Genomic DNA, 118,811 nt, shown 5'->3' with positions numbered 1-118,811 from the left:
ATAGAGAGACATTACCGATAGAGAGACATTGACAATTGACAATTTACTGTACATATACATTATCTCACACACACGCACACACACACACGAAATCACACACACACACACACACCAACACACACATCCGCAAGCAGAGAGAGAGAGCGAGAATGCGAGAAAGTGTGATAGAGAGCCATTACCGATAGAGAGACATTGACAATTGACAATTTACTGTACATATACATTATCACACACACGCACACACTCACACACACACACACACATCCGCAAGCAGAGAGAGAGTGAGAGAATGCGAGATAGTGTGATAGAGTGACATTACCGATAGAGAGACATTGACAGTTGACAATTTACTGTACATATACATTATCTCACACACACGCACGCACACACACACACACACACACACACATCCGCAAGCTGCGTGGGAGAGAGAGAATGCGAGAAAGTGTGATAGAGAGCTATTACCGATAGAGAGACATTGACAATTGACAATTTACTGTACATATACATTATCACACACACGCACACACTCACACACACACACACACACACAACCGCAAGCAGAGAGAGAGTGAGAGAATGCGAGATAGTGTGATAGAGTGACATTACCGATAGAGAGACATTGACAGTTGACAATTTACTGTACATATACATTATCTCACACACACGCACACACAAACACACACACACACACACACACACATCCGCAAGCTGCGTGGGAGAGAGAGAATGCGAGAAAGTGTGATAGAGAGCCATTACCGATAGAGAGACATTGACAATTGACAATTTACTGTACATATACATTATCACACACACGCACACACTCACACACACACACACACACATCCGCAAGCAGAGAGAGAGAGAGAGAGAATGCGAGAAAGTGTGATAGAGAAACATTACCGATAGAGAGACAGTGACAATTTACTGTACATATACATTATCACACACACACGCACACACCCACACACACACACACACACATCCTCAAGCAGAGAGAGAGAGAGTGAATGCGAGAAAGTGTGATAGAGCGACATTACCGTTAGAGAGACATTGAGAATTGATAATTTTCTGTACATATACATTATCACATACACACGCACACACACACACACACACACACACACATCCGAAAGCAGGGAGAGAGAGAGTGAATGCGAGAAAGTGTGATAGAGGGACATTACCGATAGAGAGACATTGACAATTGACAATTTACTGTACATATACATTATCTCACACACATGCACACACACACACACACACACACACACACACACACACATCCGCAAGCAGAGAGAGTGTGAGAGAATGCGAGAAAGTGTGATAGAGAGACATTACCGATAGAGAGACGTTGACAATTGACAATTTACGGTACATATACATTATCACACACACACGTACGCACACACACACACACACACACACAGACACATCCGCAAGCAGTGAGAGAGAGAGAGAATGCGAGATAGTCTGATAGAGTGACATTACCGATAGAGAGACATTGACAGTTGACAATTTACTGTACATATACATTATCTCACACACACGCACACACACACACACACACACACACACACATCCGCAAGCTGCGTGGGAGAGAGAGAATGCGAGAAAGTGTGATAGAGAGACATTACTGATAGAGAGACATTGACAATTGACAATTTACTGTACATATACATTATCTCATACACACACACACACACACACACACACACACACATCCGCAAGCAGAGAGAGAGAGAGTGAATGCGAGAAAGTGTGATAGGGTGACATTACCGATAGAGAGACATTGACAATTGACAATTTACTGTACATATACATTATCTCACACACATGCACACACACACACACACACACACACACATCCGCAAGCAGAGAGAGAGAGAGCGAGAATGCGAGAAAGTGTTACTTTTTTACCAGATCCGAATTTTCGGAAGAAAATTGCAAATATCTCGAAAACGTTCGGTCCTAGCGCTCTGAAAAATTTCCTCAACCCCATTCGCTCCCGGTAGTTCCTGTCAGATGATATTTTCAAGAGCCCCCGGGACGCCGTTCGGAATTTGGTGGGGGGGTGCAACGGGGTGCCTCCGTAATATCTTGGCAACCGCTGGTCCGATTTTTACGATTTAAAAGACTTAAGTATCAGCAGGTCGAGCGCTAATCGTTTAACTCATCGGGTACTCTTGATCGACCGGATCTTGGTTATCCGGAAATTAATTCGTTTATAGGCTTGTGTTTTGATCCCACTCACCCGACGTAAAACGTACTGATCCGATATTTCGCTAAATACGCTCAAATCTGAGCGCTAGCGATTACCGCGTCAAGGTGCATCAGAAATGTACAACGAGGCCTCGAGTCATTGTCTGTAATTAGGCATCGACCTCACTCCCAAACACTGATCAGAGCAAAGAGAGAAGGGTATGTTTTTATGAGAGGCTTACTGACTTTGTAAATCTGTTTCGAGGACTTTGAGTAAATTAAATCGTAGGACAAAACTGAGGTTGTTGCAGTCAGCACTTGTTTTGTTAGCACGAGGATAGTATTTTTAACGTTTAAAGACACAAACAAAAATGATTTGAGTGCATCGTCTAATTGAAGTTAGATATAGGGAGAATTTTCGTGGAAACCTTCGGTGTTAACAAAGGCCGGACCTAATATATCCCATTTAATAAAAAATATTACGTCTGGAAATTAATTTATAACAAAATTCATTTTATATTTAGGTATTTTCACCTATATTAATTAACAAATTAATACCTTATTCTGTGTTAAAGAACTTAATTTTACCAAATTTTTTTCTTAACTGAAAAAAAATAAATAACGGTGCAAAAAACGAAAGAAGTCTGTTAATTTTCGACTACACCGGCAATTTTGATGACGTAATTTGTTTTTATTAAATAGTATTTTAATACATGTAAAAGTAAAAAAATCGTTTTGAAATTGGTTCCTTCTTTTATTTTAAATTCAAATATATATTTTAAAGCGATTATATATTAAAGATTACTAAGTTACGTCAGGAGGGATTCATTAGAACAATTAAACAACTGTAATACAATTGACCAATCAGAGACACAGAAAAGTAATTAACTTGTTTTCAATTCTTATAACAAAGTTGTTTATCCTTTTAACGACGGATTAAGAGATGTCACGAGGTAGTCGCTCGAGTCTGTAACGAAACTCTCCGATATGATTGACCAATCAGAAACGCAGAACTGTAATTAACTTGTTTTGAATCTATCTTGTGACGTCGTACGAAGTAAGACATCTCTCAGTTCGTCGTCGACCGTTGCTGTGTGCATGTCTTTATGTGGTAACTATGAACAATCTTCTAGAAAGGTAAACCACATAATTTAGGACGTTATTTTAAAGTGAGGGACATTTATTTTATTGCATACAACATAGTTTTATTTTTTTTAATGTATCGGTTTTAAATTAAACATTTTTTTTCTTTATTACAGTTTAATGAAAATTAACATTTAACGTAGATTTTTTAAAGCACGTTGCCACAGTTTATATCTACTTTGCATGAAATTTTGTTTTTTAATGATTTTTTTTTTAGTTTAAAATCTATTCTAGATAAATAATAATCTTCCATTTTACAAAATTTGGTTTATTCAAAAAAAAAAGGGGGTGATGTAATCTTTTTTGAAATGGATACATCAACGTTGCAAAATTTTTATAAAATTAATTACCGATGAATTTTATGTAGGAACTAAAATGAATTTTATTCAAGAAAATGCTATAAAATGTATTAATATTTTCAATAATTTTATAGGAATTGCCTAATTTTTATATTACATCTGGATAGATTACTTGTATAAATAGTTAAGTGTAATCTATATGTACTGAATAGACAAGTTTTTTCTTGCGCTTGGCTACCTTTAATGTCTACTGAAAATAAGTACAAATACCTTAGTACAATGAATATCTTGTAGGAACTATAAAATTTTATAGTTTCATGTATCAAATACTTTAATTATTATTGCTGAAACAGGAAATATTTTTTAGAAACTGTATTAAAAGAACAGTTTGTATTTTGAATTAGGAAAATAACAATGTGCAGTTTTATATCATATTTAAAATACACTTATTCCTTTTTAGTTTTTCAGATCATAATAATTGTGTTGTCTCCCCGCTAGAACAATCAGAATCTTCTTTCATACAAAATCATTGAACTAAATCTTTTTGGAGATCCACACATTTTCACATCTACGATGTTCAATTTCTTTTTTCTGTAATTCTCTAGAAAATTCTAGAAATAAAAGCCCCAATTATCACTTGTACAAATATTTTCCATTATTACATAGGTATTCTTCATTTATTTCTCAAGAGTTTATAATAATAAGAAATTATCTTTTATCTTAATTAAAGATAATTTAAAATTTATTTTTGTTTCCCATATTTCTAAATTTTTCCTGGACGTCAGTTGTAGTTAACTGCATTCATTTCTGGGTCTCTCGATTGTAACCTGAAAAAGAAATCTTTTGTAAAGCTGTTTTATTGTGTAATCAACCAAACCTGTTTTAGCTAAATTTATTTTAATTTTTTTCAGCTCACTAATAAATAAAAACAGAATATTCAAATCCAAATAATACTTGTTCTAATCCATTTTCATTTGATCCATTACCATTTGTAGTGAATTGCCAACCGGCACTCAAATTTCTGAATACTGTAATACAATCAAAAAAGTTTAATCTTATTTTTTAATTATTTTCAAGCAGGTGCAAATTTTTTATTTATTCTGATTATACAGATGACTAGGTAGAAAGAAAAAATAAGGGCATAATTTTTTAATTACTCATTTTTCTTCTAAGTGAATTTTATTCTACGCTTTAATATATTTTTTATGTAATTCTTAACTTTGTTAGGTTAGATACTTTAGCGGTTAAGGTACTGATGTCATATATCTCTTTTGTCACCACATTCATATAAAAAAGTTAGCGAATTATTCAAAATAATTTCTTCATTGAAATCATTTACAATTTTTTACTCTGCTTTTTCTTTCAGTTACAATTATTTTACTGAATTTATGTATAGCCATTTGTAAAACTTCATACAGGAAGAAAAATATAATCCCAGTTTATATTCATACTTTTAAGAAAATAGTCAAATGATCATATACTGTAAAGGTTCCATTTATTTTCATAATAACAAGTAGTACACTGTAATTTTGTTCTTTATGTGAATTCTCTATTTTGTAATGTAATGCAAATAATACAATTTTTCAAATAAAAATAATAGTTTCCTAACCTTTTAATTAAATATTTAAATTTAACCTCTTTGGAGAGAGATAAATGTTTTTACTATGTATATTTCGTATACAAATTATGTTTACACGGTTTTGTTGGCTCAAACAGTAATTTTAATAATATACATAAAATAATTAGGTAGCTTGTAATTGCATGTACTTGTTGTGTAGCTAGTAATTTCATGTAGCTTGTAATTGCACGTTCTTTTTATGTAGCTTAGAAATATAACTGTTTTATCATAAAAAATAGTTTTACTAACATTGACTAACATTAATTACACTAATTAATTTAAGTTTAGTTGATGGGTATTTTATGTATATCATTCATTCTGCTGTATTTGAGTTGAATATCTAAATTTAAATGTAATATAAATCGATTATCAATTATTAAATTATAACTGGGTCTTCAAAGAGGTTAAATTATAATTGATTTTAATGAAGAAGGTATATATAAACCACTTAACAGGCTTTTTATACAATTTTTCCAGTATTCTTTAAATTAATTATTTTTACAGCAATTTTTTTTTAAATAAGGAGAAATTTGTGATTTGCTAATTCATAGTATTGGCTTTGTTCAATCGTATTTGATCTGTTTATGTAAAACATCCTTGCATCTTATTTTCTTTGTGGATTCACTTTTATTTTGTAATTATCCTAAGTAATTTCTTAAATAAATAACCATATTTAACAAAAAAATTAATTCTAAAATCACCCTTTGATTATCTACATATAAACAAATTTAAGAATACAAATCAGATTTTTTGGCATTCGTTTAAAAAAAACTTTTCACCCTAACCATCTAATGTTAAATAAAACTATTTTTGACACCATCAAACAGTATTTGAAAGTATACTGGACTTCTACAGAGAACCATCAAGGAACTATTACAGTATATCCATCAGGAATCATTTTAGTTCTATTTAAAAGGCCTATCACTATTACCGTTGACATTTTTACAACCTAAAAATACACTATATTAAACCTTTTATATGAGCAAATTATATATATAAACCCCCTGGTTTTAGTCTTCTAGAATATATGCCATATCTTGCCTGGTGGTTATCCACTGAAATTATTAGTTTATTTCTATAAATGTATATTTTTTATAAACAATTTTCCAAAACCATGTAAAACTGAAATCGAGCACATTCTCTATCTTATACGGGATTAGAATTTGTAATTTAATTGGCACCTGTCACCTTCTATTAATCATTCTGCACCTCCCACTATTCACATATAGAATTTCTTTGTAATTATATTTCATATTGTTGATGAAAAAAGACCTCCTTATTGATTACTGAATAATAAAATTTAATTTTTTTCTATAATCCTACAGATACAGGTAACTTCAATATTACATTTAGTATTTGCATTATTACCCCCTTTTCACTTGCATTGTCATTAATCGTAACTTGATCCATTTGCTATTCATTAGCAACTTTACCTTTTTTTCAATAATATAAATTATAGACTTTTAATTCCAACCAGGATTGGCAATATTATGCTGTGAAAATGCATTCTTAGAGAATCTTAAATGGGATAATCAAGAGGTCTGGATAGTAATGCATACACCTGCACAGGTACAAAAGGGAAAAAAAGAAATATGAAAAATACAAGTAAATTCATTATGATTAAAGACTCTCTGAGTAATTGATTTCTTCGAAAAATCTTCTATTTTTAATATTGAAAATAATAGAAAAATCCCTTAAGTTATATTTCTTCAAATCGATAACATTTTTCTGTTGAAATTATGAAACAAAAATCTTCTGGTTAATATTTCCCTAGTTCAGTCTTCTAATTCGGTTTCATTTTTAGAAATACAGTTTCAAATTATTTAACTGTAACAACACACAGATTAGATTGTATATACAGACAGATAATTTGATGTCATATAGTTAAGGGTGTATTGTTTTAAATTTTTTATCAACTTAGCAAGTCTGATATGCTCTGAAACACTTCAGGGTGTATTGTTATAATTTTTTTATCAACTTAGCAAGTCTAATATGCTCTGAAACAGTTCAGGGTGTATTGTTTTAAATTTTTGATCAACTTAGCAAGTCTGATATGCTCTGAAACATTTCAGGGTGTATTGTTATAAATTTTTGATCAACTTAGCAAGTCTGATATGCACTGAAATACTTCAGGGTGTATTGTTATAAATTTTTGATCAACTTAGCAAGTCTAATATGCTCTGAAACAGTTCAGGGTGTATTGTTTTAAATTTTTGATCAACTTAGCAAGTCTGATATGCTCTCAAACATTTCAGGGTGTATTGTTATAAATTTTTGATCAACTTAGCAGTCTGATATGCTCTGAAACACTTCAGGGTGTATTGTTATAAATTGTTTATCAACTTAGCAAGTCTGATATGCTCTGAAACACTTCAGGGTGTATTGTTATAAATTTTTGATCAACTTAGCAAGTCTGATATGCTCTGAAACCGTTCAGGGTGTATTGTTATAAATTTTTGATCAACTTAGCAAGTCTGATATGCACTGAAATACTTCAGGGAGTATTGTTATAAATTTTTGATCAACTTAGCAAGTCTGATATGCTCTGAAACAGTTCAGGGTGTATTGTTATAAATTTTTGATCAACTTAGCAAGTCTGATATGCTCTGAAACACTTCAGGGTGTATTGTTATAAATTTTTGATCAACTTAGCAAGTCTGATATGCTCTGAAACACTTCAGGGTGTATTGTTATAAATTTTTTATCAACTTAGCAAGTCTGATATGCTCTGAAACAGTTCAGGGTGTATTATTTTAGATTGTTGCTTCACACGAAGCAAATCTTATATGCTGTGACAGTTCAGGGTATATTATTTCAACGTTTTCCTTAACGGGTAGGAGATTCAATGTGCTCTTGCACAGTTTCGGGTGTATTATTCTCATCTTAGCTTATCAGTTACCTAATATGATACACAATTATTTTTAATTATAATTCTTGATTACATATTGGCATTGTAAATATCTATGTTGTATGCAATGAATAGTTTTCGCAAGTGCCGGGTACATAAAGCATTCGTGCCGCGTCAACCGCGTCGCGACCGTACTTCATCATCCCGATATCGTTCATCGGGTTCGGTTGGGGGGTGCTGTGTATATAAATGTGTTATATATTGGGGGGTGATATATAAATATGTTAATGTTAGAAATAGTTATTCATATAATTCATAATATTTAGTTATTCTATGTTTATTATGTTTCTTTGTGTTTTCAGCTCAGCACTTCACTACCAGTGGCTGAAGCCCTCCTTAACTCAATTTAAATTCATAAAAAATTCAGTTTAATAATTTAAATTTTTATTTTAATTTTAAATTTAATCGCATAAAAATTCCTTTTTTTAGTTTAAATTGCTTTATAAAATTTTATTTGAAATATTAATGAGTGGGTTTTTAAAATTACCTTTTTTGTAAATTATTTAATTTTTGTTCATTTCATTGACAAAATTAATCATTTGAATAAGTTCAAGAAATTAAAAAAATAAGTAAATATATATAGAGGCAATTTCTTAATTAAATGCAGCTTTTAAATCTGGTTCATGTAGGATATAATGTTTATTTTTAATTTTTTTTTTATTTGATATATATTATATTACATAAGCTTTTTCTTAAATTTTTTTGGTAGGTGTTAATCAAATTGAAGGTTAGAGCATATTTATATCTAATTACAGTTTTAAGAATTTTTTATTTTTTATTTTATTTGAAATATTTTAAATTTTGAATACCCTTTGCATTCCCCAATCTGCATTCAGCCAACCAGCTTCAGAGAAGATGCATGCTTGCATGTTAGTTTAATTTTTTCAAACCAGAGTCAGCTGATTTTAGAGGTGCCATAATAAATTATTTCACTTTATTTGCTTTTTTTTTATTAAAACAATTAACTTAGTTGCAAAATTTACCAATTTTTTGTGGTAAAAACCTAAGTAGAATGATTATTTGAAAAAAATCCATCTACCATAACAGTAATCCAAATTACTTCAAAATTTAATAATTTTTTTATGTAATATATTTGCCTTGCATATTAAAAAGGCGTGTACTGATTCTGGTTTTTAGTGTGTAATTATTTTATTTTCACATATTTTGAAATTGTGGGGTAAATAAAGTGATTGGTGAAAATAAAGTGTGAAATTAAAGTGCGATCAATATCAAAGTGAGAAATTAACGTTATCTTCCTCACTACAAAAATTTACAAACTATAAATAAAAATGAGACTAGAAATAATACAGATTACATTCCACATCTCATCAACTCTTCACTTTATGCTGCATCCTATTTCTTCAGACTACCAGATCGACCGATTCTTTCAGCTGCTCGATGGATTTGATCTTTGGATTAGCCTTGGCGATAAATGTATAGCTGTGTTGCCAAATGGTAAAATATTAAGGTACTACTAATTCTTTACTACACCATATAATTTCATGATAATACTAGTATTTATTAAGACTCCATCCGTTTATGTAATGTTTAGCTTCAGTTAGAGCAACCAACTATTGGAGATACTCACTCTGTGAATTCAACCGGCCATTATCACTTGCCTTGTACCAGGGGCCAAGGTCAGGGCATTAGCCCACTGTGGCTAGTCTAGTGGTAACTCGTCATTGCAAGTCAAATGATTTCAAAGTCGAGAGTTCTAAGGTTCAAATCCTAGTAAAGACTTTTAAATGGATTTGAATATTAGATTGTGGATATTAGTGTTCTTTCACGGTAGGGTTTCAATTAACCACACATTTCAGGAATAGTCGATGTGAGACTGAACAAAACTACACTTAATTTGCATTCATACATATCATCTTCTTAAGTAATACCTTATGGTGGTTCCCGAGGCTAAACAGAAAAAGAGCGGGTCAGGCCATTAGTTTAGACTCCAGTTTATATCACTGATAGGTAACTTTCTCTTTTGATACTGCAGGTACTTTTATTTCTAAATTTTAAAAAAAATTTATGTAGATCTGTCATTAAATGTCATGCGAAACACAGAAATTTTGTGTGGCAAATTACAACATAATGCAATAAAGGAAAAAACAGTATAATAAAGAAAAGAAACTTAATAGTGTTACATATCAAGAAATGCCAGTATCTGGTCAATGCCTAATTTGTCTCTGATAAATATTTTATTTGAAATATAAACCACCAAAACACAGTAATTAGATAAGTTACACTTGCCATATTAATTTCCACCGACTGTTTTTTTGCAGTACCCTGCATCTCCAGTATGTATTAAATTCTATTTTTATTACATTAAAACTTATTTGTTTTAATGATATCTATTTTTTATGATAAATTATAATGTTATCTTTTGTGAAATTTTAAATGATATTATGAACATAATTAGGGTATACAACATACCCTATTGTACAGGTACAACGTATACCAAAATGAAACGACTAGTGCTAAATAGGGAATCTTAAAGAGCTGCATCAAAAACCAGTCAAATGACCTAAGACAAAAAAATGAACATAAATGTACTGTGAAAATTTATAATTTATAATTATTTAATTAAATAAAATATTTATAATTTACACAAAAATAATACAAATAAATTAAAAAGAATAAGATAGAATATAATAGCAAGTGAAGGTGTAAGATACTGCACAAACCGGTTATTGGAACATAAGTATAAATAATCTAATTACTGTGTTTAGGTGATTTAAATTTCATATAATGTTAAATTTTATATATATATATGTATATACAAATTTTTATGAATTTTGTTACAGCAATTAAACTTAATAACTTATTATGTACATTTCTTGGCTTACAATATTTCAAGAATATTTTGAGTATTTATCAGTTAACAACTGTACATCATTTGATTTTTTTTCATCGTTGTTAATAAAATTGAAATGCAACATGTACTTATAATTTAACTCAATTATTCTTTTTGTAGAAGACAATTATTCTTTTATAATGTAAAGAATAGCCATGAAAAGCAACTGATTTTGTTTGATTTCATGTGTAAAATAAATGAAATAAGAATCAAATTATTGTCGTGACAGTCATCTTTTCACTTAGATACCTCCTTAATTATAATAAAAATGAATTTTATATATGTTTACAGATAGAGAATGGGTTTTGATAGATGAAACAAAGCAATATCTTCATTTGACGTATTATTTTAATAGAAAATATACTGTGTAAAAATTTAGAAGTGATTTCACAAGTTTTTTTGTTTTTGATAATGGAAATTCTGTTTAGTCCTTTATTGTTTTAATTGCTTTGACAATGAATCTCTTGCCTGACGGGGGCTTGAAAATTTAATGAAACCATGCTTGCACCTCTTTGTCAAAATTTGTTGAATATACTTATAAAGTAGATGGCACATAAATATTTCATGAATTTTAAATACCAGAGCAATCAAAGCAAGTGGAAACCTATATAAAATTGTAAAAAATAATAAGAAAATAAATGATGCATTTCATTCTATAAAAATATTAAATATGATTTTAAAAAAATAATATAAAAATTAGTAAAAGGATCAGGTGGTATACCGATATCCTGTATCGATTTTTGTTACCATTCAACATTATTCTTAGCTGAAAATTTTAGCTCGGCCAAGTAGGTTCATATAACACACATTCCTGGATGCGATATAGATTTGTTACCATCTACATCAGTGAACCTTAATTCAGAATAATGTTTTTGCATTTATTCTTGGTAAAGCGCTCTGATCTTGTACGAGAGGAATCCTTGCTGCCTTAAAAGGGGCTTAGAATTTTTTTGAGCGAGTTGTCTTGTTTAGCAATCTAACTTTCTCACCTTCTAACTTCAACTTTTTTCCTTTATTTTCTTCTACCTTGATCTATTAAAAGGGTGTTTTTCAATGATTTCTCAATGGATATCTACCCGATGCGGGGTCCGTAAAAAATTCAGTGTTCTTTGTATCTATCTAGTCTGGAAGAAGGTAGCTTTTCTTGTGTACCTACCTAGCTAGTGATTCTATTTCTGTAAAAAATGTCTATATAAATACTTGTACCTCAGGTTAAATATTTAAGAAGTAAAAATGGACCACCTAATCATTCCTAATAAATATTTTTGTTAGAAAAAGTTAAGTGCTATCATACATGAAATGAATTAAATAACTAAAACAAAACTATTTAATTTCACAACCGCTAATTGAATTTGTCTTATTTTCTTTTGTTTCAGGTAACTCAACGGTTCATTTAATATTCTAAGGGAGAGCTGCCATGTAAGTGGCCCTCCTTACATTGTGGTACTCCCTTTTATTGTAGGATAATTTTCTACTAAAGGTACTTACTTTTGTTATTATTGTTTAATATTATAAATTTTCATGTTAAAAATAAGTTGTGTAGTTTTTAAGTTGATAGTATAATATTCTTATAAAATCGCGGTAGGTGCCTAGTCCCAGTAGGGTCCCCTGATAGGAACTTTCCTTTAGGGAATTTTTTATGTCTATTTTTGTGCATGTTTCTATTTCAGGTTCAACATAAAGTTTACATTAAAATTACTTAGATAAGCAGTGTAAATTAAGTTTTATGAAAATAGATATAAATTTTGTATATGCTGTGTATGTTTTTTCAGGTACAATGTAGATATTATTTTATTATTAGTTAAGTCGCGTCCACGATCCCAATGCCTAGTCCCAGTAGGGTCCCCTGATAGGAACTTTCCTGTAGGAAATTTTTATGTCTATTTTTGTGTATGTTTCTGTTTCAGGTTCAACGTAAATTTTACATTAAAATTACTTAGATAAGCAGTGTAAATTAAGTTTTATGAAAATAGATTTAAATTTTGTATATGCTGTGTATTTTTTTTCAGGTACAATGTAGATATTATTTTATTATTAGTTAAGTCGCGTCCGCGATCCCAATGCCTAGTCCCAGTAGGGTCCCCTGATAGGAACTTTCCTGTAGGAAATTTTTATGTCTATTTTTGTGTATGTTTCTGTTTCAGGTTCAACGTAAATTTTACATTAAAATTACTTAGATAAGCAGTGTAAATTAAGTTTTATGAAAATAGATTTAAATTTTGTATATGCTGTGTATTTTTTTTCAGGTACAACGTAGATATTATTTTATTATTAGTTAGTTAAGTCGCGTCCACGATCCCAATCCCTAATAGGGTCCTCCTCCCTAAGGGGGAGGTTTTTAGTCGGTGAGAGCCCGACACTACCGTCTGTTGCGGGCGCAGACGGTGGCTGGTAGAGCTTTTCCTCCTCCTACGCAAAAAAAAAAAAAAAAAAAAAAAAAAAAAATTAACAGTTCATATTAAGTGCATTACTAATCTTTTTGCCAAGTGATTTTGAGTTATAGGTGCTGTACTGGGGGTACTTTTAAATTCATGGAAGCTGTGACAAAAAAAAATGGTTACTGATTCTCAAATATAATATTGAAAGCGGAAAATGGTTATGGAAGATAAAAGAAAATTTTAGTTAAAGTGACTATCAACCGTAGTTTCAAATCTGGATTGAATAAAAAGTAAGTACTGTAAATGTCTAATAGAATTTTTAAAACGCAGCAAAATATAAAAATCACATCTAGAATTGGGCATGGTATTTTAACAAATATTGGGTGCTGAATTCAAAACTTATAAAATTTTGTGTAATACATTGCATTTTTAGATACATACGATTTATTTACCAATAAATGCATAATCAGTGTCATACCAATATTTCAAAAAAGTTATTATTTTTATGTATTCATTTATAATTTGTTCAAATCAGCTAAGTTTTTGTTATTCAAATACAGATGAATTGAAATATATTCAATAGAGTTTTTAAACGATTAAATCATTGGAACTAAGTTTTTAAAATAAGTTTACAAATGTTTTCTCGCTTATACGATGTTTTATCAGTTTCTCTAAATAAAAACCAACAACAGTCATCAATCATTCTAGCGTCCCATCTTCCTTGGTAGTGATGCTGACGGAAACGGTCTCCTTGCTCATCACTGACAGAGCACAAATTTTCAGGAAAAAAGTCTAGGTGAGACTGTAGGAAATGAATTTTTAATGACATCCTACGTACTAAATATTTGTAGTTTTTTAACAGCTTATTAACCATAAACATAGTTTTCATCTTTTCTGTTGCCTAAAAAACACCAACAATGTCTCTGAAGGACTTCCATGCAGCTTAAATAACAGGGCTCGTCGTTTCCTGTTGAACCGTTCAGTTACTGAGCATCATATAAAAATAACACGAGGCACCCAGATTTTATCTTGATCCCTGAGTGCGCAATCCAGAAATAAGTTTTTCTTTGAGATTTATGCGTACATTTACCTCTAATGTAACAATAATTGTCTGGATGATTTGAGCATCCATCAACTTTTTATAGGCCATGTAGCAAATAAAAATGAGAAAAAAATCTCTTCAGTATTATAAAGAATTTATGAAAATATAGCAAAACACTAATAACTGTGTGAACACAACACACAGTATAGACAATTGAAGTTTTGACTGAATATAATTTTAAGCTCTGTAGTAGGCAACAACAGATGTCTGTATGATTTGGCTGTCTCAGCGGACAGCCGAATCATCCAGCTTTTGACCCAGTTCTTAAGAATCCTAATATGAGGGAGTATGAGGATCGTCCACGTTGTACTGCGCCTGTGGGTGTCCGTACACGACGTCTGCTGCAGCATATGAGTGTTAACTCTCCCTCGTTCTTTCCATCATGTCCGTGCTCGAACCCCCCCGTGGAGAATACACTATGTAAATTTTACGTTTGATCTTATAACATAATATAAGCATTCCACGCCACCTATTGTTTTTTGGCAGATGTTTCAGTTTCTCCTCGCCAAGTTGAACCCAGGCGTGGGGATATATACTGATGGGTCGAAGCATGGCGGTAACGTTGGTTGTGCTTTTGTTATCAATGAACAGTCCTATATGTTTGGCCTACCCGGTGTTACGAGTGTGTTCACCGCAGAACTACTCGCTTTGGATAGGGCTCTAAGTATCGTTGGCCCTAAATATAGGAGCATTCTTATTTGCAGTGACTCGTACAGTGCTCTCCAGACATTGGAAAACCTTTATTCCAAACATCCTGTCATTGACATTTATGAGTTAAATAAACGCAACAGGGAGGTAGGTTTTTGCTGGATCCCCAGCCACGTTGGAATTCTAGGTAACGAAAGAACAGATTCTGCTGCCAAGGAAGCATGTATTCAGCCTCCTTTCACCACCCGAGTTAGTACCTTTGATTTTATCAATCATATAAAACAATCACTGCGAGCGAGGTGGCAAAGTGACTGGACGGCTACCGTCGATAATAAACTCCAACGGATTAAGTGTTGCCATGGGGCTCCTCTTGCAGAAACTCTCGTCGTGAGGAAGTTGTCCTCTGCCGGTTACGGTTGTGACATATGAGGATCACACACGAATACCTAATGTCAGGAGAAATGTTTTAATTATTTAAAACAAATAATTTTTATTAACTATTTTACATCTACAATGATATTAGAATACAAGAATTAATTACATTTTTAGTAAGTAGAAGCAAAGTATATAATGTGCTAACACCAATCAGCTATGCTTAATCTAATTACATGTTCATTCATTTAATAGGTAATAGGTAAAAGAATAGTCGATGAAACACATGATGTTACTGTTCCCAACTGTGAGGTACATTTCGTGAATAATTTTCTTTGACCTAGCAGAAGTCTTATCTTCAGTTATTGAATTACATAATCTGTCGCAATCACAATGTACTGATGCATATAAAGCACAAAAGAGGTAAGAGGTACAATTTCTTTCTATTTCATTAAGAATAATGATTTTCATACACGACCAGTCCCAGGGGTGAACGGAGTGAAGGTGTTGCTTGTAGAGCTGAAAGATTTTCTGCGTTTTAGTGGGCTTGGCCTACTCTGTGTAGAAGATGATGGGCAATTGTTTCAGTCCTCACTTTCCTTACTAAGCCCGGCATGAAATGCTTTTTTCTTGAGAATGCCAATGCTATTTTGTGGGACATGCATCTCGTATCTTGTCGCATTCAATCTTTTGTTTACGGCAAATGACATATATATATCTGATTATAATTATTTTATTGATTTATTTTTTCAAAGTACAATTTCTTCCTAAGTAACTAGAAATAAAAAAAAATTATCTTAACAGTTCCGGTTCCTCTATCGTTTTTTAAAATAAATATTTAAATATCAATCAGGTTTAAGGTAATTCTTGATTACAAATCAATATTCAGCTGTTCTTCATGATTTTCTGGCACCATGACTATGTCACTCATAATATTAGTATAATCATTAGATTATAATCTACAGATTTTAGTTTAACTGTAAGTTTGCTCACAAAAAATGAATTACAAAACAAATCTCACAGTTGGAAACAGCAATATCATATCTTTCATCAATTGCTCCTTTACCAGCACTAAATAGATTGAAGGAGTGGTTGAACAAGTCATTACATTGTAAATTCCTGATCTGTGAATTCTGTGCTATACAAGTCATGCGAGATACAAGTGATACCATATAAAGTTGATTTCTTTAAATTTACGATGACACTATACAACCAGTCAATGTGATGAACAGAGTGAAAGGACCAATTTCAGGGCTGAATATCAGCTATAGTTTAGTCAGCTTCATGCTGGTATGCAATAATTTTTGTGGGAAAGCCATCAGGAAAACCATTAAAATATCCATTTTCCTCAGAAAGCCTAACTATTGATGTTCAGTTTTTATTAAGATTGGCTCAGCGTTTTTTTGGAAATAGATATGTGTTCATGTCAGGTTATCTGTTGAGTTATGACTGCTTCAGAGACATAAAAATATTAATTATTGTGAACTAGATTCCTTGAGTCGATTGGAATCCCTTATTCGTCAAATAGATTCCATGAATATCGATTACATCTTTGAGGTTTGTCTTGGATAAAATTCTGGATTTATCTCTTAGGCTGAGGCAATAGCTACTTTCTTAATCGCCCCTTAACAGAGTGATATCTGTCTGCTTATGAGACTTATATCGCAGGCAAATTATTATATTAAAAGCACAACAGACTAAACTTAGATGTCTTTATGAATTAATTTACACTTCTTATAATTTAATTCACCAAATTTCTTCATAACAAAAAGCATAAAGTTAAATTTTATAATTTTAAGGTGAATTGAATTTTGTGTTAACTAAATATCATTAAACAAAAAAATTATACAAATACAACTTATAGACTTTGTTACTTATTTGTAATTTTATAATAACTAAATTGGTAAGTTTTCTTTTTCAGCAATGTCAGATGGAGAACTTTTATCCCAGAATTTAGCATAAAGAGAATTGTCATTTTCATCAAATTAGATTGGAGAGGAAACAGTAATCGATGAGTTTTCAATTTAATTATTACAATATATAAAACGTGCAATGCAATAAGTAAAAACCATTAAAAATTTAGTGTAGAAAAGTGTTAACATCAATGTACATTTAAGAATGTCCAGCAGCTCTTATGGAGGGAAAGACATGTGTAAGAAAACATTAGAAGGGCTCTAGCAAAAAAAAAAAAGAGAAAGTGTCTTAGGGTCTTTAAGTTGGGAGAAAACATTTAAAAGAATTAGGAAAACTTGGGATTAACTCATTGATTCTTGATTCTACTAATCTTTATTTATTTTATTATAATATTTAAAGGCTTATCTCTATGTAGAAGCTTATGAATGTAATTAAATTCCATTGTATGAATAACAATTTGTCTTTAAAATCAATACAATATTAGTAATGAAGCGATTAATTTGGATAACATCTAAAGTTCCAGGTTGTCTTTCAAATTACTTCATATAAGAGGTGAAGCATATTGTGGCAGGTTTTAATGTATCTACCAAAGAGAGAAACAATCTGTTTAATTTTAATGAGAAAGTTTTTTATGTTTTTTGGGGTAAGAGTGACATCTCCACTTTCACTGTTGGGAAATGGTATTTATAACCACCGATATTCTTATGCAGAATTTACAAAATTTGCTAGAGTATTATAATTTTCAAACCATATAAAGATAACATATATATATATTTTTTTTTGAATAAGTGTTAAAGAGAATAAAGCTCAAAGAGACGAAAACCCTTTAAATCATCAATTCACTTTCAGGCGTGTCTTTTAATTGCAACTTACCTGTAAATTATGGTAGTAAATAATTTACTTTGTTATCCACTAAAAATTTGTGTACCTGCACTTACATGTAGTTTCTGCCTTAACTTAAAATTATATTTAATAAATGATGTCATTTTGTGATAATAAAATTCTTAACAGTTAAACCAAAAAATATAATTTTAATAGAACATATTAGATGAAGAGGTAATCATTGAAAATTAACGTAATCATGGCAGTTTATTTATTGACTAGTAAAGAAAAATTGTATTTTAAATCACTTTTGGTATTTTGCAATGTTGTTCAGGGGAGGTACAGTGGTGGGAGAGTTTCTATTATCAAACTATAATTTCTAAAAAAAAATAAACTCGCCTTAACAGCTGCTGTTGATGTAGTCTACTATCGACATAATTTGTCACTTCCAATCTATTCTCAGCAATATCATATAAAATACACTTTTACACCTTCAAATCTAACATTTGTCTCCGAGAGCATTTCAGCATTACTTTGTTCTTAGTACCATATTAAATTCTTAATCTTATTAATGTATTACTTTTCATTTTACCTTCATATCTTTTGTGATCAAAAAGAAAACAAAAACAAAAAAAATATGGGGTTATAGTGGTTGTAACTTTTAAAGTATTGTTGCTATAAATTTATATGTAAATTACAATTCAATACTATTGCAAACAATAATTCCATTTTACTATTTAATTTAATCTTCACTGTAGTTATTCTATCTCTTTTTAGAGCTTAATTTATTGTTAAATTCATTACAAAATGAAGCTGTATTTGTCACATATCTACTAGTTTATCTGAAAATGTAATAACTATATCAAATATTATCAAGACTTACAAATATTACCTCAAAAGTTACTAATGAGAAATAAATTTTTAAAAACCAAAAATGGACTGATAATATAGAGATAGATAGAATGGTTGATAGTAATAAATGGATTTTTATTCTGTTTTTCATATACTGACTCTGTTCTTAAAGTATGTTCTGTATTACCTATCCAAATGCTACTTGAACAGAGTAAGATGTGTATTATAATGTATTTAAAATATCGTACTCAAATGCGTGATAATTAAAAGAAAGTGTATAAGTATATTGCTATGTTTATTCTTTATAAATATTATTGTGCAGTGTACTGACAGGACAGCTTAACAGCAGGTGTACTATTATATTGATAAGATAATTTAATTTTTGTTTCCATTAGCAAACGTCTAACAAGACGTAGCAATTTCCCTGTCTTTGGAAAATATTTTAAATTCTTTAAGATAAAAAAAATTTCATTTTCAATTTTCTGAAATATTTTTAAAACATTATTTCTAAAGATTAAATAAAATTGAAAATTGCGTGATTGCACCTTTAAAAAATTATTCACTACATGGATTGTAACCATCTAAATAATGAAATTCAGAAAGCTGCCCCCTTTCTGTTCTGAGTTGGAAACACCCTGCATAATCCATTACATCATGGTAACAGTATTGGAAAGAATAGTGACATCATATTTAATGAATCACTAGTTATCACATCGTAAAATATCAAACTGAAAACTTAGGAATTTACATAAAAAAAGTTTTAAAGTATACACTATTAATCAAATCATGTGAAATATACATTTAGTTAATATATATATATTTACATACTTAACCCTGCTTTTCCTGTTTAGCCTCCGGGAATTACCATTAGGTATTACTTCAGAGGATGATATGTACGAGTGTAAGTGAAGTGTAGTCTTGTACAGTCCCAGGTCGACTATTAAAGAGATGTGTAGTTAATTAAAACTCAACCACCAAAGAACACCAGTATCCACAATATAGTATTCAAATCCGTAAAAAAGTACAAGCACTTGAATGCTGAAACTCTTGACTTCCAAATCACCCGGTTTGCGAAGATGCATTCAGCACTAGACCAACCCGGTGAGTGTACATACTTAATCCTTATTTCAGAAAACATTACACATATTTAACCTCCTCCCTCTTCATTACAAAATTAAAAAAAAGGAACCTAATTTGATGTATATAACAAATCTACCTATAAGGTTGGAATTCTCTTAAGTAGAAAATAATTATATCAAAACACATTCGAAAATTATGAAATAAAAACACAACTACAAAATGGCCAGAAACTTCAAGACTTTTTGGCTATTACGTAAATATGTTTTCCTCGTTCAAGAAAACCGCCAGTAGTATAATCTGATGTCGAGAAAAAAAAATTGCCACTCTGAAAATGATCGAAAAAGCGACTGAAGCTTGTTTTTAAAATGTTACATTGAATAAATCTAGTTTGGTTTGTCAAAAAATAAAATAATAGTTTCACAGCTGCCGTCAGACAAAAAAAAAACAGTATTTTCTGCTTGAAATTAGTACCGTTACCATTAATCATCTCAAGTATGTATGTATAAACGCACCGGGTTGGTCTAGTGGTGAGCGCGTCTTCCCAAATCAGCTGATTTGGAAGCCGAGAGTTCCAGCGTTTAAGTACTAGTAAAGCCAGTTATTTTTACGCGGACTTGAATACTAGATCGTGGATATCGGTGTTCTTTGGTGGTTTGAATTCAATTAACCACACATCTCAGAAATAGTCGAACTGAGAAATGTAAAAGATTTACACTTCATTTACACTCATACATATCATCCTCTGAAGTATTATCTGAACGGTAGTTACCGGAGGCTAAACAGGAAAAAGAAAAAAGTATATATATATATATATGTATAGCATAGTCATATAAATTACTTAAGTATATGTAAATCATGTTCCATTACGCCTTGGTAACAGAATTAGAAGGAACAGCGACGTGTTCCGAGGAATCACTAGATTATCATATAGTAAATCAAAATAAAAAACTTGCCGGCCTCCGTGGCGCGAGTAGTAGCGTCTCAGCCTTTCATCCGGAGATCCCGGTTAGGCATGGCATTTTCGCACACGCTACAAATCATTCATCTCATCTTCTGAAGCAATACCTAACGGTGGACACCGAGGTTAAAAAAAAGTAGCATTTAACGCACTATTAATCAAATCATTTGATATATACATTTATTCATGAACTAAAATAAACATTCTGTAGATTGCAATAATTAGATAACGCCTCGAAGAACTATCTATAATCATTTATAAAAAATGCATTAGTATTCTAAGCTGGAACGCTAGAATCTAAATATTTTTCAGGATATTTATTAACTAATTCAACAGTAAACATATTTTTAAATCTTCTTATTAAATTACAACATTCAGCTTTGGTCCAAGTTAAAAATGATTTGTTTTGCTTGTTAAGTTGGTGAAGTTGCGATTTTGAGACTGGTGTGGGTAAAGTCATTTGGTAGTATCTTATTTAATGTTGAGGTTATGTGGTATGTTGACATTGTAGTTCTCTAAAATGTCTAAGGTTAAATATATTGGTAGAACGAATGACTTTTCTGGAAAAACTCTCTGGGAGATATTAGGAAATCTAAAGAATTTTGGCGTTGGAAGATTAGTGCAACGTAACATGTTTAACAGATATCCAGAACCAAGTTATTTCAAAATTGTTAAAGTTGAAGCATTACCTGTACCGACCCCGGTCAGTATATTTTTTGCAACTAATAAAGTTTCATTAAAAAAATTCAATTAAGATTTTCTACTCTAATGAAATATAATGGTTATTGCAAAATTCAGATGTAAAATTTAATTCTCTAATTTCCTAAATCTACCTAACTTATGATCGGTAAGGAATGCAATTTCTCAACATGTTAAGATATCTTTCAGTTAAAAACTGGGTATCATTTGGGAAATATTTTTTTATCGTCATTGTTACCAATGTTAATTTCTCTGTGCTGTTTAGATATAAAAAAATCGCTTACATTCAAATAATATTCCGGGGATTCCCACAAATCTACTTGTTACATTTCTTGTATTATAATTATGTGCAAATTTCTTTTTAAGTCTGTCGGCGATTGGTTAATAATTAATAAAGTGTATAAATTTTCAAGATGCTGTCACTAATTTTAGTTGTTTTTGAGTATCTGCACGTTTCATGTTTTCTTAATTTTTTCATATATTGAATGGCCTTCATTTGTAGCCTAAAAACTCTAAAAAAATTTTATTTAGTGTGATTCTCTTATTGAGAATTGTGTGAGAGATATTCTGTTTGTGTTAACTGCTCTCATCAGCTAGCTTCGATATTAAGGTTGGAGCAAATAGTTTTGTGCTTGCTGTTTAACTTTATATTGTAAAGTGTAATTTACATTTGCAAGAGTAAGAGTAATTGCAGTTGTATTTTGTCATTACAGAAGAAGATCAATTATTATTTTATTGACCACCCAATAAAATAATATATTTTATGGTTGTTGAAATATGTGCAGCTTGATTATATTTCTACATTACCATAGCATATATTATTTTAGATGTATATGCAATCCACCTCTTCCTGTTAGTCACATTGAAATAATTTAGGAAACTATTTCTACAAAATTTGAATTTTATTTCTCGTCATTCTTAGTCAGCTTATTTCTTTGTTTCTGATGATTTTAATTGCAAATACACAATTTTGGACAGTTACACATTACTTTTCTCTTTTCAGTAAGTACCACTCAGTAGAGTATGAGTAAGCAAAGTGAACGTTGTGTTTGGATTGTGCTCAGTCAACCTTATCTGATATGATAATGGTGTTAATAGTTAAATCAAGTTATATAAGGGAGCTTACATATATTAAATTTGGGTACTTGTGCATTACCCGGCATGCATGTTATTTTAGGTTATGCTGATATACGTATGATTTGTCAGTACACGGAAACAGTATAATCTATGATGAATCTAATCAAACATAACCTTCACTTGATAACATCGACTAACTGTTGTGATTATTTAAATAATATATGAATTAATATCTTTTCTGGTTCCCACCTGAGTGATACTGTATGAAATGATTATTTTATAATTTTTTTAAAATTACTTTAGACAGGCATTAGATAAATAAAAAGTACGTACTAATAACGGTACTTATGTATTAACGCCACTGCAGCTACAGCTTTATTTAAAAACAAAGTAGTCAATCGGATTTCAGTGGAAAATGGGCCGATATAGAGTTTAACATAGATTCAAAACAGTCTCTTTATTAATTTTAATAAATGGTTATAATTTATTTTATAAATATAATTTAACCAAACTTAACCTACGCTCGCTAACCTTGACTAATTAACAGGAGTGTTTTGATTATTTAAATAATTGTAATAATTACTATTTATTAAATAAATACTCAAAAAATTACGGTGTTAATTAGTCAAGGTTAGAGAGCGTAGGTTAAGTTTGGTTAAATTATATTTATAAAATAAATAAATATAAATAACCATTTATTAAAATTAATAAAGAGACTGTTCATTTTCCACCGAAATGTGATTGACTACTTTGTTTTTAAATAAAGCTGTAGCTGCGGTGGCGTTAATACGTAAGTACCAAGAAAATTATGTAAAGTAATATACATGCCAGTTAATGCACAAGTACCTACATTTTTTTGTTTCAAAAGTAATTTCTAATTATAGTTTGATTTATTTTAAAATGTTGTATAAAATATGTATAAATCTTTAAGAAATGGAAATGGATCAGATATATCATGTATTTGTAACACTAAAAGATGTCAGTTTGCTAAGCGATAATAAAAAATGTAACAACAATTAAGCAGTTAATGAATGTTGTCATACAGATATTGAAGATGCATTAAGGAAAATCAACCAAGAGAAACAATTTAGTATATTGTGTGAAAAACTAGAAGCTCATTCTCTTGAAATATTCACTTTTAAAAACGACAACCGAGTATTGTGGCAGAGTATCTCAGATTTACAAGTTTCTAAGGAAAATTGTATAAAAGTAAATAATTATCCCATGGAACCTAATGAAGACACTGTTGAATGTTATTAAAAATGTAAAAGACTGTGAATCATCTGATTACTGATCAGCAAATTAACTACTGTCATTGAATTCCAGGATGAAGGGAAAATACATCGCCCGTAATATTAGCTAAACTGACAAGACGAGTTGCTCAGAAAGAGGAGAATAAAACAAGATTTCTCAACATGACGTGGGTTTCCCTATGGACATAATCATCCACATCAACAAAAGCCTATTCATGGAAAGATGAAAAATTCTTGCAGTGTGTAAGATGAAAAAGGGTTTAAACCCTTTTTCATTCATATCCATAAGTATTTAAATACTTATGGATAACATAACATCAGCCAATCATTGAACTTAAATATCATTCTGATTTAGATAATTTAGTGTAGTTGGCTTAGTGTTATTTTTATGTTTATGATAGTTTACAATCAGATGAAATTGTAGATTTATTTTAGTTTTACAAAATATTAAAAGAATGCGTAAGAACTTTCCACTCTTTCTACAAGAGTTGTTATTGCTAGGAAAAATCCCTGAAATATGGATTTTTGAAGCAGAGTTATTTAAATAAATATCAAATAGATAAAAACTGTTTCTCTAACTGCAGTTTTAGTTATAAAGCAGGAGGGGTTATAATACCTTACGGTGGTTCCAGATGCTAAACAGAAAAAGAAAGAAAAAAATACTGTTAAGCCAAAAGAAAACTTGTAATGTCTTCAAATCAGATGTGGGTAATGGATTTAACTTATTTTTTAATGTCCTTACTGAGTGTATGAATTCCGCAAAAACCACAAACATGTAAAACTAAATACAATCCCTTAAAATCATGGATAAATGTTAATCTACTACGTAGAATTGAAAAAAGTAATATATAAAAAGACAAACGGCATCCATCCATATCCATATAATATAAACATCAAACAATATTATGTAAACTAGATAGATAAATTGAAAATTGATTTATAAATCCCTAAAGATAAATATTTCAGTGATCTTACTCTGAAAATAATGGAGAACAATGTATGTGCATAAATAATTTATTAGGAATAGCTGGATCTAAAAATATTGAAATAGTATCTTTAAAATGTATTTATGAAGAGAATATAAGAGACAAATGCTTAATTGAGGAAAGATTTAATAATTACTTTTTAACTGTAGCAGAGGAGATTAAGAAATAGAAACAAGTGACATGCGTTTTGATAATAAATTTAAAAACAATTTTTTTTCTGAAGAACCAAACAAATCATTTTATATGAAACTTAATAGTAATGAGTAAATAATTAGTATTATTAAAAGTATGAAAAATATAGTTTGGTTGAATCTTATAATACAATAGAAGGTAAAATACAAAGATCTCAGCAAGTAGCAGGTTTATTCTTGGATTTGAAAAAAGACTTTGATGTTGATCATAGTATTTTGCTTGACAAGACTATGGAAACCTGGATTAAGAGGCAATGCAATAAATGGTTCGAGACGTATTTGAGGGAAAGATCTCAACAGGTCAAATTAGAAGAAAGAGTTCTCAAGTTACTGTTAAAATAGTTCCAAGTACAGAATCCTGTGGGTTACTGTACTTGGAACTATTTTCTTTATTATATACATAAATTATTTATATGGTGGAAAATTTAATGGTATAGTGACAACATTTATAGATGACATAGCATTACATGATGAAGCTGAAAATGTATATGAAATAAGGAAAAATATTGAAGACCTTATGAGAATTAGGAGGTGGTTAAAGAAAAACGGCTTACATTTAAATGTAATGAAGGCAAATCATATAATTTTTCAATTAAAATGTCTGCCAGAAATGTTTTACAGCATAAAATATCACAATTTAAACTGTAATACAAGTATCTGGAAGTAATTTAGGTGTGAGTTGGAAGGAACATATAAATAAGATATAGAAAGAGATAGGATTAAGTACATATATACATTTTATTTATTAAATAATCTTTGTACAAAAAAGTTTCTAAGATGTTGTATCACTCATGATAGAATTGAAATTAATGTATAGTATAACTTGAAGAGGTATGTATTATTCTAATATAAAGCTGTTATTGGTATTACAAATATATGTAATAAGAATGATTTTTCATAAAAATAGATTAAGTGAATTGTTTCCACTTTTTAAAAAGCTTCGCATCTAGCTATTATATATATTTGTGTGTTTTTAAAGTACTAAAATCTTTTTATAAAAGTTGTGATATATGTAGAGTAACACATACATGTCAAAGAGTAATTTATGTAGGAATGATAAATTTGTGCTACCTTTGCCAAAATTGGAACAGTATAGACATTTTTATTCATTTATGGCTCCAAAGTTGTACAATTTATTACCTGATAATATTAAGGTATCAAGAAACTTTAGAGAATACAATGCTGTTATTTGTATGGTTACTGGAAATCGATGAAATTGAAAAGTTATTCTAACTTAATTACTGAAGAAATTACTGTTTTACTTAATAAAATATTATTTTGATTGTCACAGATTTTGTCAACAGAGGATACCTAAATTTTCATTTAAGTTACACAGCAGAAATTATTTTATTGAATTTTCTTTTTATTATTATGAAAAATAAAATATTTGTTTGAAAATAAAAACAAATATAAAATTTATTAAGTTCCAAATTACAGAGTTAAGGCTTGATAAAAGTTTTTAAATTTTTTGCATGTTTATACTTTTAATTGTTTTATTTTTACTTCTTTGTTTATCCAAAGTGGTTGTTATTTCTGTACAATGAATTTTCTCTTTCCTGCTCTCTTAAATTTAATAATAAATCTTTGGATTCCATTCATTTCTTGATCGGTTACTATTTGTAAGCTGCCTTTTTCTAGCAGAACATGTTCCATTAAATTACATGTAAATAAGTTAATAATTTCATTATATTTCAAATTGATCATATTTTCCAGCCTTATTTATAATTCTCTTAGACAGCAGGTCTCAAAAATCTATTATTATATCAATAATCTTCTTTTCACCATTACTTACTGACTTCAAACCTTCAAACCTCTGTTAACTCATTTAATTTTTTTTTATTGTTTAGTCTGATGAAAAAATTATCCATTATTGTAACAGGTATACTTAAGTTTATTATACTCATGAACCGTATTGTGAAGTTTACATTCTTGCACTCTTATGAAAGTTATAGATTCTAGTATTTTTACTATATCGATAATAGTGAAACCTAAAACTGCTACTCCTTTATATTTTACAATAGCCTATCAGTAACTTAACCTTACCAGGTTGTTGTAGTGGTTAACTCATCATCACAGATCAGCTGATTTTAAAGTCGAGAGTTCTAAGGTTCAAATCCTAGTGAAGGCAGTTATTGTTATACAGATTTGAATACTGATCGTGGATTCCAGTGTTCTTTGGTTTAATTAACCACACATCTCAGGAATGGTCGACCTGAGTCTAAGACTACACTTCATTACATTCATACATATCATCCTCTGAAGATTTATCTTACGATGGTTCCAGAGGCTAAACAGAAGAAAAAAAGGGTGGTAGCTATGAGTTTTTTCAAACTTCATTTTCTTTCAATTTAGTGATCATTAAAACTGTCTAATTGGATTGTGTTCAAAAGGTTTCTGGTGAACTTTTTACCAATTACCCTTACCTACTTATCTGCACGGGAACTATTCCCACCCTGCTGTTTAGTTTTAATAAAAATTTAGTAGCATTAATGTTCCACGTACAAGTCACCATACCAAATTTCATCATTATATGCTCACCTGTTCTAGAAATATTAAGCTGAATTAGTGCTAATGTACATAAATCACACTTACAAAATTGAGCCCTAGTTTTTTTTTTTTTGGACTTTAATACATCAAGAAAGGAAAAAGATAGCAGATATCCAAATAGTTTTGATCTGTTAAATAGAACATTATAATTTACATTTTTCTTGTTAATTGTCTTACTTTTATTTTACATTTGAAAAATTAAGAATTATAATAGACCTAATGATTTATAGGAGGACGATCCTGATCTAAAACGAAGAAAATATTTTCACTACGATAAAAGCCAACGTAAAGTACGAACTTGGGTAGAAAAAGTATTTAGAGGGAGAAAATATCCTGAACTTATTGAAATGGAATCTGTAACATACAAACCAGACTTCCGTCTGATACCACGATCAGAAGAGTCAGTCCTTAAAGCTAGAGTTGAAGCCACCCGTCCAAGGGAAAGAATATTACCTGCAACTGCACCATTTCCACCACTGATGAAGGTAGATATTTTTTTTTTTAATTTTAAGTTATTTGATATAAGTTAGTATTTTTTAAAAATTTTTTAGTAACTAGTGACATAACTTGATATGCTCCACCCTATGTAATTAGTTTTATTGACAAAACATGACTGGCACTGTAGCAAATTTCTATTTCTCTAAGTTAAGAAAATTAAATACAAAAAAAAGCTTTTTAGATTTCTATTATTCTCATTTTATTTTTCATTAATTTTTACACTAGCTAGCATCAGTTATTATGGGATAACAGTATTGTGTCTTATAACATATTCATTTATCCTTATCTTTGAACCAGAACAAGAACTGCTAGGCCAGTCAGAATGGTTTTTTTGGATCATTTTTCACATTGTAATATTTTGATTAACTGACTAGATCATCTTCTTCAAGAGAAAATTATTTGGTTTACACGAGTGAAACTTATGAAAGATGATACATTCAATGTGCTAAAATTATATCACTCATCTACCTATATGGTACAATAAAATTTTTAAAATATACTGATTGGATACTGAGAACAATTATTCTAGTTTTGATCAGAAAAAGATTGTTTTTTAAAAAAGACCACTGTGGGAACTAAATTGCTATCTCTTGCAAACATGAATTAGCGACTCAAAAGATTTCAAATAATATATCGTAAATTTACACCATAACTATGCTAAAAGTTAGATGAAAACATTTATAAAAGAATAACTTAGATTAGCCCAGTGATTCTTGACTTCCAAGTGAAGATTGATATGTACATACATTCTGATTTCTTTTGAATTAACATCGTTAAATAATTGCTAAGATGGATTTGATTTTTATGTTGATCATTCTATTTTTTTACAACATAAAAACCACTTTTGTTTCAATGGCAATTTATTTCAAGTTGTCACTGTCTTGGTTTATCTGTTTTACTGGTTTGAACATAAATGATACTTGAAGTACAAACTTGTTTTATTAGGCAACATTTTATGTGGCTGAAATCTAAGCAATGTTTGCTGTTTTTTTTCCACCTGTAGGTCATTCGCACTTTTTTTTTTTTTTTTTTTTGTCTTCAGTCATTTGACTGGTTTGATGCAGTTCTCCAAGATTCCCTATCTAGTGCTAGTCGTTTCATTTCAGTATACCCTCTACATCCTACATCCCCAACAATTTGTTTTACATACTCCAAACGTGGCCTGCCTACACAATTTTTTCCTTCTACCTGTCCTTCCAATATTAAAGCGACTATTCCAGGATGCCTTAGTATGTGGCCTATAAGTCTGTATCTTCTTTTAACTATATTTTTCCAAATGCTTCTTTCTTCATCTATTTGCCGCAATACCTCTTCATTTGTCACTTTATCCACCCATCTGATTTTTAACATTCTCCTATAGCACCACATTTCAAAAGCTTCTAATCTTTTCTTCTCAGATACTCCGATTGTCCAAGTTTCACTTCCATATAAAGCGACACTCCAAACATACACTTTCAAAAATCTTTTCCTGAGATTTAAATTAATTTTTGATGTAAACAAATTATATTTCTTACTGAAGGCTCGTTTAGCTTGTGCTATTCGGCATTTTATATCGCTCCTGCTTCGTCCATCTTTAGTAATTTTACTTCCCAAATAACAAAATTCTTCTACCTCCATAATCTTTTCTCCTCCTATTTTCACATTCAGTGGTCCATCTTTGTTATTTCTACTACATTTCATTACTTTTGTTTTGTTCTTGTTTATTTTCACGCGATAGTTCTTGCGTAGGACTTCATCTATGCCGTTCATTGTTTCTTCTAAATCCTTTTTACTCTCGGCTAGAATTACTATATCATCAGCAAATCGTAGCATCTTTATCTTTTCACCTTGTACTGTTACTCCGAATCTAAATTGTTCTTTAACATCATTAACTGCTAGTTCCATGTAAAGATTAAAAAGTAACGGAGATAGGGAACATCCTTGTCGGACTCCCTTTCTTATTAGGGCTTCTTTCTTATGTTCTTGAATTGTTATTGTTGCTGTTTGGTTCCTGTACATGTTAGCAATTGTTCTTCTATCTCTGTATTTGAACCCTAATTTTTTTAAAATGCTGAACATTTTATTCCAATCTACGTTATCGAAAGCCTTTTCTAGGTCTATAAACGCCAAGTATGTTGGTTTGTTTTTCTTTAATCTTCCTTCTACTATTAATCTGAGGCCTAAAATTGCTTCCCTTGTCCCTATACTTTTCCTGAAACCAAATTGGTCTTCTCCTAACACTTCTTCCACTCTCCTCTCAATTCTTCTGTATAAAATTCTAGTTAAGATTTTTGATGCATGACTAGTTAAACTAATTGTTCTATATTCTTCACATTTATCTGCCCCTGCTTTCTTTGGTATCATAACTATAACACTTTTTTTGAAGTCTGATGGAAATTCCCCTTTTTCATAAATATTACACACCAGTTTGTATAATCTATCAATCGCTTCCTCACCTGCACTGCGCAGTAATTCTACAGGTATTCCGTCTATTCCAGGAGCCTTTCTGCCATTTAAATCTTTTAATGCTCTCTTAAATTCAGATCTCAGTATTGTTTCTCCCATTTCATCCTCCTCAACTTCCTCTATAAAACCATTTTCTAATTCATTTCCTCCGTATAACTCTTCAATATATTCCACCCATCTATCGACTTTACCTTTCGTATTATATATTGGTGTACCCATCTTTGTTTAACACATTATTAGATTTTAATTTATGTACCCCAAAATTTTCCTTAACTTTCCTGTATGCTCCGTCTATTTTACCAATGTTCATTTCTCTTTCCACTTCTGAACACTTTTCTTTAATCCACTCTTCTTTCGCCAGTTTGCACTTCCTATTTATAGCATTTCTTAATTGCCGATAGTTCCTTTTACTTTCTTCATCATTAGCATTCTTATATTTTCTACGTTCATCCATCAGCTGCAATATATCGTCTGAAACCCAAGGTTTTCTACCGGTTCTCTTTATTCCGCCTAAGTTTGCTTCTGCTGATTTAAGAATTTCCTTTTTAACATTCTCCCATTCTTCTTCTACATTTTCTACCTTATCTTTTTTACTCAGACCTCTTGCGATGTCCTCCTCGAAAATCTTCTTTACCTTCTCTTCCTCAAGCTTCTCTAAATTCCACCGATTCATCTGACAACTTTTCTTCAGGTTTTTAAACCCCAATCTACATTTCATTATCACCAAATTATGGTCGCTATCAATGTCTGCTCCAGGGTAAGTTTTGCAGTCAACGAGTTGATTTCTAAATCTTTGCTTAACCATGATATAATCTATCTGATACCTTGCAGTATCGCCTGGCTTTTTCCAAGTGTATATTCTTCTATTATGATTTTTAAATTGGGTGTTGGCAATTACTAAATTATACTTCGTGCAAAACTCTATAAGTCGGTCCCCTCTTTCATTCCTTCTGCCCAGCCCGTATTCACCCACTATATTTCCTTCCTTGCCTTTTCCAATGCTTGCATTCCAATCTCCAACTATTATTAAATTTTCATCTCCTTTTACGTGTTTAATTGCTTCATCAATCTCTTCATATACACACTCTACCTCATCTTCATCATGGGCGCTTGTAGGCATATAAACGTTAACAATCGTTGTCGGTTTAGGTTTTGATTTTATCCTTATTACAATGATTCTATCGCTATGCGTTTTGAAATACTCCACTCTCCTCCCTATCTTCTTGTTCATCACAAAACCTACTCCTGCCTGCCCATTATTTGACGCTGAGTTAATTACTCTAAAATCACCTGACCAAAAGTCGCCTTCCTCTTCCCACCGAACCTCACTAATTCCTACTATATCCACATTCACCCTGTTCATTTCCCTTTTTAAATTTTCTAGCCTACCAACCTTTTTTAAGCTTCTAACATTCCACGCTCCGACTCGTAGAATGTTATTTTTTAATTTTCTGGTGACCCCTTCCTTAGTAGTCCCCACCCGGAGATCCGAACGGGGGACTATTTTACCTCCGGAATATTTTACCAAGGAAGGCGCCTCCATTATTGCTATGTGAAAATGCAGAGAGCCACATTTTCTTGGAAAAAAAGCAGCTGTAGTTTTCCATTGCTTTCAGCTGCGCCGTACTCAGAGGACTGAGTGATGTTGATACGGCCGTTTAAGTCATTGTGACTCCCGCCATTAACAACTACTGAAAGAGCTGCTGCCCTCTTTCAGGAATCATTCCTTAGTCTGGCTCTCAACAGATACCTCTCCGATATGGTTGCACCTTCGGTCCAGCTACTCTGTATCCCTGAGCACTCAAGCCCCCTCACCAACGGCAAGGTCTCATGATTCATAGAGGAGGTCATTCGCACTATAAAAAATGAATTTCTGGTAATCACTAGCTCAGCATGCACTTAAAAATAAGAATTTTGGATAAGGACAAATAATGAAGGATAATACCCCTTTTTTATAATTTTTTTTTTTTAATAATTACATGCCCAGGATGTATTTTAGTAAAAACAATTCAGGTGATAAAAATTTTCATCACATTTTCAAATGGAAGATTCTATTTTCATTTGGAAAGAGTAGAGTTGTCAATTTGCATGCTTTGAATGAATTTTTACATTAACAATTTCAGGGGAGCAAAAATTGAATTTAAATTTTGATTCTGTATTTCCGTCTAAGTAACAAATAACACCTTGCAGTTCAACTTGTCTTATAAGTTTTAATCTTTCATATTTCATCTTGTTGATATCTGTAATTACAATATTTTTTCAGCTGCTTATTATTGAAACCATGAAAGAAAAAGGTATTGAAGTAAAAGAAGAGCCACAGTTACGTTTAGATGTTGTATACAAACAAAAACGAGATAATATCATGAGAGTTGCTAAAGAAGGTGAAAAACCAAATGTTGAACTCGGAGTAAAAGCAAATCCAAAACTATATGAACTCTAGCTATTTTGGTTAAATTTTAGTCAATATTATAATTTTTGTAATGTTTTATAATTTATGAAATAAAGTATTACAATTAAAAATCTGTATTTATTTTGACTTGTTTTATTTAATTTTATAAACATGATTAAAATAGAATAATATATATTTATCAAAAATCAAACTTACCTTTGAATACACCAAAATAAAAGTTAAAAAAACAATATCAGATATTAGCGTTGTCCTGATGTGTAGAAGGAATCTATAATTCTAATAGCGTTTTTTTAATAAATATTGGCTGGGACAAGATGTGGGTGCTATCACAATTAAATATGCTATTTCACTGCTGTTGGGTAATTTTCTAATGACACGGCCAACATTTTCTGATCATTGCCAGTTGGTGCTCTCTCACTGTCGTCACTTCACCACTCAAATTTATACTGCCTATGGCGTCCTCTACCAATATACATCAAGACTAGTAAGATTTTCCTTTTTCCATAACCTTTTTTTTTGTGTATCCTTCCCAGTCACTAGTAGATATAACTTGAATAGTTTCTACTTTAACTGTGTCCCCTTGTGAGCAACATATACTCGATCACATTAAATTATCAGATAAGTGCTTAATTTCTATGCCAGCTTGATTGGATTTAATTCATAAATATATATAGGGGTGCTTTATTACTGTAGGTCCATGGGTCTGTGACAGTGAATTGATCCTTCATTGTTTTAAGACCAGTCTAAAAAAAAATTAGTTTTTTCATGAACTGAATTCAGACTATGGCATTCTTTGATGGAATATTTAGTCTGTAGTTTATCATCTTTCTTATGCTGATTCAGGCATTATTCATTATAGATTATGGGGAAGTTTGATAAAATAGTGTTTTACCAAACTGACCGTTTTTTGAAATTACAAGTGTTCATCTGCTCATGATACTTCTCTGTTGTTCCAACTTTGAAGACCAACAAACATACGTTTTTAACGTCAATCTGGACAATTATTAATTGGTTTGAATAGCTGCTTTAGCTTAAAACTTCTTATAATTTGTTCAGTGTTTCAATCGGAAACATGCTTTTATGCACACACTTTCTAATGAACTACATTATAATTCATATATTATTATTAAATACAATTCATTAACAAACTTTTTGTTCTTATTTATTCTGAAATTAGTAATGGTGCTCAAAAACACTAATAAACAAATTTGTTAAATAATTTATTTTAATAAATGTTTAAATGAACAATAATTGTTCATCTAGAGATGAACAATCATTAAATGGAAACAAAATTGAGATGCCTGTCTTTTTTTTAACAAAATGCTATTTTGGCAAATCAAAATGTGAATTATTTACACTGATGCAGCTGAATAGATTTTTATTAATAATTCTTTAAATATTAATCAACAAAATATAGATAATGTAACTGATGAATAAATATAGTTTACAAAATTAAAATGAAATATTATGCAACATACAGAGAATGTACATTAAAAACCAGCCACAGAAAGTGCTTAGTTGCTGGCTAATTAATTTAATATTTAAACAGTTAAAATAATTTTCTTAATATACAGGCTAATATGGGCAAAATATTCAGGATCGGACTTTTTAACTTTCCTCCAAAATAACAACTTTAACAGACAGCCTCCTAAAAGTGTGCCTGGATATATCTGGGACAAATAGGAGAAATTTGTGAACTGAATCTAAACAAATTTCACAACTTCATTTATCAAGTCATACCCCACTATCATCTCACTAGATCACATCTACAGTTGTTACTCGGGCCCTAGTCCCACCACTGGTAACTCTTGACAGTTAACCGTGAGAGGTCTGTTATGGAATACTTCACTGGCTGAATCAAGCAACACCAGAGTTCAGAGAAGGCAGCTCAGATGCAGTGGGCTGACATTTACAAGCATTGGAATGCCCTAATACCACACACACAAACAAGCACTATACAAAACCCAAAATCAAACTGAAGCAAATCACCTACATTTCCGCACACAATGTAAACTCATTCATGCAGACTGGTAAACTAAAAATAAAAACCAAGACGCAAGATTCTCATGGAACTGCAGGAAATAAGAAATACAGACCAGGATGCCATAGAATCTCAAGGATATAGGTTCTACAAAGGTATAACTGGGAAGAGAGTGATGAAAACTGTCCCACAGTTTGGAACAGGCTTTTTAGCCAGCCCCAAAATAATAAACTGTACAAGAATTCAATTCAAATCCCCAAGAATCTCAGCCCTTGTCCTAAAAGGATCTAATAAAATCTACACCACAATAAACGCCTATGCCCCACAAATAATAAATACAAATCTCCAAAAGACCGTTAAGAAACTGAAACATTATGGAACCTATCTGACCAGACCATAAATAACATCTCCAAAAATCATGTTTAACAACTAACTGGACTTTAGCACTCAACCAGGTAAAGAAGATACTTCATTGGAAAATGGCCCATCCAAAAGAGAACAAATGTAAATGGACAAAGACTCGTAGATCTCTGCAGAAACCACAACCTAGTCTCAAAATCTACACATTTCAAGAGGAAACCTCAAAATCTGTTAACACCCTGACTTCACTGAAGGAGAGAGGCAACTTTCATGTCATTATGGAAAAACACCATAATAAAGAGATCTACAACATAAAGATCCTTTGAGAAGTAGACACAAACTCAATCACCATGTAGTCAAAATAAAAATTAAATTCACTTCTCAAAAGAAGCAACAAAACTTAAACCCCTAAAAAAAGTAACCAAAAAATTAACAAGCACAGATAAACTAGTCAACAACCTCACAGAGTAATTTGCCCCAATAAAACCCTGGTAAAAGCATCAATGAAGGAACAGTGAATGCGATTAAACAGTGGAGAAATCAAGCAAGGCTATTATACCAATCCCAAAAATCAGAAACATCCTTGCAAAATTTTGTGAAACAAAGAAAAGAATGCATCCAAACCCTAAGGAAAATAGGCAACACCACAGACATGGTGAAATCAATAGAAGAATTCAGCAAAACACAGTTGAGAGACTCACAAAGCCTTTAAAAAATACAAAACCCCCAACCCTACTAATCAAGGATGACAACCATAATCTGGCCAATAACAATTAAGACAACACAGAAATCCTAGCTAAATATTTCAACAACTCTTAAGAACTGTCAGAACTAACCAACACCCGCAATAATAACATTGGAAAACATCAACCCTCCAACAATAAAAAAAAGTCTACAAAGCAGTGGGAGAAGATCAGACCTTTGTGGAAATCTGGAAACATGCAGGAAGACCAGCAAAATTGCTCTTCATCAACAGGTTGTCAACATCTGGATCAAAGAACTACCATAACATTGGCCCTAATCCACCCGCTATACAGAAAACCGGAAAAACAGATCCTAACAACTGTAGCGAAATCTCACTTGTAATCACACAAACTACAAAATTCTTTCAAGAATCTTCCTCAACAGGATCAATTTACAATTCGAGAAAAATTTAGGAAAATACCAGAGAGATTTCAGATCCTGGAGGAGATGTCAAGACTATATCAAAAGTCACAAGGTAATAATGGATTACAGAGAAAAAAACACAGACAATCGTGATAATGTTTGTAGACTTAAAGTAACAACCATATGATTACATCCACAAAAAATCCCTACTAAAAATTCTAAGACATCTCGGACTACATCCCAAATTAATAAGCATGATAAAACTACCCTCACAAACAAAATCAAAAGTAAATTCAGAGACTAACTCTTAGAACCATTTGAAATCAAAACAAGACTGTGCTACAGTGATGGATTTTACTGCTACTATTCAACTGAGCTCTGGAAATGGTAATGAGGGAATGACTCAAAAAAGTCAACAAAAATAAAAATAGGTCAAAAAATCAAAACTAACTGCCTTGGTTTCGCAGATGACTTGGCACTGCTGGAACGACATTGATGAAACTAAACACAGATATTATAACTTCATAACATCGCAAATATAATTGGCCTCAAAATATTATTCGAAAAGACAGAAATTATGCCTCAAAAATCAATACAATTAAAAGAAATAAACAGCAATAAAGTGAAAATAGTGACCCTATTTAAATATCTTGGAAAAATAATAACCTAATGAAAAAACTTCCAGAAGAAATAAACTATCTAAAGATCAAAAATTAATCTGGTTCACCTATAGTAAAAAAGTCTATCCATAAATGCAAAAATAAGACACTACAACACAGTTACAAAACCGGAAGCCACATATGCAGGAGAAATACTCTTCCACCTAAACAGACAGATTCCAGAAAATCGAAATAATTGAAAGAACCTACATCAATAAAAAGTACCAGAAAGATGGGCAGTGTTGGATTGTGCCCAACAAAGTCATGTACAAAGAGTTAGAATCCATCACTGATACCATATGTAAGAGGTGACTACAATTCTTTGGACACGTCACGAGGATGCAAGATTAGAGAGTTCTAAAACGGCCAATACAGTACAATCTCAACTCACAAAACATAAAAACAGGATGCAGATGGATCTGAGAACTAAGAAAAGATCCAAAGGAAATTGTCCTTACACCAGAAGACATCACAGAAAAGATAAAATTAAACAGAAAAATCCAGGATAAAAACGCTCTTCAAATTCACAATAAAGAAATTAATAACAAGAACATTTTCAACACCAGAAAGGGCATGGAGATTGAAACTGTTGAAAAAATACTGGGAGGACCTAAGGCCTGAACAGTCCGTTTGAAGAGACTTTGATAGTAGACTGACTATAGTGATCCTATGTAGTCTGTGGTCATAAAATAAAAGTTAACACAGTATGCTTAAAATTTTATTGGCAGTGCATCGTTGAAGTATGATGCATCTTCATATTGCTTTGTTGACATCACCACATTGAAGCTTGTGCATGGGATATGGAAATTGAATTTTGTAGCACATGAAAAATGCTAAGCCTGACTGGGATTTAAACTTGGGACTTCTGTTGAAAGGCTAAAATGCTACACTCTGCAACAGAGATCAGAAAATTAATACTGAAATATTATAGCCTATCAATCATCAACATAAAAAACAATTCCGCACTAACCACCTTCAGCCAGTTCCTAATCCCATGTTTCAGTGAGTACAATAGACCTACCATTCATCACGTCTATCCGATGTTGTTAATATTTTTCACGGGCTAACCTTTTATCTCTAACTCCAAAATAACATACAGCTTTAGTTGAGGTCTATCTTATCACCAAGTTGTTTACATTAACTCAGGAGATGAAGAAAAATAAACATTGCTTTAGGTCTGCAAGTGTAGTATAATATACAATGCAAAATTTAGTGAAAAAATGTTCATCAGGTTATGATAAAAATTTAGTTTCAGTAACTATTTAGTTTGAGAAGTTCATTCTTGTAATACTAAGTAGGCTAAGTAAAACCCTACAAGTACAGCTTCAGAAAATGAGGTGTTGTTAAGATTGATCATAAAAATGTTGTAAATGCTCCTGGGTAGCACTGAACAAGAAGAAAAGGAGTTAATAGTATTCAGTGTGAAATTGCCAAAATCTCAAAATAACTCAGGAAAATAATGTTTAGGTGTGTGCGATACGGTTTTTTTTCTTTTATATTTCAAGTAGCGGTACAGCATAAGTGTGCAAGTTGTCAGCAGTGAAGAGATAGATGACATATGTTGGATCCAATAAATTTAATCATATAAATATTACTTTTTTATCACATGTTTAAAATAATTCTATGATAAATTCTAAAAACGAAGTATTTTTTCTTACGTTGTATTGTATTGTATTGTAGGATTTTATAGTTACATATACATAATAATACTTACAGCAAATTGCTGAAATGTCCAGAGGAGAAATAAAAATGTTAGTAAAAACAATAAAATGTGTTTGTTTTTATTATGTGAAACTTAAATATCAATTACTTTACATCTGACAATAATCTTGAAAACTGAAAATGGCTTAAAGATAAATTAAAATTTAGTGAAAAAAAATTCATTAAAATTGTATTAGGTTTATCAGATTTTTGTTATAATGCAGTAAAACCTAATTAATCCAGACTTCTTTAATCTAGATTTCGCTTAATACAGACTGTACGCGTGGAGTAACACATTTTCTTTTTATGAAGGTTTTAAACATCTATGATTGTAATTATTGCAATAAAGACCATAGTTTTAGAAAAATATATGAACTCAAGTGCAGTAGGAAAATAATTATAAATACAGTAGTTGTAATAATAAAATCATAGTTCATACCTTATTGTGAAATAGATGCTGAATTTACCGAGTGCAATGAAATACAGTGTAAATACATACACACAGAAATGTACAGTACAATAGTGCTACATACAGTATATAAAAACTACCACAGATTGTCTATTATTACCAGTTAAAAACTGGTTACATCAGAGTTCTAGTTGGCTGTCACATATTAGGAATACGCCATTGTCTGGCTTGTTATTATACAGTACCATACTGTAACTGTGAGTCATTAATTGTGTTTGCTAGTTTGTGTTGAAGTCTATTTTACATGTTAACGGAAGAGCCCAAAATTTTTTAATCCGTATTGTCATTTTCATAATTTCCTACATTTTTTAAACGTCTGATTTCTTTGTGTTTTCATAAAATAAAATTTTAATGTCATTTAATAAGCCAGAAGTTAGTCAAAAACGAAAACACATGTCTCTTTCATTGCAACAAAAGTTACAGTTGATTACAAAACTTGAACAAGGTGTGTCGGTAGCCAGTGTTTGTAGGGAATATGGAATCGCTAAACAAACGGTTTCCGACAAAAAAAAGAAAAAACAAGAACTTGTGAGTTATGCTCTAAAATTTGACTGTAATATTAATAAAATACCTATAACATCAAGAATATGCATTCTGCCGCAGATGACAAATCTTGAAGAAGCTGTGTAACAAATGGTATCGAGAAAATTATTCAAATCGTGTAGCTGTAAGAGGTGTTCAAAAACAGGCTGCAGCTGAAAGATTAGCCAGTTATTTAGATGTTGAAAACTTTTCAGTAAGCTCAGGTTGGCTGTACAGATTTTGCCGATGAGACCGGATTATAATAGCAAGCAATACTTGAAAATACCCAAGCATCAAAGTCTGTGATAAATATTCCTGGCCATAAAATTCATACGGCACGAGTATCTGTCTTGATCTGTGGTAATTTCTAAGGTAATCGCGTATTAAAGCCAGTAATAGTCAGAATGAGTAAAAATCCTTATGCGATTAAGAATGTAATGGAAACGTTACCAATACATTATTTCAGTAACAAAATTGCTTTGTTTATAGCAGATATCTTCACAGACTGTTTCAACAATTATGCTGTTCCAGAAATAAAAATTTATCAAATAGATATGCTTAAATCTTCTCCTGAATATAAAGGCAGTTATTCTTATCAACAATGCTCTTGATTCCCTGTTGTTCTGGTCGGGAGAGGCACACACCATGGTGGTGTAAGGCAGTTTATTCTTATTAACAATGCTCTTGATTCTCCATAGTTCTGGTCAGGAGAGGCTTGCACCATGGTGAAATAGGGAGTTAAATGAATTGAGATGAACCATCAATATCAGAAATATTGATAGTGGGTTCCACTATTTTCATACAGTTCGTACTGCTAAGAGATATTCATGGTGTCCCTTTGTGAATGAGCAAGGGAACAAGAATCCATGGGAGGTGGTGTATAGGGTTTTAGGAATAAATGAAGAAAGGATGTTCTGTCCACTCTCTTGACCCGGCATGGAGTAATTTCAGATAAAACTGAAATTCTATACAGGTTTTTAGATGAGCTATTGTCCGATGACAAAGAAGTTGGGGAGCCTGCATATCATCTGCATGTTCGACATAGGGTTGCCCTGTTTCACGGAGTTGCAGTGTCCCTGGAGGTTACCGAGGCTGAGGAGCATCAGGCCATTTGTGGTTTGGGGTAGGGCAAGACCCCTAGCTTTAATGTAACGGTAGAGCTCCTTGTTTGCTTCATTGGGGTTGTGTTAAGATCATCACACCTATTTTTAATAGATTGTTTGGGGGATACTTCCTGGTGTGTTGGAAGAGGGGAATTGTAAAATTATTGTAAAAGGACAGTGGCAAGAATCCCACTGTTACTTCTTTTTATAGGCCTCTGATATTGCTGCTGGTTTTTTGTAAGGTGTTTGAAAAGGTGCTGTATCTTTGCATAAACTTCTCCTACAGAGTCAGGATACACATCTCATGCTCCTGAACCTGAGTCATGTTCTTCAAACGATTTGCATAAAAACTAATTTAAGCAGAAAGTATATGAGTGATCAAAGGTTCTTTGTTCTTTTTTTTACATCCAGTAATTCATTTATTTAAACATTTGTTTTTTATATACTGTATGTCATAATTTTATTTTTGTTTACATTCTGAACACTCTATTTATTAATCAATTATTTTTTAAACTTACTGTATTGTGGTACACAATTTTTAAGCCAAACAAATAAAAATGTCTAATACTATAACTAAACAATATAAATAATGTAACTACTGTATTACATTCTAAAACGCAATAAATAAGTCTTATTTACAATAAAATTTGAGTTTTTATGTTTTAAACCCTTAATTATCAAATATTTGTGTTAATATGGATTTTAGGTAATTCAGACAACCACAAGCCCCATTAAGTCCAGATTAATGAGGTTTTACTGTACTTATTTTTTTAAACTATTTTAATTCACTGTATTAAAATAACACTAAAAAATATTAAATAAAAATAATAAATTTTAATTATTTATTTTAATGAAATACAGAGCAACATGTTAAATTACACCTTATAATCTAAGAAAAATTTGTCTGTTAAAAAATGGTTATTCCACTTAGCCTGCAATAAGTTATTCTGAAACAGTATATGTATATAATATATCCACCAGTGTATTAGGCGCGAGGTGACAGTGCACTATTGCCTGGTGCTACAGATAGCTCACTTCCTTGTCCAGTTTCACGTTTAGGACTCTGCAATCCAAATACATAAAACATAAAAAGAACAACTCCCATTCTTGTTTTGTCATAATAAGTAAAAATAACTTAAAAAATACCAGCAAAGATGAGTTAAGTTTGCTCTCTCAAACTACTACTTATGAAGAAAATCAAAGTACATAAATATGAAAGTAAAGAATTAATCGATCGCAAACAAAATTAAATGGCATCATAAAGACCATATTTAGAAGTTATCAACAAAATTTTTAAAAGTTGGTTTATTCAGTCTGAAGATATTAAACAAAATGATAACTAATGAAAAACAGCACGAAAAGTTTTTTTTATTATCCCCCCATTCCTACCATATTAATGTACTGAAATCATCTAATCAGTACATAAACTACAAAAAAAAAAATCACTAAAAAAAAAACAAAATCATATTCAATAAATATCATCTATAAACGAAAAAAAAGGATTATTTGCCCTCACCCCTTTATGGATATTTGAATAAGACCAAACACCATCATAAAGTAAAGGGGCATTAAATTATATGAAAAAAATTTATCTGCCCTTTTGAGTAAAATGCTGAGGTACAAGACGGTCTGTATCTCCCTGCTCCTTTGACTAATTGCGACAAAAATTAAGTAACAACGATGCCCCCACATACAGAAAATCACTATGCCCAATTTCATCTAATTAGTTCATCCAGTCTGGAGATATCTGAAAAAAAAGCAGGCCAACATACATCTGTTTAAAATTTTTAAATTGTAATATTGTAATTTTTCGGTTAGAAAGATTATGAAACATTAAGAACCACAAAAACTTCTACAAGCAAAATTTGATTCGATTAGTATACTTTTTCTTACATAGTATATACTGAGTATTATGTATACTTGCTTTTATGTATGTATACTTACATAGTATACAGTACAACTATATTGCATGAAGTAACAAGAAATTATAAATGAAAATAATCTATAACAAGTGAAATGACTCAAATTGCACATCTCAGTTTATTAGTTGTATAAAATAAAAGTTTAAAGAAATGGTAAAGTAGAATCACAATGCATATATTATTATTTAAGAGGCTGAACACAGCATACAAGTGAGCCATTAAAATTATTGCAAAGAAAATGTAATTTTAGTATTAAATGATCAATCTGAAGGATGACAAAATAAATGTGTAAAGAAATCAAAATATATAGTAAACCTAGAATAACTTGCAGTATTACACTTGTAGAGGAGAATGATTACACGGATCAGACTTGAAGAAGATATAAAATTAAAATACTACCCAAAACCTACAAGGCCATATCAGACAGAAAGATTTATTATAAATAAATTAGTATAAAGAAGCAAAATATAAACAGAAATTTTTACATGCAATAACAAAAAAAGGAAATAAAGATGATTATAATGAGAAATACAAATACAAGACTTGCTAGAAAAAGTGAGGGAGAGAATACTAAGGTGGTTTTGAAACACGTAACAAGTTTGGTGGAAAGCAAAACAGAAATATTGACATTTAAATAGAAACCTAGTAACAGGGCACTGATTAGATGTTAGAACAGTTGAGGGAAATGAAGAGAACAGTAGCAAGTGATGGAACAGGAGGAAACATAAAGGGCTAGATGGATACAAAGAACACAAGGTATTCAAACAAAAACCAAACTCTTGAATCAGCACATTAACATATCAATACTTGTTACTGCAGAATGGCATGTTTTGATACAGCGGCTGAAGAAGGATTCTTTTGAAATAAATTCCATATCCTATTCTATTCCATTTCCACTGTGAGAGTTTGTATTTGTGGCAACTTTCTAATACATAAAGAAATAATGACCATATTTGAATCCCAATGGTTAGAATGAGACAACTGAAAACTGCAACATGTTTCGATGAAATTAAGCAATACATTTACATTAGATCAAAAGATGTTGCGAGAAGCTTACGGGGAACAAAGTATGAGCCATATGTAATGTTAAGATGAGTATCAGCATTTCAAATTATATGTTATCATATGTGAACCCAAATAACATAGGGCTATGTTATTTGTTTTTATATTTGAATGTTGTTAGTCATTTAAGTGTCCCAGGTAGTCTAAAATCAACAGTTTTAATTTGGGAATGATACAATATTTGAGAGAAGTAGTGTGAAAGAGGCATGAAGCACACAGGTGAATGAAATGTGCCCCATGACAATGTGTTGCCATACATTCAGTGTTCCTTCTTTGAAAGTTTTTGGTGGAACATAATTTAACAGTAATAATTTCATACAACTGCCCGATTTGTGATACTATAAATGAATAACTGATATAAACCTGAAACCTTTTTCTTTTTCTATAGTTAAAACCACTATGAAAGGGCATTGTTTCCAGATGAAAAAAGAAATTAAAGAAAATTCACTGTGGGGTCTACAGGCTATTCTATGAAATGCATATAAGAATGTATTCCAACAGAGTGGAAGACAGTTCAAAGGGGATAAATATGATTAACTTGTAAAATTAGTATGATGTTTAATAAGTAAAAGAAATTATTTTTAAAAAGTTTGGTTTCTTTTAGAACAACCTTGGTTAGATAAACAAGATTACAGAAAAAAAGAAGGCGAAAATTAACCTTAAAATTAGAGTAAAATATATCTGTAAAGAAGCGTATCTCGCAAGAAGTCTGCGACACATTGTATTAGTTATAAATAAAAAATAAATAACTGAATAACTTAAACATAAGACTACAGGAGAACTTTACTAATTTATCACCCTTAATTGCTAGATTTTGTTTTATCATTACTATTGCTGATGAATTACGTTAACTAATAATGATTATAATTCAAGAAATGAGATAAACAAAAATAAAGAGATTCCCCACAACCAGATGTATAGTTTTGATCAGTTACATCCATCTAACATATACGTAATCGCACAAAAAAAGGAATATCCATAATAAATGTACTAAATTCTATTTTATAGACATAATGAAAAACACTATTTATGTTCATGATAAACGATCAGCTAAATAATATGTCAGTAGCTTACAAGAGAGTGTATAAATAGCTGTCTTGATACCACCAGATTACTACAACACGAACAGTATATAACACGTTTGTCTTTAGGACTTACGCTGTGAAAAATCCAGTAAAATAAGCACAGCACACTATTAATACATTCTTATTCTGCAATTTATGATTTACTTCAATAGATCACTCCATGAGCCCAAGGATGACAAATTATTGAGATTCTATTGGAACTTATTACAATAATAATTACCTTGACGTGAATTTGATTTTTCAACATGGCAGCTCTGAGTATAAGCATACGTGTACGTCGTTGGTATTCTTTACCGATTGCAATTGATTTCTCAAATGTTGTACTACGCTGATCCATATCTTTGGCATAAAGAATCTAAAAAATAAGAAAATAAATAAATTCTAAGAATTTTTAATTTTACATCAAATACAAAGACTAAATTTTGGTAAATTATATATCTATTATATATCCTTCGCTGAGCACAATGCATCTGCTAGATTCATAAATAAAATCTATTTATTTAAATTTAAAATCACATGTATGCATACTTTTTTTAATCATAATGAAATTTTATTTGTAAAACAATATGTTTCTTACCAAAACTGGGTATGAAAATCATCAAAAACATAAAATTATAAAACTAAAACCAAATCCTTCATTACAAAAATAGATAATTTATCTAATTAGATGGTAGAATAAATAATATTAACTAATCTGATCGCTCTTCATTGGTTTCATTGATACCATATTTTGAGTAGAAACAATTTTCACAAATCATTGTTACATGTTCTAAAAGTAAAGAATTTAATTTCTTTGTACATTAAAATTTGTACACATCTGGTCTACTAGATTTCCTGATTTTGTGTGAGTAATAATATTAGGTTTTTTATCATTGTATGTTTTTTTCGTCAATAGTGTCATCAAAATATATTTTTATCTTTTTTCAAAATATATATAATACAACTGCTGTATCCTTCTGATATCCAAATAAACCTTGTTTTATCATGGTCTATGTTTGGTTGTGAAAACTGTGGTGGCAACTGTCTTTTATTGTGCCAATATATGATCATTTTTTAGTCTGGAGCAACTAAACAAGTTCTCAAACCGTGAACCATCTATCTGCTGTAATGTTGTGACTAGCATTATAAATACATTCAGCAAGTCTGTTGGTAACACTTATAGAGGGTTCTAACTCATATCAAATAGTCCTTCATGTTGTCCATAACAAGCTTGTGCAACTACCAAGCAAAAAATTTTATTTCTGCAATTGTTTGGTTTCGAAAGAATATATTGTCTGAAGGAATATATTCGTCTCCTTAGACAGCCAGAAAGCATTTCATCATTTGTTACATTCAGTTCAAGTGAACAGTGTTTTTTACATGCATTATGAACCTCCATCTTTGTCCGTATACCGGCTTTCTTTAACTGCTCTCGCTGCGTCTACTTTCAAGCTCTCCCGTCATCAACATCTTTCTCTATCGCTTCTCACAACCTTTAAGCTTTCTTAATGAACTCAAATCTTCCTTGCCAATAAACATACCCAAACCGGCTTGCCTTTTTCTTTTCTATTACATCAATCAAGACTTTCCATTCCATTAGGAATGGGAATTCTCATTCCTTAAAATTATCCTCAAACTATATCTATCCTACTTTCTTAATATACTTCGTTTAAATTTCATTTACAATTTGGAGTATGTTCCTTATGTAAGTTCACCATATTCACATCTGAGTAGTAGTTAAGATAGGTAGAAGCGCAATAGATTAATATTTTTTTACAAATATGTTGTGTTTAAAAAATAATAATGTTTTAATTCTACATGCTATGTCTTATTAAATGTCTTCATCTTTATCCAAATGTATAAATGTATCCAAATGTATTTATTATCCAAATAAATAGTGCTGCGATGGCAGCACTATTTATAATGAATATCAATATTCTTAAAACATATTAGACATGTAGTTCAAATTTGGCAGCGGAGTAATAAGGAAGTGCTTTATTTTGAAGATTTATCATGTTTGAAAGTGACAGAACAAGGACTTAACAATAAAAATGATATAAGCACAGTGAAGTGGTGAAGGTATAAGAGAAGGTTTTGGTGAGGATTGTATGTCGATAATAAGGGTTTAAGAATGGTAGAAATGGTTCAAGAAATCCATGATGACAACAAGGTTGGACACCTTAATATAACAATGAAGGATTAAAATATCAACAAAATAAAGGGCATTATGATCAATTATCATTGTATAGTTACGAGAAAAGTTGCTGAAGAGGTGGGAATCTTATTGTTTGTGTGAAACAAATCTGACATTTTTTTGTGTGAAACAAGTAGCAGTAAAATTTGTTTCAAAACTGCTGAATTTTCAAAAAAGCAACATTACAGAATAATTAACAGTTGAGATCTCAGATCATCTAGAATTACAAAAACATCTCATAACAGGTAACGAAACATGAGAATATTATGATGCTGGAACAAATCTTCCCAAAGATAGCTTCTATGGAGGTGAAGCTGATTGGTCCACATGCTGCCCCTGGATAGCTGCATACCACTGCAGCAAACTGAACATCAGCAGTTGCTTTCTTAAGAAAATCCTCTTAAAATGTCCAAAAATGTGTAACTTTTAGAAACAATATCAAATAGTTCTTGTCAGAACTAAGAAAAGTTTCATAAAGAAATGGTCACATCCAGAAAGACAAAAATTCAGCATTTAGAATACTAAAGACGAAAGCATACAAACCATTAAAAAATTGTATAATAAAGATAAAAATATAATCATAAGAAAAAGGTATATTGACAAAAATCGAAGTTTGGTGTAATTCACAATCTAAAGCTAAAGATTTACTTAATGACTCAAAGGGAAAGCAAACACAAAAAAAAGACAGATAAAAACCATATTTCATTAGGCAAAAATTATCAGGACAGAAGAAACAAAAAAATTGAAGTCGCTAAAACAGAATAATGGAGGTGACATGTTGCTATTGTTTACGTATTGGAATGCAAGAGGTGTGATGAATAAAATGGTGGAACTGAGGCATGAGGTTGTTAGGTGTAACAGTAAAATAGTTTGCAGACAGGAAGCTTCCCTACAAATACCCCCAGAGAGAATACCCAAGTCAGGGAATATGATTGTCAATATATATCGAGAAGAAAAGAGGAGGAGGAGCAGTTGTTACCTTTATACACGAAACTTTACTCACTGACAATATCATAACTGGCATGAAGGAAAACTTAGAACACCTATCAATAGATGTCACTATGTAAAATGGGATTACCTCAACCATAGTAAATACAAACAATCCTTCTCAAAAAAATAATGAGAGAAGAGCTAGACTGTATTCTGCGTAAGACAAAGCTATTTATGATAGTTGGAGACCTTAATAGCAGATAAAGCTCATGGAATAAAGGTTTGGCAAACCTTAGTGGACAAAGAGTTTCTAAATGGATACAAGATAATGACCTGGTGCTCTTAAACTCGCCATGGAAGGCTGCTTACCAATCCCCTTCTTCTGGAACTACAAGCACATTGGATCTTTCACTCATTTCTCTAGCTCTTCTACTACTTAGAGAGTTGGTCTGTAGGAAATGATCTGTCAAGCAATCAATTGCCTATGTATTGCAAGCTTGGTTTCTCTACTATAAACAACCCGAATACAAAACAGAATCTAGAGTAGATACAGAATAAGAGAAGCTGATTGGAAATTCTTCAAGAGGGAAAAGGCTTTGACTAATACAGACATGTGCAATACTTTGGAGAGCTTGGAACAGGTGATCATTAACGCAGAAAATAAGAGCATGCCGAGAGTGGAACTTAGTATTGCGATTAAACTTAATGTCTGGTGGACACAAGATATTTCAAAATTGGTCAGAGACAGGAAGGAAGCCAGGAAAATTTGGAAGAGCAGCCATACACCAGAAAACCGCACAAAATATAATCTAGCAGCTGCCAAAAGCATGATAGCCATTAAGATAGCTAAAAGCATGTCCTGGTAAACATTTGTGAACTCAATGAACTGTAGCACACCAGCTACTACAGTATGGAAAAAATTCAAATCTCTGCAAGTAAAAAGTGATAACACAATATTTAAATTAGTAAGCTCAGACTACACTGTTATAACAGAGAAGTTGGAGATTGCTGAGGTGCTGAACAACATGTGGTCCTCAAGGACAAGTGGCCCAGTTCCTTGGCCATTTAGCCTGACATCAGAGAAGCAATAGCTGACCTGTAATATGGAGTACATTTTCAGACAAAAGGATTCTATGGATCAGCCTATGACACTATTTTACTAAAAATGGCACTTGCAGATTTGCATGACTCAGCACCTGGAGAGGATGAAATACACAATTCTATGCTTCTGAATACATCAAATTCATACTAAACTGCATTACTGAATTATTTTAATCTATGGTTTACAGGAGAACTTCCAGAAAAGTGGAAACATAAAAATTATACCTATCTGCAAACTTGGGAAAGACTCAACAAAGGAAACCTCATATTGCCCAATATCTCTAACATCATGTGTATGCAAGTTAATGGACAGAATGATCAATGAAAGATTAAAATGGAAGCTGGAGTCTGAAGATCTATTGAATGACAGGAATTTGGTTTCAGACCAAGAAGTACTGTGGATGCTTTACTGTACTTAACTGATAAAATAAATACTGCCATCAAGAAGAAACAGTGTACAGTTGCCGTAATGATTGACTTTGAAGTGGCATTTGACAGATTGCCAAGCAGGTCATTGTTCTTCAGTGCATGACACTGGGTATTAGAGGCATAATGCTGAAATTTCTCTACCATTTTTTAATCAAAAGGAAAATTAAAACTATTATAAACGATGTTGAGTCTAAGCCAAGACCAGTGAATAACAGAACACCACAGGGAGCAGTTATAAATTCCACATTATTTAATATAATGCTAAATGACATTAAATTCAATAATTCAAAAAACGTAGATTACATCATATACGCAGATGATTTAACAATATGGTCTTCCCAGGAAAACCCAGTCCAAGCTGTTCTTGAAGTGCAGCAAGCCATAAACTTGATGCTGAAGTGGACAACAAAGTGGAATTTAAAAATATCTGAAGAGAAAAAAGAATCTACAGTTTTTACTACAAGACTCCCTCAAGAATTTTAAACCAATGATACATATTAATGGTCACATCCTGTGTTACAATCCACATCTAGAGATCCTCGGCATAGTTTTGTATTCTAAACTGCTTTTGCCTATGTACAAAGCCAATGCAAAGGAAGAATGAATGCTATGAAAGCAGTAGTGAGCAGAGTTTGGGGTACAGATACTGTTACTCTTAGAGTTTTATCTGACATTCATTAGATCAAAAATGACATGGAACTGAGCTTTGGGGGTCTGCTGCTGCATGTCATCTCAAGAAGTTAGAAGCAATTCAGAACAACTCTATGAGGATATGTTTGGGATGTCCTAGAACAACCAGCATCCAGTCGATAGAGATTGAGCTGGCAGTTGAACCATTAAAATTGTACATTGGGAGGATGTTCATAACAAAACACATCAAAGTCCAGGTTCTCCCGCAAAACCATCCATTCCATTGTTTACAAAAAAGCAATCTGGTTTGCAACTTCTTCAATAGTATCATATTACACATGGAATACCAATCTGCACAAAGTGCACCAGAGATCTTTCCAATGGTAAGCTCCACTTCTCCATGGTTAATTGACATCATTAATATTGAACTAACCATCCCTGGAACTCCAAAAAAGATGAAGAATTCCAGAGTTCCTCTTGTAGACAACCTTGGAGTATATCGACACACAATATTATGGATTCCACTGGGTTTTTCATATTATGGATCAGTTGAAGGTAACAAGGGGAATGCTGGAGCTGTCCTCTATGACCAAACAACTGACACAGAATTTGTGCTACCAACAGGATCTACCTGTAGTGACAATGCTGAACTGCTTGCAATTAACGGCGCACTTGCTTTTATTCACACCATCCCCGCAAGTGATATCTGCATTTTTACTAACTCTAGATCAGCCCTACAAATAATACAAAAAAAGGGGCCAACAAGATTCCATTTCCACAGTGAGAAAATTCATAATGCAGCTGTCTCCAGTCAAAGGCCATTGATGTTTTGTTCAACTTTCTTGGAATGAGGCAGAAATAGATTTGTGGAATCAGATTTTGCAAGTTAACAATAAGCATGAAACAAAGAAATGACATGGAGTTCACTGATTTATTAAATAACTTTCATTTTGGTGTAGTTACAACTGGCCAATTTTAGAAATACTTTGTGAAAGAAAGAGGGTACCTTTAACAGACGAACCTGCAGATGGAAATACTGTTAAGAATATTCCCAAATATTAAATTAGTTGATGAATATATTTGTATATGAATGATATATCAAAAACAGATACGAGTTTATATTATTAATGCTAATGATGAATCATGAAAAGCTACAATATATGGGAAAACTCTCTCCTCCACCGAGAATGTTATTCCAGTAGACATCAATAACTGTGGTGGCCTGTTGCATAACTGGCAGAGAGATCAAGAGTTATGTTAAGGTGAATATATTGATTTCTGATGGTTTAATTAACGATGCTAAAGGAATTTTTAGAAATTCAAATGGCCTACCCTATGAACGGACGAACTGGAAAGGAGGTGAGTTACCAAAAGCTGTGTTTATAAAATTTGATGAAGAAACAGTAGGTACAATAATGAAAGATGAAGGTGGTTGTGTACCTTTTACACCAGTAAGTATGTTTCAAGCTACTAAAGGATATGGAAAGGTAGAAAGATATGCTACTTTTAATTTTAAGTACGGCCTTAACAGTGCACAAATTGCAAGATAGAACATTAATTACAGTTGTAGTAGATTTGGGGGAAAAAAGTATTTGCAAAAGGACAAGTTTATGTTGCTCTAAATAGAGTCAGAAGTTTAGCTTTGAGTGATTTAGATCCACGTAAAGTACTGAATAGACAATATAAAAAAGCACTTGCTGAGACAGAAAGATTGAGAAACCTTGCACAGGAATGTGCTACACTTCACTCAAGACATCGGTATGCTGATTACTAAAGACATATCAACAGTGTTAGGAGTATTATGAAATTTATTTGTCTGACTTTGCGAGAGACTGCAAAAAACCATGTAATGTGATGTATATAGAATTATACGAATCCCACTATCCCTATCGATGCTGTGTATTGCGTTGTAATGAATACTGGATCTGAAATGTTTAAGACAAGATATCTTGATTTTATTAACAATGCTACATATCTTGTGCAGAAGCTCACATTAACTGCCCTACAGAAGACCATATATCATCTAATATGATGCATACATATAAAATATCAAGATTCCCACTGTCCCTACCTACCTAATGGAGATGGAAAAACGTTTTTGTCAATTTTCAGAACAATTTTTTGTATGTAATAAATTTTTTCAACATATGGTGCCACCATGAAAAGCAGTTGCATTGATTGCAACAAGATTTATTTCAATCGGATTAATAGAAAAAAGGTTATGCAAGAATAAACATTAAAAAAAAAATATGGGTTGAATATATAACCTCCTTTTTTGAAGTCTGTTAAAAAAAGCATTCTGTTTGATTGAACATTAACCCTTTACCAGTTTTTGACAGAATATTGCGACGTAGCCAATGTGCATGTTAGGGCCTTTGTCACAATATTCCAATGTCAACATTTGTCCGGTTTTAATTCATTCTTTGTCATAATATTCTGTCATTTTACATAGTTTTTTTTAGTAATATTCTGCAACGATAGATAACACTAGTTGTTAGTTTTAATAAGTTAAATTGAGGGATTTTCATGTGTTTTGATCATAATCAGCTGACCCACTGTAATGGTTAGTTGTTTATTTACAATATTCTGTGTAGTCAGACTCTTGAGCACTGTATTTCTTATTATATCGCATGAAATTCTATATATATATCAGAGTATAAACATATCATTACGTAAATATTTTGTAGGCGCAATTATAAAGCTAATTGCATATGCTTGTATGTGTGTGTGTGTGTGTGTGTGTGTGCGCGCGCGTGCGTGTGTAATAAAATATGGTTTGCAAGCAAAAAAATTACTTTTAAATTACATATTAGGTCATTAATTGTCAAAATACATATATTAAATTAAACAAATAAATAGAACAAGATATCATTCATTTCTGTGTAAAAAAGAAACCGGTAAGAGGTTAAGATTATTGTTATATATATTTTTTTTTCAATTACAATGGTGTTCTCATTATGAATTCTTACCGTAAGGTTGTACGCTCAACAATATTACTTAGTAGTATTGCACTGTTTATGTGAGGCAATCCAAAGAAACAACCACAAATGTGGACAAACAATTCTTGGATTTTACACCATGATAATGCTTCAACTCATAGTTCAATATCAATTTGTGATTATTTAGCCAAAAATTACATCATATTAACTAGACATAGCACTCCAACACTTTTTCTTGTTACTACTGATTAAGAGAGCAGTAAAAAGATAATGGTGTGCAACAATAAATGAAATAAAGAAAAAAATCGCTAAGTGAATTTATGATACGACTATACCAAAAAAAATTGTGTTTTCAAAACACATAATTTATAGTGTTATGAACACAGTAATGTACACTGATATAAATGTAAATATGCATAAAAATCATATTTTTAGGACAAAATTACAGTTTATATCATGCAATTGAGAACAAGTTTACAATAAATATGATTTCTACTGTCCAGGAAAAACAAATATTTAATTTCAAAAGATCAGTTTTAATTATTTACGATAAATTTTACCCTCCTTATATTGTTTGGCATTTGCCTAGATGTGTTTTCAGGATGACTAAAAATCACCTCAGTAAAATTATATACCTAATACTCCTACCTATAAATCATGTTAATATTAGTGAAGTGAGGGTTTAATATAATTACATGAATTATTTCATCAGTTAGCCATAGACACTAACAGATGTTTTTATTAGACCTACAATGGGCACGGTTACCTTATTATATTTCTACGTATTTAGATTTTGATTCCATTTCATATTTGATAATATCAGAACTATATCTAATTTTAGAATAAGAGTACCATTTTACAGCATTAAGTCACCACACATATAGCAAAGCTATATGAGTTAAAATTAAAGCTCACTTTATATTCTAGTTATTCAACGTTTTAGGAAAATTTACAATTTCATTTTGATGTTTGTTAAGATCCAGTAGATGTTTTAACAAAACAAAATTGAAATCCGAAGTTCTTTATTTTATTGCATTTTTATTGAAATTCTATATAGTTCCATGATTATTATTACTTCTGATGTTATTTGTATGTGTTTTAATTAAAACTAGTAATAAATGTAATTCATCAACTACACTATAATGACTGAGATGATGATATTAAAACCTTCAGGATGGTCCATTAGTAATGCATAATGAATCTTAAAATAAAGCAGGATACCTGGAAGGTCTGTTCATAAAATGGGCAGTTTATATTTAACTATAATATTTGAAAATAAAATTTCTGCATTATGACATTGTTTACACTACTGGAATTCACTGCTATAAAAGATGTAATAGCATTACATTAAAGTAAAAGATCTATATTGCATTCCAGAACCTCCTATGAACATTTTGGAACAAAACTTTTTTAACAATATAAAAAGTTTAAAAATTGGTGATTTAGACAGTAAAGTAAAATACAGCCACTCTTTTATATACTTTGACTTTTATTTATGTTTACACCTCCTCTATGAATCATGAGACCTTGCCGTTGGTGAGGGGGCTTGAGTGCTCAGGGATACAGAGTAGCTGGACCGAAGGTGCAACCATATCGGAGAGGTATCTGTTGAGAGCCAGACTAAGGAATGATTCCTGAAAGAGGGCAGCAGCTCTTTCAGTAGTTGTTAGGGGCGTGAGTCAGGACGACTTAAACGGCCGTATCAACATCACTCAGTCCTCTGAGTACTGCGCAGCTGAAACCAATGGAAAACTACAGCTGCTTTTTTTCCAAGAAAATGTGGCGCTCTGCATTTTCACATAGCAATAATGGAGGCGCCTTCCTTGGTAAAATATTCCGGAGGTAAAATAGTCCCTCGTTCGGATCTCCGGGTGGGGACTACTAAGGAAGGGGTCACCAGAAAATTAAAAAATAACATTCTACGAGTCGGAGCGTGGAATGTTAGAAGCTTAAAAAAGGTTGGTAGGCTAGAAAATTTAAAAAGGGAAATGGGTAGGACAAATGTGGATATAGTAGGAATTAGTGAGGTTCGGTGGGAAGAGGAAGGCGACTTTTGGTCAGGTGATTTTAGAGTAATTAACTCAGCGTCAAATAATGGGCAGGCAGGAGTAGGTTTCGTGATGAACAAGAAGATAGGGAGGAGAGTGGAGTATTTCAAAACGCATAGCGATAGAATCATTGTAATAAGGATAAAATCAAAACCTAAACCGACAACGATTGTTAACGTCTATATGCCTACAAGCGCCCATGATGATGATGAGGTAGAGTGTGTATACGAAGAGATTGATGAAGAAATTAAACACGTAAAAGGAGATGAAAATTTAATAATAGTTGGAGATTGGAATGCAAGCATTGGAGAAGGCAAGGAAGGAAATATAGTGGGTGAATACGGGCTGGGCAAAAGGAATGAAAGAGGGGACCGACTTATAGAGTTTTGCACGAAGTATAATTTAGTAATTGCCAACACCCGATTTAAAAATCATAATAGCAGAATATACACTTGGAAAAAGCCAGGCGATACTGCAAGGTATCAGATAGATTATATCATGGTTAAGCAAAGATTTAGAAATCAACTCGTTGACTGCAAAACTTACCCTGGACCAGACATTGATAGCGACCATAATTTGATGATAATGAAATGTAGATTGGGGTTTAAAAACCTGAAGAAAAGGTGTCAGGTGAATCGGTGGAATTTAGAGAAGCTTGAGGAAGAGGAGGTAAAGAAGATTTTTGAGGAGGACATCACAAGAGGTCTGAGTAAAAAATATAAGGTAGAAAATGTAGAAGAAGAATGGGAGAATGTTAAAAAGGGAATTCTTAAATCAGCAGAAGCAAACTTAGGCGGAATAAAGAGAACTGGTAGAAAACCTTGGGTTTCAGAAGATATATTGCAGCTGATGGATGAACGTAGAAAATATAAGAATGCTAGTGATGAAGAAAGTAAAAGGAACTATCGGCAATTAAGAAATGCTATAAACAGGAAGTGCAAACTGGTGAAAGAAGAGTGGATTAAAGAAAAGTGTTCAGAAGTGGAAAGAGAAATGAACATTGGTAAAATAGACGGAGCATACAGGAAAGTTAAGGAAAATTTTGGGGTACATAAATTAAAATGTAATAATGTGTTAAACAAAGATGGTACACCAATATATAATACGAAAGGTAAAGTCGATAGATGGGTGGAATATATTGAAGTTATACGGAGGAAATGAATTAGAAAATGGTGTTATAGAGGAAGAAGAGGAAGTTGAGGAGGATGAAATGGGAGAAACAATACTGAGATCTGAATTTAAGAGAGCATTAAAAGATTTAAATGGCAGAAAGGCTCCTGGAATAGACGGAATACCTGTAGAATTACTGCGCAGTGCAGGTGAGGAAGCGATTGATAGATTATACAAACTGGTGTGTAATATTTATGAAAATGGGGAATTTCCATCAGACTTCAAAAAAAGTGTTATAGTTATGATACCAAAGAAAGCAGGGGCAGATAAATGTGAAGAATACAGAACAATTAGTTTAACTAGTCATGCATCAAAAATCTTAACTAGAATTTTATACAGAATAATTGAGAGGAGAGTGGAAGAAGTGTTAGGAGAAGACCAATTTGGTTTCAGGAAAAGTATAGGGACAAGGGAAGCAATTTTAGGCCTCAGATTAATAGTAGAAGGAAGATTAAAGAAAAACAAACCCACATACTTGGCGTTTATAGACCTAGAAAAGGCTTTCGATAACGTAGACTGGAATAAAATGTTCAGCATTTTAAAAAAATTAGGGTTCAAATACAGAGATAGAAGAACAATTGCTAACATGTACAGGAACCAAACAGCAACAATAACAATTCAAGAACATAAGAAAGAAGCCCTAATAAGAAAGGGAGTCCGACAAGGATGTTCCCTATCGCCGTTACTTTTTAATCTTTACATGGAACTAGCAGTTAATGATGTTAATGAACAATTTAGATTCGGAGTAACAGTACAAGGTGAAAAGATAAAGATGCTACGATTTGCTGATGATATAGTAATTCTAGCCGAGAGTAAAAAGGATTTAGAAGAAACAATGAACGGCATAGATGAAGTCCTACGCAAAAACTATCGCATGGAAATAAACAAGAACAAAACAAAAGTAATGAAATGTAGTAGAAATAACAAAGATGGACCACTGAATGTGAAAATAGGAGGAGAAAAGATTATGGAGGTAGAAGAATTTTGTTATTTGGGAAGTAAAATTACTAAAGATGGACAAAGCAGGAGCGATATAAAATGCCAAATAGCACAAGCTAAACGAGCCTTCAGTAAGAAATATAATTTGTTTACATCAAAAATGAATTTAAATGTCAGGAAAAGATTTTTGAAAGTGTATGTTTGGAGTGTCGCTTTATATGGAACTTGGACAATCGGAGTATCTGAGAAGAAAAAATTAGAAGCTTTTGAAATGTGGTGCTATAGGAGAATGTTAAAAATCAGATGGGTGGATAAAGTGACAAATGAAGAGGTATTGCGGCAAATAGATGAAGAAAGAAGCATTTGGAAAAATATAGTTAAAAGAAGAGACAGACTTATAGGCCACATACTAAGGCATCCTGGAATAGTCGCTTTAATATTGGAAGGACAGGTAGAAGGGAAAAATTGTGTAGGCAGGCCACGTTTGGAGTATGTAAAACAAATTGTTGGGGATGTAGGATGTAGAGGGTATACTGAAATGAAACGACTAGCACTAGATAGGGAATCTTGGAGAGCTGCATCAAACCAGTCAAATGACTGAAGACAAAAAAAAAAAAAAAAATTATGTTTACACTCATTTTCTTTTGACTTGTCTAGATCAACTGAGTTTGAAATATTTTTAAAGCTGGTTAAGTTAAGAAATTTTTAAATTTCAGACAGACAAAGTTCAACTCAAACTAGTTTTACTCATTAAAATAAAAAAAGAGTGTAGAATTACAGATATTCCACATCAGCTGGTCAGCTGGTTTCTCTGCATGGTTGTCAAATTAAAAATCTTATTTTTATTTCTTTTTAGTACTCAATATGCTTGGTAAGAGTGAATTTTAAATCAGTTTTTTTTTATAGTAACAATTGTATAAATATTTATTTAAATTAATAATCGCTGGATGAACCTCAACTCTGTATCCATTTTCAATCTGCCTGGGTTTGCATACAGGTAAGGCTTGATATTTTTATATGCAGTAAAATACCCACATAAATTTCAAGTTCATGTAATAAAATATCTCACAGGGCTGGTCTAGTGGTTAACTAATTGTAACAAATCAGTTTTTTAACAGCTGATTTTCGAATTCGAAGGTTCTGAGATTCAAATCCTAGTAAAAACGAATTGCTTTTAATGGATCTGAATACTAGACAGTGGATACCAGTGTACTTTGGTGGCTGGGATTTATCAATTAACCACACATCTCAGGAATGGTCGGGTTGAGTCTGCACAAGACTATACAAGACCTTATTTACACATCATACATCATATCATCCCTCATCTCATTGGGCTATATAGGGGGTTGCTTATTGTTCACTAGTTGAACATATTGCAGCGTGCACATTAGGAAAACAAAAATGTGATGAACAAATCACATTTTTGTTTAGCTGATCGATAATCGGCTAGGAAAAATAGTTTTAGAAAATACACAAAAAGTAAATAAATAAAACATGTATATTAATTTTCATGAAATAATAATTATTACTATATGTACATTTCAATGCACATTAAAAGGTGTGCATGTTTGTGGGCTAAAGAATTTATTTATCTATAATGTTTGTCACAATACATCTTTCAATGCCCTTAAACTACATAAGTCAATGTATCCCAAACCTTATGACTGATCGGCTAGGTGTTATTACCTTGTTATGGGAATCAATTCTTGCCTGAATTTGACCATCAAGAATCAACTGCATCAATTCATCTTCAAGTGCAGATACAGATGTATTAAGTGCTTCTGCCATTTTTCTCATATCAGCTGATAAATATGGACTACAAAAATTAAAAATTATATTAAAATAAAAATTTCAAAATTATATTTATTTAATTTAAATATACAACTTCTGTTATATTTTTATAACTGCAGTCCAAAACAACAAAAATGTTCTAAAATTTAGTTCTTAAACCCAATTAACAAATATAACAGACATTTATAGAACTAAAACTTAATTAATAAACTAATTAATTGGGCCAACATTAATTATGGAAAATTTTCACATTGAAAATATAATTTTTATAAATTCTATGATGATCTTGTTATTCTGGAAATTGCTTAAAAGATTAAGAAATAGTAAATTAACTAAATTCACACTTTCTAAGATGTTTTTTTATATTCTTTATTTTAAATCTATTTGAGAAATTAATTTCAAATCAACTTTTTAAATAAAAAATAAGTCTAAGAAAAATAATTTGGCTGATTTTTAAAAAATTACATTCTAAGCAGACAATTCAGTAATTTTCTAATCTTTTTCTTTTAAAAGCTCATAGTATTGTATTAAGTTATATCTTAGACTATCGTTTCTCCTTCATTACTGATTTGGGTCTTCTGATACGACACAAGAAAAACTACACTGATAAAAACAATTTTTGCTTTTTAACATTTGATACATAAAACCATATTGTTTTTTAATGCTGAAAATTAATGAAGTCAGAATTTTCCATCACTATGTTTTTTTGAAAAGTGTAAAATTGTTTAAATTGTTGATATGTATATGATCTTACTCTTTTTTTGTGTTCAGTCATTTGACTGGTTTGATGCAGCTCTCCAAGATTCCCTATTTACTGCCACTCGTTACATTTTGGTATAATCCCTACATTCTACATCACTAACAATTTGTTTTACATATTCCAAATTTTGCCAGCCTGCACAATTTTTCCCATCTACCTGTCTGTCCAATATCAAAGTGACTATTTCAGGATGCCTTAAGGTGTGGCCTATAAGTCTGTGTCTTCTTTTAGTTATATTTTTTTAAATGCTTCTTTCTTCATCAATTTGCCACAAAACCTCTTCATTTGTCACTTTATCCACAAATTTGATTTTTAACATTCTCCTATAGGACCACATTTCAAAACCTACATTTAACCAATTTCCCTCTTTAAATGTTCTAACCTACCAACCTTTTTAGACTTCTAACATTTCACACTCCAACTTGTAGAATGTTTTTTTTAATTTTTTGGTGATCCCCTTCCTTAGCAGTCCTCACCTGGAGATCTGAGCAGGAGACTAGTTTACCTCCGGAATATTTTCTTTGTTACATGAAAATGCAGAGCTACATTTTCTTGGAAAAAAAACCAGCTGTAGCTTTATACTGCTTTCAGCTGTACAGTACTTAAGAAGATTGAGTGATGTTGATATGGCTGTTTAAGTCTTCTTGATCTATGCTCCATAATAACTACTACTGAAAGAGTTGCTGCCCTCTTTCAGGCATCATTCCTTATTCTGTCTCTCAACCACTCCAATATGGTTGCACGTTCGGTCTAGCTACTCTGTATCACTGAGCACTCAAGCCCCCTCACCATCGGCAAGGTCTCATGATTCACAGAGGGAGTAATCTTATTTTTATTTTATAAGACTACTTAATATTTATGTGTCTGATTATATTTATAACTCTGTTAACCAGCTGTTAACAATAACTTAAATCATAGCACAAGCATCATATATCATGACATCATACCTCTCTATTGAAGAGTTAAGTGAACAAGAATCATTATTTCTGTATAATTTAAAACCAAACAAGCTTGGTTTTATTAGCATACTGCTTTTAATAATCTCTCCAATCAGTTTGATAATTAAATTGGGTGTACAGTGAAGTCTGATAATGCCTCATGTGTAAATGATTCAGACAATTTTAGTTAAGATGTGTGATGAGTTCAATATAAAATCAAATAAGAAAAATATTACATCTTCAATTAAAAAAGCTTTTAAATTGTACGTTGAATGTAAAATAGATGATCAGGATAAGACATGGAGACCTCATATAACATGTAGCAATTGTGAAGTCAACTTAAGAGGATGGCTAAAACAAATATGCCTTGCCATTCGGTGTTCCTATGGTTTGGCACAAACTAAAAGATCACTTAACTGACTGTTATTTCTGTTTAACTAATGTGTCTGGAATTTCTAAGAAGTCTAAACACACTGCTTTCTATCCTTCATTGCTATCTGCACTTAAGACCTGTACCTCACAGTGAATCCATTCAGATTCCAAAAGTTACTGAAAAAACTGTTTCATGAAAGCAGTGAAAAAGAAGTAGAAATTATGGAAGAAGACAAAGATTCAATCTTTGAATTATAATTCAGTGAGCTACAACTTATATGACAAAGTAGCTAAAACACTTGGTAAGAAATTTAAACTTATCAAAAAATCAAGCTTGACTTTTAAGCTCAAAATTGCAAGGTTGGAATTTCTATAAAAAAAATATAAAAATCTCAAATTATCAAAGCTAACAGAAAGATTCTTGTTAATAGTTAGCTGAAGAAAATTACTTAATTAACTGTAAATATTAATGAGTTTATGTTACAATTAATGTGAGGAGTGGCACTTTTTGATCAATTCCTCTAAAAACAATTCTGTTTCACAATAGTAATAAATCCTTCTGTACCAATATGTTATAAACGTAAAAAAAATTGTTTTCAACATCTTTAAGGTATAGTCTTTAGAATATGAATTGCACAGGATATTCTAGGTAGTTTATTATTAACATTATCTATGTGAATGTTTAAAAGAGGAAACAAACGTTGACAAACATAATTTAGTTCCTAACCTGTAGGATTAATTTCCAGTTTTTTTTAGATAATTAAGTCTCTAAAGGTTAGATAATTTTGTCTGTAACAGTGGTTTTCTTGTTTATCAAGCTTAAGCACACTTAATGAAAGCCAAAAAGATAACATAAAAAGGTTATTTAACAAATTATCTTTATTATTATTATTACTAGATTTAATTAATCATAGAGTTTATCTAAATTCTGATCATAAATCAATACAGATGTATCATGAGTAAATAGTATGTCAATGGGACTTTTCAGAGAAAGTTTATTAACAAAAATAAAAAAATAAAGACCCAGAATTTTTTGAGGAATACCCATAACACTGTGTCAAAATAGACAAGGTACTTTGAATGACTAAAGACTAAGTAGGAACGCTAAACAAGTCAAACTCTCCACCCCTCATTCCAGAAGATTCAAGTATGGAAAATAAAAAACTATGATCAACAAAATCAAATGTTACTGACAGATAACAAAACACAGCAAGTATCTGTGATATTATCACAAGCCGTAAGTATGTCATCAAAGATTGTAAAGGTTGCAGAAATAATTTGTATAGATTTCCTGAAACCAAACTGAAGAGGGGGGCAGATATTTTCTTTACCGAAAAAACTTAGAAATTGATTAAAAGAAAGTTTTTAAAAATTTTAGAGTACAATGATAAGAGCAATAAATTTACCTGTTTCAATTAAAATGTTTAAAATATGAATGTGTTAACGTACCACTTAATTCCTTGTTTTTCACCCCCAAATTTTTTGACACTACATCCTAGTCACAAGCATTGCACAATTTTAGATGTATGATTGCCTTTAAAATTATCTCAGAATTGGAATGTAACTTAAGTTATTGTTTCTTGCAAGAAGCAGTAATATCCTTCTGCAAAACCTTTCTGTCAGGTAGGATCTTAACTACCTCAATGTGAAAATAAAATAATTATTGAATGAGACTGCAATAACCACGACTATTAGTAATGTATTACACTATTGTATTTTATTTTAGAAATATGCTGATTTACAGCCTTCTTATAAAAAAGGCAATACAAAGGATATACTTTTATAAATATATATATATATTTAGTACTACACAATATTTCATTTAAAAATGTAAATAAAAATTATATCAGAAAGCTTTTATAGCGACGTGTTTAAGAAGGATTTTAATAATGTACTTCAAAAATAAAAAAAAAAACATTGATGTTTCTTGAACTGTATTCAATCAAAGGCAAAAAAAAGAAAATGCTTATCTAGTAGCTTCCAATCCTGGTTTCCTTCTGAGTAGTCCCTCTTGCAATTTCATACACACAACCTGCGATCATTCCACTGCTGGAAATGTTTTTTGTAGTCCTCTTTTTGAAATGGTTACCAGCTGTGGTGTCGTGTTCATTAATAGGTCTTCTGGCTGTCAAATCAGGACGCTTTCAGCTTGGAGAACGAGGAGTCTGGTAAATCTGGGAAATTCTGTGCTTGACCAAGAAACCCTGGATTAGATGAAACATATGGATAGATGGAATATTCTCTTAGGTCTGGTTCCTTGTGACATACTATATCATGAAGATGATACAGAACCTCCAGATAGAGTTGTGTTGACTTTAGCCTTCTGGTGTTTGTTCATGATGCACAACTTCTTTGTGTTAGTAAAAATAAAAAAAGTAGTTAGCATCACTTTAATTTTGTTTCTCACTTGTCCTACTTTCTTGAGCCTTAGGGATGATGGTGAGTTTCCAGTAGCACTGAACTTTGGTTTCTGGATTGTATCAATAAACCCAAGATTCATCATACGCTACTACGATCTTAGGAATCACCATCAAGGGACTCTAGCATCAAAACATATCTCTTTCTGCTTAAGTGAAAGCAGCTTAGGTACAAATTATGCAGCCACCCTGAAATGCCCAAATCATAAGCATGGAACCATCCCTAATCCCAATGTCATTTTAGAATTCCTGGACAGTAGGCTGACAATTTTCCATTATCATACTGCTTACATCAGTAACATTTTTATTTTAACTTGCTCATGGCCTTCCAGTACAATGATCACTTTCAACATAAGTCATTTTGAAAATGGTTATAACCTTCTCATATGTGTAATCCTGTAACGTCATTCAGGAAGCCTGCTTACTTACAAATTGTTTTCGTTAAGTATCATCAAGCTTTTGGCAGTAACACTGTTCAACATGTTTCATCATAATCCACAAAATAAAGTTATGGCAAACAACTGTTGTACTATCACAAATAATGGCTGCTGGACAACTGATGTATTCCATAAAGTAACAAAAAAACTCGCATGTGCACTAGACAAGTATTGTGCTCTACCAAGCTTTACTGCATTTAAATACTTTTTGAAGAAAATAAAATTGATTAAATACTTTTTGAACAGACCTCAAAATCCTATTAATGAATTAAGATTTAATTATTTTATAATAATGAATTAAAATTTTTATTTAAAGTAATAAAATACAAATGTTGGAAATGACATACCTGAAATATTGAATTAAAGCTCTATTTCTAATCTGAGTATAGAGTGTATTAACATGTGGTGCAATGTACATGTCGAGAAACAAATTATCCTAAAATATAAACAAAAGAACAAATTAACCACTTAAAAAAATGTAAAAAATAAATTATCTTAATTATTATTTTTTTTATTTATTTAATAAGAATGTTGAAATTTATTTTTGTAAATAAAATTAAAAACTTCTATCGTTGGAAAATTCATTTTTCTCAAAAGAAAGATGAATTTATAAACTTTTAAAGAATATTTTTTAACTTTTTCACAAAAATAGCATTGACTATTACAATAATTATTTTAATTTGGTAGTCAGAAAAATATATATAATTGTATAATGCATAATGAAAATTACATATTATTATGCACATGGATAAGTATTACAATTCTTGGACAAATAATATCAATATAGGACTTGGATCTTAAAATCTCCAGTAAATCACTACTGTAAGCTTCTAATGACTTGTGATGGAAGGAAACCAAAACTAGATGATCCATAATACAACCCTTGTAGAGATAAGAGGAGGAAACTGCAGTCTCAGATTTTTCATCTGGTAGTACACTTCACATTTCTAAAAAAATCAGTTTCAAAAGTAAAATATTAATCAATGTTTACTGTAAACATCACTTTTTAAATCTTTACATACAGATAATCTTAAACTATTTTAAGCCAGTTCATGAAGTTGTATACACTAGCTACTTCCTTGTTTTTATTAATCTCTACTTACTTTCAGTCTATATTAAAAATGCCATCCTGAAAATTATTCTAAAAATAAATATTTATTATAAATATTTTAGAAAACTGTACAAAATCACAAAAATATGTTCAGTAAAGTGCTTACATTCCTTTACTTTATTTTGACAAATTACCAAATTATAAAGCTAATTTATTAAAGGTTTTAATCTACTAAACATAATTTAAAGAAGAAAAATATGATGCAACATGAAATAACACACAGACACAAGTCTTCTACAACAATTTTTAGTTGACCATAATGCAGGAACTATGCTTCTACCAAAAGGTTGTTTTAACTCATTTATATGATGAAGATTAATCACTACCGTATTTTTCCTACTCTTAAGGAAAATAGTGCCTTCATGTTTCAAATTTCAAAGCAGTTTATAACTTCCATTGAACCAACAGATAGCACAAAACAAAGCTTAATTGTAAGGCTTTAACTGGTGCACTCTACAATAGCAGATATAACTACAAGCAATTAAAACAAATTTTCAGTTTTCACAGGTAAATTACTAAATTTACTAACAGTAAATTCAAATAATGTGTCCAATGTTAACGAGCTCACAGTAAACTCAGGTTGCTTTGAAATACAGTTTGTACAAAAAGTGACACAACCTTATGGAAGAATGTTTCCTTCTTTTATAGCAAGTTAAATTAAGGAAAATGGGTTACACAATGCAGTAAAGAATATTCACTGTCTGCCAACTCATTAGATGAGCCAGATATGCCCAGACCCAGAATGCCTTCACAGACATGGTGTGGATGCACCAAACAAGTCCTTCATCAAGTGGCTACACAAGTTCTAAAAAAAACAAAATGTGGCAAATGCTGCCAAAAGTGGTCAACCGAAAGTGCTAAATCCAAAAACATTGATCAACATGAAAGCTGCATATTCTGTGCATTGTCTATCTAGCCAGTCTGGTCTCTCCATTGGAAATGTCCACACAGCATCGCACAGTGTTTAAATGTGTATCTGTACAGAATTCACATTGTTCATGAGTTGTTACCTGCAGACAGTGGAAAATGTGTAGCTTTCTGTCAGCAGTTCATGTCATCTGTAACGCCACATTGGGAAGAACTGGAAGATTGGTTTTGGTCTGACGAGGTATGGTTCCACCTTGATGGATAAGTGAATGCACAGAATTCATGCATTTGGTGTATGGAAAATCCATAACAACTTTATGAGTCTCCTCTGCACAAACAAAAAGTGGGTGTTTGGTGTGAAATTTCATGTAGGTGAATCTTCATGACATTCTTTCATGGTACAGTGAACAGTGAGTGTTACATGCAGATGGTGCAACAATCTGTAAACACTATACCTGCAGACCAACTAGACCAGTGTTTCTCTACTGTAGGACCGATGCCAGTCCATGAGATAATGCTACTGGTCCCAGAACAAATTGGCCCACAAAAAACATTAAACTTTAAGAATAAGAGAAAAAAATTTTGGTATATAAAAAAATGCATGCATAAATGTGCACAAATGCATTACACATATAAAAATAACCACTTATAACTAAAACACTCATAAAGAGGGTCTCGAGTACACATTATTTCCTAAGTTTTGTAAAATTGTTACCAACTAATTGTTGAATAATGAAAGTATAAAATTAAAGTAAAAATTACCTTGATTTCATCAAGCAATTTTAAACAGGAAGCATATTTTGACTCATAAAACTTAAATATTATATCACGAAGTTGTGGTTCCAATTCCAAAAACAATTTAAAAGAGCTGTAAAAAATTTAAGATAAATCAAATTAAAACTTTAAGAAATAACAATAGCTAACTGAAACTTACACACTAAGAAGCATCAGTAAAATAATACATGTATGTGCCTATGGATGCAATTTTAAGGTAAGGCTTGTATGTAGCACAAAAACTAAAATGAAACCAGAAATACCATAATAATGTAAATAATATAGTGTATTAATAATACAAAATATATCCTCAATTATTACAGATAAGATCAGAAGATGAAATCCCATATCAAAACAGGAAAAGGAGGGTGTATACTAACAAACAAAACCATATTGAACATTTGGAAAAAATATACATTTTGACATAAGTATCTGAAATCAAAAACACATTATGATCACAGGATAAACACTAAATCATTAAACTGTCCAAACTATTACTAAATGCTGTAAATGTAAATAAATTTTTATTAGGTCAGGTGACGTACATATACATGGGCTTCAGCTTAGTTCCAGGTTAAACACATGTTTAACCTGGAACTTACTCTTTAAGCAGTAAGTGTGCAAACTGCACACTTGCTGCTGACACACATATATTATGCACTAATATAAAAAGTGTTCAGTATTAGGGATACTTGCAAATCTCAGGTAAATTACTTAACAAATCTTCAATGAAAATAATTTAGTTTCATAATTATATCAACACAAAATTATTAAATATTTCTTGCCTATTGCTATGTATGTTTTCTACACTAATACGTCATCACTCTTGAATCTGACATCAAATGAAAAAGTGAAGACACCCAAAATAATTTATTAACTAGACTCAAAAATATTACCAACATCTGTAATAAAATTATTATTCTTTTGATAATTAAACCTTTAGCATATTAATAAGTGCTTTTGAAGTAGCAGAATTCTTCAAAAAATAAGAGTAGTAAATAAGTCTGAGGGTCTACATAGTTTAAACTAACACCCCTTCAGTGTGGATGAATTTTTCTATATATTAAGCTCTCTTGGTTTCATAATCTTACATGGTTTATTTCTTTTTATTACAAACAAAAATTATTAAATCTTACCTTGTTTTAATAACATTGTGAAATGTAGTATTGTTAAAGAACATGAAATATTTTTGTTTATTTATAAGTACGCAACTTCCACAGCTAGAGTACCAAAATTTCTATACTAGGTCCAACTTTTTTTTAATATTATATATATATATATATATATTATATTACATAAAGGAGCTCAATTAAAAACAGTCAAGTAATACTCTAAAGATGATATAATTCCATTAATGATAAGATGTTTTGATAAATTAATACTTTCTTTTTTTTTTAATAATGTAGCTATCCAATACCATAACACTGCAATTTGATAACAAAATTAATTCAACTTTACACTTTGGCTTGCCATTTATATGTGCTGAAGGACTGAAATATTTTTGTTAACTGGATTGATCCCAAACTTTCTATTAGGCATAACAAAACCCCTAGGTTGAAGAAGAAAATAAACCAATTGAATTTGTTAAAAAATCAACATGTTCAATTTAGCTGTAATACAATATTATTAGCACATAAAATATTTATGAAAACTAACAGTTCTACTGTAACAGATCAGTACAGTCACAATAATGGCATTTCAAATACATCTGATGGACAGTGTTTAACCTATTTAGAGTCTAACTTTATCTCACAATACATTCATTTAAGAAAACTTTCTATAAGTCATGCTTATAGAAAATCGAATGACCATTTTAATTCAAACTCTCAACCTACAAGAATTCAAATCTGTTATAACCTCTAAGAATAAACCAAATAAAGGAAAATAAATTGCATAGTTGAACCCCCACTGTGTTCATTATCCTCATAATTATGAGAATAATACTGTTAAATAACAATTAAAGCCTGTTGCACCTTTAAAGGTACTTATCATGGTACCTGAAAGATATAAAAAAATACAAACAAACCTCTTTTGTAAAAAATATAATTTCAATTACTGCAAGTGGTCTTCAAATTCAATTTGACCAATGGTTTGGCCAATATTCAAAGTTGAATATCGGTATGGAACACAATCTAGTTGTTTCCGCAAGCCATTAAAACAGCAACAGTTCTATCTTCTTCCCAGGCATAATAAAAACTTATATTCACGCAAAATTTCAGCTTGATCGGTTAATTAGTTTTTGCATGAATGAATAAAGGCTCACAGACACCACTAGATTTTACATATATATCAGACATCTAATGTACAGTGGCTATTTAGATTTGACATACTGCATGGAACAGTCCTACCCAAATATTAATTTTAATATATTTTAACCTTATAAAACTGAATGTAGTCATTGAATGTGATAAAGCTGTAAAAAATGAACACTTTAAATAAAACATCAAACTAAAATTTTCTCTGAAATTGTAACTGATCTATTTTACCAGCAAGGTTAAAATATGTTCTTAAACTCAAATTGAAATAGAAAACATTCACATTAACATATACATAACAAAAATACTGTTAAATAATACAAAATTGCGGAAAACAATATACAGCGATACCTTGAGATATGAATGTCCTAACATACGAATGTTTTGAGATACAACATGAAATATTCTAAAATTTCGACATACAACGAAAAATTTGAGATACGAATTTGCGATAATTGCATAGGTGATCCCTAGATGGCAGAGCGTTCGCTCAGCTTTCCTCCCGCCGCTTCTGCCCGCTATGTCGTTCTGTTTGGTTGTTGAGACCAGAGTCCTCTGTATGGCCGCCACGACGTGTTATTCGCTTTGTTTGTGCCTGTTTTTCGTGTCATTTTGGATAGTATATATATTGTACTCTGCATATTTTGTTATTTTAACCATGGATCCCAAAGTTAACGACAAAACTGGTGAAAAGAAAAAGCCTAAGAAAATGATCTCAATGGAAGCGAAACATGAAATTATTGCAAAGCATGAGCGTGGCGTTCGTATCATCATATCAGGGAGAGCGAGTGCCTTATTTGATGATAGGTGTCTCACATTCTTTCGTAACATTTTAAAAAGAAGGCAGAAACAGACCTCTCTTGATCGTTACCTTGTGAAGGTCTCGCGCAGTGAAAGTGAGGCCAAAAAGGCCCGACGTTAAAGTGATGATTAATAAACATTGTGTGTTATTAATATATTAATAAACATTATGTGCGTTATTACTCGTTTATTTATATACAAATTGTGTATATTATATGTAATTTAACTGTATTTTGGGTTAGTTTCATATCGCTAGAACGCATTAATATATATTACATTATTTTAAATGGGAAAAATTGCTTTGAGATACGATTTTTTTGCCATACGACGATGATCACAGAACGAATTAAATTCGTATCTCAAGGTACCACTGTATAATACTTTTCTCAACCAAATTTCTTCCCTGACAATGAATTCATATTACCAAATAATATCTTCTAGTTTAAGGTAAATAAATATCATTAATATATATTTTTTTTTTAATTTGTGAATAATAACAAATCTTAAACAATTTTATGTCTGTCCCTAAACTGTTACTTCAATGTCAAATATTTCTTTTTAGCTCTCTCTCCTCTTCTGCATGCAAAAATTAAGAACCAGTAAAGGCAAACATCATTCATTATATATCTTTCAGCAATGCAGCCTTCCTTTCCTAGTTGTATCTTCATATTGTAACAACAAGAAAAAGTACGAATTCTAATAGAAATCGTAAACAACTCTGTATTTTTCAGCATTTTAAACTCTCCCATTATTAAAACCTAAAACATTCCATTCTAATCTAAATTATAAAATATCTTTATATCAAGATAATGTTAAAAAACATAATATAAAAAGGAACACTAATTTTTATGTACATATTTTTTAATTACCTGCTAAAAATAACATTTTTCTGTAATTCAGCTCTATCAAAAGTAGCAAGAGCACAAAGTCCACCATACATGGCGACATTGCTAGGTGATATCAATTCAGGAAAATCACAGTGATCAAAATTAGCCTGTAAAAAATGTTTAGCGGCGGTTTTATATTTTTTTGTAGCGAGTTCAGCAAGGCCAGCAGCACATTTCAATCTCGTTAATATCGCTTGATTAGATTCCTTACCCTGAAAAAATGGCTAAGAAAAAATAAAACAAGAAATAATAGTACACACAGGCTAAGCAAAAAAATATAAATATGGAAATGTTATACAACTTTAAAAAAAATATAATACTTCCAATATACTGATTAATTTTAAAATAATTATCTATCTATCTAATAAGCCCAAGTAAACGTACTTTCATGAGCATGGGAATATACACATGTAAACATTTTTAATGTACTTTATCTTCTTCAGCAACCCTATTGAAATATAAGCTTAGCATAAACATAAATCTTTCTTCACTGACAATATATGTTTGTTTATTTTAACAGAAGAATTATATTTTAAATAATAAACTGTGTTATCTTTTATTTCAATGTCTAGCTTATGATTCAATAACAGATCTCAAATTTATCCTTTTGAAGTACAGCAGACACTCTTATAACTAAAATAACTATGGGAAGAGGGTTATTATTAATCTTGGTCGACTTCAAATACTGGAAACCAAGGATAATAGAGATCCTGGCTTTCTAAGACAATAAACTCTAATAAAATCACAAAGCACTCAAATTAATTAGAAATTAATAAGAAAATAAACAAATAAGAAAACTGACATGTTACACTTGATGAAAAATTTATAATTACTTTTAATAAGTCATACCTGTACACAATTCATTGATATGTTAAATAACTAAACAAATAAATATTTCTTCCATATTATTCTTTTGATTCTACTGATTTCTAAGATATTTTTCATGAAATTCATGTCATTTGCATGTCTATGTGATGTGCAAAAACTGGAATACATATTTTAAATGTTTATAAACAAAAGGATCATTCAAATATAACCAGAATTTGTTTATGTAGTTTTATTGGTATTAGATAAAATTACAAATAAATAATCTTATTTTTCTACCTAGTTTCCTTCAACAGAAATACCCACTGAATAGATCTCCTTCCTGATCCCCCTCATCAAAAAACAAGATGGCTGCCCCAACAAGCAATTGCACACAAAATGCTTTATTGCAGCATCCATGTTTGAATCTTTTTCCTCCTAAAAAACCAATGAATATTAGCATGTTTATCACAAGTCTGAGCTGTGTATGTAGCCAGGTGTTGTTGTGGAAGAGGACGTTGCAAATCAGTTGCCATCATCCAACAACTGGCAGTAGTATACCACATTTCTTTTGTTCATGAAGGAAATCTATCAGCAGCGCACCTTTTGAGTCTCAAAACACAGTTGCCAGAACTTTTCCATCTGACAAGCATTTCTAGGCCTTGATCATGCCCCCTCCATGCTTTTACTCCACTCCAAACTTGTTCTCTTGCTTTCGAGGATGTAATGGTAGACCGCTACATTGCAGGTCACAATACAGTCCAAAAATCCCTCTCCTTCTTCCACAAAGTGATTCAGAAGTCGCTGACAAATGTCTTTCTAAACATTTTTATGCACCTCAGTAAGAAAACATGAAACTCACCTCGCCAATATTTTGCTGTCTCCAAGAGCATCTAACAACATTGTATGCATACTTCTAACACTTATGCCTACCACTGATGCAATTTCAGCTACAGTTATGCGATAGTCATCTTCCACAAGATCATGAGCGGTCTGAATGTTGTCATATTTGACGAAGTACAATACTATACTTGCACATATGTATTTTAAAAAGAGCTACTTTATTATGACTAACAAACACCTACCAGCACAGACTCATCATCGAGTATACATAATCTGTATCAGAATCTCATAATCACTGATTGATCTGAGTGTTATTTTCTGCCCTTCCTAGCATTTTCAACATCTGCAGCTGATGCATTTCAAAGAACCCCCTTTCTCAAAACTACTTTTAGTACTGAGTTCGGATCGTTGAATATAGTGATGCTAAGCTTCTCTAACTTCCCATCACAACTGTCATGGCCTCTTCTACTTTGTCCCTCTTGCTCTAACAGTTATACAATTTCTTTATTTCAACAAATTTAGTGTTTCATCCCATCCAAATTAATTAATTAATAAACAGATCCTGTCGAATCTGTTCAATTACATCCTGTCCTTTTAATTTTAACATTAATGCTTACATATTTTCTAAAATATTTAATATTTTATTAATTTATTTAATATTTTATTTTTCCTGCATAATTTTAATCTTTTTACTCATTTTTAAATGATCTTACATGTTCATTTTACCTTGTTTTAAATTTTTGCTCCATTTGTTCTCTATATGTATATTGCATTACAATCGCATTTTATTTGGTGTACTCCATTTGAACAAGTAGGTAGGGAAGAGAGTAGAGTATTTCAAAATGCATAGTAACAATCATTGTAATAAGGATAAAATGTAAACATTAACTGATGATTATTAACGTCTATATATAAGTCCCTATGATGATGGTGATGAGGTAGTGTGAATACAAAGAAATTGATTAAGCAATTAAACAAATAGAAGAGGATGAAAATTTAATAATAATTGGAGATTGGAATGCAAGCATTGGAAAAGGCAAGGAAGGAAATATCGCAGGTGAATATGGGCTGGGCAAAAGGAATGAAAAAGGAGACCGACTTGTAGAGTTTTGCATGAAATATTGTTTAGTAATTAACAAAACCAACTTTAAAAATCATAATAGAAGAATATACACATGGAAAAAGCCAGGTGATACTGCAAGGTATCAGATTAAGCAAAGATTTAGAAACAACTTGTCGACTGCAAAGCATATCCAGGAGCAAACATTGATGGCGACCACAATTTAGTGATGATGAAATGTAGATTGGGCTTTAAAAACCTGAAGAAAAGGTGTCAGATAAATCAGTGGAATTTAGAGAAGCTTGAGGATGAGGAGGTAAAGAAGATTTTTGAGAAGGACATCGCAAGAGGTCTGAGTAAAAAAGATAAGGTAGAAAATGTAAAAGAACAGGAGAATGTTAAAAAGGAAATTCTTAAATCAGCAGAAGCGAACTTAGGCGGAATAAAGAGAACTGGTAAAAAAATGGAGCATACAGGAAAGTTAAGGAAAATTTTGTGGTACATAAATTAAAATCTAATAATCTGTTAAACAAAGATGGTACACCGATTTATAATACAAAAGGAAAGGTCAAAGGTAGATGGAATATACTGAAGAGTTATACGGAGGAAATGAATTAGAAAATGGTATTATAGAGGAAGAAGAGGAAGTTGAATAGGATGAAAGGGAAGAAACAATACTGAGATCTGAATTTAACAGAGAATTAAAAGATTTGAATGGCAGAAAGACTCCTACAATAAAACGGCATACCTGCAGAATTACTGCGCAGTTCAAGTGAGGAAGCAACAGATAGATTATACAAACTGGTGTGTAATATTTATGAAAAAGGGGAAGTTCAATTACACAAGAATGTTATAGTCATGATACCAAAGAAAGCAGGAGCAGATAAATGTGAAGAAAACAGAACAATTAGCTTAACTAATTGTGCATCAAAAATCTTAAATAGAAAGAATAGAATAGAAGAATAGAAAGAATTGAGAGGAGAGTGGAAGAAGTGTTAGAAGACCAACTTGGTTTCAGGAAAAGTATATGGACAAGGGAAGCAATTTTAGCGCTAATTAATAGTAGAAGGTAGATTAAAGAAAAACAAACCAACAAAAACAGCATTTATGGTCTTAGAAAAGGCATTTGATGATGTAGACTAGAATAAAATGTTCAGCATTTAAAAAAAATTAGGCTTCAAGTATAGAGATAATAGAACATTTGCTAACATTTACAGGAACCAAACAGCAACAGTAATAATTGAAAAACATAAGAAAGTAGCCGTAATAAAAAAGGGAGTCGGACAAGGATGTTCCCTATCCCTGTTACTTTTTAATCTTTACATAGAATGAACAGTTAATGATTTTAAAGAACACTTTAGATCCAGAGTAACAGTGCAAGGTAGAAAGATAAAGATGCTATGATTTGCTGATGATATAATAATAATTCTAGCTGAGAGTAAAAAAGATTTAAAAGAAACAATGAACGGCATGGATGAAGTCCTACGCAAGAACTACCATATGAAAATAAACAAGAACAAAATGAAAGTAATGAAATATAGTAGAAATAATGTAGATAAACCACTGAATACAAAAATAGGAAGAGCAAAGATTACAGAGGTAGAAGAATTTTGTTATTTGGGAAGTAGAATTACTAAAGATGGGTGAAACAGGAGCGATATAAAATGTCAAATAGCATAGGTGAAACAACCCTTTATTCAAAAATATAATTTGTTTACATGAAAAATTAATTTAAATGTCAGGAAAACATTTTAGAAAGTATATGTTTAGAGCATGGCTTTATATGGAAGTGAAACTTGGACCATCGGAGTACCTGAGAAGAAAGAATTAGAAGCTTTTGAAATGCGGTGCTATAGGAGAAAGTAAAAAATCAGATGGGTAGATAGTGACAAATGAAGGGGTGTTGTGGCAAATTGATAAAGAAAGAAGCACTTGGAAAAATATAGTTAAAAGAAGAAACATACTTTATAGGCCACATATTAAGGCATCCTAGAATAGTCACTTTAATATTGGACGGACAAATAAAAGGGAAAAATTGTGCAGGCAGGCAACATTTGGAATACGTAAAACAAATTTTTAGGGATGTAGGATGTAGGGGGTATACCGAAATGAAATGACTGGCACTAGATAGAGAATCTTGGAGAGCTGCATTAAACCAGTCAAAATGACTGAAGACAAAAAGAAAAAAACTCATTTTTTGTTGTAACTATTTTTATCTTCTACATCATTTATAAATTGATTCTTGATGACATTATTTTTGGTAAATGCTACATTTATGTTATATATTTTTTTAAAAATCCTTTAGTTTATATATTTCTTTTAGCATAAACATAAATTTTGCTCATTTTCATTTTTCTTCTTTTGGCCTATTGTTGTTCCTTTATGCTTTTTTGTATTTAGAAATAAGTTTCCTTGTTATTCCTTTTTCATAAACATTATTTGTTACTATTTGCAAGATAATATCTAGTTCCTTTTTTGTATTCCACTTTACTTAATGGTCAACATATGTTTCAATGTAGCTAATTTATGTTCCCATGGATGTTACATTTCGCATTTAAAATGTTATTATATGCTATACATTTCAAATTCTAGTTCTTCTGGTTTTCTTCTTATTTTCAGATCTAAAAAGTTTATTATTTATAATAGTGTTATTTATTTATAATAACATTATTATAAATAATAACACAAATAACAATAAAAAGTAATAATGTCATTATTTATAATTGTATAGCAGTGTTATTATTAGTGTATAACAGTGCTATTAATAATAGTGTTATTAACCTTAAAAAGTTTATTATTTAAGCTCTATCCAGCACAGGTAGAGCTTAAAACTGTTTTTTATTGCTTTTTGGACACTCCATAATGTATTTTTCACTACTAACTCTCTAAAATGACTTTAAAGGTAAATACATCAACAAAGTCCAGATCTGTGACAAGTACTTCATGACAATACTAAATGTAATGAATGAATCCAGTTGGCAGTTTCATTTCTTTTAAAAATTAGATATTAAACAGCTTCTGCTAGATTTATTTTGCATATTAGTACTTTGAAAAATGATAAATTTATACAATTTATATTGTATATGACTGTCAATAAGTTACTCTAAATGATAACCATGTATTGATATCTCCATTTGCTATATATATATATATATGACTGGCTTAATGGAATTTTCTATCATTTAAATGTCTCTACAGCTAACTTACCATGATTTAAATAAAGTTTAATTTGCAAAAAAAAAAAAAACAATTTATACATTAACTATAATTATTTTAAAGTGTAAATGTTTGGATTAGTGACTTTTTAACCATTTTTTTAATATAATAAATTAAGATTTACCTCGGCAAAATCAGGTGTTGCTTCAGCCTTGTTTACGTAACTAATAACATGAGACCAGTTTTGAAGATAAACACTAACCTTAAAAAAATAAAAGGATTTAAATAAATATTGAATATTAGTATAAAAATACAGTATATATTACTTACAGAGCGAGTCAAAAGTACGGAAATCTTGCTGCCATTTTGGGTACAATCATTGTATCAACTTTTTATTTACAACATTTTTCTTTTAAAGACCTTTAAAATAATGTATCACATTCTATATGGATGTTACCATATAGAATATCTGAGTTACAACCTCTGGGCTCCCCCCCCCCCCCCCAAGAAGAGGTTGAAATTCTATTTCTCATCAATAGGTAAAGTACCGATACCTTATCCTGAAACTTATAGTATTCTATCTGGAACAGTTTTTGATTTGAGGGTTTCTATACTTTTGACTCGCTCTATATATTATTAAAAGCTTGATAAAAATTAATAACAAGCATTATTAATTAATAACAAGTACTATGTAAAAAAAAATTCTACACTACTACTTTGTGTAACAGTAGCTGAATTTTTTTAATTGCTAAACAATCAATATAACTGATTTCTAGTTAATGAAATCAACAATCTATTAAAAAAATAAAATTTAAAACCATGTGATTTTGTACCAATAAAGTTTCAGTGGCAGCAAAATCTCAGGAGTGTTTTAAATAAAAAATTTGGCTAATTCAAATAGGTAAATAAAAAAAGAATATATATATATATATATATACTTTTTTTTTGCATATATCTATTACTTACAACTTCCTTAAATTTAATTTTGCTTTCACATTCAATTAAATTTCCCTCTAGTTAAAAATAGAGCTTTTCACAAGCACAATGTTCCTGGTAACAGCAATAACATTCCTGAGAAACAGTAGTGAAAAATACTGTACATTACAATATGATTTGTCAATTTTCTTTTGTTCTACAGCAAATTTCCTATAAATTGGCTTTAATAGTCTCCAATGCAGATTAAAGAAAGCTGTTATTTCTAGGAATCAGTCCTTAAATTTGTATGTCCATACTTTTGAAGCCGATAGGTCTCCATGTTAAAAGAAATACACAATTACATAAAGATTTCTTATGTGCAATCAAGTATAAACAGGAAATGGTGCACGAGTTCATATATATTTTATGTTAAAAATAAAATTATACAACATAAACTGATTATTACAATAAAAAATTATAAAGAATCTTACTTTTATCACATTAAGACACATGTTAACAACATGTTTTCCACTAGTGCAGTAGTCTCTTGCTCTAGAATAACACTTTAAAGCATTTGATAAATCACCGCAATCTAGATGATGATCACCGAGGTCATCATTACCTCGTCTAATGCTTTCTTTAATAGAATTGCTCTTATAATTTTTTAAATCCGTATCAAGTTTTTCTAATTTAAGAGCGGCTTTCTTATTTCTTGTTTCAACCCAAACTAGATCAAGAGTAGGTACATCCTGTGTTCCTCCGATGGCCACATCAGGCAAAGAAACACTACTGTAACAAAAATTGACAAAAAATCAAAATTCATAATAATTACAGACAGTGCTAATTATTTTACTCGCAACAAATTTATTTAATAAAAATATAACATTTTTAAAACTTAAGTAATATATTTATTAAATTTTGTTCAGTTTATACTTTTAGAAGTTTATAGTTGAAAAAACACTTTACCTAACAAGTAACATGACAAAAACAGACACACCCATTATTCAGTTGACTACCAGAAGTTTTAGAAAATTACTTTACGGTAGTAAGAGAACTTTATAATAATTCCATTCACTCACCTATCTGCTTATAACTACTTAACTTCAAGAGGTTATTTTAGGGGCTAGTATAAAATAAATATATATATATGTGTGTGTATAAATCACAGCATATATATTACAACATTATAGAGCAATTCCGATATTTCTGATAAAATTAAAAAACACTAGTTAAAACATTTTCTAGAAGATTGTCCAGAACTGCTTGCAAATGTGTCTTGATGTCTTCTACAGCATCAAAGTAACAAATGTTCAGATTAAGTTTCATTTTAAAGAAAAGATAAAGTCATACAGAGTTATCTCAGAAGAGTAACAAGGCAAAAGGTGTGTTATGCTGTTTCTGTAAAAAAAAACTGCGTTGTTTTGTAAGAGAAGTGAGCAAGCATGTTGAAATATTGCAATTTTCCACTGTTCTGGACTTTTCCTTCCACATCTTTCAAGAATCCAAAACGCTGCAATAAAAGTCAAATTCCTCTATAATACTGAAGTTCTCAAGTTTAAACAGTATGAGGAGCAGTGACCCAAAAATAAACTCCCGGAAAAGATCTGTTCATCTTTGATGATCATCTCAATATTGTTCAAGAGCGCACAGCATTTTATCGTGCCCCTTGGTTGGCTTACTGTACACTACATTTACCTAAGGGAGACATCCTTTTCACTATAACAGCATAAACTTTGATTAAACTTGCAATTAATATTGCAATGCTACTTTGGGAAAGATAAACAAACGCCATGTATCATTTATGCTTCCTGATAAAACTTGTCTGCGTCAAATTTGCACAGCAAAGTTTATACAATAAACTACTTGCAGCAACTGACTGAACAAAAATGTTGAAACCTATTCAAGCACCATAAAGAGATAAAAACTAATGTGTTACATGATGAGAGTTTTTGGGTTCTCATACAAAAAATTATTTCATTGTTAAAACCGATAAGCATTCTTGTTCTAGAAGGCAACACACATAACTCAAAAAGTACATGGTATTTTAAAGAATTTAGCAAAAGATTTTATTGGTATTTTACCAAACGGTATCCTCTCAAGTGTGGAAAAAACAATTTACAAAAAGATTTTCATGAAAGAACGAAGACATTTCACAGCTGATTTATTGAACCCAGCCTACCAGGGGTTAAACTACAAGGCCAAGGAGTTAATCGACCAATTAGCCAAAAAAATGACCATGACTGAGAAATCTGTTATGGCAGAACAAGATACAGGAGCAAAAAACATATGTGATTTTCTGTGGTGGTCAATAGAAAGCATTCCCCCATAGAGTGGTAGAGAGGATTAGTATGCAGTACTGACGTAAGTAGCTAGTCGTATTTTATCAGTGGCAACTGAGAGAAGCTTCCACCGTTTCGGTTTTAACCACAATAAAAAAGAAACCGCCTAACAATAGAAACGGCTGAGAAAATCAAATTTATAGCCTACAATTATCAACTAAAGATCCCGATTGTGTTTCTAACAGAACTTCAAAAGCCACTACATTGCAATGGCCACCTTTTAAAAAAAAAGTGAAGAAGAAGGAAGTAGTGAGGAGGAGGAGAAGGAAGATGTTGATGAAGAAACCACAGAAAGCGAACAGTAAATTTTTGAATTTGTAATTAGTGTTAATATAGTGCACTAATTATAGTTATTAAACCAATTTGTACATCTTTTTAATTTTAAATATGAAGATTAGAGTAAAACCTTAGTTACATTATATTTAGGCTAGTACAAATGTGCCCTTTACAACTCAGCAGCAGGGGCATGCAGTGGTAAAAATGTGTATTTGTATCTTTCAAAAGAAAGGCAAGTGTGAATTATAAATTCCCAATAAAAGTAATTAATTCCTAAGTAAGTAATTAGTTACAAAATTCACCTGCAGCATTATCCTTAGAGATTGAGAATGAAAAGAAAAGCCATTAGCTATTACCACATCATGGCCCTACAATCATCACTTATCAGATAATACAAAAAATTCAAGGAAATGAGCCTTTTTCAACCTCCTTGAGCTTTCAACTGAAGAAATAAATATAAACTATAGGACGGCTATAAAGGCATCCTATACCTAACACATTTGTTTTAATAAGCTAATGGAGAGAACAGAGACCAGTATGATCACCAGAATAATGTAGGTTCCAATAAGACAGATCTTCCACTCTTAATCACCGCTCTCTTCCAATATTTTGTAGTCTCTCATACGGAGAAATTATTTTACATGGCTTGGCAAATAAGTGTATTGAACACTTAGAAGAAGTGGAATGTAGGTTGCATTACAGTGGTCTTTTTCCAAAGCCCTTAGCAAACAACATATTCATGTTTGAATCTAGGACAGCAATTTCAAGACAATTCTTTGGAGAGTGAAGTTTCTCAGGTATTAAGCAATATGCCAAATAATAGTAAAAATACACTTGCTACATGTAATTTATAATAGCAATAAATAACATTATGAATTAAATGCAAAAACCTATAATATGTTTAGTAAAAACATTTGTTCAATTTATGTAATGTTCTGTGTTTGGCTGGATGTTTACTTCAAAACTTAATACATTCCTTAGAAGAATAGATGAAAACTATGGGTTCAAATTTTCAGTTACTAAAACTTGTAGATGCTTTTCTCATTTAGGAATATGTGAAACCAAAAAATCACTTTTTGAATCAAGAAGCCCAGTATCACTAACATAACATTGTTAGGTCTTCATTTTGATTAATGTAAAATGCAGATTAAGTGGAATATAACAATTTGCGACAAAGATCAAACACGTATACTTAAATTCTACCACGACTAATGAGGTCTCAGCTAGAGTACAGCCTACTGTTTAATCCTCAACCAATAATTATAATAATAAACATTCCTTAAGAGTATTTGTGAAAAAATACTGTTTAAAAAATATTTCTCCATTTTGCTACTAGTGTCTTTTTATTCAGACCTACTACTAAGATTTTTAGTAGAAATTAGTGGTTCTTTTCTCTGGCTCTGTGAGATCAAATTACAACGATTAAGGCCTATAAATGTTGAATAAAGATACAAACTTCTGACTGCATTTTTATTCAACGTGAATAAATATTGGTAAAATTAACACATATAATATCATAAGAATATGATTCTGTACATAAGAGTAGACCTTATTCTATAATTATGTCTTGACAATTCTGCTGGTATATGAAGCTAATGTATATTGGCTAGCTTTATCACGAACTACCCAATATGTTTGTTATTCATCAATGCTTTTCCCTCTTTAGAATCTGCTGACATTACATAACTTAAAATTAGCTTTCTTCAAGAAAATTGATAGGTAATCACCAGATATTCCAACAGAAGTTTTCAAACCTTCTGTATCAAGTGAATCAGAAACAATGCTTTACATTACAACTCTTAAGTGTGGATGTTCCACAGGGTATGAGATCACATTGCTCAGAGAGCTTACATCTTACTTCCACCTCCTGAAAGTCATATATTTACTACTGTGCTTTAAACCATATAGCTTTGGGTCTGGTTACTGATCAATGGCACCTAGTTCTTGAGTGCTCCGATTCACTAAATATACTACAAGCAACTACAGGTATATGTAAGATGCATTTAATTAATTCAGACAATCAGGTATTTGTTTCCTTTTTAGAATAACCATGCCAGTTTCAACCGGATTTTAATCCACATAGGAATTCCAGGCAATATATAAATTGATCTCCTTTCAAGGAAGTCTGCACTCAACTGACACACAAAATCCATTCTGATATGTGCAGCATGAAATAAAAGCTGAAGGAAGTTTGGCAGAGTCTGTGATCAGCCATATTTAATAACAAAAAATCAAATGTACTGTATTACATGAAAGTGATTAGTTACATACAATGCAACTGCTATGAGAAAGTTGTCACTTGTCAATTGCCCAAAGGAGAAACCAGATTAAGGCATGAATCTGGTTTCTAATCAAGTACAAGCTAGTACATCTCTTGGATAACTGCAATGAACAGTGGTTCATCACATTTTCAATGAATATGTATGTTATGCAGTTCAAAGCAAACATTAATTTTTTTCCCCTGGGTGCAGAACAAAGTGTCATTATTAGCATGTGGACACAAAATTACTACAGTAAACATTTAGCAAACAACATCAAACTTATTAAAAATTTAGGTAACCGCACTATAAAATAATTCAAATGAACAATTAAAACCAGACTTAAAAATTAAATAATACTATTATAAAATAAACAATTAAAACCAGACTTAAAAATTAAATAACACTATTATAAAATGAACAATTAAAACACACAATATCATAATGCGAATATTCCTCAAACAGTACAGAATAGTTGTAAAGTGCTTATGGTGTATGCTAAATGCAAAATAAAACCACAATGAAATACAATATTAAAAATCTAAATAAAACAATAAAATTACCATCTGCCTTATGCCAAATGGCACAAATAGATGAAACATGCTATAGTAATAATAAAATATTTGATTATAAATGGACGGCCTTAAGAAATCATAAAACAATTTATATCATCTCATTGTTCCCTAAGATACTTCGGATGTTGGGCTAACATCCAAAGTTTAAACTTCCGACGCAATGCCGCATAACAGACACATTCTAAGAGGATGTGGTATAGCATTAGTTGGCATTCGCAGCAAATACAAACAAGTGCATGGGTCTGAGTCAAGAGATTTCCATGATCGAGTCTAGTGGCCCTGTTCACAAACAGCAAATAAAATCTCTTCTCGACAATTATTCCTGCGTGAAGAGCTCAATGGTGACACAGTGTTATTAACTAATGAAGTTCATCGTTGATGGTAGCATTCCATTCATTCTAACACTAATTACGAACCACCCTCTTCAGAAAGCAGACAAGATCAAAACAACATGATAAGTGAAAGGAGGATGGAAATAAGACTCTTTTGTCACATTATCAGTGCTCATTGCCTGAAATTCTAATATGACTAGGGATCCAGCAGAAGCTCACAGTTGTGCACGAAGTCATTTCAGGGATAACAGTCAGTATATCACAAACAATAGGATATCTGGAGTACATGCCATTAATCTCCTGCTAGGCACTCACGAAATCTGAACATTACATATTGGAATAATGGACTGTATATTTAAAGCCTTGTTAATAGCATAGAGCTTTGTGATGAAAACACTGGTGATGCTGTGAAGGCCAAACATCATATATGTTCTATCGCCAATCACAAAAAAACAACTAATAGAACCAACATATATGGAGTTGTTTGTATAAACTATTAACACCAAGATTCATGTTATTTATGATATTAAAAACTTTTTCTCATAAGATAGCCAGTATCTTGTACTTTTTTTGATATTGACAAAGACTAAAGCAATAATTTACGAGAGACAGCCACCAAGAGGGGTAATAACACTGAATAAGCAGGAGGTACTAGAGCTAATTGTATATTTATAGAACAGAAAAGAAGGTGAGCTCTGATGCCTAGCAGGGCAATAAATCTTCTGCCATTCCTCATATCGATTGATTGGAGATCATGAAGTCAAAGGAAGGATGATTTGGTTGTGCTTTAATGCAAGCTACATAGGGGCAGATCAATTGGTTTCATCTATTCCAAAGGATGGCTCATTGTCCACAAGTAGACTTACCATGAAGCTTGAAAAAAAATGTCGTAGCAAGGCAGATAAATGAATGCATCAAGCATTCTAAGAGCAGTGGCCTGAGTGGACAAATAAGCCACGTAGCCATAGTCCAAGCAGGAATGAACCAGAGCTCGGTAGAAACACAATACACATACTCGATCAGCTTCCCAATGAATATTAGATAGAATTCTCAGTATGTTTTACAGGCTGAAGATTTTACTTTCAGATCCTTTAAATGTGTTACCAATGTTAGTCATTGGTCAAACCACAATCTTAAAAATTTAATCCGCATGCATGGTTAAATTGGTTTACAATGTAAATACAGCTGAAGGTCGAAATGTTCCCTCAACCAGGAAAAGCAAATGTATTTCATTTTCTAGAGGGAAAACGTGAATTCAGTTGTTTTACATCACAATTCTTAATGGGTTATTGTGTTTTGAAGCAGCCTTTCATCAGTAGCTAAAGTTCTAGATGCAACATAAATTGAAAAAGCATTTACAAATAACAAACACATAATGTATGGGTTTTTGCATACAGTTTGTTATACTATTTATTGCTACAGCAGACAAGGTACACTTAGGATACTTCCCTGTGGTATTCAGTTTTCTAGCATAAAATTTTTGAATACAGTCATTTGAATTTGAAAGGACAAACTACTGAGGAAACCCACAATAAATGCAAGGAGAGTCCCTTATATACTCTATTTATGTAGTGTATTGGAACTCCTCTTCTCCTCCAAGCCAAGACAACCACATGATCGACAGACCTTGTTAGATAGATCTACCTTGGCAAAAGTCACATTGTTCAGGGGCAATTAGGATATCTCTCAAAGTACCACGCTAAACGATGGTTAGCGTTCATTCTATCACCTTGCACACAGTACTGGTAAAGGAGATAGGACAGTAACTTGAAGGGCACAATTTATCTTTACCAGGTTTCAATATGGGATTACCAATGCTTGTGACCAAAAAATAATGAAACCTGGTCAGAGAAAATTTTATTATAGATAGACAAAAGATATAATAATGCAATATCCGGGCGGTGAAATAAAATACTGAGCTTGATATCATCATATCCAGAGGAAGTGCCACGGAAATTATTGAAGACACAGCTTAGCTTATTAAATGAAAAGGGAATGTTTAATTCATTTTGTGAGTCTTAAATAAATTTGCAAAATGAGCTACTACAAATTTCTCACTAACTTTCATTATTTATAATTTGTTTGTAGTTCCTATTTTTAAATAAAACAACCTACATTTAATTTTTGTTATTTATTTTCTGATTTTCATTTATATATTGTTTTGCTGTTTATAGACAGAGTGATATTAATTAATATTATGTACTCATATATGTAAATTTAATTACTAATAAAATAAAAATATGATTATAAGTTTTTTTTGCTCGTCAAAAAATCTAAGCTGAAAGTCTGCCGGTCCCTGTATATTTTTCTATAATTTCACCAGTCCACCATAAAAAAAAGAAGGCTGAGAAACACTGATGTAGTACATGTATACAGTGTAAAGAGTTAAGCAGCCTGTGTGAAGTAGGAACAAAAGCAATAATTGAAAGAGGAACAAAAACTGAGTATAATAGAATAAAATAAGGCTGAAATGAATAAATCATTTAAGTTTTAAAAAACTGCTCAATTATTACTCTTGTGGATTTTAACATTTGTTACAAATTTAGGATGGAAATACTTTACATACTAATTTTTCATTAGAACTTTATTTATTTTACTACTCTTTTATTAATCTTTTGTCTATTGTCTATTTTTCTCATTAATGGATGCTTTTTCATACAACTTGGACAACAGTTCTTCCACACAGTAACTTTTTCCTTTGTTTTCCTTTGCATTAGATGTTGCTGATAAAAAAAAAACAAAAAAAAGAAATACCAGGAGGATGCACATTCTTAGCAAATGATATTACAAAACATAAGTATGCACACTTTGTGCCCTTCAAACCTCCTACACTTCCCAACCTCTGTGGTGCAAGTGGTAGAGCATCTCAGCCTTTCATCCGGTAGTCCTGGGTTTGAATCCTGCTCAGGCATGGCATTTTCACACACGCTACAAATCATTCATCTCATCTCCTGAAGCAATATCTAACGGTGGTTACAGAAAAAAACCTCCTGCAATTTCTTTGACTTGATGAATGTAAACTTTTTAATGGTAATCACTATTACTTTATTTCTAAATCATAATCTAAAAATTTCATGATCTCTGAAAATTCCAGAGATGAAGTTTGAAACTTCATTAACTACTTTTTGAAGCTCATGGCCCACAAACCCTGTGGCTGCTTTTGCACTAGAGACAAAAAAACAAGGAATAAACTTCTGCACCAATGCAAAGCATTAAGTTACAGGTTCATTTATTAGCACTTATAATCTAATCAATTAAATAGAATAAATACTGCAGTATGTTTTAATTAAAAATATATATATATATTACCTCATAGCATCCTGCAGTTTTTTATGCAACTGCTGGTACAAATTAACATTAAAGGTCATCATTACATAAGTGATAGCCATCTTTAATGCTTCAATCCTTAATGAAGGACAATGATCAGCTATATACATTAATCTATAAAGACGAGCTAATCCTGTATAACTATTGGCATATGCTTCCAAATCCTGGAAATTAAGTAAATAAATAATACATATATGGTAAGAGATTACAGACAAAAAGTTTCTTTAATGTATACCCACTCCCAGATAACACTAAAATGCATTTGTAGCCTGGTTTCAATTTCTGCATAAAAGTAATAAAGTAAAATATTTTCTAAAATTATTCAAGATGTTGTAATCCTTTTGATATAACAATTTATATTAAACAGTATGAAATTCATACAAACCAACTAAACTACACTGAAGACTGTATATATTTAAAGTTATTCGATAAAGCAGTGCTTTTCAATAAAATATTAAAATACTTGCAACTGTTTTTTTCCTTCACATGTATTCACAAGGTTACAAGACAACTAACTTCTGGATTATGGATGATAAAATGAAAATGATTATAAACAAACAATCTTCAACCAAATATACAAGGCAAGTGTCATTAAGTACAGTCGCTACGATATAGGGAGACTGAAAGTAAGGCTGCATAAAATTTTCAATTATTTGTTTGTCTGTGGGAAAAACAAAGGTCAGATAACATTACAGAAAAAAATTTGCATTACTTCTTAAAATAAATTAAGAGAGAAATATAAAAAATAAATATGGTTACAGTTTATTCTGCAAAATCAGAAATAAATTTTATGATTTATATCATTTTTATATATAACATTTCTTAAAGTAAAAAAATAATTACATTAAACAATCGCTAATTTTGCCTTACAAATTGGTATTTATATAAATGAAATATTATATTCTTTTTAAGCTTAAAGGCAATAAGAATTTAAAAATTCCTTAACTGGCCACAACTCAAAGCAAAGTTTCTGCACATTTACTTAGTTAATTTTTTTATGGAAAGGGTAATAGAACAATGAAATGAGGCTTTAACATCCATACATAAATATATATATTTATTTTAGTTATTTTATTAGATCAACCAAATTACACAATAAATAAAGTAGGATGACTCACCTTATTCCACTATATATGGAGAAGCGCTTTCGCAATTTACTTGCATCATCAGCTACATTACATAATCATCTCAAATTACATTATAAAGTTCATAAAATATAATAACACATCCTGCATTTATTTATTTTATTTAAACTTTAAAACACATTTTATTCAGTTAAATTAAAAATTAAAAACAAAATTTTAAAATATGAAATATTAATTAAAAAAAGTAAAATTGTAAAAATATGATGTCAAAGCATAAAATCAAATTCAAATTTAAAATTCAAATAATTTTAAGTAAAGCAATTATGCATGTTGTCCATTAAACTGAACTTACTTTACATTACTGATTGTAATATATTAAATTATACATCACCATCAAAATAAATGGTTGTGCCATCTACTGCAGCTTTCAATATATATAATTATAATATATATTATATTTTGAAAGCTGCAGTAGATGATGGCATTACATTATGAAGTTTGTAATGTAATTTGAGATGAATATATAATGCAGCTGATGATGCAAGTAAATCATGAAAGCGCTCCTACATATATAGTGGAGTAAGGTAAGTCATTCTACTATATTTATTCTGTACTTTGGTTGATCTAATAAAATATATATATTTGTATACAGTATAGAGAAGTATGATTCTTAAAAGAAATTATTTTAAAAAAAAATATATATATATATATGTATATATTTTATATTATATTAATCTGATCAACCCAAGTAAAGAATAATAAAATAAAATAGGATGACACCTACCTTATTCCATAATTCAAGAAAGAGCACTTTTGTGAGCCCTCGCATCATCAGTTGCTCTATAAATTTTTCAAATCATTCGAACCAAACTCCACATAAAAATTTTAATTAAAAATCTTAAACTATACAGAAGATTTAAAATTGTTAAAAGATCTTTTACCAAATTAAAGTCGCAAAAGAAATTAAAACTAAAAATTTTTAAATTTAAACATTTAAAGAAATTAAAATTAAAATTGAAAATTGCATATATATAAAAAAAATATGAAATCAATTTATATAATTAAATTAAAAACAATAATAAAAACAAAATAGAAATCCATGTGGACTAGCTAGCGAAAGTTATCTGACTGTACAGACCTGAAGTATTATGAATTATCAATGTCTAAAGAAGTGCTGCTATCGACAGCAGCTTTTATGATTGCGTCATCCTCATACACTGTATGTAGGTTGATCAAATTAAATTTACTTTTATATTTATATATATAAAATCTTTCTAAAATCTGAAAAACCCAATTATTTGTATTAATATTGTATTTATTAATTTCCAGTATTTCTTAATTTGTATGAATATTGGATATTGTGCATAATTAATAAAATGATCATAAACATTACAGAAACCCAATTTTTTACTTTTATAACAAAAGTGTTCATCAAATCTAGTTTTAAAGGATCTAGTGGTCTTACCTTTATAAATATGTCACAATATATAAATATTGCACTTTATTTTATAAATACCACAAAAATTGTGTAAACCATATAAAGCAGTATGTGTATTATTTTTAAACTGTGTAAATTTAAACTTTGTACTTAAATTTTAAACTGTGTATGTATATTATTTTTTACTTAGAATCAAAATGAATTTAGATTATAAATATAACATTAAGAATGGATACGAACTTGTAAATAAATTAAAGACTTAAAAATTGGGGATAACACCAGGGTGGTTAGTTATGATATTAGTAACATGTACCCTAGCATACCCGTAGATGAAACAATCAACATAATAAAAAGTAAATTAATACAAAATCTTTAAGACCCTTTATTTATAGATAATATTATTGTTATTACAAATATTTGCCAACAGAATTTTTTAAGTTTGATGATAAATTTTACAAAATACCTTACCAATGGGCTTTTCATTGTCAGCCATCATAAGTGAGATTTTTTTACAGTTTTGAAAGTAAAATTGTTAATAGCATTACTTATGTTCATGATATTTTACTCTGGACTAGGTATCTGATGATATTTTTGTAGTTTATAATTCTGTTATACATAATTAACATTTAATAATTTTGAACAAGTTAATTCTTACCATAATGAATTGAAATTTACTTTTGAAATTGATAAAATAGTAGAATAAATTACTTAGATGTTGGTATCGAAAGAGATAATAGAAATAAAAATAATCAATTCATACCTTCAGTATGTAGGAAACCCACAACCAACAAAACCACCATACACAGATATTCAAATCATCCATGGTTACACTAAGTTAATACATATACGAACATGGTTATAAGAGCAATCAATTACACAAAGTATAATGGAAATAATAATAAATTAAATAAAGAAAAATATTATAAAACAAATTGCTAAATATAATGGTTATAATCTTTAGTAGATAATATATACAACAAAAAAAATGTCAAAAATTAACAATAATTCATATTTAATACCAATAAGTAACACACAGAAAACTGACAATGTATATTTAAAATATGTATATACTGATAATATTGTGGAAAACATAAGGGTTTATGATAAAAATTTATTTAAACCTGCATACAAGTTTAATAAAACATTTTAAAAATAATACACGAACTGCTTCAAATGGTTTACACAATTTGTGAGGTATTCATAAAATAAAGTGCAATGATTGTGACCATATTTATAAAGATAAAACCTCTATATTTATAAAGGTAAAAACTAAATTTGATGAACATTTTAGATATTTTAAAAGTAAAAGACTGGGTTTCTCTAATGTTTCTGATCACCTTATTGATAATACAAATTCAATATCCAACATTCATACAAATTTAGAAATACTGGAAATTAAGAAATACAATATTAATACAAATAATAGGGTTTTTCAGATTTTAGAAAGATTTTATATATATAAATGTAAAAGTAAATTTAATTTGATCAACCTACATACAGGTACGAGGATGACACAATCATAAAAGCTGCTGTAGATAGCAGTACTTCTTTAGACATTGATAATTCATAATACTTCAATTCTGTAGTCACATAACTTTCGCTAGCTAGTCCACATGGATTTCTATTTTGTTTTTATTATTGTTTTTAATTTTGACTTTAATTTAATTTTATAAAACGATTTCATATTTTTTTTATATATATGCAATTTTTAATTTAAAAAAAATTTTTGAATTTAAAAATTTTTAGTTTTAATTTCATTTGTGATTTTAATTTGGTAAAAGATCTTTTAACAATTTTAAATCTTATATATAGTTTCGGATTTTTAATTTCAATTTTAATGTGTAATTTGGTATAAATGATTTGAATAATTATACAGAGCAACTGGCGATGCGGGGGACTCGCAAAAGCACTCTTTCTTGAATTATGGAATAAGGAAAGTGTCAACCTATTTTATTTTAGTATTCTGTACTTGGGTTGATCAGATTAATATACGAGGGACATTCAATAATTAAAGAGACAAATTGATGAAGAAATGAAACAGTTTGAATGAGGAGTTTTGCACTTTCATGACTTAGGTTGTCATCACTGGGATGAGCTGAGAACAGCTGATGGATAATAATTGTTTTGTTTATAATCTCAATACCACATTTAACGATGGTGTGTCCGCTTGAAGTTTCCACATTAGTTGAATGTTCAGTGATTCGTTTTTTTTCTTTCTGAAGTTGAAAAACCGGCTATAATATTTTCTCGAATGATTTTACAATATGGTGAAAGTTGTATCAACTGCGGAAATTTTTATAAGTGGGTAGAACAGTTCAAAAACAGTCAAACCTCAGTGACTGTCGAGCAAAGTCCTGGCTGGCCAGTTGAAGTGTCAACTTCTTCGCTTGAAACCTGCACTGACGACATTATTCGAGAAGAGCGACGTATTACAGTTGAACATATAGCAAAAACAGTTGCAGTAGGTGTTGGCATAGTTCATAACGGTATTAGTAACAAGCTTAAGTACAGCAAAACAAGTGCAAGGTCGATCCCAAAAAAGTTAACGCAACAACACAAAGAAACAAGACTCAAAGTGTGAACAGACTTGAAAGAACACTATGAAAGGGAAGGTGACCCTTTTCTAAACGAGATTTTAACATGTGATTAAAATTGAGTTCACCATTTTGAACTAAAGTCCAAAGACAAAGTGTGGAATGGACCACACACCAGTTCACCTGTCCAAAAGAAATTCAGAACGCAAGCGCATCAGCGGGAAAAGTCATGTTGACCGTCTTTTGTGATTATTTGAAAAATCAGCATACAATAAATAGTGTCTACTACTCAGACATGCTAATGAAAAAAGTAAAGCCAGCAATGAGGGAAAAACATAGTGGGTCTCAAAGATAAGGCGTGATATTCCAATATGACAATGCTCGCCTTAACACCGCCCAGCCGACCCAAGAAACCACTGGAAAAATGGTTTGGGAGATACTACCACATTCTTCCTACAGTCCAGATTTGGGTCCCTTGGATTTTCATTTGTTTGGTCCACTCAAGGAGGCATTACATGTTAAAACGTTCAGCAACAACAAGGAGGTCAAAGAATTTGTAGGAAAGTGGCTCATACAACAAGACAAAGACTTCTTTGCATCAGATATAAAAAAACTAGTTCATCGTTGGGACAAGTGTATTAATACTGGTAGGGATTATGTTGAGAAGTAGTAAAAGTCTCATTTTGTAAAAATAAACAATTTTTTTTCCGCATCAATTTGTCTCTTTAATTATTGAATGTCCCTCATAATTTATATAATGCAGAGGAATATGATTCTCAAAAGGATCAATTTTAGAAGAAAAAAAATCTGGACTGTAGTGTATTGAAGATTTCCTAGAGTTAAAAAATAAGTGAATCCCTGATGCACTTCAGCCTGTAATGGCTGATATACTTGTCAGATATCAATGTAAAAGTACAAGTAAAAATTAATTAATGTACTCCCAAGATTATTTGTTATTATTATTAATTACATTAACATTATTTGTAATAACATTAAGATTATTATTTACAAAAGCAATTGATAACAATAAAGATGAATAGCTATTATATTAAGCAAACAAGATAGATGATACAGAAAGTAGAAAGAAGAATAACAATGTTAAATGGGTATCTGACCAAAGTTGGATTTTCAACCAGATATGGATCTTCTTCAGTGTTATCATTGTCTTCTGGTGGGATGTCTACCTGCATTGGCTCAGCTGCATTCTGTAATTACAAAAAAAGTAAAAATAATTTTCATTTACTTGCATAAATATCACTACTACTTCTTTTATAAATACATTTTGGAAACTGTAAAACTTTATATGACAAGCTACAAATAATTTTTTCTCATTATCTTCAGCACAACATGAACAATCACAGAAAATAATAGAGTATTGTTCAAGTAAATAAATATCAGCTATTACTCTTTAAAATACTGACATCACTAACAGCAGAGTGGAGGGAATACTGCACCATGACAGAATATCATAGGTCTCAAGAAGTCATTCACTGCACCAGTGAATGACTTCACTGAGTCATGACTGCACTGAGCACTGAATGTGGATCGGTTGCTGCACCAGCAACCGATCCACATTCAGTGCTCAGTTCTGTAAATCAACTGAGCTTTCTAAACTTTGATGAGTAATACTTCTAAACAATTAAAAATATTTAATAGCCTGAATTTGGTGTTTTTTTTGTTTCACTAAAAAATACACAACATTCATGACAGGCATAGTTCAGTATAGCATAACCAAAATTTGACAGTAATACTGAAAGTAGATAAATTAATCTAGTTTATAAATGGAAGACAACCCCTCCACCCCATTTGTTTTTATTTAAATCTTTACCTCGTGTAAATTATTGTATTTATTTCACTTCACTGAAAATGAATAAGAATAAAATTTTCTAATTACTAACAGCAATAAGTAACTAGCAATAATATTTTAAAAATTTTCTTATGTGAACAATTATAGTAAATGATTCTTGACTTACTAGAGTAAGTTGCAGCAATTTTGTGTAACCTTCATTCAATCCAGCAAATTAAGCTACAGAATTCTTATCTAGTATCTACTCCAAAACCTATAAGGTTAATCGGTCTTTTTTTGCATATACCTAAGGCTCTGGTAAATAAAGCTGAAGAACTTCATGCCTAGTACCCAGTTAAAAAATACACTAAAACTTATAGCTCAGGTTCAAAAAAATTCTTTCTAATAGAATTTACCTAGTAGCATGAATTTCAATGAAAATTTAATCCAATTTCAATGAAAAAAAAACCCAAAACCTGACTAATATAGAAACAAAAAAAATTTCCAGCGTTAACAGAAACTTCACTGTCATGTGTACAATGTTACATATTACAGCATATGTGTGTTAAGAATTAGACATGCTAATATTCTACAGCCTAATACTATTTTGTTTATCTGCTACAAAATGTAAACATCTTATATGTTTTTAAATTATATAACTTGTGCCTTCAGTAAAGCCCATAAGAGCTAGGTACAGAGGGGGTTGCAGAAGGTGTCTTCCCCTACGGGGTCAGGATGTGCCTAATTGTTTGTTTGTTTGTTGTTTGTTAATGGCAATAGCTGATAAGGTAGTAACTAAAATAACACATAAATTCTGCTGTTTATCACTACATTGAAAACAACTAAGTCTGTACATAGCATGTGAATGATATAATACACTTCACATCTGATTCATCAATAATGAGACCAAATAAAAATATAGTAATGAGATTACGATTGAATGAAGAAAACACTAAATTCTAAATTATGGCATTTTTCAGGATCCTCTATAAAAGAAAAGGTACTTACGTATTAATGCCACCGCAGCTACAGCTTTATTTAAAAACAAAGTAGTCAGTCGGATTTCGTTGGAAAATGGGCCGATATAGAGTTTAACCATAGATTCAAAACAGTATCTTTATTCATTTTAATAAATGGTTATTTATATTTATTTATTTTATAAATATAATTTAACCAAACTTAACCTACGCTCGCTAACCTTGACTAATAAACAGGAGTGTTTTGATTATTTAAATAATAAATAATTGCAATTATTACTGAATTTATTAAATAAATACTCAAAAAATTAAGGTGTTAATTAGTCAAGGTTAGCAAGCGTAGGTTAAATTATATTTATAAAATAAATATTTATTTATTTTAACTCTATATCGGCCCATTTTCCACCGAAATCCAATTGACTACTTTGTTTTTAAATAAATCTGTAGCTGCGGTGGCATTAATATGTAAGTACCAAAGAAAAGATTCTCTATTAAAAAAAAAAACAATTCAGAATTGTTTAATATCATTTTTACAGCGGGAAAAATGATTTAAGAGAGTGAATGAGGAAAATAATTGGAAAGTACAATTTAAATAATCAAATTTCACCTTAAATAAGGAGACTAGATTATGCAGTCTAATAACAGACCTAAATTAAATTAATTAAATTTTATAATGTAGTATTATTTTAAAATAAAATGCACATAAAATAAATGCTTTATTTTAGGGAATAAAAGTGTTTAAAAAATGCAGAAGGTACAGAATATACCATATATATACCAGCTGATTATGCTGTTGAATCACAAAACATGTAAAATACGAGAAACAAATATTGCTTCCTATCTGCCTTTGTACTATTTGTACATTATATTTTGCAGCCAGATAGATTAATATAAAAAAATAAGTGTACGGCCTTATCTATTTATTTTTTGTGCTCTTATAAAGGTAATTTCATAGTATCCACACATAATAAGAAAATTTTGTTGATCCCATAAAATTATAATTTCACTATAATATAAAAATCCAAGGATGCATAATTTCATAGTTTGAAGATATCTTCTAACTATAAAGGTGTACTAATAATAACACGAAATCAACATTATTATACACAAAAGTACACATAGCACTTAATAGAATTAACACTAAAATAAATGGTAAATTATACTTTTTTTTAATTCTTTAACCTTCAAATTTTGAACATGACACCAACTTAAACCTTAGTAAACTTTTAGTGATTGTTTTTAATTTGTGCTTCCTTCTAAAAGTAAAAATTAAAAAAAAAACAGAAAAAGAAGAAAATTCTTTTTTAAAACTGAAAACTTTATTTGTTTTCAGTGTAAATCTTTTTTCACAAGACGTGAAAATATTGTTACAGAGTATTACTATGGATCTCTGGATTGAGGAATTAATATTTTTCCTTTAACAAAGTTTTAATAAAAAAAATACAGAACTGTGTACAAGACTATTAACAACCATAAATTACACAGGGTCCTTGAAATATATATATATATATATATATATATATATATATACACACACACACATCTCGATTCCCCCCCGAGGGGAGAAGATACCACCTCATAGCGTGTCCGGTCGCTACACCATCCCCTCCGTTCCTAGCCAGCAGTGGCTTTAACGGAGGACATCTTCTCACCCTCAAACTGACTGCACACCACAGCTTTCAGTCCAGGCCCCGCAGAGATGCCACCGATGCAGATGCCCCGAGGGACATCTGCATCGGTAAAGTTCACCCTGAGATAGTTTTTCGTGTTTATGCCTTCAGAATGAAGACAACGGACACCTGCAGCTACCACGTCGCCCTCAGGAACTAAGCTAGAAGCCTAACCGCGGAACGAAGACCCCGCGCCTAGACTAACTATTAAAGAGCCACTTTCTGAATGTCTCAGATCCGTACTAATAACCTCAACAACAAACTTTCCCACTAAAGTTTTATACATCGAAATTTAGACCTAGTTCCCTTAAGAACCCCGCTTAATACTAAAAATGAGTTTCTATCTGACTCCGCTCCGGTCTGCCCGGGAGAGGAGAATTAACGCCTACTCCCGCACAGCGCCATCACGGAGTCCCGCGTGACATTCACCATCATTCGCAGACCGCCGCCAAGACTCCCCTGCATACCACCAAAGCAGTACCCAGAGAAGCCCCGTCGACAGTGCCATTACCTCATTAGTGCCCCCGTCGGAGCGCGACCGCACCCTCAGGGGAAGAATAATCCCGCCCGCCGACAACGCCAGCAACTCCGCCGACAGCGTGATTAAATACATGCCACCAATACATCTAACCGAGGCACGCTGCCTTAAGCGCCTACCTTCGGCCAGTCAACTGCCCAGGCGGTCCCTAGCCACCCAGGTTCCTATCACCTACTAAATCCCTTCGGCAGCCCAGCTCAGGGCGAGGAAGCCAGCAACTATTGTCCACTCTCTACGAGTCCTCCAGTTGACTCGTAGATCCAAAATAGAGTTTACTCTCTCGAGTTCCCTAGCAACTCTGGTACGTTCAGCTTCGTACCGGGGACATATGTGAAGGACATGGTCCACGGTGTCATCGACCCTACAGACCGGACAGAAGCCGGAATCAAACAACCTAAACTTTGCCAATTTATCCCGAAAGGCACCATGTCCTGAGAGGAACTGAGTGGTATGCCGATTGGGAGATACCCAGCTAACCGCTCGCAACTCTCTAACATTGGGAAATATACCATGCGTATAACGACCTGTTAAAGAAGTATTCCACCTATCTTGCCAAGAGTCGAAACCTTGGTCTTCGATCTCACGCATACGCCCAGCAGTAAGAAAGCCTCCCTTCTTTGCAACATATCGCTGGCTACGTTCCGTAGCCGAAATATCTACAGGTTTGATGCCCGCGATCACAGTTACTGCCTCTCGCGAGACAGTCCTGTAACCATCGACAACCGCTAACAAAAGAAAACGCTGGGCTCGTAATAGAATGTCCCTATAACATTGGTACCGCAAACGATGAGCCCAGACGGGCGCAGCGTACAACATAATGGCCTCACAAACGCCTTTATAAAGAATCCGCATGGTACGGAAATTCAACCCCCAATCGGGATGGACCATTCTACGGACGCCGAAGAAAGCATCAACTGCCTTCTTCGCCACATACTGAAGGTGCTCCTTGAAGAGAAGCCTCTCATCAAGGATAACACCCAAACATTTCTGAAGGGTGACATACCTAATTGAACGGCCGTCCATCACAACCCGCGGATGGCGAGTTGCAGCTAAACGGCCCTTCAAAAACATCATAGTGGTTTTCTCCGCACTGAAAACCATCTTATGCTGAAGACTCCACAACCGCAAAACCCTACATGCCTGTGCCGCTCTGAGCTCGATCTCAGCACGCGGACTACCCTCAACCAGCAGCAGCCCATCGTCGGCATAAGCCACGACGCGACAGCCACTGGGCAAGCGCAGCCGCATGAGAGAGTCAAACACGATGGTCCAGACGAGTGGACCTATCACACTGCCCTGTGGACATCCTTTTGACAGGGTCTTTCCTACTTGCGAACTGCTGTCACGAAGGACAACAGTTCTTTCGCTGAAATAACTCGAGAGAGTCCTAATTTCTTCCTGCGTACAACCACGCTTCTGCAATTGAAACAAGGCAGAGGGCCACCACAAGTTATTAAATGCCCCGGATATGTCCAAGAAGACACCGAGTACATACTTGCACTCACTGCCTGAAGCCATATCCAGGACCCTAATAATCGCATCCTCTGTACTCTTACCGGGTCTAAAGCCATACTGGTCGTCCATCAGCATGTGATTCAAAGTAAGCCTACTATTAATGCGGAGGTAAAGTACCTTCTCGAAAATTTTTCCAACAACTGGTAAGAGCGTCAGAGGACGGTAAAAAGAACTAACGGTGGGGTCCTTGTCGCCACCCTTGAACAACAGCTTCAAGATTCCACGCTTCCAGCAAGCCGGGAAATACCCGGCAAACAAACACCTATTGAACACCCTAGTCAACGGGCCAAGAATTACAGGCAGGGTGCGAACAAGGAGCTCCACCGTGATACCATCATATCCGGGGGCTTTGTTCCTAGCAAGGCTACAGATTACTTGGCGGACTTCCGCCTCAGTAATCTCCAAAGACACAGAGTCCGTATTAAAATTTACAACCGCCGCTCGAACTCTCCGGTGATACGAGGTCTCACCAACCTCGGTATCATCGGGGAGCAGATCGTCCATCAGAAGAGATAGAACACGATCTTTCTAAACAACAACGCCGTCCTGGGTCGAGAGAGCCGACAGAAGACTGTCCTTTTTACGTTTGTGACCAAGTACACGATAAACAACACCCCAAGGGTCTTTATTCCCTTGCTCTTGAACAAAAGAGCGCCAGGAATCGCGTTTAGAAGTCCTAATTCTATGAAAATACTCGTTCCTTTTCTGACGATACTCCGCAAACAAGGCCTCGCGCCGGTCAGGATCACGCGCACGCTGTGCGGCTCTCCTGAGTCGGCCCACGGCCTGCTTTATCGCAGTCGTCCCGAGACCACCAACCAGCTACTCTCTCTCGACCCGTACTACGAGAGATTGAGAGTTCTGCGGCTTCAACCACCGCAGAGGAGAAATTCTCTGCCAGGTTATCTAGAGGGACCTCATCCAGGGTACGAGTGAACACCCGCATCCTGGCCGCAAGAATATTGGAAAACTTGGGCCAATCCGCCCGCCTGTGCAAGAAGCGCCCCTGCTGAACAGGGGCGTCCGCCCTAAAGACATCGCGCAGCCCATCTATCCAATCAAAAACTATGAGCCGATGGTCGTTTTCGCAATCATCGACTACAGACCAGTTCTGAATCCTACCAGGGATATCCTTGCCTATGGTAACATCAATGTTGGTACCAAGGAAGATCCTCCGCAATCCCACCGGGCCGGCGAAGGTTGCCGCCTCGCCGGCGACATTGAACACCTCAAAACGATGCTGCGCGATGAAGCCTTCTAGCAATTCTCCGCCGTCGTCTGTGATCCCACTGTGCCAAAGAAGCGATTTGGCATTCTCATCAACTCCTATAAGAATAGGACGACCCGCTACCAGCCTGATAATTCTATTTCATCTTTCCAAATGTAATTCAGTGGGATCTCTGTACTGAAAGTACGAACTAACCACAACTAGGTCGAAACCATCCACAGCAAGCTTAACAACGACATGATGCGTGTCAGAGGCTTGCCGTACAAAGATACTATCAATAGAACTTCCTGCACAGAACGGCGGATTTACTATCACCTACATGGAACTTATTCCAGCCTGAAAAACCTGGCAGGTCACCCTTGACAACATACGGGTGTTGGAGAAGCAAAAGATCGAGGCTCCGCTTTTCAACGACGTTACCTAACTCTACTTGGACCGCATAGGCACCCTGGGCACTGAGTTGACCGAACCTAACCATCGAGCGAGTTGAAGTAGACCTCAACCGCTCTTAAATAACTACCACACTCCCTACTATTGATGGAGTGCCTATGGTTTCTACGTAACCGCTTGCAGTTAACGCAGACCGGAGCCTCCTTCTTTTGCGGACAGTCGTCACGCTTGTGGCCCTCCTCACCACAATGCGCGCAGACCGACGAATATTTACAGAACTTGGCCCTATGGCCGAACCTACAACATTTGAAGCACCTCTGCACATCAAGGTATTCCTTGACGCGGTAAGAGCAAAATCGACGAAGACCCCACCCTCGGACAAAAACTTCTGGTGGAGACCATCACCTAATTCAAATACTTCGTGATACCGAGGGGCATCACGCTTTCCAGTCTTAAAGACTAACCTACACTGTTCTTTGAACGTGGCCGCATCCAAATCAGTATTCTGCTCCCGAATGAGAGACAGAACTTCCTCATCAGAGAGACCCCGCTCGATGTCATATATGATGACTCGGGGCTTTCTCAACCGCTTGGGGTCCACCTTAACCTCAAGCTTCTGCACCGCTGGAGAGTCCTTGATGACTTGGACCGTCTCCTTGTTATCCGCAACAACGACTAAACCCTTGCTGGTCTCCCTTATGTCTCGTATCCTAAGCCGATTCCAGTCGCCACGAAGGGCTTCCCGGAAATCGCGCTTCAATTCCTGACTCGTGGTCTTGGAGCCCTCCGCCTTGTTAACAAAAACTACCTCCGGCTTCTTTACCGCTTTGCTGGCCTCTCGTTTGGTCTTCAGGACCTCAGCGTAGCGCCTGGGCTGCGCTGGGGCCTGAACAACCACCTTGGGAGCCTTAACCTCTTGGGGCTTGGAGGCCAAGGCCTCGAAACCCTCACTTACCGCCGCAAAAGCTTCCCTCAGCTTACCTAGCCGGGGGAGAATTGTCTTCCTCGCACTCGAGCTGACCCCGCCGGGAAGTGAAAGAAAGTCTACCAAGTAGTCCAGGTCCTCCTGGACTACCTTCAACAGCAGGGCAGAACTACCAGGTCTGCCCTTAGAACTTTTAAAAGCCTCTACTACAGGGGAGGACCGCACCTGGGTGGGTGCCCCTGTATCCATCGCTTCGCTTACCTCGTCATCTGAGGAGCTAGTCGACGGTACCGGCGCTGGTTTCCTCTTCCGCCTGGACTTCTTTACTACTTGGAACTCCGACATGGCCGAAGATTCCCTAACGTATTTGAAAACCGACGAAATTCTCGCTGTCTCCCTATAAACTGGTTTAGGCAAGCCCACTGTGTGACGACTGCCCGCAGCGAGTACGGGCAGCTGGAGACCCTTACGTTCTCCTGTCACGCTACGTACCTCTTCGCCGCTGCTGGAACGATTGATTGATGCACTTATATACACACACAACACATACTACTAATTCGTAATATTAAGTTTTCCTATTTTCTATAATTTTTATAAGCAAATACTTTTTATATTACAGTAAAATCAGCCTCTTTAAGACTGTGCTATAATGATCTACTGTTATGCAATGATGAAAGATGACAGCAAAAATTAATTAAAAAAATATCTTTATATTGTCCACTGTAACTTTCCCTTTTCTCCTTTCCATTAACTTTTCCCCATTTTCTCCCGTTTTCTTTTTTCTATTTTCCCCTTCTTCCCTTTTTCCCCACATGTAAATTAGTCCAGTAGTGTTTTAGTCTATAGCGGACACTCATATCGGAAACATTGAAACGGAACCGTAAAATATTTAGTGCAGCGTATGTTGCTTTTACACCCAAGAGATAGCACTGTTTTTTTTTTTTTTAATGTTTTTATCTGTCACAGGTTTGACATTGTATAATAGTAGCTACATAAAAACGTGCAATTTGAATGCAACGTTGTGTCAAAATTTCAAAGCAGTCTGTGAAGAACTTTAAGATTTTGTACAAACAAACATTTATATTAGATAGATAAATGATAGATATAATAATAATATGATAGATATTTATGTTAGATAGATAAATAATTTTTTATTTATATAGATATTAGCATGATTCGCTGTTAATGTAACTAGTGGTGAAGGTAACTCATGCATAATTCTTGTATAATAGATGAATGTTCTTTTCAGTAGATGTGTTTTTGGGAATAGATGAATTTCTGGTATTTTTTTATGCTAATCTGTCTTTTATTTAATGTTTAAGGAAATTTTGAAAATCATGAATTTCATTCAATAAATTTTAGATTTGTAATGAATACACACTGAAATAAAAATTTTACATGGAAATAAAATTTTTGTGAAGATTTGTTGGAGATTTGTACATGTGTAAAATAGAAGGGTTTAACTATTTTAAAAATTTATAATATTTGTATCGGTGAAATGTTTACACAACACATCTACACATCTTTGTGTTTTGCTTTATGGTAATAACTACAATCTGTTTTGAGACTTATTATTGCTACCCATTAGATCATATGATTAGAGTAGATATTAGTTATCTGTATTTAGTGAGTTGAAACTGATTGCATTATTATCCTTATTGTCTCATTTTATTTATGTATTTTCACATTAGACATTAAAACATGTTAATTATCAGATTATGTATTGCACAAGTAATACATACATTTAATTATTCAATGAATATTGTTCTGAAAAAATGTTCATATTGAATGAATTTCATATAAAATTTCTTTTGATTATCAGTTTAGAAAATTAGGAAAATAGAGATATTTCAAAAAAAGATTACGTATTATTTATTAATTAGATTTTTGATAGCAAGACCTAAATTATATTCTGATTCTTTTTTAATTAGGTAAAAAATTTTTTTATTTGTAATTACCAAATTTTAATTAGGGAAATATGTGAATTATTTTTTTATTCTTTGCGCATGCAGTTTAGCTTGAAATGGGCCTGGCAACTTCGATAAGAATCGTGAAAAAAATTCACTATAAGTTTTTAATATGTTTACCATAATTTTATTCATTAAAAATGGTATTTTTGATAAACATTATGTTACTCAAAATATTCTATTTGTTGAATAAAATAAACAAAATATTTAACCCAAGTTGAACGATTCAAGAACTTTAAAATGCAAGAAATATAAAAATTGTCCTTGATTTGAACTTCGACTAAAAAAAAAGGGGTTGAATCTAGAACCTCTACTTCATTTAAAAATATTTATAATCAATTCAATTGTTTATAATCAATGATTATTATTACAAATAAAAAAATTTTTTACCTAATTAAAAAAGAATCAGAATATAATTTAGGTCTTGCTATCAAAAATCTAATTAATAAATAATACGTAATCTTTTTTTGAAATATCTCTATTTTCCTAATTTTCTAAACTGATAATCAAAAGAAATTTTATATGAAATTCATTCAATATGAACATTTTTTCAGAACAATATTCATTGAATAATTAAATGTATGTATTACTTGTGCAATACATAATCTGATAATTAACATGTTTTAATGTCTAATGTGAAAATACATAAATAAAATGAGACAATAAGGATAATAATGCAATCAGTTTCAACTCACTAAATACAGATAACTAATATCTACTCTAATCATATGATCTAATGGGTAGCAATAATAAGTCTCAAAACAGATTGTAGTTATTACCATAAAGCAAAACACAAAGATGTGTAGATGTGTTGTGTAAACATTTCACCGATACAAATATTATAAATTTTTAAAATAGTTAAACCCTTCTATTTTACACATGTACAAATCTCCAACAAATCTTCACAAAAATTTTATTTCCATGTAAAATTTTTATTTCAGTGTGTATTCATTACAAATCTAAAATTTATTGAATGAAATTCATGATTTTCAAAATTTCCTTAAACATTAAATAAAAGACAGATTAGCATAAAAAAATACCAGAAATTCATCTATTCCCAAAAACACATCTACTGAAAAGAACATTCATCTATTATACAAGAATTATGCATGAGTTACCTTCACCACTAGTTACATTAACAGCGAATCATGCTAATATCTATATAAATAAAAAATTATTTATCTATCTAACATAAATATCTATCATATTATTATCATATCTATCATTTATCTATCTAATATAAATGTTTGTTTGTACAAAATCTTAAATCTCTTAAAGTTCTTCACAGACTGCTTTGAAATTTTGACACAACGTTGCATTCAAATTGCACGTTTTTATGTAGCTACTATTATACAATGTCAAACCTGTGACAGATAAAAACATTTAAAAAAAAAAACAGTGCTATCTCTTGGGTGTAAAAGCAACATACGCTGCACTAAATATTTTATGGTTCCGTTTCAATGTTTCCGATATGAGTGTCCGCTATAGACTAAAACACTACTGGACTAATTTACATGTGGGGAATAAGGGAAGAAGGGGAAAATAGAAAAAATAAAACGGGAGAAAATGGGGAAAAGTTAATGGATAGGAGAAAAGGGAAAGATTACAGAGAAATAAGAGAAAGAGAAATGGAAATAAGAAAATAATTGGCATATTGTTTCTTCAAAATAATATAGCAAAGGACCCAGGTTAGAAAGTTGATACGTTTGTTATTTTCTTACGTAAATTTATATTATTAGTACATTACTTTTTTTACTTTTTATTGTTGCATGTTCATTTTGTAAGATACATTATAGATCCAAATATTTGCATATGTTAATTTACATTATCAGGCAGTGATTTTAGTCAAAATATTAAATAAATTCCAAATTTTTTGTATGCATTAGAAAATGTATAAAAATCAAATTTATAGATTTTTATAGGCCCTTAAATTTATATTATACATTTCTTTGTTATAAAATGCATTCTTTGGCTGAAAATGAAAATTTATAGATTTTTATAAGCGCTTAAATTTATAGTATACATTTCTTATTTATAAAATGCTTATTGATAATACAAATTAAAATTATTATGAAAAAAGTACACTGTTGTCAACAAAAGATTAATACACACTGTTTTAATGAACATAATAAAAGTATAAATTTATGTAAAAATAAAAAAAATAAAATTAACAAATAATATTAACATGAATTAAAATAAATAAAAATGATTAGAGAAATGGGATTTGGGAAGTCATTCTCATTATGAGAGTGAAAGTAAAATGCAATTTATTAAAGAGAACTACAGCTTGGCATTTTAATCCTATAAAGTAGTAATTATATTTAATATGTAACTTTTGGTAACTCAGCGAATAAGCAGACTTATTCATACGAGGTTATCAATTTCCTAACTTCTGAAAAATTTAACAATAAATCTTGAACTAGAAATCTATTACATTAAACTATTCATGCAGAACAAATACAACAGAATTTTTTTTAATCGCATGTAAATTGTTATTTACCACATGCAAATGAACAAAAAATGTGGATTATCTTTTTAGAATAGCCATTTTCAACTAAGGTAAGGTAGAATTGCATGAAAACATACTTCTATCCAGAACTTCAAAAAATAAATAAACAGAAACTGTAGATATTTTTAATCATATGAAACAGACTTCATCTATAAACAAATGAATTCTGATTGAGGCTTAAGAGACATTATATAGATCACATCATTATAAAATAAATTATAAATACAAAAATAAATTCCTATAGTAAACAATAATAATAAATTACAACAGTTTTTAATTGCAACATAAAAGTAGTGTAATTAAAGTCTGGAATCAAAATTTTTCTCTTCCAGTATTGCCATCTGAATAGGAGTTTAAAGTACAGTGTATTTTTGGTGAAGTTATCTGACCTGTTTTTGATAAATGTGCTTTTGATAACTGCTCACATGGATTTAAATTTTTATTGCTTCAATCAGATTTTAAATTATCATAATACAATCTTTTATCATTATGAATAACTTCAGCATAAATTTGTTTGTAATTTTTCAAGTTATCGGACAAGCTATATTTTGATATTTCAAGGAGATTTCTTAACATAGAGTTATATTTTACAATTCCTTTAGTAATTCACTTTTTTTAAGGGCAAGATAAAAAGCCTTCTAAAACTCATACAGAAAATTGTTCAATTTTTCATCAAAGCCAACTTTGTTATTATTTTCCTAATTTGTTTCTGACAAGGTTAATAAATTTCAATCTTTAATTAAGGGCAATTGGCCTTAAGGGCTTTAATAGTGATCAGTCCTGGTCAGGTATGCTGGTAGGCTCTGACTCAATCAGAACTGACCAGTGTAAGTCATCAATACAACCTGGTATAGGTTGCATTGCACGCTAAGCTTTTAATTTATACTTGAAGGTTCACTGTGAAATTTGTTTAGTTGTTTTCTTAATCTAAGTTTTTATTTTTTTAAAACAGGTAACATTTCTTTCTAATAATCATTTGTAGGCGCCTTTTATTTTCTTGTAATTTTTATTGTAATTACTACCTATTGTTTGATTAACAATCGAAATGTCCATTTAGTACTTAATTTTAAATGAAGTATGGAAATTGTATTCTTAAAATAAGCCCGGTTCATAATCACTGGCAATTTCACACAATTCAAAAGAAATTTATACGATCCCTAACTTCTATTCAAGTCGTGGTATTAGTTAAATTATGAACTATAAATTCTATCAACTAGTGAAAGTAATAACCATACGTATTTTATCAAGAAATTTTCCCTTGTACTAACAGAAATAAGGTTATGAAAAAATTTACCTGAAACATGGCAGATTGCATAGGGGGTAAGGGCATTGTCCAAATCATACAAAATTATTCACTCTTTCTTCTAGATGTTAAGCTGAAAAATCTTCACAAATACATAAATAAATTGAAATTTGAAACCACTAAAGAGAACAGTACACTACACAGAGGCCATTGCCATAGAATCGATCCGTCCAAGTTTTCTACAATAGCGGCAAAAGCGACAACTTGAAAAAGTATGGTGTTTTCCAGCCTTAAATTTTGAATAGGTAATTTTCATTCAAACTGAATGAAATGTTCGCAGGCATTGAAAATTCAAACTAGAGTGATTATTGTGAATGAAAGTCCTTAAGTCTAAATAAAATTTGGCAATGAAAGTTAAAGTTCACGAACAGTAGTAGTTGTCAAAAACTATAAAAATCTAAAATTACAAAGTAATTAAAATTAAATTCTTCACTAGCGTCTATGCAATACAAGATTTGAGTCCTTGGTATAACATTTAAAAAATTTAGAACAGTCTGTAAATCACGGCAGTACACTTAAAGGTAAAATTATTAAAACTTTACCTTCGAGTCGTTAGCTGGGATTTGCTACAACTTTTGTTTTAAATCAAATTTATGAAGCTAGATCAGAGTAAAAAAACTCGCCTTAAAAGTATGCAGAGTCGATTTACCACCTTTTCTACAGATTTGATTTCTTATTATACCATCCCGAAAATTTCCTTAAAAGTTTATCAATATTATATAGTAGGTAATGCGATCATACTTATTAGAACTATAATTTTATTCATTAAAAAGTACTAGCTGTTAATTTATACGTATAAATAATAAAATATCTTTGAATTATGTAGATTTTGAGAGGCAGTGACCTGAAATAAATTTTTTGTGATTTTAGTTGAATGCTGTTTCAGTATTTTAAAATTAAACCGCTTGAAGCGCTATTTAACAAATAAGACTTCATTCTTTTTTTCTGTTAGTCTCCGGGAATTACCGTTCAGGTATTATTTCAGAGGATAATATATGAGTGTTGTCTTGTACACTCATTTCAACCATTCTTGAGTTGTATGGTTAATTGAAACCCAACCACCAAAGAACACCGGTATCCACAATCTAGTATTCAAATCCGTATAAAAGTAGCTGCCTTTACTGGTACTTGAACGCTGGAACTCTGAACTTCCAAAATCAGCTGATTTGGGAAGACGCGTTCACCACTAGACCAACCCGGGGGTTCACTAAATAAGAATGCCAACTTCAATGATAATTTAAACGGGCAGTAACATTTAAACATGCAACATGGTTGAACATGACAAGTATCACTTATTGTTCCCTCATAATAAGTGACAAATAATGAAAATTTGATCTGTAAATCTATGATGTGCAATTCCATGAAAAACAATCTCTAATTTTGCTATTAACAGGTTTTTTATAGTCTGTCAAAAAAACACTCATTTCAATATGTATTTTTTTTAATTTCACAATGATTTTTGTATATAATTTGAAATAATTTCTTATCTATGATTGTAAAATTATATATCATATCAATGCATACGATTAATAGCGTTATATGTAACACTGAAGAATATCTAAGTTATGTGTTAATTATAGTGGATTTTTTCTTTCATATCATTTGTTGTGCGAGGTCTGATGAAAAAGTTCAAATTATTCCCATAGAAAAAAGTCATCGGCTGAGAGATCTGGGAGCAAGTTGGCCATGAAATGGAAGACAAAACGAATTGGAAACAGGTTAGGCAAAATAAACAAGATCTGTCAAACAGTATGGCTCACATCCCACCCCATAGGGGAAGACACCTGCCTAGTGATGTTCCGATCGCACATCCCCCCTGTTGGGCTTTAACAGGAGTCATCTATTGCCCTTTGACTTTTTACATCTCATAGTAATAAGCCTGGCCTTGATAGACATTTACATCTGTGATTTATTACCCCAGTTTTTGCCTTCGCTGTAGGCCTTGTCCAGACAACTTGAATGTCCTACATCGTATCCCTCTGAAATAGCTAACAAGTTCTTGGAAGCACAAACCCAATATGGTTCACAGCACTATCTTGCTGGAAATTACCCATTTTTTCAAATTCATATTTCTCCAACACCTCACAATAATGATTGGAACTGTAATTGTTCAACCATCACTTCAATGAAATATGGTTGTATCATTTTAAATACTGAAATCACTCCACACTGTGACCTCAAATGAGCGGAAGGTTTATGGGTTGTTTGCAATGCGGATTTGACAGTTTCATTTATTCAGGCCCTCATTAACGTAAAATGAGCTTCATCATTCATTAATTTTTTTAGAAATATCCAAAATCATCTTTCAATTCAAAAAACCTTCAGCAAAAATTTAGTTGATTATTCTTATCATGGTCACTCAGTTCTTGTATGGGTGCAATTCTAAATTGTGTAACATACCTAATGCTAAGCTCTAAACACTTTTGAACTTGAGCATCTAGTACTTTTAATGTGCTGATTTGAGTTTTCAACTTTGTGGTCTTCTGGAGGTTTATCATCCAGAATTGGGCCAAAAAAATAATTTTACCATAAAATAATTGAGTTATGATTATACACTCTAAATTGCCTTCATATTGTAACTGATTTAGTTTTTACAAAACAGCCTGTATAAAATAAATTTACAGCAGCAAGAACATAAGGTTCTGCTTACACCTCTTGGTGTACTACATATAGAACTCAAGATATACTGGGAGGAGCAATACATCATTTGTCACTAACATATATTCAAGTATCTAAATATTTTCTTAAGGTAGTTGTTAAATAACTTAACTTGAACGAAAATTAAACTAGCCATACACTTTCGGTTATTTTGTAACATTAATAAGTTGTGTTTCTACATAACTAAAAAGTTAATATTGCATGATTTTACAACATACTGCAACTAACTTTCTAAATCATCAAACATTTTTAAATTATTGAATAGATATAATTTTTACTAATTAACAATGTAATGTATGGTAATATTTATTAATTTTTCTATTGTATCTTATAGATTTCAAAGCAATTCTGAGTGTGGCCTTCCAGCTGGAACCATATCCTTCAATAGGTGATGTCTTTATTTTTCACAGATATTACTTGCTGCTCCATACTTAACAATTCTTTGAGAACTTGATACAGAAAAGAAGTCTTTCTTTAGATATATTTTTACTTCATGTATTAAAGTATAAAAAATAATGCTGATACTACTGACATGCTTAAAAGCATGGATGATTCTTCATGCAACAAAATGGCAGACACATAAAAAAATTACTAAGTACTTTTTTATTCTGTTCAGTGTATTTTGGGATAAAAACAAACAAAAATAATTTCAACAAAAAATATTAATTAAAATATTGATTTTTGTTCTGTTTAAAACTGTTAACATTTTTTTGCCAGATTTTATTGGTTCTGTTTTGAAGAAAATTTTCTGCAATGTATTAATTTTTTGTTATTTACATTTTTAATTAATTTTGTTAGAATTAAATTCTTAAAAAATTCTGTAGGAAATTTTTTTCTGTTTATTGACAATTTACAGCAAACCTAAAATGTGTATTCAACTTTTTATGTTACCAGCAATTTTTTCAGAAACTACGAGAAATAGTTTGGGATCTGTTTTATTAAATTTGTCCAGTCAAAAAACTTATAATCTACTAAGTTTATACCCTTTGTATCCCAAGAATTTCAATATCGCTTACCTACTGGAGCAAAACTCAGTGTGAAATATTTTGCTTTAACTCTGAAGCAAGCTTTTCTGGATATTTGTTTATACAAGTTGTTTTGTTAATATCAATATCCTAAAGCAGCTCCCAGAACATTTCCATGCAATTTCAATCACTCTCCACAGTCTATATACATTAAACAGTAAACTTTTACCTGTTAATTTGGTTATATTGTTTCTTGCTTTTACATCTATTTTATTTTATTAGAATAAAGTTCACAAGCCCAGATGCCCTTTCTGTTATCAACCAATTAACTAAATTATACCAACACACTGTAATATTTTTGTGCAATGATTTACAAAAAATTTGATAACAAATATTGATAAATTTGTTTTTGTACATATTGTCGCCAAATGGCTTTGATGGCACATTTTTACTCAAAAAAGAGTAATTTTTGTTGTAGATTGTCTTCGACAGCTCGTTGTAATTAATAACATTATAGTAGCCCTGAGAAGGGCTGCTGTCACTGAATAGCTTTGACGGCTCGTAATTCATAACCTTGTGGTGGCCCTGTAAAAGGCAGTTTTTTGCGTGAGCTCCGAGAAGAGCTGTTGGGTCCAAAAGCTGGTCTCTGATGAAGTCAGAGAGTTACAGCTCGTCCATTGAAGTCAGAATGGGCTTCCCTTCAGTAACAGTTCGGTTTCCACTACAGCATAACAATGGTGGCCTCCAGAGCCCCACAGTGTCAGATTGGGATCGGTCGTCCTTCGCCAGCATTGCTGAGACAGTTCTACCCAAGTGATCCCATGCTGGGCCAGCTCCTGCTGCTGAGTCTGCTGGCCAGGGCAATTGAAGTGGGAAGGTAGGTAGGGTCTGCATCCAGTGGCTGCCTCGGTGGGCCGGGCAGGCCTGCTGCTCTGGCGAGGATGTTGACATCCACCAGGAGGTTCCATGTTTAGGTGGCCAGAAAACTTCTTCTGCCTTCTCCAGCTGGTGGTCAACGATGAATTGAAGATTCACTCTTGTGCATGCTCTTTTATTGGAGCCTGAGAGTGGTGGGGCCACAGTGCAGCTATGGTGGGAGTGATGCTTGTACCAGAACATACATGTACTGTGCGCCAGCTCACATCTGAGTTGCTATCATGTTCGTCCACCAATAATTAAATTAGGCGTATATGTGGTAACAATATCTATACAGAAAAATAATGTGCATTTGATACTGAGGCCTTATAAAATGTAACAATCCATCCAATTTCAAAACAGGTCGCATAAAAATTTACATAATTTTATTTTAAGAATGGTGAACTTTCTTAAAGTAGTTGATAAAAGTAGAATATACATTTAAAAATCACAACAGAAATGGAAATACAAAGCCAGCATTTACTATTAAAAGCATTTTATTAAACAATTTGGCAACCAAATTAAACATCCAAAGAGATAGAATGACCTTCTTTCAGAGATTTTTCCCTCTTTACTAGCTCACTCAAAAGAGTTATTTCTTGTATGTAAAAATCTCTATAAAAAACACATCAGGTTAGGTATAACCTTTATAAAATAAATCAATGACCAAGATACTTGAGAGTCTTGATACATGTTTCCACGCCATATAGTTACAAAGATAAAGTGTTTTATAAATTCAATAACAGTTCATAAACAATTAAGAGGTTCAGAGGTGAAATCTGGACTAAGTTAATAGAATGAGATGATTAGTACAGCAACTCTTCAATGGGAAGCAAGCAATATCAAACAACACAAGAGGACTCAAAATTATGTCTTTTTATTCTCACAGCAAAAATTAAAACTTCAGTGTTATCAAACTTAATTATGTAAATTTTTATATCAATTGTTTTTGAAATCACGTAGTTTGATTTTTATAAGGCTTCTAACATGAATGCAAATAATTTTTGTCCCAACAGTAATCTGAATATTCAAATAACTTTCTTTTGAATCTTAATAATTATGATAAAAAAAAATAACTTATTAACTAAATAGTAGATGGCCACATTGCAAAGAATATCTAATTTATTATATTAATTACACCTTCGATTCTTTTTTACAGCTCGTTGATGGCAATCTTAATTGCATACACACAGTTTCTGACAAACCCCTAAAGAAAGAAATCGAGTAGCATAACGTTAAGGGTTTCAAGATGGTTAGGGAATTGGTCCATCATGGTCAATACAGTGGTGAGGAAATTGTTCATGTAGGTAGACCCTAACATATGAACCCCAGTGTGGTGGTGTGCGATCTTGTTAGAAGTAAACTTTGGGTTGATGATGTTCTTTGTATAGTACTGCATACTCCTGTAACATGTCCAGATAACTAGCATTAGTAACTGTTCGCATGGTGAAAGAGAATGATCTTATCACTTTATAAGCAGTCAACGCACACCAAAAGTTAACTTACGGGTTATGTTGTGTTTGATGAACAGTATGAGGGTTCTTGCTACCACAAATCCAATAATTATAACAGTTAATGTGACCAGAAAGATGGAAGGTAGTTTCCTTAGAGAACATTACTTTTTCTAAAAATGTATTATTTTTGTTCACTTTATCAAGAATGCCCATGTCACAGCTGTAATGACATGATTTATCATCACCTTCAATTCTACGTACCGATTGAATTTTGTATGATGAGGTTTTAGGCATTTGTGTAGTACCTTCAAGTTTGTAGACTGTAGTATTCCCAGTTCTAAACTTGCATGACAAGTTGATTTATCTAGGCTTTTCTGAAAAGCTTTTCTTAATCCACAACTTCTACTGAGACAGAAGTCCACTTCTGCCAGTATCTTTTTTGTATACTACACTAGCATTAAACCGCTGATAGCAACATTTTGAAAAAATTAACGTGTGCAACATTGCTTTGCTAACTTTTTATTTACCCCTAAAATGCATTGACTAATTTTTATGTTCACCTGTATTTCTTAAGATTTTTCACTGTGTTTATTTGACATTTCTAAAGAATGCTATCAAAAGAAATACTTTTGATGAGCATCTATTTAAGAAAAATACATATAGACATAAAACAAGACCTCTGTTAGCTATATCTTTGTAGGGTTATGCATCAAACCAAAAGGAAAAATTATAGTTATTATAAGTAAATTATAAGTTTATAGAATAATAAAACATTTATAATATTAAATATTCATATGACAAAATGGTTTGTTTTCTAGATGAATGATAAAACAGAACTAAATAAATGGGGATATATTATCTATTGATAAAACAAAATTATATTTTGTGATATTCACAATAACCAGTGATAAAAATGTATATTTTCATTTAACACACTCATACCACTTGCACATCGCATTATAAAGCTGGACTTCAAATGGACTCATTCAGCTGTCATGAGCCTAAATTTTTCTAATTTATTCCTTTTTTATGTAGAAAGGGCAGTCAGTCGATGTTACACTGTTTTATAAAATATATTAAAAACAGAAATAAAATGAAAATTGTTTTTCTGTGTGAAGTATTTGATTAATTTATTACTTTTGCAGATATAAGTTTTTTAAAAATATATAGGGAGATGTTTAATTCTAAAATAGAACAATGTTTTGTTTTTATCATATTCAATGATACGTTTAAATGCTGATCTAAGAGAACAGAAAAAATACTCAAAATCTCACTCTCAGTACACGAATGGGCGAGAATACCTTATATTTTCATAGTTGTCAAAAATAGAGGACTGATAAAACCAAACAACTAACTGTTTTTAATTTAAACCAGAATGCTATAAATTCTTGATAATGCTCAAAATTCTTTCATTCCCATATCAATAACTACTTTATCTACAGACAAACCCAAATTGTTATTCCACAAGTAATTGTTTACTTAAAGGCATCAGTATGCAGACATTTTTATAAGTTTTCTTCTTAAATTATATGTTGTACATAACCACGGGTACCACTCACTTAAACCTTTTTAGCCCAAAGATTACAATAAAATATAACTCTACAACCAATTGCCAGATAAAGAATCATCTCAGATCATTTACTGGCTACAACCAAATTGTCCTTCTTTGAATCAGTAAATTAAACAACCGATATATCTGAGCAATTGGCTGTTCCTTGAAAAATATAAGTAGTTTTAAATCACCATGTCACAATCCTGGATCCATTTTATTTACAGCTGTGAAGGCATTAAATTTATTACTTCTTAAGAATCACTGCTGCTGAAAAAGTTCATATAATTTCATTTTCAAATTTAGCCAATGCCGCCGATTACAGTCGTTAAAAAATTACATCTTTCCATGCATTCCAAAATGACAAAGAGTGTTCAAATAACTTACTATGGGCTACTGTTTTCTTTTTTTTTTACTTTCTTACGAGGACAACACATACTTTATGGAAATAACTGAGGAATGTATTCTTTACGTTCACATAATTTTTTCTAAAGTAAATATTCATGTAATTATTTTATTTGTTAAAAAAATAAATAAAAAGACATGTCCATATTAATTATTTAAATTCAAACCATAAAGTGTTAAGGTAACCGCATTAAACATAAAGATTACTACAAAATAATTTACAATTCAGAAGCTGCTGAAAGTTATTTTGAGCACATACTTATAAACGTATTGAACAGAATGCGGCTAAAGTGACTTTTTGTTTTGTTTTTAATTAGTATTATTTCAATTCAACATAGTTTTTAAAAATCAATCCACATATGATGCAAGTCAATGGGAAATACTAAGGACTAACTTTGCTCATCTGATAAACACTGTTAAAATAGTGTAAGATATGTTGAATAAAACAAAAGTTAGAAAAATTCAAATTTTATTTAGAAACAGTACGTTACTACATTTGTCAGAAAAGTACCAAAAATGAAACCAAAAACCAAATTTTTTTTTGGTGATGTGAAAAATGTGTAAAAACAAAATTTACTGTCAAAAATCACTACCAAAGAAAAAACTGGAAATTATACAATTATGAAATGGAAATAAATAAATAAAACTTACTAAGATAATGACTTTTATTAATGACAGAAGTACAATATATTATTTGAAAAATTATTATTTCAAAGTTGGTAATAAAATAACAACATTGCAAAGTACTGTATTAGTGCTTAAATCATTCTGTAAGGTCCATTAAGTTATCGAGTAATGTGAACTGTGCTGTCATTAGCAAAGGTTTTCTATGAATTTTAGTAATGATGCCATTCTTATTTACAACAGAGGAATACGCTTTATATGGTAATCATTTTGGGGATTTGTAATGGTAATGATACATTTGCCGCTATGTAATATGAAATACGTTTTCTGAATGCAGGATTCCGGATAGCAAAACAATTAGTGCAACTTTCCACAATCTTTGGGAAACAGTCACTGCCTGGTATTCATACTGGCTATGAAATATCTGTCCAATAAGTTGCTATTATTTTTAACATTATTACTGTTGCAATTCAGCGCAGTCCAAACATCTGTACAAGATGTCTTTCTAAGTGGATTGGAGTTTTGCAATTGGTGGTTTGGAGGACATAAACAGCCAGTTCTACATCTACACCCAGGAGACAGTCTACTTTGCTTGGAGTTCTGCAACTGATGGAATACAAATTGACAACTCTATAAGTATGTTTTGTTTACCGACAAGGGAAATTTCACTCGCAGTGGCATCAACAACTTGCGCAATAAGCATACATGGGCAGAAGTAAATCCTCATAAAACAGTATAAGGCAATTTTCAACACAGATTTAGCATCAATGTAAGGTGTGGGTTTTGGGGTATTCCATTTTAATAAACCAAATTTTCAAAAATTTTATTGCATCATTATTTTTGATTTTGATAATATTTGGTATACGTAGCCAAAAAACACCACCTTGTAGTAGACAAAAAATATTTTTTATTTTTTTTAAAAAAACCTTTTCTTGAGTAATAGACTATTTTCACAATTTTTTTTCTATTGTGACTATTGTCACAAAAGTTTTTTGTGAACATCTTATGTAAAAAAAATTGTGTCGACTGGGTACAACAGCTGACTGAAGAATTTAAAAAAAACATTACGAAAATGCCAATATTTGTTGTAAAGTAGATTTGACCAATAAATTCACCAGTTTATTATGAAATACTTAATCAGCTGTAAATTATGCAATACTAAACAAGTAGCCTGCTGATATGAAGTTCTCAATCTTGTGGGTTAACATGTCAACCCCCTGTCTTCAGAAAATGAAGACGGAAAGTATACATGATTAAGCATAAAATGAGATGAAAATTAGATATAATGGAAGATTGGGATGCCATAATAGAAGAATAACAAGATGAACATTAGTTTGTTATATAAACTATGTCAGAGGAATGACAAAGCAACACTAAGTTATCAGAATTTTATACTATATATAAACTGGTAATTTTTAAAAGTGGTTGCTTCAGAAAAAGAAAGCCTGTTTTATGTCTTTTATTGTGCTTTTTCAAATTCTTGCCAAAATTGACACAACATATTCATGAAACAATGGAAAATTGTTTTGGTAACCTGCTTAACATTTTTAGTTACTGATTTTTTTTTACAAATTAAAAAAAAATCTGTTCTACGTTTATAACAATTTACATCTTAACATTTAATTAAAATGGGTCCTCATCTTTTTGTATGTACAGTCTACAATTAACTGATTATTGACATGAAAATTAGATTTCTAGTATTAAGATTAACTTTATGATTTTTTTGTTGATTCTGATCCACGAGTGAAATTCTAACATGCTAGAGTTTAGGAAATAATAATAAAATTTATACTTTAGATAAAAAAAGAATTTTAATTATTATGACTAAAATATACACATATAATTTGAAGCTTAAAAATCAACTAGACACATGCAATACATGCAACAAAGCATTTTTAATCTGTGAAATCAGTTTTTTACAGTTAGTATAATGCAACAATTGATATCAATATTGAGATAGTCAATAGAGAAATGCATTAATTTTACTGAATGAAATGAACGTACATCAAAAATTGATGTCTTTTAAAAATACATGATGAAAACAGGAGCTTTGGGAAGGGATCAGATGTACAATGATTAAGTAGATTTTGAAACTAAATTATGCATTATTATAAAAAATATCTGGAAACAAATTTCTACAGTTATGCAGAATATCATAGGAAATTTGGTCGATACAAATATAATGGAATAAAGGAAATTATGATTAAAAGAAAAGTAGATGTATTATTAGTTTTAAAGCAATTTAAGAAATAGAAACTCTTGAAAATATTTGTATGAAATGTATTGTTTTATGGTAGTGATACAAACAGAAAATAATAGAGGTCTTTGATGCAGGATGTTACAAGAGAATGGTGAAAATTGTTAAAGTTAATAGAATTCAAAATTAATAAGACAGTTGATAAATTTGAGGTGGAATTTTGTAGAGATAAATTAAGTTGTTGAATCATATATTAAAGTCCTTTAAGTTTAGTTAATTTGGTAATAAGGGATGGATAAAATGTAAAAACTGTAAAGGAAAAACTAAGACTAGAATGTATAGAACAGGTAATTGAAAATTGAAGATGTAAGATGCATGTAAGTAAATATTGTAACAAGACCAGTATAATGGACCTGAGTAACAGATTCCTGCCAATTATGAAAGTAGTAGAAAATAAAAAATGGAAGGAATCCAGGAGACTAGAAGGAACGTTTTTCTAAAACTAACGGGTCCTTTTAACAATCTTTCTTTGTAATACTGCTGCAGCACACCCTCAACAGATGTTCAATGAGGATTACTGGACCCCAGGACAGGAATTTATGGGGAAATGTACGGACTCTGACAATCATTCTAAACTTCAAATTTGGTCTGGTTTTGTAGGTTAAGAAGATAGGAAAATAAATACTCAGGAAAGATGAGTTGTTTCAGTTTTTAAGAAGCAAGATTTTGGGTGTAGTACCACAGTTTGTACAATGTGTGAAGTGATGTCACAAGCATTGCAATGTGAACAATGGATGAATGCAGGAAGTTGTTTGGCAAGTTACTGATGCACAATTAGTGAAAGGGATAAAGTATTCAATGCACTTATAAACTACAGGGTCGTCTTATTTGTGAACACGAAAGAACTTTAAACTAATCTTATCTTTGTAGTAATACAATACCAGTTGTTAAAGGTGTAAATATTAGTGATCATTATAATATCTTTTGTCAATTAAAATGAATTCTGGTTTTTACAATTTAACTACCTGTAAATAAATCCTGACCTTACTTTAAATTCTATTTTGAATGTAATCATTGTTTATTATTATTGAGAGTTATTATTAATGTTTTTTTATTATTATTATTGATTTGTGTTATTTTATTTATGATCTATATTATTAAACTAATAAATTATAATTAAATAAACTTTTTTAATTGTCATTCTCTCAATATCCTCATCGAGCTGCGAACACGTGACAATATATTGAGTTAAAAAACAAGCACATAACAATGATAATGGAGAATAGTATCAAACCACAACTGAC

General features: G+C 31.6%; 2 protein-coding genes across 6 annotated transcripts; one reads left to right on the top strand and one right to left on the bottom strand.

Annotated features, from left to right (window-relative positions):
* The first annotated feature begins 21,601 nt into the window (after positions 1-21,601).
* Positions 21,602-33,366, top strand: mRpS34 (mitochondrial ribosomal protein S34). Its single transcript, XM_075368901.1, has 3 exons — positions 21,602-21,847; positions 28,128-28,382; positions 33,104-33,366. Exons 1-3 carry the CDS (start codon positions 21,665-21,667, stop codon positions 33,278-33,280), a joined length of 615 nt encoding a protein of 204 aa, XP_075225016.1. The 5' UTR covers positions 21,602-21,664; the 3' UTR covers positions 33,281-33,366.
* A 5,747-nt stretch (positions 33,367-39,113) lies between these two features.
* CSN1b (COP9 signalosome subunit 1b) lies at positions 39,114-107,119 on the bottom strand. Of its 5 annotated transcripts, none has more exons than XM_075368900.1 (11): positions 106,732-107,119; positions 93,048-93,137; positions 86,858-87,039; positions 78,260-78,557; positions 77,038-77,115; positions 70,973-71,214; positions 67,036-67,141; positions 64,643-64,731; positions 59,267-59,396; positions 45,442-45,576; positions 39,114-42,215 (listed from the first exon to the last, which is right to left on the bottom strand). In XM_075368900.1, exons 1-11 carry the CDS (start codon positions 106,777-106,779, stop codon positions 42,138-42,140), a joined length of 1,476 nt encoding a protein of 491 aa, XP_075225015.1. In that variant the 5' UTR covers positions 106,780-107,119; the 3' UTR covers positions 39,114-42,137. The 5 variants fall into 5 exon arrangements, with proteins under 5 accessions (XP_075225015.1, XP_075225012.1, XP_075225011.1 ...); XM_075368897.1 differs by lacking the exon at positions 106,732-107,119 and adding an exon at positions 101,223-101,450 and having other exon boundaries at positions 78,260-78,554; XM_075368896.1 differs by lacking the exon at positions 106,732-107,119 and adding an exon at positions 101,223-101,448.
* Positions 107,120-118,811: the final 11,692 nt, after the last annotated feature.

The sequence above is a fragment of the Lycorma delicatula genome, chromosome 6, assembly GCF_047948215.1.
Source record: "Lycorma delicatula isolate Av1 chromosome 6, ASM4794821v1, whole genome shotgun sequence".
NCBI classification, from domain to species: Eukaryota; Metazoa; Arthropoda; class Insecta; order Hemiptera; family Fulgoridae; genus Lycorma; species Lycorma delicatula.
This window is presented reverse-complemented; position numbering and strand designations above follow the sequence as displayed.

Excerpts from the sequence above, each read along its gene's own strand:
- mRpS34 (XM_075368901.1), top strand. The coding sequence starts at position 21,665 with ATGTCTAAGGTTAAATATATTGGTAGAACGAATGACTTTTCTGGAAAA. Across the intron at positions 21,848-28,127 it reads CATTACCTGTACCGACCCCG|GAGGACGATCCTGATCTAAA; the intron begins GTCAGTATATTT and ends AATGATTTATAG. Across the intron at positions 28,383-33,103 it reads CATTTCCACCACTGATGAAG|CTGCTTATTATTGAAACCAT; the intron begins GTAGATATTTTT and ends ATATTTTTTCAG.
- CSN1b (XM_075368896.1), bottom strand. The coding sequence starts at position 101,306 with ATGTCGGAGTTCCAAGTAGTAAAGAAGTCCAGGCGGAAGAGGAAACCA. Across the intron at positions 59,397-64,642 it reads GCTTTAATTCAATATTTCAG|TCCATATTTATCAGCTGATA; the intron begins GTATGTCATTTC and ends TAATTTTTGTAG. Across the intron at positions 45,577-59,266 it reads GAATTGATTCCCATAACAAG|ATTCTTTATGCCAAAGATAT; the intron begins GTAATAACACCT and ends CTTATTTTTTAG.